The sequence below is a fragment of the Crocuta crocuta genome, unplaced genomic scaffold (genome assembly GCF_008692635.1).
Source record: "Crocuta crocuta isolate KB4526 unplaced genomic scaffold, BGI_CrCroc_1.0 scaffold192, whole genome shotgun sequence".
Classification (NCBI taxonomy): Eukaryota; Metazoa; Chordata; class Mammalia; order Carnivora; family Hyaenidae; genus Crocuta; species Crocuta crocuta.
The window spans coordinates 2,650,644-2,794,822 of NW_027528803.1; the positions used below are offsets into that span (position 1 = coordinate 2,650,644).

Below are 144,179 nucleotides of genomic sequence, written 5' to 3' on the forward strand. Positions count from 1 at the left end.
CAAGAAGCATCAAAGCAGAGAATATGAAATACTAAAGAATGACAGAGATTGATTTTCACAAGAGAAAAATGAATATTTAGAAATTTGATGAAAATACTGCTACATAATTATGTGCAGATTAGGGGAAAATGAGAAGCTGTCAGTATAGTGCATTAAATATAATATGTATAATTAAGTTGAAAGAACTATTTCATTTTTTAATGTTTTTTTACTTTATTTATTTACTTTGAGAAAGAAGGGAAGGGGAGGGAGAGAAACCCAAGCAGGCTCTGTGTGAAGCTTGAACACACAAACCATGAGATCATGTCTTGAGCCAAACTCAGATGATTAACCTACTGAGCCACCCAGGAGCCTCCTTTTTATTTTTTTTATTAAAGAAAAATTTTTTATGTCTTTTATTTTGAGAGACAGAGCTGGTGAGGGGCAGAGAGAGAGGGAGACACAGAATCTGAAACAGGTTCCAGGCTCTGAGCTGTCAACACAGAGACTGATGGTGGGATTGAACCCACGGACTGTGAGATCACTACCTGAGCCAAAGTCGGACACATAACCGACTGAACCACCCAGGCGCCCCAGGGAACCTCCTTTTTAAAAATATTTTTAAGCTTATTTATTTATTTTGAGAGATGGGGGAGGGGAAGAGACAGAGAGAAAGAATGAATTATTTCATAATTACAAAAAATCTTTTTGAAAGAATTGTGACACATAAGCATGTTTTTAAAATTAAATTGTGGCTGAAAGCATTAGGTAGTCAGTATTTGTCTCTGTTCTAAAAATTGAAATGGTCTATATCCATGCTTTTTTCACTTATTTTTATGGAAATTCAAGATATCTATTGAGATTGACAGCCAAGTGGGGCGCCTGGGTGGCTCAATTGGTTGAGTGTCCAACTTCGACTTCGACTCAGGTCATGATCTCGGATTTTGTGGGTTCAAGCCCTGCGTCAGGCTCTGTGCTGACAACTCAGAGCCTGAAGCCTGCTTTGGATTCTGTGTCTCCCTCTCTCTCTGCCCCTCACCCACTCATGCTCTGTCTCTCTCTCTCCTTCAAAGATAATAAATATTAAGAAAAAAAATTTAGATTGACAGCCAAGGAATATTATTAGTTCTTCTATATTATTCTTTTGCATAATATAGTCTGAAAAAACAGGAAACAAATCTTAGAAGTTCTTTTAAGAAGAGTCAGAGGTGTGAAAAGCATTGTTTGTGGTCTAAAATTTTTCTTGCATATTTTCTCTTCTATATACATAACTTTATATATATTTGATTTTTATAGTTCTAAAACAACCATATCACAAAACTACTTTCAACTACAAGAACCTATAGCACATTTAAATTAATTGCTTCATATTTAATTTCTTCAAGATATATTCAATAAATATTTCTCATATACCTACTATGTGGCTGGCAAGTATTCTTTGTTTGGAAGATACAATATTAAATAAGAGACACTAATTCCTACCCTGTGGAGCTTATATTCTAGTGTAGATTAAAGGAGGATACAAACAAAAAGCGAAGTGCGTACTTAATGTTGTCAATGGTGATACTTATGTCCTCATAAGAAGAAATAGAAGTACGAAAGGACTGAGACTTGTGGCAGTAGAGATGGAGTGGTTAGCAATGTCCTCTCTGAAATGGTGATACTTTAGCAGAGACCTGAATAAAAAGTTCAAGTACTGTTGCAAATATCTGAGCATCTGCACTTCAAGAAGGGAGAAGACAAGTTGCAAATCTGAAGGGAAAGATGCTGTGTTTTCTAGAAATAGCTAGACCATGAGAGATGAAGAGAGTGAGCAAAGAGACCGGTGGAAAAGACAGGACACTGGGGCTCCAGCCATACAAGCCTCAGCAGCACATGATGTTATGCTGGTGCTTATTTTCTAGGAAAATGATAAGAGCACTTCGGTTTATATGAAGATTGGCTTTTGAGAGATAAGATTAGAACAAGAAATAGCAGTTGGGAAGCTACTGCCATATTCAAAATGAGAGATGATGATGATGTCTTGAGAGATAGGATGTTTTCAGTTTTCTGTGAAGATCATTAAAATACTCAGAGTCCAGATATTTTTAAACAGAAGAATCAACAGCACTTGTTTGTGGACTGGCTATAGGGTGTGGCAAAGGAGACAGGTAAAGTTGAAATATGGATTTTGACCAGAAAAACTAGCAGAATTGCCATTGACCAAAATGTAAATGATTACAGGGAGAATGTTTGTTGGAGAAAATCAGGATTTTTAAAAGTTGTTCTGTTTTCAGCCATGTTATATTTAAGATGCCTCTTAGGTCATTTATCTAAGTGAGATATGAGTAGGTAACTGGATGTGGGAATGTGGAGCTCACGGTGCAGGCCAGAGCTGGTGCTATAAATCCAAGATTCCCCCCCACCCCATGCATAAGCCATATTTAAAATTATACTCCTTCTTGTGTTTACTATTCTACTTTCTTCCTGCCTTTGCTCGGATACGTCCCCCCGCTCGAGGTCTTCCATGTCAAGTCAATTTTAAGCTGAAAACTTGTATTAGGACTGATTTATTTTTCTTCCTAATATTTGCCACCTTATAATATACTATATAGTTTGCTATTACTACAAGTCTCTCTACCCAATAAGATGTGCACTTCAGAGGACAGGGTGTTTGTTTCTTTTGTTCTTTGATATACCTCCACCATTCAGCACATAACATATAATTGGCACATAACATATACTAAATAAATATTTATTAAACAGAGGAAAAGTCATGAAACAGGATAAGAGTAGTTAGACAGTGCTTGTATGTGCAGAAAACAGTTTTTGGACTAATGTAAAGGAAGGGCAGCAGCATTTAAAGGATCAGGAAGAATTCTAGAAAGCAATCCTTGGGAGTCAAGGAAAATAAGAAGAGAAAGAAACAGAGGAGATGAAGTTCAGGAGGCTAGTTCACAAAAATATTTTACTTTACTTTTTAAAATTATTTTAGAAAAAGAGCAGGCAAGGGAGAGGGGCAGAAGAGAGAGAAAGAATCTTAAGCAGGCTCCACGCTCAGCAGAGAGCCCAACATGAGCCTTAATCCCCAGATCCTGGGTGACCTGTGTGAAATCAAAAGTCAGACACTGAACCGACTGAGCCACCCAGGCGCCTGATGAAAATGTTTTAGAGAGTGAGACTTACTACGTTAGATGCTGCAGACTGTTTGGAACACTGAAGACTAATAATTGAAAATCTGATTTGCAAGAATGGACATCACTCATGATCTTCTTAAGAATAACTGAGTATGAGCAAGTGACATGTTAAAATGAGTACAGAAAGGAATAGAAGGAAACAGAATGGGACAAGGATTTTAGATAAAATGTGTAAGTTTCTATACAAAGAGGAACATGGAAATAAGGGGTATCTAGCTGGAGAAGGTATGGGTAAGGACAAAGTTTTTAGTTTTTTAGATATGAGATATGATGACATGTATATTAAGGTGATATTAATGATACATAAAAAGAATTGAAAATTGATGAAATGGAAAAAAGAGAGGTAATTGTTGGAACAATGTTCTTCACCGGGCAAAAGGGTATGGGAGTGAGTGTACAATTGGAGGTTCTGACCTTGGGTGGGAGAATGTTTAATCCTATAAAAATGGGTATAAAGAAGCAAGAATACATATAAGCACAGAAGCAGGCTTACAGACAGATGTGGAACTTTTCTTACTACTGTTTATATTTTCTTATTGATATGTGCAGAACATTCAGTATTTGAGACAGAACAGACTGGGGTAAAATTTGGAAAAAATAAGGAAAAAAGAAAGACTCAGACTCAGACACGTTCAGCTAAATACAGTTGTGCAGGAGGCAGATAAAGAGTAAAGATTAGCCCCTATCCAAACAAATAAGCAAACAAAGTCTCTTCCTATATGTGGTGAACAGGAGAGAAACAATTTTATAACATATAACAATTCCATGTTAACTTTTATTATTAAGAAATCATTTTTCTATCATTCCACATTTGATACATGTGAGTAGTTTCACATATGTATATATACATATATTCACTTTCTTTTTCATTAGCATTTAACCTTCAAAAGTTTTAATTTTCAATGACTTATTTTGGTTTTAGTGTTTTGTAAGGTTTAATAATAAGACATTAATCAGATTAAATAAACATAACACCAGTTTGGTAGATAAACGTATTCAAGTTTATTTCAAAGTTAAAATAATATTATTATAAACATATATAATTATAATCATATTAAACTGGATTTATCACTCAGGAGTTAAATAATTAGCACTTTAGTATTCAGCAGCTAGTGGATGAACAATGTGATATTTAGAGCTAAATGTTAGGGTGTTTATAAAGCCATCCTGAAAATTTAATAATATTTGCAGACAAAAGAAAGTCTTGAGAAATAAATCTAAAATTAGGAGAAAAATAATGCTTATTTTTATGGCATTTTTTCATAGTTCCTGATATCCAGTATAAGATAGTTGGTGCAAAGTGAAATTTATAGTAATTTTATGGTAATTATTCATTTCTATCATTTATTGTGTGCCTTTCCTGTGTGGACTGCTCTAAAATATAAATGATGTGATACTATAATGGTGAAAGTCACTGCACTGAAGACTAGCCAAGACACAAAACTACCAACATACTTACCAGGAGATTATAAATTGCAAGATGTCACAGATTTTTGGAAAAACTGCAGATTACTACTGTTGTTTATACCTAATCTCATTTGAGGAATACATATTAAATTAAAGGCTTATACCCTAGTATACTTATCTTTCATCTCTTCTGAGTGTTCTGTGTAAGAACCTCATCATTTATAACAAAAGTACTTCTTATTTTTAAATAGTTACAAGCTTAAAAAATAGTAACAATAATAATACAAAGAGTACCCTCAACCCACATTTACCATTTTTGACTTGTATGAATATACTATATGTTCTTAAACTATTTGAGAGTTAGTCTCAGATGTCATCGTCCTTTCCCCCTAAATAACTCAGCATTCATTTCCTACATACACTCTCTTTCAGAACTATGATAAAATTATCCAACTTAGCACATTAAATCTTTATACAATAATGTTACTTAATACATAATTTGTTGTTTCTGTCAATGATCTCAATTCATCCTTTTTAAATGTATAATTGACACAATATCCCCTTAGTTTCAAAGATACATCATAGTGAGTCCATATTTTATACATTATGAAACGATCCCGAAAATAATTCTGCATAACATCTGTCACTATGCAAAGTTATTCCAATATTATTGACTAATTATTATGCTATTATTTATTCATTATATATCCCTGATTTATTTATTTTATAATTGATTTATCCCTGATCCCGCCTCTTTAACTGAGAATTAAATATTAGTTGTTGTTCATTTTTTTAGTCTTTCTTTATTTGGAGGAGTTATTTACTCATTCTTTCACATTGTAAGAATGTGAAGAATTTAGTAAGAAGAATGTGTAAGAAATTGAAGAATTTAGTCCAGATGTCTTGTTTATTTTTATCTGATATTTTCTTATGATTAGAATCAACAGTTGCTTTTGGGAAGAATGCTGAATAGTCAATATTATGCTCTTCTCAGCAAGTCTTATAAGGGGATACAAGATATCAGTTTATCCCACTTTTGTTTATATTAAAAGTATATCACTTATTGTGATGGCTATCAAGTTTCTTTAATGAAACATCACATTTTTCTTCTGTAATTAGTGATTACTTTATGGGGACACATTTTAAAACTATGTGAATATCTTGTTTTATTGTCTATTGAAGAATTTTTCCTGAAAAAAAATTGTGATGGTAGCAAAATGGTATCTTTGTAAATCTGTAATTCTTATTAGTTTGTATTAAACTGCAAAGAACTGCCATTCTTCATGACTTTTGTCATTATATAGATCCCTAGAATAGAAGATACATGAACTATATATTCCTGATAAGTGATTCTTCTCTTTCATCCAGTGTCACTCCATTGTTTCAGTGGAGACAGACATGGCAGCATTTGAGTATGAGTATTTTTGACTGGATATTTCTCCTTTATTGTCATCAAAAAGATTGGCTGGTCCTGCAGCATTCTACCCCAATAATGATATTGACTATACTTACAAACATAAAACTATATTTTATCAGTCTCTTTATACTCTCTCAAGCATATTACATTTCCATTAATTTGTTTATTCATTAAAATATTATTAAATGCCATTACTACACATTATCTAATATGCTGTATTATTTCAAAAATAGATGAACTGAGATAAATCCTGAAACATAAAGAAAATATAATTATTTTATGAAAACTGCATTGCATACCAAATGAGAAGATAGAATAAAATAGCTATTCAACACAGTGCAGTTTAATTTTCTTATATAGCAAACATAATGACTCTTCAGTGGTCTACTTCAGTCCTTAAAAAAATGTGTAACTCTAGGTATCCTTAGGGCCCAAGTAAATCCCAGAATAGCTGTAATGTAAGAATGGCAGAAAAAGTGACTCATTGGGCAAATTTCGAGTAAATAAAAGCCAGAGAAGTATAAGCCTATGGGGTTGTTGAGGGACATTATGTTCGCTATTTCATTAATAGCAAAGAACAGTACTAATTGCTCTGTCATCATATGCATGCACATGCAAAAACACACACATGCACACACACTCACAAAGATGATATTGTGTGTGAAGAATCCCTAAGTTCGAAAGTGTGCCAATGAAAAATATATATGTGTGTACCATTTTTCAGCCACAAGCATTGAAGGTAAAGATAGATAGTAGACCCCTAACTATACACACTTAGCTATGTATCTGTGTGTAGTCAGAAAAAGTGATGCTGGTAAGTGATTAGGAACTTAGACTGGTTAGTGACCACTTTTGACTATCACTTAGTTCAATTTATTTAAACTCTCAGTCTTTTGGTTTCTGCAATTCGGATAAAAACCACTCTTTCCAGTTGTTATGTGGATAAGCATGGAGTACACTGCCTGGACCATAATAAGCCTGGCATGAGTATTGGCTTTTATTCTGTGAATACCATGTACATCAGCATTGATGTAACTTTTTCTAAGTAGATTAAATTATGTAAATCTTGCAGTATAAAATGCACCAAAGTGAAAACAAGATGACATTTCAAATATTGATAGTCAATCACTCTGCTACCAGTTGAAAATGCACTTCAAACATCTCATTTTTAAGTTTTTTCTTACATGCTTTAAAATGATGAGGATAGTTAATACCCTCACTCTGTTGGTACTGCCTCATTCTCATCTCTCGGATGTATTTTAAGTTTTGTGAAGATCTATGAAACTAAAGAAGTGCACTGTCTCAATCTTCCACCTGAGTGAAAAAAGCAGCTGCATATAATAAAAAATAAACAGAGTTATCAATTCTACATTGAACCTTCGATTTTTGTTTGACCATGATTTCCCCACAACTTACCAAAGTAGAGGGGAAAAATTGCATAGGAAGTGTTTGCTTTTGTTTTCCAATATTTTTTTCAGGTTCTTCTTTGAACTTTGAGGAAAAAAGGTCTATGGTCCACACTATTCCTGACAGAAAATCCCTGAAAGAAGGAGAAATACACATGGCTTCAGCTCCCAAAATAAAGGGTAGCCTGTGTCACGACACATCACAGAACAACTGCAATCTTAAGACAAGCTCTGGGGAGAGACAGGCCTGATGATCTGGAAACTCTCCAGGAATGATTCAAAGAACACAAGAGAGGGCATAGCCAACCGCCCCAATAAAAGCACAGCATGCAATGAAGGGAAGTGAAGAAGAGCTGAAGTGAAGATTGAGATTGAATCATTTGTGATGTTTGTATTTGTATTAATGATTCAAAGAAAACATTTTAGTAAATATTCAAATCTAAATTTAAAAAAATAGGGGATGCCTGAGTGGCTCAGTCAGTTGAGTGACCGACTCAATTTCGGCTCAGGTCATGATCTTGTGGTTGTGGGATTGAATCCCACATAGGGCTCTGCACTGAGGGTGGGACCTGCTTGGGATGCCCCCTCCGCCTTTTTCTCTTTCTCCCTCTGCCCCTCCCCCACTCATGTGCACTCTCTGTGTCACTAAAATTTAAAAAACTAAAAAAAATACAATCAAGGTAAACAGAAATTCATGGTTTCTTTGAAACTATGAAATTAAGTAGTGTCACCACCTTTTCACTTTCCTCTTCCATAGATATTTTGAGTTTACAAAAAATTTGAACCTTATACTCAAAGATGAGAATATTTTTGCTCAATTTTCTTTATAAAAGATTAAATCTCAATGCAATGGATATGCCTTTTGAGAGACCACTAATTTCACCATAGCACTTGGTAAAGTAGAGATATTTTCACTCCAATCTGATTAATTAAGAGTAACATCACAGATTTCACAGTACATTTTTACAAGCATTATTCAACTGTCCAGTACATTGTGAGGAAAACACTGTTATGCAGATTCTATTTCTTCTTTTTTGTCATGGCTGATTTTAAACAGGAAACAGTCTTTTAAATATTACTTGGATACAGTGTAGTGTTACTTTCAGGTGTGGAGTTGGGTGATTCACCACTTACATACTGGAAAATCAATTCAGAAACTTGAAACAAAGAAAAATCTGTCAATAAATATTATTTAGAAACCATAGTTATAAGGGTCATTGGAGGTCATGATGAGAATGGACTCATTTCATGAATGTTATCACTACTTTTGACAGAGGTTACCTAGTGTATGCAATATCACACAGCTCACTCAGGCGGTGTTAGAATAAGAATCCCATCTCTTTCTTTAATACCAGGCCTCTTTCCTCTACATTTCACCTACACTGCCGTTTTGAATAGAGTGATTAGGATTTATCTGTAATTTAAACTGATTCACTTACCATTATTATTTACTGATAATTGGTTTAGATCAACTATCCTAATCTGTTGGTCAAAAATGTAAAATGGAAACTTCATCATAATAAGAACACCTACTTTGCTCTTCTCTCCCTTTACTTCTATTACAAGTGAATTATTTCATGTGGCCAAAATAGTTTTTCAGTTACTATGTATGTTTTTTTCATTTATTATGTATTAGTTGAAATGTTAATATCAGTGGTTTTTAGCCACTCAGTAGTTGTAGGACTTTCAGAAACTTCTATAATAGATCAAAATATAAAATATTATTTGGGGAAAGTTCATATCCTCTGGGGAGTCAGAAAATAATTTATTTTTGTATTGCTAAGGTTCTTCCTATCTGCTTTTGGCTTGCTGATTCAGAGCCCATTTCATAGTTCATTAGTATCACTAAAATTGGGAAAATTGGAGAAAAAATAAGACCATATAAACTTCATAGGGGAAAAGGATAATATGCCTGCAGATATTTGCGGGGCTTAATGGAACTAGGTTAGAACAGTGTCTGTCACTGTGAATATTATGAATAAATTTCATTTTCCTTTGAACTACTATTATAACTATCCAGGTTTAGAAATGTAGAGAACAGAAATAATTAATGCTTGACTACGGTGATGGTGTGAAGAAAGGCATAGATTTGATCTGGCATATATCTAATTTTGGAGACCCACACTGAGAAAGTACATTGTAAGTATATATTGAGGGCTCCTGGCTGGCTCAGTCAGTAGAGAATGCAACTCTTGTAATTATATATTGAATACCTTCCATTTTTCAGAAACTTCTCTGCGTACTTTACATGCATTGTCTTATTAGATTTCATAAAAATTCATGAAATTTATAATGTTAGCAAAGTATGAAGATAATGGAAAGCTTGAGAGCCCGTAACTATTTAATTACCAGTAACTTCTTGAACTCAGACTATTCCCACTAAATAATGTCATTTCCTAGACACATGTTGCTTGCTTATATATATGCCCATTAATTAACACAAAAAGTCAACAATATGTCTGGATCAAAGAATAGTGTACCTTGATGTATATTTTGATATTCTGTTCATGCCTTAACTTCTTAAACTCCAATTATTTGTAATTAATATGTAAGATTTTCCCTTGAGCATTGACAAAACATATCCAGGACAAATGGTTTGTCTTTTTCTTTCTATATTTTTCCTTTTCAACCACCTAACCTCAAGTTTAGTGTCTTCCAGGATTTACTCAAGTGATATTTAGCACAGATCAAAAGTATCGTGTTTAACACCAAGTCCTTTCTACTATCAAAGATGTTCTTAAACTCTGGGGACTACTTTATTATGATACCATTCATTAATATCCCAGTTTAGAGGGAGAAATTCATTGATATGATGATTTGTTTATTCAACAAACAATGTTGAGTACTTACTATATGCCAGGGATTGCACTATGCCTTAAAGGTAGAGTGATAGACAAAACCAGATCTGATCTCTGTCTTATGAACCTTAGGTGGGTGATACAATTGTTGGTTAAATATTACAAACATGAATAAGTGATTACAATTTCCATTATTTGACTAGTCTATTGACAATAAATGTTTAGTATACTCTCCAGAGAAAAGACCAAGGATCATTTATCCACTGATGGGCATAATGCCCCTTCTTATTTTGCATTTCTGCTGTTGCTTCAGAGCAAAGGTATATCAGTTCTGCAAATTTCCAATGCTATGATCTTATGAGAAAACCCATTGTTTACATGCAGATATTCAAATCTGATGGACTAAGATTTTAAAAATATATGATGCAATTTGGGGAAAAAATAGAATATCTATTATAAAAACTGAACCAAGGCACGGAAGAGCCCTCACAGTATTGAAGAACAAAGTTGGATGACTGGAACTATCCTACATGAAGACATACTACAAAGCTACAGTAATAAAGACAATGTTATGTTGGCAAAACAGATCAGTGGAACAGAATAAAGATCCCAGAAATAGACCCACACAAACATATAATCAACCAATTATATGCAATTCAATGGAGAAAAAATACTCTATTCAACAAATGCTACTAGCACAACTAGGCACCTACATGCAAAAAGAAAATGAATCTATACAAAGATCTAAGAATTGCCCGTTAACACAAAAAAGATCCCAGACCTAAATGTAAAATGCAAAACCATACAATTTCTTGAAGATAACATAGGAGAAAATCTAAGTTATCTGTAGTTTGGTGATACTTTTTAGACAAAACACCAAAGTATTATCCATGAATGAAAAAAAATGATAAGCCAGGTCTCACTGAAATTAAAAGCTTTTGCTCTGCAAAACATAATATTAAGAGAGTAAGAAGACAAGCCACAAACTGGAAGAAGATATTTGGAAAACACATATCTTAGAAAAGACTTATATCTAAAATATACAAAGAACTCTAAAAACTCAACAGTAAGAAAAAAATTACAAAATGGACAAAAGATCTGAATGGACACCTTGTCATAGGAGATATATAGATGGCAAATATGCATAAGAAAAGATACTCCCAAAAAGTTTCACAACATTTGCAATTAGAAAATTGCATATTAAAACAATGAGATACTAGCTCACCCTACTAGAATGGCCAAAATCAAGAACACTGACAACATCTTTATCAAATTCTGATAAGGAAGTAGAGCATTTATTGCTAGTGGGAATACAAAATGGTACAACCACTTTGGAAGACAGGGTCATATGAAGCTAAAAATAGGCCTATCATTCAATCCAGTAATCATACTCCTAGCTACTCGACACAATAAACTAAAAATTATATTCACACAAAAACTTGAACATGAATGTTTTTAGCAGTAACCAAGACGTCCTTCAATAAATGGATGAATACATAAACTGTGGTATATCCATACACGAAGGTATTATTCTCACACACAGATACGAGAGAGAGAGAAAGAGACAGAGATCAAGCTATGAAAAAATGTGGAAGAAACTTAAAAACCTACAGCTAAATAAAAAAAAAAACACTCTCAAAATACTACATATTATATGGTTTCAACTAATGATATGCTGGAAAAAGTGAAACTTTGAAGATAGCACAGAGATCAGTTGTCGCAAAGGAATTGGGGGCAGGGGAACAGTGGAGGTTGGAGCTCAGGACATTTTCAAGGCAGTGAAGATATTCTGTATGATCCTATCAAGGTGGATAAATTACTTTATACATTTGTCAAAACTCAAAAAACTGTAAAACACAAAGTATGCACTTTAATTAATAAATATCTGTTAATATTGTTTCAGTTGTAACAAAATTCCACACTAATGCAAGATGTTACTAATAGAAAAAAATGTGTTGCAGAAGAGGAAGGGTATATAGGAACTCTGTACATTCAATTATGTATTTTTTTCCTGGAAATTAGAATTGTTCTAAAAATAAGCTTATTAATTGGTTAAAACAATCTAAAGGGGCGCCTGGGTGGCTCAGTCAGTTGAGCATCCAACTTCTGCTCAGGTCATGATCTTACCACTCGTGGATTCCAGTCCCACATCAGCCTCTGTGCTGACAGCTCAGAGTCTTGAGCCTGCTTCGGATTCTATGTCTCCCTCTCTCTCTGCCCCTCCCATGCTCATGATCTGTCTCTCTCTGTCTCTCAATAATATAAGTGAATGTTAAAAAAAATTTTAAATAAATAAATAAAAATAAAATAATCTAAGAAGATTACTTACTACTTCAAGTGGAAAATTAACTAAAAAGTGTAACTTTCTGTCAAAAATAAAGGAAAAATATAGAGGTAAAAAACAATAGTATCTTAACCCTCTCCTTCACACTTTATTATAAATAAATGCAATCAGAATAAAGGTTCCTATTTGATACTGCATCATTTTGTAATCTTTTTTTATCCTATTTTAAATTGAATCTAGATTACGAAGTGATATCCCAGGTCTTGAATTAAACAAATATTAATTAAGGGCGTTATTTCTATTATCATCTACTTAGCAATAATCTTATAAGAACATTTTAGCAAATATAAAATACTTTATTTTTAAAACTACTTCCAGAATACATAATGAAACAATGAAGAGCATAATATCAAGTGAATTTTATTATCTCCCAGAATATTTAATGTGAGTGTTTGGCACAGATGCAAATCTGAAAGTTTCTTATTTTAAATTTCTTTCACTTTCATTTTTCTCTTTATCTATTCCTTATTTTACATGTTGGTATGAGTATGTATTTTATACTTTTCATTTTGGAGTAGTTGTACAAAAACATTGAAAAGGAGGTACAGAGTTTTTTGTGTGTATTTTTTACCCAGCCTCTCTAATTTTAATATCTTAGATAGTCATGGTATATTTATCAAAATTCAGAAATTAGCATTGGCTCAACACTATTAAATAAAGTACAAATGTTATTCTTACTTCACAGCTTTTCCCATTGATTTCTTTTTCTGGTTCAGGAAACATTCAGGACATTATTGTATTTTTGTCATTTTACCATAGCTTGTTTTTTAACCTGTCACAGTCTCTCAACTTTTCCTTATTTTTCAAATTCTTGAGAGTTTTGAAGAGTATTAAGTATTTTATAGAATGCCTCTCAATTTGTGTTTGTTTTGATTTTTCTCATGGTTAGATTGAGGAAGTGTACTTTTGGAAGAGTACCACAGAGGTGAAATGTCTTCACCTCATGATATCACTGGGTACATGATATCAACATGACTTTTCATGGCGATTCAACTTGGCGTCTAGATTAAAATGCTGTCTGCATGCCAGTTTTCTCCTCCATAACGTTTCTATTTCCCCTTCCATCCATTATTTTTAGTAGTGTGTCACTAAGTGAAAGCCACATGCAGCAGGAGACTATCCGTATCTACTATTTGGAATTCTTGGGTAAGGAAAATTCATCCCTTATTATTATTTATTTATTTATTTACTATTTAATCATCTATTCATAACAGTATGGACTCATGGATATTTATACTGCTCTTGGAGTTAATATCTATCATCATCAACATTTATTTTCTTGAATTTTTCCAACTTTGGCAATGGGAGCTCTTTCAATTCAACTCCTGTGTCCTTTAGACTATTATTTTTAGTATATGTGCTGCTGAAGCGAGCACTAGACTATTATTATTTTTTTACATAGAAACTTTACTAGAAAAGGCCTACAGGATATGTGTATGTCATTTTAATATAAGACAGTAGTTTACCTGAGTATGTTATTAGCATCACACCATTCTACTACATCTTTAAGATACATTTACTGATTATTTGTTAAATATATGTTTATTGGGCACCTACTGTGTACCAGACAGTGTTCTAGGCACTGTAGACAGATTAAGGGATGAGATCATAGATATAACAAGGTGCTAATGATGCAGATCCTATAGACCTTTGAGGAGAACTTTGGCTTTTTTTGTTACATAAAATAGAAAGACTTTGGAGAGTGTTGAGCAGATTATTCCAATGTCTGCTTTCACATAGAGCCTGATGACTCTAGCTGCTGTATCAAAATGGTAATGGATCAGCCAGTGTTGACACAGAAAGACTAGTCTGGCCAAGTAACACAGGTAAGATTGATGCTTTGGAGGTCTCTGTGGGATGGCGAGAAGACTGTGTTCTGGATTTCTAATGGATTAGAACTGAGTTGTCCTAGTAAAGGGAGATGTAAAGGCTAATTCTAAGTTTGGAGTCCTGTGCAACTAAGGTGATGAAATTACACAACACGTGTGTATGTGTAATAGACATATATATATATATGTCTTTATGTCTTCTATATCTTGTCTTCTATGTCTTTAAAAGATTACATATTGAGTGTAATGGTTGTCTAGAATATGAAAATGGTAACTGCACAATGTGTAAGTGGATCTCCATTGCATAATGTTTGGTCAAAATTAAAAATCATTATGTTGTTTGATTATAACAGTAAATATTAGCCTCATAGAGATACATAGATTCACTTCTCTATAATTTTAGCTGCTTGACTCTTCATGTCTTCATTGAAAATAACATCTCAGAATGTTTTCCTGTAATATCCTTTGAATCAATGACAATATATTTTGGATACTTTTCAGTTGTTTCTTCACCAGATATACAAGTATCCAAGTGCTTTGAATCTTTTCAACAAACTCCTCTTTCCAGGTTGTTTAACATTTTTCATTGTTCATATTAAGAGTATTTGAATTTGTCATAACTTAGTGCTCTGGTAAATGTGGTGATTAGTACTATTTTTCAATATGAATTCAAAGATTTGCCAATGATATATAATGTTTAGAAATGTTGAAATGAGATTTACTTCTTTTTCCTTAAGTTATAAAATTGTTTTCTACATATTCCAATCTCATGGATGACTTTCCATCTGTCTATTCACTGTACAGAGTGAAGAATTCATCCCTTTGTATCATATATATGTTTATTTGTATATATAATATTTATCCTACATTATATTATACTATATGACATATTTAATATTTATATATTAGATATACTTATTTATATAATTGTATTTATTTATATCCATTTATAAAAAATTTTGTTATGTAATAATGTACTAGGTACTTTTTAATTTATACGATATCCCTATGCTAATTATAAATACAGCTAAATGTGAATGTGTGAATAATAATATATTTGTTTGAAGTGCATGCAGAATTCAGAGGTAATAAAAGCTCTGTCTATTCTTTTCTTGCTTTGGAATTTCAGATACTAGTGGCCATATTAAGAAGCAGAGATAAAAGGAGAAAGTAAGAAATAATTGGAATGCTGGTAAAGTAATCCTCTACAGTGCAGCAATTTACAATAGTGTGTTATATATAGAAATAGATCAGTCATTGTTTTCAAGCCTGCTAAATAAAACTGAACTCTTGGAATGGCATGGCACTTGACCTTTCCTGGTTTCACCCGCAGTATTTAAACTGGTGTGAGGGGAACACGCTCACAAGCGTCTTCTGTTGACATGACAGATTCTCCTGGTCGTTCACACAATGTTCAGAAGGCACAGGTCCCTTGCTTCAGAACGAAAGAGAGGAATATTTTCCCGAGGTGCTACAGGATCCACACTGAAGAATGAGTTGAGAAACTTCCACTGTTTATCGCATTTTGTGCTCTCAGCGGGCCCTCTGAAATCAATTCCAGTTGTTAAACATTCAAAAACTACGCACTTTGAGATTGAAATACTTGATGCTCAAACAAGAAGACAGATATGCATTGTAGATAAGGTATGTTATATTTATTCATTTAAATTTGTCTTGTCTGCACCAAAGTTTATTGAGTACTTGATTAAATGCTGATGAGGTTGTATCAAAACATATTCCTGGCTCTTAATATTAGTTTTATGATGAGTAGGATAGATACTTAATATTTCAGTGGAAGATATTCATAGTTTAAATAGTATCTAATTATTAGGTTCTAGTTTTTCTGTTAAAGCGGACCATTGTGTTTAGGTAAAATTTCCAGTGCTCAGCTTCTCAGCTTACATAACAAAATTTCTCTAAGTTTCTCTCTCCATATACTTCATTACATATTCAAATTATAGAGTTTTATTAGCGTTCACAGAAAAAAGCAAGCAAAAGGCAGTAAACTTACTAAAGATGACATTTAACATATATGATAAAGTCTAGTCATTTAAAAACTATTTAGAATTCATTGTCTTGAAAAATGAACATCTCACTTACTATGAAAAGTTTACTTATATCAAAATTACAGTGTTTAAGTTCCTAAAATAAAGTCCCGCTTAATATGTTAAACACTTTTCTATTTATGTCAAAGGTATTTCACTCAGAAAAGATAAAATACATACTTCCTAGGTTAGAAAATTAATACATAAATATATGTGTACATCATGGATATACATATGTGTACACGTTATGTCAAATATTTTCTGTTTTTCATTGGCTTGAAAAGTCACTAGTAGTTTAACTTATTGAGAAATACTGATATTTTTAAAAATAATATATTTTCATTTATTTTACTATACAGACATGTTAAATAAGCTTTCTGCTATTGTTCTAAAACCAAAATTCAATCTCTGATTTCATTTAACTATACTCTAGATATGTTTCTGGATAAGAGGGAAAGAGACAAAACTGTTTCATATGTACTTTCTCACTTAGTAATTGTAAATCTATGATCAACCTCTTACTTGGGTAACATTAACTTTCACATTCAAATGGAAATAAGAGATAAAAAACTTTACAAGTTCATAAAGTTCATAGTGGAAAGCAAGAGATTCAAAACTATTTGCAATCAATTCCAAATCACATTATTTTTCTATAGTACTACTAGAGTCATATATAAAGGATGAATATGTATTGTAATAATAGAATGTTAATATAAATTTCATGCATGTTGTAATTTACTTCTATTTTAATAGCTTAATAAGGTTTTTGGATTTTTTTATATCATACAAGAATAAGACAAAACAAAACAAAAAATCACCCAGAAGTTACTGATGATTTTATTATCTCAGTCTTGAAAATTTTAAACTCTTAAGAAAAATACAATTAAATTAAAGGAAGCAAGATAATGAATGGATACTGAATTGGTCAAGGACTTCCAAAGATCAAGATTCTAAAATGAGACTGGCTTTTGCATCTTTTCTGACTTGTGTCTAAACCTTGATGCAAAATCCATCCTAGAATAACGAGAAACTGCTAATGGGCTGCTAATTATTTTTCCCATACATTTAAACTTTGATATTGAGATTGTATTTGAAGGTAAGACATGGAGGTTTACATTTTCAGTTATTAATTAAATTGCAAAAATATTAAGCATGCAGAAAGCCAGTATTCTTTACAGGTAAAGATTTGGCTTAGGAATTTTGGTTTAGAGGCAGACAGGCTCTCTTTGCTGTCTTGTTACCACTCCCTTGTGGTATAGTCAATAAACTTCTAGCTCTTTTAAAAAGAAAAGGAATTTTAGTTTAGAAATTTTGCTTACATTTGAATAGTTCTGATAATTGCACTACCAGGAGCAAACCTTTGGGGAAACTCAGTAGGCCACATAGGGGATTATTTTTGAATTCCTCACCAGCCTTTATGGCACAATGAACACCAGATGATGTGGAAGTTGAAGCATCCAAGTCTTTGACTTGTCAGTAGAACTGGATTTTGTTTTGTCTTGTTTTAGTTTTGTACCTTGGTAAATTGTCTAAACAATGCAAGACATTTAAAAGAAAAAAAAATCTGATTAACGTTTTTTTTGCTTCATGATTCCTAAAAGTTCAAATTCGTAAATATGAGAATATTGATTTTGTTTATTGTTCAGGATACTGTTTTTCTGAGACAACGTAACAGCTATATTAGCAGTAAGGTCATGTTAAGTGCCTTTCATTGTACTTGGCTCTACTCAATATGCTAAATAAGTGTTGCTTACAACAGTCCCTATTTTTCAGTAAGGACTGTGTTATAAGAGCAGTAAAAGTCATGGACTTTGGAACTAAGTATATCTGGACCAAAGCCTTAGTACATCAATCATATTTATCCAGGTGCAGAAAACCCTCTGAAATGCTGATCGCTAGGACCCTTATTTAGAAAATAGGTTAATGAAATTTATTTTGTAGCTTAGAATTAAAAGTAAAAATAATATATGTAACATACTTATCATGGTTCCATGAATGCAATAGAGACAAAATACGTATTTTTTTAGTTTTAATAATCATTTGAAGAGATAAATTTAATGTGTATAAATGTGAAAGGAAAAATAAATGATGAACCTTGTGATACCGGCACAGAGTTTAAATGTGACTTCTTGATAATTGACCATTGACATGATTTGTTCTAATGCATAGGTTAGATGTAAATATTCAAATAGTTTGAGTGGAATGTATGTATTTTAGTAACATATGCTGACCTCTAGTAGAAAGTTAATTTTCATCTAGATACTATCATTTAAACTTCAAAATGGACACGGTAGTTCCCATGGACATGTGTACGAAAGATTTTCATGAACAAAAACATTGAAAGAATTCCTGGGATTAAAGAAACTATACTGACTCATGTTTTTTTACTTAATATTACATACACACACATGCACACACACACACAACACACACACACACACTGAAAAAACAAACAAAATCCTCTTGCTTTCACGATCTTCTCTAGCTTATGCTCCACTTCTATGATTACTTTCATCCTATCCAGATTGTCTATCCACATTTCTTTTTTTTTTTCTATCGTAAAACTACTCCATTTAGGCATTTGCCTCCCTAACACTTCGGTTGGATTTTGCCACAGCAAAAACATCTTGCTAAATTCAAATTCAATTCTAATGCTTTATCTTAGTGTATCAGCAACATTTGCCACTGATAGGCATGTCTTCCTCTTTTGCTATGTGAGTTTCAGGATAATAGACATATTTTTCAACTTATTTCATTGCTTCTCCCTTTCCTCTTGCTGCGGCTTCATCATCTGACTTACTAGTGTGGACAGTCACCAACTCAGTCACTAAAACTTCACCCAATATTTACTCATTTACCTTATTGAATCCCATAGCTTTAAATATTATCTGTCTATTGATGACTTATAAATCATATGTAACTACAGCTTTTCCTGTTCTCCTGAACTGTCAATCCATTTATCTACCTATGTATACATCTCTGTATGCACGTCTCTATATATTTACCCATGTATCTACCTACCCATCTATCTGAATGTTTACTAGGCCTCTCAAAGTTAGTATATCTAAAACTGAACACTTGGCCTTACCTCAAAATTTTATCAAAGAGTTTCTGAAGTCAGTAAGTACCAACTACATCCTTCAAATACCTCAAGTCAAACACTTAGAGGCATCATAACTCATATCTTAATCTCATACCCCACATACAATCCATCTTCTCAGTGATACTTTCAAATATATCCAGACTGACAAATTTTCACCACCTCTATTGCTAGGACTCCTAAATCTTTCCTCTGTTTCTGTTCTTAACACTTTCAGTATATTCCTTACATAGTAACCAGAACTAGCCTGTTAAATCAGGTCAGATCATATCATTTGCTTCATAAAACTAGTCAGTGTCTTATTTAGGTCCACTTAATTGTGACTTTTTCTTCAGGGGAGTTTGCTGACTATTTATTTAAAATGGTAAAATCTGCCAATATTCTCAATTACTCTATCCTGTTCTATTTCTTTACTATGAGTTATTATCATTTAATATACTGTTTATTTTCCCTTTTTTTCCCATTGTGTTTATTATTTGGCCTACCCTGTTATTCCAGCTTCGCAATATCAGGAATCTGTTTTTTTTTCATTCTTGTATCTCCAACATTTAGAACACAGAAAAGTGTTTAGCCAATATGTATTGAATAAACAATACCTGTTCAAAAGTTTTGTGGGTTTGACAATGCACACATGTTTAGCAGTGATTGTTTTGGGGTGAAGGAGTAGGATATTTGAAACTACTTTTTACTATTCTCTAAATCAAATTATCATTAAAATAAATATAAGTATATTCACAGAAAAAGACATTTGATTAAACCATTTCACTAAATGCCTAAATTCTTCCTGGTTTTCTCCCAAAAAGATGTATTGAATTTAACTTTGTATTAGTGTATAATTTATTGACCATCATATTCTGATTATTAAAAACTATTTAAAGGGCAGACAATGCAGATGGGGATATTTATTTAACTAACTTATTTATATCCCATATATAAGTAAAATAATATGACTAATCTATGATGATAAAATGGAGAGCTGATAGCTGATTTAACATGTAAATATCATGCTTGTTTTAATTGGAACATAAAAATATATGAAAAATAATTTTTAAAACTTTAGCAATGAGTTATTTTCAGTTTCTCACTATCCTTGTCTCACTTCTATTTTGTAAAATGTCAAAAGCTTATCTAGTGATATATTGATGATTCAAGAGCACAGCAAGAACTTGAAAAGCTAGGATTGATAAATGTTTCCAATATCATTCCATTCTTTTCTCTTTAATCTTTTCTCCAAGGAACTTGACCTCAAGAGCCCTCTTTCTCCTATTATTTTATTTGCTTTATGTCAAAACTCTCAAAAGCATTTTAAAGACTACTTATAGGAGTGCACTTGTTGTGATGAGCACTGGGTGATGTATGGAATTGTTGAACCACTATCTTGTGTACCTGAAACTAATGAAACATTGTATGTTAAAAAAAAGACTACTTATAAATAAAATAAAGCACTCAGTAATTCTCCAATCCTTCTAATGGTAAAAATATCAGTTTTCACCAGAAAGTAGTAGAGAGAATTATAGGGTAGTTAGACTGAATAAAAATTTCGCCTTTAATACCCTAGTTAGAAATGTTAAAACTGGGTAGGGCAGTTAGACTGAATAAAAATTTCACCTTTAATACCTTAGTTAGAAAACTCCTAATTTTGAATATTGTCACTTTTAATACTTTGCCATGGATGGCATGCAACTTAGCAAATATATGTCTCAATTTGTTCATTTGAAAAACGAGAGTGGCATCTGTCTTAAAACATTCTCAAGGCAGTTTTCAGAATTTCGTGTGTGTAGAAAGGGCAAGATTTTCTTTTCTTCCATTCCTCTCCTTCTTCCTCTTCCTTCTCTTCTTTCTTCATCCTCTTTCTGCCTCTATCTTTCACCTCTTCCTCCAGCCTTCTCCCTTTTCTTTTTCTTTTTTTTTTTTTAATGTTTTATTTATTTCTAGGAGAGAGAGAGACAGCATGAGCAGGGGAGGGTCAGAGAGAGAGGGAGTCACAGACTGAAACAGGCTCCAGGCTCTGAGCTGGCAGTCAGCACAGAGCCCAACGCGGGGCTCGAACCCACGAACCGCGAGATCATGACCTAAGCGAAAGTCGGACACTTAACCGACTAAGCCACCCAGGCGCCCCCTCCTTCTCCCTTTTCTTTACGTCCACCTCAGTCCCCTTCCTCCTAGTTCTTCTTGTGACCATGTTATAATTGAGAGGATATGAGCTTTGAATTCACATAGAATTTCAATATGAATCTGATTGTTTTCATTTTGTTCCTGGACATAATCCAATATCTCTGCCCCTTATAAAGGATTTAGGTATTATTATCTATCCATTTATAAAGTAAGAACGGTGGTACAGAGAGTTGAAATGAAGAATTATTGTGTTAAAACTGACCTTTGAACTGGCCAATATGTGTCTGGGCTTTGCTCTTAACTGCCATATGCTACCACCTGACACATACTAATGACTTTCACTAGCCCAAATTCTCATGTTCTGTTTCACTTCATGATGGGACAGGACACCTGATTTCCCATACAGACAATATGTTTTAAGACAGAAGTGGTAATTTCTTTTCTTTTTTCATTTATGGATTCTCTCTCTTTCTGCCTCTCTCCTTTCTCTCTCTCCCTTTCTTTTCTCTTTCTCTTATGGTCATCTGTTATGTTAGAGGTGCTATTTTTGAAGGATGTCTACTTCCCCTACCATTTGATACAAAAGAAAGTTCCAAAGTATCCTTTCAACTTTTTATATGCAGACATAAAATAACATTCATTAACATTCAAACAGAAATTAAAAATATCTTTGAAGTCTCTATACTAATAAATTAAACAACAAATACATACAAAGTGTTTATGTCATTAAAATTAAGAAATTAAAGGGACGCCTGGGTGGCTCAGTTGGTTGAGCATCCGACTTCGGCTCAGGTCATGATTTCATGTTTCGTGAGTTTGGCCTGCGTCGGGCTCTGCGCTGACAGCTCAGAGCCTGGAGCCTGCTTCAGATTCTGTATCTCCCTCTCTCTCTGACCCTTCCCTGCTCACGTTGTCTCTCTCTCTGTCTCAGAAATAAATTTATAAAAACATTTAAAAATTAAGAAATTAAAATGGATGATTCCTCCCCCAAGAGATAATGCAGTCATTTTCTGTGAGTCCTCAAAAGCCTCGGTGACTACTCCTCTTTTTGGATATACTTGGGAATCCCAAAATACAGCATGCAAGATCCATTTCAAAAGAATCAGTGTATTTGATCTTAATATAGTTTAAATCATCTTCCCTGACTTAGATTTCTCTCATAAAAAGTAGTCCTACCATATTTTACAAATGCATAATGTCATGAGAAGAAATGTAGTGTAGTGGTTTATGCTCAGAAATCAGATATACCTGTGTCTGTAGTTGAGCTTTGCAAATTATTAAGATTTTATCATTTTAGCATGTTACTTAACTACTCTGACCCTTGATTTTCCATGTAGGGTAAATATCAAATCAAAATACAGTAAATATGTATCTTCCTGGAGTATCTAGGACTTTTATATTTGTGTAAATGTGCAAAATATACCACCATGTACCACAAGATTGGTTTTCTGTAAATGAAATCTGTATTTTAGAAAATGGAAATATATGTAATGTTATTATTCCATTGACATGGGAAAATAATTGAATTAATACTTGTTATAGTGACTGTAACAATTGAGTCATTATATAGTAACAAATATAAACTATTATGTGTGCTCCTTTAAATTGTGTCTACATTTTTCCATTTTCCAAATATATCACCATGTAAGAAAACCGTTTTTGTTTATGGACAAGCTATAAAGAAGATGTCATTTTATCTCTTCTAATATATGAGATGCAATGGCACTCTTTTTAGAAGGTCAACATAGATAAGTAAGTTTTAGAGATGTTTCTTGAAAGAAAAGAATTGAAATTTACCAGATTCAGCATTTCTCCCACTTTATGTTTTGCCATCTTGTAGTGTAACTATTTATAAATTATTAACTCAATATATCTGTTAAGATATTTGTCCAGTGTTCTAATACATGTTTGAGATAATGCATTAACTCAAACAGATGCAATTCCTATTGTTACACTGTCCAAGTAATTTTAAGTGCTAAGATATCTACACAGTGAGAAGGGGAAAATAGTAGTTTGGGATAGTAAGCAAAGGTAGGTAATCTGTGAAATAGGAGAATCTTCTTAGAGAAATGATGTAATGTGTGCTCTGGAGAGTGGATAAGATGGAAGAGAAATAGGAGGATATGACAGATACAGAAAGTAGAAAGAACAGGACTTGTGTGGTTGTGAAGAATGAGGACAGAGGATGGAAGTACGATGTTAAATTGCTGTTTAAACACCTGGGATCCTAAGAATGGTGTAATTTATTGAGTCTTGTATGTGTTTTTATTTGTTTGCTTGTTTGATTTTCCTTCTTTTTCAAGTTTTTATTTAAATTCTAGTCAGTTAATATACAGTCTGATATTAGTTTCAAGTTTAGCATTGTTTGTTTTCTTATTATTGGTGCAGGAAAGTAGAGAGGCAGGACACAAGTACTCAGTTTTGTTCATTTTAAGTTAGAGATCTCCGTGAAATATCCAAGAAGAAATAACTAGTAAGCTTTTGGGTGTGAATGTAGAACTCAGGAGAGTGGTCATGATTCAAAATGTTGACCTGGTAATTAGAAACCTGTAAGTGATCTTTGCAGCCATTACAGTATAGAACAAAATTTCAAAACAACAATAAAATGAATAAAGGAAGGAACCATCTATAGAGACCTGAGGAATTCAAATATGTAAAGATGTTAAATAAAGGGAAATTTGAAAAGGAATATAAGAGAAGTTTCCAAAAGGACAGGAGAAAGGTAACCCTTTCATCATAGAAGCCCAGGAAAGAAGTATTTGAGTGAGAAGGGAAAGATTAATCTTTGTGATTAAAAAACACAAAGAAATACTACAAGTATTCCTTGTATTAAGTCATATAGTGTTCATTGTTTAATTAGATCACTTTAGGTACAGTGATTTGGGGGATAATCCAGTCTAGAATGGGGATGACAGTCAATGGATAACAAGAAATTGGAGTTTCCTAGAAGAGCTTTCTTTGATAGGCAGCAAAAGTCTTGGAAAACTTAAGTGTTTCAAACTCTTCATTCTTCAACTTTATATTAACTCCTAGGTAGTCCGATTCACATACTTTGGGTTATTGTTTACCCCTTCTTTATTACTTCATTTCCAGCAATCTATACTACTCACCAATCCCAAAATAATATTCTAATTTCCATTCTATGAGTTTGGGTAAGATCTGATTCCTCTGCCTGGAGTGTTCTGTTACAGTCTTCTGTCTAATTCACAACCATTCCTCATGATCAAACGGAAATGATAACTTCTTTGTGTGCCACTTATGATCTATAAGCCGATGTGTTATTTGTCCCAGAAACAGTTGATTGAAATTTCCACTATATAAGTTATATAGTCTAGTCATTGTAAATGAGCATTGTAAGGGAGCTTAACAACTTTAAAGAGTAATTTTGTGTTTTCTCAATCAAATAATGTTTACATGAAAATTGTAATTAATTCACCAGTATTTCATTTTTTAGCAATTTATTTTCATTGTATTTTATCATAGAATTTTTTAAGAAGTGTTGTTGTATCCTACATAGTTTGGAAGCATTGATCTAGAGACCATGGGAATGACCTAAATGCTATTATACAATAAATATGCCTTGGATGCAAAATTAGTACATGTCATATCGAGGTTCCTCTTGGATCTCATCCTAAGAACTGTAGGTTCCTGACAGGCAAAGTAAAATAATAATGCTTAAACATTTGCATTGTAAATATAGAACAAAAATTACAGCTGAAATGACATGTTTTTAGATCAATGAAAGTGAATAAACATGTTGTCCTTGGAAATATAAAGATAAGATGAAAAAAAAAGTTAACTATTAGGGAAGAAAATTATGAGAGGAGTATAATGTTATTAAAAGAAATCCCATTTTCTATTAAGTCAAGGCTGAATTAAGAAAGTTAAATTTAGAAACACATGTTTAAAATAGTACCTAAGATTTAGATACCAGTCTATGGAAAGAATCTAATGACAATTGACCTTTGAACAATTTGTGGGTAAAAGTCACTGACCCCCATGCTTTTGAACATCCATGTTTAACTTTTAGCTTCCCCAAAACTTAAGTACTAATAGCCTACTGTTGACTGGAAGCATTAGTGATAACATAGTCTGTTAACACATATTTTGTATATTATATATATTATAAACAGTATTTGCACAATGATGTAAGCTAGATAAAATAAAATATTATTAATAAAATCACAAGGAAAGAAAATATATTTACAGCACTATACTGTAAAAAATCTGTGAATAATTAGACCCACACAGTTCAAACCCATGTTATTCAAAGGTTAAATGTATACTCAAGAGAGACATGTTATTCAAATCAGACAAATAGTTACTTTATGAGTAGCTACCATACTTTAGATTACTTGGGGTTGGAAATTAAACATATTTCCATATCCTGATATACATGAGTCAAACTGGAAAGATGGATTATGCATTTGAAACAAATTATAACATGGTCAATAGCATATGGGAGTTTAACACAAATTATACTAAGGTGGCTAGGGAAAGGATACTTTTTCATCTGATAGAGGCTTAAGCATGAGGATGAGAAATAAAGCTAAGGTGACTGGAAGGAGTCACCCAAAAGGATTTGTATGTATATATAAATATATATATATCATGATTAATATATAATATTAATATATTAATATATATTACAATTAATTAGCATGAGTGGGCTAGAAAGAACATCCCAGGAAGAATTAATATATTAAAAGTATCCCAATCTCAGATTTCAAGATATACTACAAAGCTGTTGTAGTCAAAACAGTAAGGTAATGGCACAAAAATAAACACAGATCAATGGAGCTGAACAGAGATCCCAGAAATAAGCCGATGACTAAATGATCAATTAGTCAAGGACAAAGGAAGCAAGAATGTACAATGATGAAAAGATAGTCTTTTCAATAAACGTTTTGGAAAAACTGAACAGTTACATGCAGATTAATGAAATTGGACCATGTTTTCACACAGACACAAAAACAAACTCAAAATGGATTGAAGACCTAAACGTAAAATCTGAAAGCACAAAACTCTTAGAAGAAAACATGGGCAGTAAACTCCTGGACATTGACCTTACCACATTTTGGTTCTGTCTTCCCAGGCAAGGGAAGCAATTAGGACTGTACCAAACAAAAAAGCTTTTGCACTGTGGAGGAAACCATCAACAAAACAAAAAGACAACTTACTGAATGGAAGAAAATACATACAAATGAGATATCAAAGAAAGGGTTAATATTCAAATACATAAAGAACTCCTACAACTCAATAACATAAAGCAAATAATCCGATTAAAAACGGTCAGAAGACCTAAATAGGCATTTTTCCAAAGAAGCCATACTGATAGCCAACAAACACATGAATATATGTTCAACATCAGCAATCATCAGAGAAATGAAAATCAAAATCACAGTAAGATATCACCTCAAACCAGTCAGAATGACTAGTATCAATAGGACAAGAAATAACAAATGTTGATGAGATATGGAAAAAAGGAAACCCTCATGCATTAATTGTGGGAATTTAAACTGGTGCACCCACTGTAGAAAATAGAAATACCATATGATCCAATAATTCTGCTATGGGGTATTTACCCAGAAGAAAACAGAAACACTGTTTTAAAAAAATGCTCTCCTATGTTTATTGCAGCATTATTTACAATAGCCAAGATCAGGAAGTGTCCATGAATAGATGAATGGATAAAGAAGATGTCGTACACACACACACACACACACACAGACACACAGACACACACTGAAATAGTACTCAGCCATGAAAAAGAATGAAATCTTAGCATATGCTGCAACATGAAGCTAGAGACTATTATGCTGAGTGAAATAAGTGAGATGAAGACAAATACCATGTGACTTCAGTTATAAGAGGAGCCTAAAAACAAAACAAACAGAAACAAACTCATAAATTCATAGAACAAATGTAGTTGACAGAAGGGAGGGGGATGGGCAAAACAGATGAAGCGGTTAAGATGTACAGACGTCTACTTATAAAATAAATAAGTCATAGGGATGAAAAGCACAGCATAAGGAATATAGCTAATAATATTCTAATAACAATATTATTGTATGGTGACAACTAGTATCTATGCTTACTGTAGTAAGCATTTCATAATATATATAAAGTGTCCAAATATTATGCTGTACACCAGAAACTTCAATTTATATATACATTACTAAACAATAGTGTGAATGGTATACATAGAGCATCCAAGGAAGAAGAATTAGCATATCAAAGGCGAAGAAGCAGAAAATAACAAGCCTTTTGGCCTACTGTAATTAAGTCCATGATGTGTTGTTACAGAATGGAGCAAATTGAGACTAGATGGTGTGGTTGGGACTGATGGTAGAGTCCTAAATGACTTCCTAGCATCTGGACTTTTTATTTTCATTCAAATCAAGGGGTAATATTTGCCTTTCAGCAAATTAAATATGGTAACAATGCGGAAGATAGAATGGACAGTAGAGAGCCTGAAGACAGTAAAACTGAGAAGCAAATCTCTTTTTAAGTTTATTTAGAGAGAGAGCAGGTATGCAGGAGAGAGCAGGGAATAGTCAGAGAGAGAGGGAGAAAGAAAATCCCAAGCAGGTCTCGTGCTGTCAGCACAGAACCTAACATGTGCACTGGATCCCAGGAGCCATGAGATCATGACCTGAGCCGAAACCAGGAGTTGATCACTTAACCGACTGAGCCACCCAGGCGCCCCAAGAAAATCTTTTGGGAACCTATTCAGGACTGCCACATTTAGGTGACAATGTAGTATCAAGGGCTTTGCTTAGGTTTTGAAGGTACTCATCCACCTCTCACACTTAACCAGCTTGTGACATATGGCAATGTCCTTTTTTTCTTTCCTCTTAAATTATATTGAGATGAGTTATCTCACTGGAGTCACCTGAACAAATACCATCATCTAGTAGGGATTTGTGTAAGGAAATGCTTATGGCCTTGAATAAAGCAGAACATTGCTAACAAACTGAAATCCACAAATGTAATAATAATATAAAAATTGGGGGGCACTAGGGTGGATCAGTAGGTTAAGTGTCCGACTCTTGGTTTTGTCTTAGCTCATGATCTCATACTTCATGATTTCATGCCCCAAATGGGACTTCAAACTAACAGCACAGACCTGCTTGGGATTCTCTCTCTCTCTCTCTCTGCCTTTCCTCTGCTTGCTCCCTGACTCTCTCTCAAAATAAATAAATAAACTTGAAAAATTTTTAAAATAATAATATAAAATTGTTCACATCTTTTTACTATATTAAAAAACTATAAAGGAAGGTTTAACAAAATTTTCACACTGTAATAAAAGCATTGAAGTTATTTGTTTTTGTATGTGTATATAACTCATATTTGGAGAGTATATAAAATAATTCAAATAAAATATAAATCATTGGACACACTTGAAACTTTAATAAATATATATACATATATTTCTAATTTAAATTTTACTGGACAACACCTTTTATGTAACAAATCAGAATAACTATGCAGTAAATAATCAAATGTGGTTATAGTCCATGTAGTTTAGACAAATGTACGCATCTGATACAATAAAATTGAATGTGATATTATAGATAAATGGAAAATGATATTCCATAACTATTTTATTTCACTATTTTATTTCAGTTAAGCTTAGTTTAACAGAGATTTTGCTGTTTGAACTTGTAATGAATCAAAGCAATGTTCTGAATATAAACCTGCTATGAATTTGTCATATTAACCCATGTTAAGTGGAGCACAGGGTGCCAGATGATCAGCCAAGGTTCAACAACAGACCACAAGAGATATGAAAACAGAGCATTTTGTTACCCACAGGTTCTGGAGGAGGAATCCAGCAGGCTTCAAGGAGCCACATGGGAAGGTGAAGGAAGACAGGGTGCAGACAGAGAGAGACAGGACCTAAGGCACATGCCTTTATATGACCTGTGAGTGGAGTGCAAGGGGGTTCCTGGACTAAGGCCAAATTAGTCAATTCAAACCAAAAGAGGGGGGTTTTTGTAAGCCCCAAGGAAGTCTTATCCGATAGGCACATAAAGAGAAGTTATTGGGAAACAAGGGACAGTGTTGTTCCCAAGGGCTGCTGTGAAAGTCCTATCAGAGTGTATGTTTACCTCTGACTGAGGGCTGCTATCCTGGGCATGTCCTTGTCTAAGAGGCTAGTGTCAGGTTAAGGTCACTGCAGGCAGCTTGGTCAAAGAAAACAGATGCCAAAGCAGCAATAGCATGGGGTAGCTTGGCTAAACTCTTGCCAAAACCTACAGGTGAGCATAATATATTAGTTCTCACAAAGTTCATGATGAAGGAATTCTTAGTTCTTTCATGATCTAACAGTTCAAACAGCAACAACAAATATATATATATATAAAGGTTATGCTTACATAATGTTTCTGGGAAATAGCTTTGGTATTTGGTGTGGTTTTCTTTGATTCTTTTTTTAAAGACATTATATTTTAGGCATGTACCTTGTCCAGATTAACATTTTACTGGTACTTCTGGGTGGCCTGATAAAGAGCTATTAAAATCATTACTTACCTTGTTGCTGTGATCTTATTGTTACTTGAATGTAATGTATTTTATTTCTCCTTTTATAGTACTTAGTGCTCAGAATTATCTAGCAACAACCCTCTTTCTTGTATTATTACTCATAACATTAATATTTAAGAAATGAGCAGTAATTTAAGGCAACATTAGGAAATAAACATTCCACTTTTTGTTTTGTTTTTTAGTCATCTAAAGGCTTCAGGGAAAGAAGTCTGAAGGTGCAGTGTCACAGATAGTGAAAACTAATATTGATATCATATAAAGCCTTTTAATATCTTCACAACACATATTTTTGCTTCTTAACAACATAGAATATAGCTTTGATGAAATTTATGTATTTGCTAGAATCAGACTAAGGACAGAATATAAGTTCCATGCAGTCTCAAATTATAAAAAGTGTGTAATCTTAGATTTCTCTATGCTTACATTACATCTTACCTGCTGCTGTGAAAACTATGCTGTTTGCATGACTACATGATCAAAGGTTTGGAGAAAAAACCATTGTTTGAAGGTAATATTACTATTAAATTTTGTTCAATGGATGATCAAGTTCCTATAAGAATATCTTGCAAGGGTATAATCCTAGAATTTCACCTGCTTTTCTCTTCCCTCCATCCTTCTTTCTTTCCCTCTTCCCTGTTTTTGTTTTTTTTATATATGTTGAAGAATATCAATCTTCCACTGTCATAAACCTTAGGAACAGCAGCATGAAAACCAAATCAAACCAAACAAAATACGTTCCTTCCTCTTCAGATGTTCGCTGTAATTTGATGGATAATCACATGTAAATAGTCCAAAACAAGATAATATAACACAGGTCAAAATAGAGGAATGAACAAGGTGCTGACTGAGTCCAAAGAGATGTTCTTTTTTTACTGCAGAAATTGAAAGCGGCTTTAGAAACCTCCTCCAGTTATAAGCAGTCCTGGCACACTGACGGATCATCCCGAGGATATCTCTAACAGTAAAGGGCAGTCTCCTAAAGTGGAAATTATCTCCTCTAAATGCCTTATATCCGCAGCTTTTCAGGCTTTAACAGAAGGAATACGGCTATAGAGACACCTCTGGAGAATTTAAGAAGGAAGGCAAAGATGAATTCTCTACTCACTTAAGAGTTTCAAATGTGCAAACTTTTTGGGCTTTGTAACATTAGTATGTTAGATTTTATTACTGGATTTTCAAACTGACAGTCATCAAATAATTTCCAATCCCTAGTGATCTACTGGGATTCAACTAAGTAACCTGAGCCCACCAGTCACCATATAAAGCCTATGAATGTCACACTCATTTATTTTCCTATGAGAAGTTAGTTCCCTTTTAGAAAGATTTATTGTAAACTGTCTACTACATCTACATATAGAATATTTTATTTGAGAATTGATCTTACTTTTAAGTCAAGAATGCTGTTCCTCTGTCTTCGTATAAACTTATCTTTTTAGCATCATTCTGTGCAAGGTAAATTAATTATCACCTGTCTTTATTGCGGTTTAAATTTTCTTATTACACATTTTCACTGCCTCCAAAATAGACATTTAATATTACTTCATGTTTGGGTGGTTCTGACTTTGCAATTATTGGTTATTTGATTTCTAAAAATAAAAATATAATGTAATTAGTAATTTCTTTTAGGGAAACATATAATGAATTATTGGCTATGCAACTGAGTTTGTCAATACTGGTCCATGTGCCTTTGAATAATATTTTTATTATCTGTTTCTCATTAGCTTTATTTAATAAAGTCCATTTATAACCTTAATTAAAAACTTTAACATAGAATCCTGAGACATTCAGAAGAATGCTACTTCTTTGATACAGATAGGAAAATTTCAAAAAGCTTTCACTGTAAATTCCTGAGAAACCACTTTTGCCTTAAGATCTATTTTATGCAGAATTATTTTAACTAGACATTGTAAGAAGAACATAAACAGTAAGAACAGCCGCAAACCTTGAGCTCTTGATTACTGAAATAAAATCTGCTACATTTCAAAATGGGAAGAACAAATCAAGTGCTCCTTTTTTTACAACTATAAAAAATAGATCCATAAATGTACTTATTTGTTTTTACTTTCAATCAGCATTTCTGGCATTACATAGGCATACTGTCTTCATAGGCCTTTGTTGGTAGTAGAATTCCTATAACTTAACAGCCCACGTATGTCATAATTTAAGTATGTAAGTACAATTTCGGTAAAATGCCTAATTTTCAATCTAGTTCTTTTTGGGTCTGTACTGTGCTATAACAGACAGAAATCTGGACTAACAGCTTAGCTTTGCTTCTGCACACAATGACACAATATCCCTTCTGCCAGATTATATCTCTCCTAATTACCCACATCATCCACCATCGCATCCATCCTCAGAGGAACGACCAGCACGTGGAGAACTATCATACATAATGCATGGGTGACGGAAAGTGCTATTTTTTTTCAGACGGGTCCCTTCTGTTGCCTCATGGTTATTCATTTGGGAGGCTGAAGACACCAACACTTAGCAAGTGATTGCAAGATGATCAAAATGTCTCTATCAGTAGAGAATTCATGTGTGGAGCTAATTCTTTAATGAGCTGACAGAGGAAGTTTCACCTTGCACAGTTTATCAATTTGCTTCATTTCTCTAGAATTTCTCCCTATTTGTACTACATTCAAGCAATCAGTAAATCATTTTATTCTATACAAAATAGATTTCCCCTCTGAACTTTACTGTCCTACTTCAAATCATCGTCACTTCTAACATGCAGACTGATCTACATGGGTCTTCACGAAACTCCCACAATATATGTAGCAAAACAGCAAATATACTATATTTTGTACCACCTATAGTTATAGTCTGTACATGTTCCACAGTATCATTTAATTTTTTAAAATTATCATTTTAATTGTCACCTAAAGTCTGTCCAATGTACAGACGCCGGATCGATTCTTTTAAGAGTTATATCATGTCACTCCTCTGATGAAAACCCTCCAACAGCTACATATATCACTCAGAAGAAAATCCAAGCTACTCTTCCATGTTTGTAAAGGCTATTCATTATCTCCCCACTGTCATCTCTCTCCAGTCACCATGCTATCCCTAACTCACTCTGCTCTAAACACATTGGCTTACTTGCTGTTTCTCAAGTACTCTTGATGTAGTGATCCCTCAAGAGTGTGTGTCCCTGATGTTACCTCTGTCTGAAAGAATCTTTTTCAAGCTGTCTGCATAGTTTGCTTTGTAGCTTAGGTCTTTGCTCATATCTTTACCTCCCTATCAGAATTATGTTTCTTCTTTCCATCATTCTGAACTTTTACCTCCTTTATATTTTTTTCTTAGAACTTACTCCCCTCAATGCATTATATTACATATGCATTTATTGTCTGCATTTATTGTATACATTTCTTATATGCATTTATTTATTGTCTGTCTCATTTCTTGAATATTAGTTACAATTAAATATTAATTCAGTGTGTGCCTTTGTGCCATGGTATTTTAGAAAGTATATTGAGGTATATGACTGCTTATATTTAACCCAGTTTTGCTTCTTATTGGCTATGACAAGACACAGATCTCTTCTTTATTATTTTTTTTTAATGTTTACTTATTTTTGAGAGAGAGAGAGAGACAACAGAAGTAGGGGAGGGGCAGCAAGAGATGAAGACACAGAATCTGAAGCAGGCTCTGAGCTGTCAGCACAGAGCCCAATATGGGGCTTGAACTCATGAGCCGTGAGATCATGGCCTAAGTTAAAGTAAAACACTTTACTAACTGAGCCTCCCAGGCACCCCTAGAACACAGATCTCTTAACATTTGAGTGCATCAGTTTCCTCTCTGTCAACTAGGGATAACAGTACCTAACTCTGGGTTGTTAGGAGCTTAAATGAGCAACTGTTTAGAAAAGTACCTCGTATATATAAGACACTATGTAAGTGCTAGCTATTATTTTAAAACAGAACTAGAGAGAGAAGGAGAGGTAGTTTTTACCCTCTGGGAAAGACAGAAAAGTTACTCATGCATAGTCGGTGTTCAATTTATAGTTTTGAATGAAACAACAAACTCCACACATATTTACCATATCGTATTTGTTGTTAGCTTGGATCCTTTCTTTATTGTGCTTTGTATTTTACATTAATAAAATACAAATGTGATTTGCATTTGTATAATCGATAATGATTGACTTTTATATAATTAACAGTAATAAATATCTAAGATATAATGCTTGGAATAAATATGAACTGCAATACCTGACAGTGAAGACTTTCTCAAGTTTTTTATTTACCCATATTAGTAAATTTATCAGTTGTATAACTTTAGGAAGACATTCATATTTATTTTTATGAAAGTCTGTGTTGGGGCACATGGGTGGTTTAGCAGTTTGACTATCCAACTCTTTACTTCAGCTCAGGTCATGATCTCACTGTTCTTGGAATGGAGCCCCAATGGGATCTGCACTAAGAGTGCACAGCGGGCCTGCTTTAGATTCTCTCCCCCTCTTCCTCCCTCTCTCTCTTTCTCTCTGTCTCTCCCTCTGTCCCTGGCCACATGCACTTGTAAAAACTCGCTCTCTAAAAAATAAAAATTCTCAGTGTCATTTACTTCATAAGGTTGTTTATGATGATCCAGTGCCTACCTGTATAGGCCTGAAAGTAGAGCCTTTAGTGCAAATACTCACTACCTTCTCCTCCAGCCCCTACCTTCACCTTTTTTACCCCCCTCCACTAGGTGGTGTACCATGGTGAAGAATAAAGTTTGAACCAGGCTATTTGCATTCAAAGTCCATTCTTGTAACTTGTTAGCTGTGTCACTCAGATAAATTACTTAACCACTCTGAATCACAATTTTCTTATGTGCAAAATGAAAATAATAGTATTATATCTTCAGCCAGAAGGATGGTGTTTGAATTAAATTATTTAATAAAGGTAAAGGTCTTGGAATTGTGTTGGACTCTTATTGAGCATTTGTTGATGTTACTTATGACTGCTAGCATTATTCTTAATGGTTTTCAATGCTGTTTCTCCATTGCATATTAATTGAAAACAAAAATGAGATGAAGGGTTTAATTACAATATAGCACTAGCTAGCAAACACACTTCAGTGATGAAAAATGGTAATTTATATCAAACTAATAGATGATAGAATAACAAGTGGTATATATTGAAATTGAAATGACCTAAATTCTAGGTTTCAATAACATTCAGTTGCTTTGAGGTCCATAGCAGCTGTATTACGACACTTTATGTCCAGAAGAGAAGTAGTAGAACTACTGGCCATATTATACTTTTTAATCCCAATTTTTCTGGTGGATTTAATGATAACATTTTGTGTACACTTAAAATTGTCTTCACTGGGATTGTAAATGATATGGTTGCCTTTTCTACACTTAACCCTTAGGGAGGTGTGCTCTAAAAGCCTATATCCTATACAAGTTCTTTTGAAAGAAACTGATGAGTTATTTTTTTTAAAAAATACTAGCTAGCTGTACAATAATGGGGAGAAGGATGCTATTAGAACGTCTGCCTTGGAAATAAACAATGTTCTATACGACATTGGCTTCTTCAGTGTAGATCCCAGAGTGAGGAAAATGCACAGTAGATCTATCAGCTGGTCATAGTTGCTACTACTTTATACCATGAGGAACAGAGGCTAAGCTGCTTGCCATATTCAGTCGAAAAGAAATAGATAGATACGTGAGGACATGGTGTATTTTGTAAGGGACAGAGGGCCAAATATTTGATGACCAGAAAGGTAAATTCTGGTAATCGTTAGTGTTGTTTAACAAGAATTGTGCTCATTCTCACACAAGAAATAGGTAAAATTAAATTTACCTACTTCTTTGAAGTAACTTATTTTGTGCTGTGAAATGAAGGTGAAAAGGCATGCATTTATTTCCTGAGGGAAGCTTTCAGAACATAATCTAATTTCATCATTTTATTTTTTGGTAACTTCTGCCTTCGAAATAAGCAATGTTCCATATGATGTCGGTTTTATCAATGTGGATCCCAGAGTGAGGCAAATGCATAGTGGATCCATCAGCTGGTCTATGATGTACATGTAGTGTGTGTGAAAAACAAGCATGTGTTGTTCTAAACCACTTTTTGTGGTGCAACCTATTTTGAAAAGTGCATTCAATAAAACTTGAATTAATATGAGTAAATCTTTTTAAAAAGATAATTTAAATAATAAAAATCATTTCTTGATTTTGTCAGTTCTTTATTAAAGCTCCTTTTATCATTAGAAAAACTTACAATAAAGACAAGGGGAGAGAACAGTTTTCTATGTCATTGTCATTTTTTTCTGCTTCCATTTAAAACTGTAAGGCGGGACTATATAAAACTTAAAAAAAATCTGCACCACAAGGGAAATCATCAAAATGAAAAGGCAATGTATGTAATGGAAGAAAATATTTGCAAACCACACATCCAATTAAGGATGTTTATTTACAAAATATACAAGTAAATCATACCATTCAAAGCAAAAGATCAAATAACCCAAAGTAAAAATGGGCAAAGGAGCTAAAAACAGGTATTTTTTCCAAAGAAAACATACACACTGTCAACAGACACATGAAAAGATGCCCATCATCACTAATTATCAGGCAAATCTAAATTAAAACCACAATTAGACATCACCTCGCAACTGTTACAATGGATGTCTTCAAAAACACAAAAAACAATGAGTGTTGGCCAGGATGTGGAGTAAAGGGAAGCCTGTACACTGTTGGTGGGAATGTAAATCAGTATAGCCCTCATGGAAGACAATATGGAGGCTCCTCAAGAAATTATAATGGGAACTATCATATGATCCACTCATCCAATTTTGGGGTATATATTTTAAAAAACCCAGCACACTCATTATCTCAAAGAGATAACCTGCACTCCTATATTTATTGCAACATTATTCACAACAGCCAAGTTTGAAAATAACCTAAGTGTTTATCAACAGTTGAATGAAAAAAGATAGTGTGATATATATCAAATATTCCATTATATCATATATATGGATATATATATGATATATATGATATATATGATGGTGGATGATATGGGTAATTAGGACCTGGGGGGTAAGGGAAATGAGGAGAGATTGGTAAAAGGGTACAAAATTTCAGTTATGAGATGAATAAAGTCAGAGAATCTATTATATAACCTGAGGACTATAGCTGATGACTCTGTATCATGTAATTGAAATTTGCTAAAAGAGTAGAACTTAAATGTCCTCAGTAAAGACAAAAAAAAGTGAGCTGATACATGTGTTAATGAACTCAATGGGGTAAATTCTTTAACAATATACAAGTATATCAAATCATTATTTGGTACATTTTAAGTATCTTACTATTTAATCTGTCAATTATACCTCAATCAAGCCGAAACATTTTAAATTAAAATTTTGTATTTTACTTATAATCTGAAGATTACTAATTAGTAAAATATTTGTTTACCCTAAAAACTCCCTGTCCACTCTGAGTAAAATATATGCAATCTATGAAAGTACCTATTCCATTTACTAATGTAAAAACCTTCTGACAGAAATGCTTAAAGGCATATTTTTCACTTTCCTGAATTAACCAATCTAAAAAATGATTCTCTAGACTAGTATTCTTTCTTGTGTCTCAAAAACCAGGAATGGAAAGCTCATGTCATTTAGCAATCCTGCACTGGATATCGTGTGTGTGTGTGTGTGTATGTGTGTGTGTATTTTCATGTGGTGGTATCTATTCATTTCGAGTCAATTTATCCTTTATTCTATTTTTCTGTGTCTTTACCATTGGACACATTTCTTTTCTAAACAAAGTTACTGACAATTTTTGGTTTGCACATTGCAATTACAGTCAAATGAATTTCAAAGGGGTTGTTATGTTTCCTTTCCCTTAATTTTCATTTCTTTAAGCAGGAAAGACAGTATTCTGAAGACATCTGTTCTTTTCAAGGAGTTCCTGAGAAAGTAACTAAAATATAGTTCTAAAAAGTAGCAATAGTAGAAAAAGAGGTTTTTTGTGTGTGTGAAATAATGCAGTACCTTTGTAGGGGGCAAATTCAAAAAAAATCCTAGATTTCACTTGAATATGAAAAGCTTTTTCTAACTAAGTCCATCAATTTAAAATTCTTGGATAAAGGAATAAGGACCCCAAACTCAATCACGATCACTTGAAATTCAAAAGTAAATTTTTCATTCAACTAACAAATACCATTTACCTTGTCTACTTAATATTTTAAGATTAATTTCCTCTAATGAGAAAGAAACATTAATGAAGGGAATTTCAGGATTTCAGATGTCAGAATACTTATGTGTCCCATCTGCACAATTAATTGTGATTTATAAAACTGAATAAATTATCGTGATGATAGTTTGTCCTTTTTAAGAGGTATTAAAACTGGCTAAAAAGTAGACATTATTATGAATAAACTTCCTGATGAAGCTACAGAGACATGGGTTTTAGTAATCAGAAAGTCTTATGTGCTCTGTTAATTATCATCTTTTCCTCTCTTCGTGCTCTGAGAGCAACTGAAGGACTGGAGGAGTTGATCAAGCACAGTCTTGTGGCTAATTGAGCATTGCTGTCTGAATGATTTAATAGTTAATTATTTTTTTCCTTCTGTATTTGACTAAAATTGCTCCAGACAGGGCAGTTCTCAAGGATTTATTCAAAATCAGCATTTTTCTAACATGTGAAAGTCAAATGCAATTTTTAAAATTGAAAAGTAAATTACAAACTTGGTTAAAAGCTTGCAAAAAAAAATCCATTTCCATAGGTAGGTTTCCTTCAGGAGAATATAATCTTAGTCTCAAAAATTTGCAAATTCAGAGAAAAAATGCACATGTTGAATTAGAAGATGTTTATTTAAATTATTCTACTTGAAGTAAAGCATATAGGTTTCCATAGAAATCTACTTGGGATAGATTTCATACCAAATTAAAAACTTTCTATTTGGGGGACACCTGGGTAGCTCAGCCAGTTGAGCCTCTGACTCTTGGTTTCAGCTCAGGTCATGATCTCACCGTTTGTTTCCTGGGTTTGAGCCCAACGTCAGGCTCTGGGCTGGTAGAACCTGCTTGGGATTCTTATCTCCATGTCTCTCTCTGTCCCTCCCTCGGTTACCCTGTCTCTGTCTCTCTCAAAATAAATAAATAAACTTAAAAAAAACCCTTCTGTTTTTATATTACTTTATACTCACAGCTTTATTTTTTATTTCAAAAAAGTGAGTTAAACTTTATTATATGCTATATGGTGCACTAAATGTTGAAACACAGACTAAAATAACATCAGGTCATTCTCCTCAAAGACTTGGTGGGTTGTTGGAACAATCAGCACATAAACACAGGATCATACTTCATAAAGTGATAGCAGAGCAACAGCAAACTTTAATTGTGGAGTTATTGACCATGAAAGTTATTTGCTTTTCCATATTAAATGGCCCTTGTGGTGGACAAGTATTTGTGACTCTAGAAAATAGTATGTGGATTTTAGGCATCCTTACCAGAGGAACCCAGGAAACTGTGAGATAAAACAATCAAAGCTCCATGTTTTATAAAAGGTAATTCAAATATAAAAGTTAAATTTTCAAAATTAAAATGAAATATAATATATTCACTTATATAAGTATATGTTTCCCTCTCTAAAAACTGATTTACAAATATTTTCTACGATCTTCCAAGCAAGAGTAATGCTATAAACTATTAGAAATTTTCATACTCACAGCTTCTGTAAGAGCTTTTGCTATATATAGCATATCCAAAATGGGAATTAATATCATCATTCAGTGATTAAATCTTGCTTTTTAATTTAGTAGATCATATATGTAGAAGAAATCAGAAAAAAGTCCTATGAATAGTATAGTAAACCCTTGATTATAGGTATATTAATCAGAGTAGAATATGGTAAAATAAATTCATTCATTGTTATACTTTCAATATTTAGTTAAATATTAAATATGATATAATGTTAATAAGAACTGCCTGGGGTATTATTATGTGCCACTCTTAATACACTTTTATTTTTCACTTCACCTCCCAAAACAATTAAAGACTTTAATGCAGAAATAAATCATGAATACAATATTCCAAATGTGTTTAGAGAAAGGAAATATACTGTCTTGTATGATCATGAATATGTCCTTGTCCTTTGCTGTAGACTTTGAACTATTTTGGGTTTTTTCATAAGGGACCAGACGCAGAGGGGAATTTCAGTTTGCATGTTTGATCTGAACTAAGTCAGACAGTCAAAAAAATGTTGTGATGGCTTGAGGTGTTTAAATAGAACTCTCATACTCATGAATTGTGCATTTCTGATGAATCCAAATAATATATCTAACATGAATTTAGATGGACCTAGAGCAATTTTGGAAGGAGGTTTTAATAACATAACTAATGAGGGGGCTTGGATAGGATATTTTTTCCTGATGACATGCTGAAGTAACATTTCCTTCTTTGTCCACATACATCACTTTTATATGCTGAAGTCTTCCACTATATACCTTTTTACCTTCTCTCTATCTTGTTTATTTACTCATATTTTAATTGAGATTCTCATCAGTTTGGGAGCCAGATTTTGAATATCATGGGCGGAGAAGATTAAAATATATATTTTAGAGATAAACACTTAGATAAACTCATATAATAACATGATTATTGCTATGTGCAAAAATAAAATTTTAGGAAAAAGCATACTGATCCAAGATCTCAAAGCTGTCAAAAGAAGTAGTGACTAAAAAGCCAAACAAAACAAACTAGTTATTTTATAATAATTTTATACTTTACTAAAGTCTGCTTTCTTCTCAAATATATGTCAAAGAAATAGATACTTTTTTCCTATAATTCTATATATTTTCTTTTCCTTTTTAGGTGACTCAAACATCTACTATTCATGATGTTAAACAAAAATTCCACAAAGCATGTAAGTTTTATATATAATTTAGAATTTATGCTACATTTTTCTCAATTTGGTTCAAATGTATCTGTAAAAATAAATTCAATGTTATGATGGAAATAGTTATGGAAACCATGATTTTACATGAAATTTAGAAGTAAAATGGTAAATATCTCTTGACTCTGAGCATTTTCATATCTAACTCTCTTATACACAATATTTTAGCTTTTCACAAAATTATTTTCTCTTTTATATTTGAACATTTTTAGTATAACAAGAAACACTCTATATATAAGAAGTATTAATTGATATGAAGTTTTTTATTTATCTGTAAACAAAATACTAAGCACAACTTTTACTGAGTGTTTTTATTTTTTTAAAATGTTTTATTTATTTCTAGGAGAGAGAGAGAGAGACAGCGTGAGCAGGGGAGGGTCAGAGAGAGAGGGAGTCACAGACTGAAACAGGCTCCAGGCTCTGAGCTGGCAGTCAGCACAGAGCCTGACGCGGGGCTCGAACCCACGATCCGCGAGATCATGACCTAAGCGAAAGTCAGACGCTTAACCGACTAAGCCACCCAGGAGCGCCTACTGAGTGTTTTTATATTGGTCAAATCTATTTTACAAAAGAATTCTTTATACAATAAATTAAAATTATACTATGTAATTTTATTAATAGCTAAATTTATCCCATTAAGAGGTTTCATTATTACTGGAAATATTTATATGAGGTTTGTTTAAATTCAATTTTTTAAACCTTTCCCATAAAGTTTACTCACTCATAAAATAAACATAGTGAATGTGTCTATATTTACTAGAAGGCACTTTTTATATACTTTAATTTCAATGAAGTTTTAGATTCATAGCAAAAGTAAGCAGAAAATACACAGAGTTCTTATATACCCCCTGCTGTCACATACAGTTTCCCCTATCAACTTTCATATCAGAGCAGGACAATGGTTACAATCGTTGAGCTTACGCTGACACATTATGTCCAGAGTCGAGGGCTTATATTAAAGTTTACCCTTGGTTTTGTACATTGTATAGTTTTTGCTAGTGATCATTTTCGATTTCTTATATTTAGTGGAACACTAGTTCTTTGCTGAAAATATTCTTAAAGCTTAGTATTTAATGCTTTAAACTATTTAAATATATCTTAGAGTAAAATAGGTAGAATTTTTATGTTTTTATTTAAAAAATGTTTAATATTTATTTATTATTGAGAGAGAGACACACACACAGAGTGCGAGTAGGAGAGGGTCATAGAGAGAGGGAGACACAGAATCTGAAGCAGGCTTCAGGGTCTGTGTTGTCAGCACAGAGCCCAACGCGGGGCCAAACTCACAAACTGTGAGACTATGACCTAAGCCCAAGTCGGCCACTTTAACCAACTGAGCCACCCAGGCGTCCCCCAAAATAGGTAGAATTTTAGAAAAAGCATATACACTCTGGAACAGAATTATTTGAAATATGTTTAACCTGTTAAAAATTCTTCAAGAACGTAAGTTTTAATATTCACCACAAAGACATGTAAGATTTGAATATGCAGAAATAAAGCCAGAAAAGCATTATGGTAAAGAAAAGGGAACAAGAGAAGTGCCAAGATTTGTCATGGAATTAATTTTCTAACTTTTAGCATGATAAAATTCCCTGTATATTTATGCTACTACTTCTAAATTATTGAAAATTTTTTCAAACTCCAAATTTGTGCTTTATCACATACATATGTTAGCCATGCTATCCTATTATTTACACAAGTATTTCTTTATATATTAATGAACTTGTTTTGAGTTATCCCTATCTTCACATAAAATATGGACCTCAAACTACTAATTGAATTGTCACCGTTGGAAAGACTTAGACTAAACTTATCTAATAAGATGGTTTCAGAAAGTTTAGATTGTTAACAGTGAGTGAGAAAACATTTGAAAATGATGTTACTATAGTGTAGAAAGTTGAAAGAAAAATGATTGTATTTAAGTTAATAGTAACAACATAATAAATATATGGTTTCTATTAGTGTATGGAAATGAAGAAATGAACCAAAGGCTATTGCATGTGTGGAAGGAATATGCACTTACCTTGATTACTATCCTCTGATTACTTTTATGAGTCTGTAATATATAGACATATTTAACAAGAAATTCATTTTACAAGAAATGTTAAAATTTTTGAACCAGAAGTTCTGTATTTATGTGGTCCAGAGCCTGTTTCTAGTAATAAGTGAAGTTAAGTAGTTTATGAAAAATCTTAGAAATGTCCAGCATCAGAACTGGATAATTAAAAATATGACAATAATGTGATTAGTTTTAATAGCTATATCAAGACTTGAGGATTTCTTGATGAGTAATATTTTACTCATTTTCCTAAGCATAGTTCTAATCTTTAATAACTTTATGTAAACTGTGACCTTTTCACTTTTTAAAAATTCCTGTTAATATGAAAAGTATACCCATCACTTAAAAATTAATATTCAGTAATCTGCACTTATTATACTATATTTTATGTAGCCAACATGAAAAAATGCTCAACCTCACTAATTATGAAGACAATGTAAATTAAAACTACAATGTCAGCACCTCTTATCTCCCAGAATGGCTATTATCAAAAAGACAAGAAATAAAGTGTTGGTGAGGATTTAGAGAAAAGGGAACCCTCATGCACTGTTGGTGGGAATGAAAATTGGTGCAGCAACTGTGGAAAATAGTATGGAGGTTCTGTGAAAAATTAAAAATAGAAATACCATGTGATCCAACAATTCTCCTGGTGGGTATTAATCTAAATATAACAAAAGTGCTAATTCAAAAAGATAAATGCACGCCTATGTTTACACGGCTTTATTTATAATAGCCAAGATATGAGAGCCTAAGTGTCCACCTAAGTATCTATCAGTAGATGATGGATAGAAAAGCTATGCCACACACACACACACACACAAACACACACACACACACACACACACACACACTGGAATTTTCATCAGCCATTAAAAAAGAATATCTGTTTGTAGCAGTGGTCTATTTATCTCTGGGTAGACCTAGGGAGTATTACGCTAAGTGAAATAAGTAAGACAAAGACAAATACCATATGATTTCAGCATATGATTCACTTTAAAATCTAAAAACCAAAACAAATTAATAGACAAACCAAAACAGGAGACTCATAAATATAGAAAACAAACTGACCATTCTTACAAGGAAGGGGTTAGAGGCATAGAATACATAAGTGAAAGAGATTAAGAGGTGCAATCTTATGAAATAAATAAGACATGGGGATGTGGTGTACAAGACAGGGACTAGTCAATAATATTGTAAAAACATTGTATGGTGACAGACAGTAACTTTATATATTGTGGTCATTATTTCATAATATATATAGGTTTTGAGTCACTATGTTGTACATCTGAAACTTATATAATATTATGTGTCAATCATACTGCAATAAAAAAGAAATATAATATTCAGGCAATTTGGATTCATTATACTCTATTTCAAAAAGGTATTGGTCTTCAAGTTTTACAAAGCACAAAAACACAATTTTTTGCTGTATTACATTATAGAGAATTATGTTAGTCAATTAAATTGGACGTTGTGTTTAATATATTTACCAAATATTAAAGGGCAAGCAAAATGTGTTGCTAACACTAACAATTTTACAATGCTAAAAGTGAAACAAAGAAAGTTATATGTTGATTGCCTTAATATTTTACGTTTAGCATATTAAAATTTTTTTAATGTTTATTTATTTTGAGAGACAGAGCTTGAGTCAGGAGAGGAAGAGACAGAATGAGACACAGAATCTGAAGCAGGCTCCAGGCTCTGAGTGGTCCTCAGGGAGCATGATGAGGGGCTTGCCATACTGTGAGATCATGACCTGAGCCAAAGTCGGACACTTACCAGCTGAGCCACCCAGGCGCCCTTATTTAGCATATTTAAAACCCAATAACATTGAATGCCTTATTTTCATAAATATATTCAAATGATAATAATCTTATATATGTGACTACAATTGTTAGATTTTTTCAAACTCACTTCTTTACTTCCTGACACGGAATAAATTTTTTATTATGACACTTCTGATGCTGTTTATTTTCAGGACCTGCAGTTATAACAGGAATTGCTAATCGTGTAAGAAAAAACACAACTTATCAGAGGACTGGGTTTCCTGAGGGGAGAGTTCTCCTTATATGTTTTTTATCTCTATTCTCTTTTCTCTTCAGTGTTTTGACTGATCTTGATTTCTAGTCTCCCTATTATTTTTCTTTGTGTCAGCTTTACCTTTTTCTTAGTTCTACTTTAAAATTTTATTTACTGTGATTTTTCCCCTGTATATGACTATTTTTTCCTCTCCCAGGGTTTCTAATTTCTTAGTTTTGCTTTATTATAAGAATTATCTTTTAGATTACCTTGGAGACTTCATGGCCCTCAGACTGGTGAAAGAAATAGAATAGGGAGAAAACTTTAATGAAAATATTAGCAGCAAGGTAAGAGGAAAAGAGGAATGGCTTCATGAAAAAGTGATTCTGATAAAGCTTTTAATGATATATATCCACACACACAGATATCTATTTCTTAATGCATGAAAATTCATGAAATGCCTCAGCTGCAATACTCCACTAGTCTTTCTTTACCTCCACACATTTCTTTATTCACATTTGTTACTATTGTTCTTGCTTGTATCTTGAAGCATCTCCTATAGAGTCTCAAAGATCATCGTGCTCAGTCCCTATATGTCATGCTCTACTTTCATATTCTCACGAAGGTTGTGCAGAAGAATTAAACCTTGTGGTTAAACCCAAATTGAAAACTTAAGAATCATTCAAGGTCCAGGTGCCACTCTGACTAAAACTATGTGAATATTTTCTAAGATTTCAAAGGATTAAAAACAACTCTCCATGTTAAAACAAAACAAAACAAAACAAAATAAAACTCTTCCATACTCTATCTGAGTAGCATTACCTTACTTCATATTACTCAATTCAACTCAATTCCATGATTTCTTTGTTTTAAATTAAATTTAATTCTCTCTTGGGGTATAATATGACTTTATTAGAATAACTGTTAATATTTTGGAATATAATAGAACTACAAAAAGCCACAGCCAACTGTGTGTATACTAATTTAAATCTGTAATGATGTATTCCATATTGTAGATCTAATCAATTGACAATGAAAATGTTTGCCAGAATAACAATTAAATCCAGTGGAAAAATTCTACCTGAATGTTACAAATTATTTTGTTATGTTTTAATATACTCAAAATTATTTAAGTTCTTATAGTCTAGACCTCCATAGAAGAAGGATGGATGCAATAGTTAGTGTGGATAAAATAGAAGATATATTAAAAATAATTTAAAGATTTTTCAAAGCAAACGTATTTTGGAACTGTATCATTACCTGTCTTAGGAAAGAAGCCAAGGAATCTAAACAGAAATTGGAAAATGTCATTGCCATACAAAGTTGTATAAAGGTAGGATTTCATCTAAATAGATTAAAAAAATTTTTTTTTCAAAATTTAAAAAGCTATTACTGGTTTGTAGTTAAAGGTGACTTGTGACCCCAATAAGATAAGGTACTCTGAAAGCTATTACAACATTATGCATAATCTCTAAAAAGAAACTGCCCATCAACAACTTACTTCCAGTGATGACTTCTATGATTATTTGGTGGAGGTAAATACCATAATTACAATTAAGAGGGATGAGACAAAAACTCTCTAAAAATCTAATATACAAGGGAAGCCATTTTAGATTTCTTTCAAAGTCAATATGACTGTATATAAACTTTGTTTAAAAAAGCCTGATTTATGGCCCACCAAGCATACATTGTCCACTTGTTTTGTAAATGAGTAGCCTAAAGGAAACCCATCTTGTCCTTAAGATATCAATTAATCCTCCTACTCTCTGCATTCCTTGATGTTAACACTTGTGATTCCTCCGTACATGTTAATTTATAATCTTCGGAGCTTTTACAATTGTAAAGACTATGTAACTGTGAAAAATACTTCAAAACTTTCTTCCCTATGAAAAGCCCGTTTCCCAGGCCTCTATTCTAACTTAGGGCAAATAAAGCTCTCTTATACTTAGAGACTATTAAACAATCGTTCATTTTGGTTGACAAAACCAGTTTTAAAGTTGGATGAGATATAAAATTCAATGAATATTGGAAGAATAAGGAATGAGATCCAATCTTTTTCTTTAAAGTTCATTGTCAAGTTGGTTTCCATATAGCACCCAGCGCTCATCCCCACAATTGCCCTCCTCCGTGTCCATCATCCCCCTCCCCCCCCATCAGCCCTCAGTTTGTTCTCAGCATTCAAGAGTCTCTCATGGTTTGCCTCTCTCCCTCTCACCCACTTATTTCCCGTTCTCCCCCAGGTCCTCTGCTAAGTTCCTCCTAATCCTCCTAGACGTGCAAACATATGGTATCTGTCCTNCATAGTTTTCATCGTACAGATCTCTTATATCTTTGGTTAGTTTTATTCCTAAGTATTGCATAGTTTTTGTGCAATTGTGAATGGGATCAGTTTCTTGATTTCTCTNATCATGACCTAAGCGAAAGTCGGACACTTAACCGACTAAGCCACCCAGGCGCCCCTTGAAGGTCTTTATTAAGAAGGGATGTTGTCTGTATTTTGTCAAATGCTTTTTTTGTATTTATCGACAGGATCATATGGTTTTTAATTTTTTCTTTTGTTGATGTGATGAATCATATTGGTTGATTTGTGAATACTGAACAAGCCCTGTAACCCAGGAATGAATCCCACTTGATCTTGGTGGATCTTGGATTCTTTTTATGTGTTGTTGGATTCAATTTGCAAGTATCTTCTTGAGGATTTTTGCATCTGTATTCATCAAAGATATTGGCCTGTAGTTCTCTTTTTTTGCTAGGTCTCTTTTCCTTCGATTTCCATTTTTTGGAATAGCTTGAAAAAAATGGCTATTAATTCTGTTTTAAATGTCTGGTAGAATTCCCCAGGGAAGCTATCTGGCTCAGAGCTCTTATTTGTTGGGAGGTTTTTGATAACGGATTTGATTTCCACACTAGTTATGGGTCTGTTCAGATTTTCTATCACTTCCCATGTGAATTTTGGTAGTGAGTGTGTGATTAGGAATTTGTCCATTTCTTCTAAGTTGTCCGATTTGGGCATATAATTTTTCATTGTATTCCCTGATAATTGCTTCTGGGGTTCCTTGTAATAAGTCCATTTTCAATCATGATTTTGTCTATTTGAGTGCTCTCTTCTTTTTGAGAAGCCTGGCTAGAGGTTTGTCAATTTTGTTTATTTTTTAAAAAAATGAACTCTTGGTTTCATTGATCTGCTCAACTATTTCTTTTGGTTTCTATATTGTTATTTCTGCCCTGATTTTTATTATTTCTCTTCTCCTACTGGGTTTGGGGTGCTTTTATTGCTCTCCCTCTAGTTCCTTTAGGTGCACTGTTAGATTTTGTACTTGTCCTTTCTCTAATTTCTTGAAATAGGCCTGGTGTGCAATGTACTTTCCTCTTAGGACTGCCTTTACTGCATCCTTTGGATTGTTGTGTTTTCATTTTCACTTGTTTCCATATACTTTTAAATTTCTTCTCTAATTGCCTGATTATCCCATTCATTCTTTAGTAGGGTGTTTAACCTCCATGTATTTGGAGGTTTTCCAGACTTCTTCCTGTGATTGATTTCAAGTTTCATAGCATTGTGATCTGAGAGTGTGCATGGTATGATCTCAATTCTTTTATACTTATTGAGGGCTGCTTTATGTCCCAGTATGTGATCTACCTTGAGAATGCCATGAGCACTTGAGAAGAAAGTGAATTCCATGGCCTCAGGATGTGGAGTTCTAAATATATCTGTCAAATTCATCTGGTCCAATATGTCATACAAGTCCATTGTGTCTTTAGTGATTTTCTGTCTAGTTTTTCTATCCATTGCTGTAAGTGGAGTATTAAATCCCCCTGCTATTAGCACATTCTTATCGATAAGAGTGTTTCTGTTTGTGATTAATTGTTTTATATATTTAGGTGCTTTCATATGNTTTTAATTGGAGCATTTAGTCCATTTACATTCAGTTTTATTATTGAAAAATATGGGTTTAGAGTCATCATGTCTTTTATGGGATTCATGCTTGTGGTGGTCTCTCTGATATCTTGCGTTCCGTGCAAGATTTCCCTCGGAGAGTTTCCTTCAGGATTTCTTGTGGGCTGGTTTAGTGGTGACGAATTCTTTCAACTTTTGGTTATTTGGAAAGACTTTTATCTCTCATTCTATTCTGAATGACAGGCTTGCTGGATAAAGGATTCTTGGCTGCATATTTTTTCTGTTCATCACATTGAAGAATTCCTGTCATTCCTTTCTGACCTACCAAGTTTCAGTAGATAGGTCTGTCACCACTCTGATAAGTTTCCCTTTGTATGTTTGGGCCCTTTTATCCCTGGCTGCTTTCATAATTCTCTCTTTGTCCGTATATGTTGCCAGTTTCACTATGATAGTGAAGATCGATTCAAGTTACATCTGAGGGGACTTCTCTGTGTCTCTAGGATTTCAACGTCTGTTTCCTTCCCCAGATTGGGGAAGTTCTCTGCTATAATTTGTTCAAGGACTCCTTTAGCGCCTTTCCCTCTCTCTTCCTCTTCTGGAATTCCTATGATATGGATATTATTCCGATTGTATTGCTGAGCTCTCAAACTCCCCTTTTGTGTTCCTGTATCAGTTTATCTCTCTTTTTCTCATCTTCCTCTTTTTCTATTATTGTGTCTTTTAAATCACTTATTCTCCTTTCTGCTTCTTCAATCCGTGCATTGGACGCCTCCATTTTATTTTGCATCTCACTTATAGCATTTTTTAATTCATCACGACTATTTTTAAGCTCTATAGTCTTTGTAGCAATAGTTTCTCTGATGTCTTCCATGCCTTTTTCAAGCCCAGCGATTAATTTTATGACTATTTTTCTAAATTCTTGTTCAGTTATGTTGCTTATATCTGTTTTGAGCAGTTCTTTAGCTGTGTATTCTTCCTTGAGTTTCTTTGGAGGAGAGTTCTTCCATTTCATCATTTTAGTTAGCTTTCTATCTCTTGTTAATTTTAAAAGCTTGTTATGCACTCTGCACCTGTGAGTGTTGTTGTACCCAAGAAGGCTCTTTGACTGTCCAGGGCCTGTCCATTTAGAAAGTGTTCTTTGAATGGTGTCTCTTGGTCTCTCTTGTCGAGACCTTGGTTATTTTATTTTCCTCCTCGTAGTGGTATTTTGTACTCTCCACTATGTGTACATTGTGTACATTGGCTTGTTTCTTGAGGTAGCCCTGGAAAAGAAAACAGACAAACACACAGGGAACAGAGGCACACAAACGCACAGACAAATCCAGCAAACATGCAAACCGAAAGGGAAAAAGAAAAAGGAAAAAGGAAGGGACAAATACAAAGAAAAAAAGAAAAACAAGACAAAAGAGGAAGGAGGGAAGACGAATATTAAAAATAAATATACATAAAGAGAATAAAAGATGAAAAAAGGAAAAAGAAAAAACCTGATAGACAAAGGACAGTCTAAAAGATAGAATCATAATTCCCAGCTACACAGAAAGAGGCGGGTATATGCCGTGTTGATGGAAGAACATACACAAAGAGAGCAATGACTGGGCATGAGGAAGCGACATTGGAAATGAAATGAGCAGGCAGATAGACTAAGAGGCTTATTTCAAAGAGAGAGAGAGGTGAATATGGTTGGATAGGAGGCGAAAGAAATGATGATAATGCTACTCAGAGAAACTGTATAGTCTGATTGCTCCAGAGAGAAAGAGACAAAAAGGTAGTGGTGGAGGTGTAGAATTTACATCTAGAGAATGAATTAAATGTGAATGTTTAAGCAAGCCAGTGACCAGAATTAATCAGGGCATTGCATCCATGTTGGTCTTGCCCTGGCTCTGGTTAAAAAAAAAAAAAAAAAAAGAAGAAGAAGAAGTAGAAGAGGGCAGCTCTCTAGCAGGGATAGGCATGGTTTGGTCCAATGTGTCCTGTGGGGGTCTTGCCTTGATGGTTGTGGGGAGAAAAGTGACGGCGCCCCAGTCCCTTCTCGAACCAAGCATTGCAACTCACTCTTTTGGGTGTGATCTCCCTGTGTGGGGGACATAGCCAAGGTGGTCCGTGCTCTATATCCCAAGCCAGGCCTCGTTTGTAGATCTCTGTCCACGTGCCCCGTTGATATTGCCCGGAATATAAACTCGCAGGCGAGTCCTCAGAGCAATTTTAAGCCTCTTGCCTTCCCCCTGGGTATCGAGCAGGAAGCTGCTGCTCGCGTCCCCTCCAGGTAGGGCAGGCAAGTGAGGAGCAGTTTCAGCTGGGGTCGCCTGGGACCAGTGTGTCTCGCCTAGGGTCAGCTGGACAACAGGCAACCGTGTCCTTCTGTGTCCCATCACCTGAAATATAAACTTGCAGACAAGTCCCTCAGAGCAGTTTCAAGCCTCTCGCTTCCCCCCTGGGGGTCCAGCCGAGCCAGAAGCACAACAGCCTGGCTTCAGGTGTAGCTCGCATCCCCTCCAGGTAGAGCTGGCGAGAGAGGAGCAGTTTCATCCAGGGTTGCCTGGGACGCGTGCGTCCCGCCTAGGGTCAGCTGGATAGCAGGAAACTGGATCCCTCTGTGTCCTGAGCGGAGGTTTTTCTCTTCTCCAGCGACAGGGACAGTGTCTTGAGCAGTTTCGGCCACTCTTTTTTCCCCTAGACTCACCGCGGCTCCCTGCAAAGGGGGATTCCCCCCTCCTTTTGTGTCTCCAGTCCTAGCCCAATTTTATCTTCCCCAGTTCGCACTCACGCTATAAAGTTTTCTCAGCAGACTCTGTCTCCTTTTCCTCCCAAACTCTTGGATTCTGTAAGGGCTCCTATGGCTTAGGCCTTCGTTTGAGAGATGGGGGCGAGTGAAATGTACGGGGCTTCCTACTTTCCCACCATCTTGCCTCCTCCCCTAAATGAGATCCAATCTTTATGTAGTAACAAATCACATAACCTTCCCTAAATGCTTTTAAAGTTACATTCAAAATTATATTTTCAAAGCTTATATCAAAGTTTGTACACAACTGACAAGAATAACCATGTAAAATTTTGATTCACGTGAGTACATGTACAAATTCTTGATGAATAGTTTCTTTCTAGATAATTCATCATAAATATTTTAAATCTTTGAGACTAAAGTTTTAATATTTTTCTTTTTTTTAAGAAAATTTCAAGTAGTAAATGCTTTTTAGTGTTTCTAGATCATGTTTCTTTTGAAATTACCAAAATAATTTAGGATGAGTGATATTTTGTTTCATAATAAGAAATATGTATTTCGTTTTCCTCCCAGTTTTTGGCACAGAGCTCCTAAAACTCTTGGAATATCCCAAGGAATTAAAGCAATAAAAGTGTCTTTTGTAATGTTAATAAGTTAACCTTTGGACCACACCTAAGGATGGTGGCTTATTGCCAGGAATTTTCAGTTTTACCCCCAGGCCTCTGGGGAGGGGATTGGGTCTAGAGTGTGAATCTTTTGTCAACAGCCAACAGACTGGGTTCAAGGAGCTTCTGGGTTGTTGGACATCTGGAGATTCAGGGACCGTAGTGCTCTCAGAGAAAGCACGGAAACTCAGAGACATTTCCCCATCCTTGCTTTATGTGTCTCTGTCCTCTGGCTGTTCCTGAATTATATTCTTCCATAATAAACTGGTGATCTAGTAAGTAAAACGTTGGTCTGAGTTGTGTTAGCAGCTCTAACAAATTAATTAAACCTGAGGAGGAGGGCCTGGGAACTTTTGTTTTATAGGCAGTTGGTCAGAAGCATGGGTAACAGCATGAATTTGCAACCCGTGTCTGAAACGATGGAAGGGCAGTCTTGTAGGACTGAGTCCTTAACCTGAGGCATCTGTTGATATCTCCAGGTAGGTAGCGTCAGAATTTAGTAAAATTGTAAGACATCATGGTGGTTTAGCTTGTTGGTTTTGAGGAACACCCTCCATAACCCAGACACATGTTGAATTGGGTGCAAACCTCAAAATAGATGCTTAAAGACTAAATAAAGGAAACCATCAGAAATAATACTGCCAGTAAATTAGTATGGTATTCTATGGAATTTTTCTACTCATTTATTTTGTGTGGACTAGTAACATATTCGTCAAAACTGATACATAATTATGCTTAAGAAAATTGGAGGAAGCCATGAAAGGCAATGGAAATTAAAAGAAAACCTTTTTATTTGTGACATTTGTCTTGTTATTTTTCTCTCTTCTTTCCTCAAATCTAGGTGTCTCTAATTATTAGTAACCTGTTGTCTTCAAACATTACTCCTCAAAAACATAATTCTCTTAGCTTTCGTTAACATCCCTTGGGTGCTAAAATCTATTTTTATTGGAAAATCTATTTCCAAAACCTATAAGATTTTTTCTCCACATAACTATCCCTTGATACTTAAAACCTCTACTTCTTCTTTAAATGAATGTCTCTTTGTTAAATTTCATGCTTTCTGTCAATGATTATAACATTATTTATCTTTGTTTCTTGGACATTGGAATCCCTTAAAAAAATTGTTCAGTAAGTTTAAATTGTATGTTAGGCAGAAAATCCCTATTCCTTCCCTCATGTTTGCTCATCTCTCTCTATATTACTTTGAATAATCATTTTATGTTTAAAAATTTCTAAATTATCAAAACATAAACTACTTTTTGTTCTTTATGAGAATGCTTTATTTTTTTATTCTCTCTCTTTTTTTTAAGTTGAAATCATTATAGCCGATGTCACTGTTGAGCTGTTGCTATTAAATATTGTGGTTTATAATATCTTTGGATGTCCTACTTTAGTCACCTTACATTAACATTCATATTAAGAAAAATAAATATAGTTAAGTTTTATGAAATAATCACTCTTTGTTATTAATATTCTAAGATATTTCTGAGCAGCAAATATTTAAAAATACAGCAATTTATGATCATCTTATAGTATTCTGATTCTCATTTTACAAATAAAAGTCTTTTTAAGAGATTAGATAGCTTGCCTGTGGTCACATAGTTAATAAGTGACAGAGATGGAATTCAAACTCAGAAAATATGACTCTGTAACCTATATTTAAATCACTAACCCCATTACTTCTATTTTACTGAGTCACGTTTTAAATTATTTTTAGGCAAAAATTCAAATAATACGTGTTTATTTTTACTTCAGAAATGCTATCATTAGTCCTCCTTTGCAAATAGGGAACTAATTCAAGAGTTTGTTTTAGAAATTATGTAATGAGTAATATTTCTATAAGTCTAAGTATAGTTCACAATTGGTTATAAAACTGAAATCACCTTGTAATGTTACGTGACAGTGTAAGATCAACTATGAAATTAAAAACAACCATTAATATGAGTAAGAGGAATGAATGCAAATATGGTTTATAATTGTTAATGGAATTTTCTCCTGTGAGATTGATCTAAGAATTAGTAGTATATGAATTGAAGTAAAAAATGAATGACAACCAATTGAAGTATAATTTGTTCACTCACTCTGTGTCATAAAAGAAGTTTCTGAAAACAAAACAAAACAAAACAAAACAAAAAACCCAATCTGTCACCTCCATGACCTGTGTGTTATCTATTCGTTGGTAATACCCCAAGTTTCAAAGATGTTTATAATCTACAGCTCCTAGACAGGGCCTGGGGAGGGAGAGGCAGGGGGAGAAGCAAGAGAAAGAACAATGGAAGTAGCAGACCAATTGTAGTTTCAGCCACATGAAGGAATATATAATTTATTGTGACAGTTGAAATGCATATAATTCTTTGCCAAAAGGCTGGGGGGATATAAACAATGGTAAACTTTGAAAGGTTCAAGGAGAATAACTGAAAACAAAGATAACACAGTAGAAGGATTTATGACGTATAGTACAGAATAATGAGAATTCTCTAGGCAATCTGAAGGAGCCTCTAGACAAGGCTGTAGAATTCCCTGATCTCTCAATGAAAGAAGCTAGAAAAATGATAAATGTAACCAAGGGAAGAAGTGGCAGAATGTTTTTCTTAAAATAGCTCTCCACTACTAACTCTAGAAGTAGCTAACATTCTTTCTCTAATAGTTTCTTCAGCAACAGAAATTATGAGCCTTATCAATCTTTTAAATAAAGAAATGGAGTGATTTGGCAGATTATTCAGTCTTGGTTAACAGTTAAAGTTGCATTTTGGGGAAGCTATGGGAATTTAGTGGCTATTTCCCTTCTAGAAATCTAATCACCAAAGTCCATTAAGACCTTTTGCCAGAGGGGGAGAAATATCACCATTGTTTTCATAATACATGTAGATTTCAAGATTGATATAAGTTAATAAATGCTGTTCATATTGATGTTCTGTCACTGAAGAACTTCTAAAAAATTTGCCAGTTGTACACAAAAAATAGATTATATGGGTCCACCTAGCTAGAAACCAAAAAAAAAAAAAATCTGTCAGCTAACTGCATCCTTGATGAGCCTCATACAGAATATTTCAGGAAAGAGGTAAATAATTATGACTCATATTTAACCCATTAAATATTTAGCAAGATTTTCAAAATACCTCTTTATTTACCATGCTGTATACATCATTTAACAATGTTATCCCACATAATGTTAATTTTCCTTCAGTGAAGAGTTAATTGTTATAATTTGAAGACAAATATTTGGTAATTAAAAATTTTGTTGCCCAGAAAATGTTTTATGAGTTTCCACATGATTACCTCACAAAATAAGTTTAAATTTTTTGTATTTTCACTTTTATCTTTAACAAAAATTTTTTTTTGCCACTTGAGTAGCAAAAATTATTTAATTCAACATTAATCAAGTTAAATGATCAGGTACTATGCTATACTACTAAAGATAATATTCATAGCTGGCCCTCATGGTTTTTGGGCATACCAAAACACTAAGTGTACATACACAAACATATACACAACCATATGCACAAATTGAATGACTTTCCAGAATTGTTTTATGTTGAATTCATTAGTTAAAAATAGTTAAAATTTTATTTTACATAATGTTACTAAATGTTACTTTGTGTGACCATAGATGCTCTCTTGATTCTTAAAAGTAGTTGACAGGATATATCTAACTTTCTCTTTTTAAAATATATTTCAAAATAGTTAAACAACTTACATATTGTTAATGGGGAGAAGTATCAAATCTTTAAAAAAAAGTAAGGCTGAAAGAAGATTGCTTTCCTAATCTTGAAATTTTAGAGAAATTGATGATTCATATGCTCTTAAAGTGGCAAGTTGAGATAAAAAAAGAAATAAACTTAAGAAATGTATCATCTACCAATATATTAAGAGCTGAAAACATTTTGAGATGGAAACATTTTGAAATGAAACACCTCACATCTATTCTATTATAGTACATATAGGTACTCTGAATCAGAAAGTGTGGTAATATATTGTTCAAAACATGATTTCTTATGATACTTCATTAATGTTTTATCTTATGAAATTCAGCTAATAGTATNTTTTACTTAAGCTCTATTTTCTTTGTGATTTCAATTCAAATCACGGTATAAACCACTGGCACATATTATTATCCCAGGTATTGAAAATAGAGCTCTTCTTACTGTGACTACTTTAAAATGCTAGTCAAATTATCATTGCTGTATACCTAATATCATGAGAAAGTCACATAAATGTTGAAGATTCAATTTACCTATGTGATGCATTACTGTTGCAGAATCTTGATCTAAGTGTGAGGAAGGGATGGCCAGGTTCACGTAATACAACTGTCATGACTAATACAATTCCTAAAATGCATGAGGTATAATCCTGTCTGTAAATTGTTTTGCTTCTCATTATGGCACAACATTTAAACCTGTGTATTGCTATGCAATGTCAGGACTATTTTGATTCATCTTTCATTACATGCTGATATTCCCAAGGCCTGATATTATGAAATGGTTTTGTTTTATAATATGCAAACATTAAAATAGTTGAGTTAGCAATATTGGAACTTGAGCAAATGCCTATATTATAGATTCACCAAATATCAGAATAGGTAGCCAATCTATAGGAAATGATTGATTTCCAATTTATATTTGAATATGTGAGTATGTGTGAGGAAATTTAAACTCAAAAGGAGATAGATATTGGGTCATTGAAATATCTAGACTGGTTAACATACTGTATAAGGGAATGTTCTCCATAATACAAAACAAGAAAGCACACACAGCACGAAAGCCACTGGTACAAAGTCAAAGATCATCTCACAAACTTTAATGCACAAGCAATATTCTTTTTCTTTTTTTTTCTTTTCCTTTCTTTCTCTAAAAATTAAAAAAAAATTTTATAGTTTATTTATTTTTGAGACAGAGAGAGACAGAGCATAAGTGGGGGAGGAGCAGAGAAAGAAGGAGACAGAACCTGAAACAGGCTCCAGGCTGTGAGCTGTCAGCACAGAGCCTGATGCAGGGCTGGAACCCATGAACAGTGAGATCTGACCTGAGTCGAAGTCGGACGCTTAACCAACTGAGCCACCCAGGCGTCCCTAAAAATTTTTTGCTACTGTTTTGGTTAAATTGCAATCATTAGCAGGATTACAGAAGAGTAATATAAAAAAAAAAAAATCAAGGGAATAGGGGCACCTACGTGGCTCAGCGGATTAAGAGTCCAACTTCGGCTCAGGTCATGATCTCACAGTTCATGAATTTGAGCCCCGCATCAGGCTCTGTGTTGACAACTTGGAGCCAGGAGCCTGCTTTGGATTCTGTCTCTCTCTCTCTTTGCTCCTCCACTGCTCACACTCTGTCTCTTTCAAAAATAAATAAACACTAAAATTTTTTTTTTTAAAAAGCAAGGGAATCTATTAAGACATAGTTTACTCTTGCAGGATTAGTCTTCTCATTTCTGAGATTTTGTTCCTTAAGGAAATTTTCAGAGACATGGAATGCATCACAGTTCATTGCATAGAATTTTATGTAAATGATCTGAAAATAGCACATGAGCTTTTAAAATGCTTTATTAATGACACTTCATCATTATAAGGACATGGCTAAAATTGGTTATTTGTTCTTAGATATATTGGCACCTGTCTAGTTGGTTTAAAAATATCTTTCATTTTTCAACTTTCATAAAATAGATCATATTCAAAGATCATAGGATCCTATTACAAATCTCTTGAAAATATAATCTCCATGTTAAATTCAGATGTGCTAAAATATACCACAACGTTTTTATAATCCCAAAGATATTAATGTGCCTATGTCTCATTTTCATGTATGACTTTTTGTTTGATTTGTATGTATTTTGTTGGCAAAGCATCAGATTCAATAAATGAGATTATTTTAGCATGATTACAATAGCTTCACTTTTAGGTATAATAAAATAATAAACATACAAGATAAATTTCCAAAAATGGAAAAACTCACAGAGAATAAAGCATTAGCTTCCTAATATAAACATTTTTATTAAAGGCTAGAGATGTTTTTCTATGCCTGTATACACAATGTCACATATTTTTTTAAGCTTATTTATTTATTTTAAGAGAGAGAGAGAGCTTGAGACAGTGAGTGGAGGGAAGAGAGGGAGAGAGAATCTCAAGCAGGCTGTGTGCTATCAGTACATAGCTCGACTCAGGGCTTGATCTCATGAACCATGAGATCATGACCTGAGCTAAAATCAAGAGGTCACACACATAATTGACTGGGCCACCCAGGTGCCCCAACAATTTCACATATCTTATAAACTGTTCTCTAATAACTTCTTCTATCAACATTTTTTCTAAAAATACTTTAGTGTAAATATATATTGACCTACATGATAAATATTACTGGAGATATATTTTTTTGTGTGGATGTGTAACACACATTTTCTGGATACACATTCTAACTGAAAGATAAAGAAAGATTAAGCTTATTTATTCAACACTATTTATTGAATGTTGCAAAATATTTGGTGAACATTTAATAGGTACAATGCAGCAAGTTACTTATTGACCAGAGTAATTCATATTTTTAAACTCCTTTAGGTGTATTTGTAAGAATATTAGCAAGGAAAATAATGCTGTTATAGATAATACGTTTCTTTGAAATCTTAACATGTACATATTACAAATTTTCTCTCCTAATTTATATATTTAAAAGAATACTTCAGAGTCTTTCTTCCCTTTCCTAAATAATACTGGATATTAATAAGTTAATAAGTTTTGATAATTGATGTGAGGAAAAGATCATTTAGCATTAGATTTCATTTGTTGACTCACTAGTAAATTAATTTTTTCATACTCTCATTTGAGATTTTTATGTATTTTTTTCTGGAAATTGACTGTTCATAGTGTTCACCCATATCTTTGTCTACTGGGAATTTTTTGCTATCTCAATAATCTAGAAGATCTTTATGAATTAGTATATAGGTAACAGACACTTTTCCCCATTTTTGGTAGAATAAAGTCAATTTTATAGATCCAAATTAATCAATTATTCATTTTATGTTTTATAGCCTATTTATAACTATCATTTCATCCTCTAATCTTTGGAAATATTGATTTATGCTTTGTTCAAATACTTGTAAGTTATAGTTCTATTTTTCACATAATTTTTTTAATATCTGTATTTTATCCTGGCAGAGGGGAAGGACTGCAGAATTCTCACCATTTTAATTATATTTTATATTTATGATTTTAAATTCTGATCTTATTTTATCATTAGTGAAACTATATAGCTATTTTCTCTCTGATTTATTTTTATTATTTTCTTCAGTGTTTTACAAAATGATACCTGAATATTAGGAATTATTTCTACATTAAAACTGTGTTTTTGGTAACTTATTTTGTATCATGAAATCTCCATTCTTTCATCGATAATTTTGGTTAGTTAACTTCTTGATACCTCTTTTATGTATTATTTAGGATCCATAAATTTGAATTCAAAGACATGGTGTTTTGTATATATTATAATCCAAACATTTCTAAAATATCTTTATATTTCATTTTTCAGTAATTACTTTTTAAAGGCAACATTTATTTATTTGCAGACCATTACAGTTTATTATATCAATTGCCAAAAGCATGCAACATTTAGTTTTCCTTTAAAAAAAAGAAAATAAATCAATAAAAAGTTACCAGAACATAGTAAATCCAAACGTAGACAGGTTAAAGTAGCATTTTCTAGGAATGCATGGAGATTTTAGTCTTTTTCACAAATTGGTTGCTTTCTTTTAGGCCAATTCTCTAGCATCTCATGCTACTTTAGGATTACTTATGGATGCCTCCTAAAATCAATTTTTTCAGTGCTAAGTATTATACCTACAACATTCTAGCAGCTCGATTCTTCCCCATGGTCTGATGTTTAATGTTTTTAGCCAAAAATATTAAATACCTTTTGGTAAAACTAAAGCCTGGATACGTGCACGTTTTTGCCTCAGCAAAGGGTTAAATAATAAGTAAGAATACTACATCTTGGAATTAAATGCAATGCCTGTTTAGAAAGAAAAAAAACAAGAAAATAAATTAAGACATTCTGATGATATGACAATATTGACCCTGCATGGCAGTCTCCACTTTCTACCAGTTACTTTACTGAATACTAGTTCTTTCTTTAAACAGGTTAGAATAAAATACTCCCAGATAAATCTATTTATTAAAGCTTTCAGTCATAGTGTCATCTAAGTGATAATAGGGTGGTAGCATGTAGTACAAATGTACTTCGTGCATTTTAATATTTATATATATGTATGTATATATCTCACATGTGTGTGATTATGTGATACGACATATAAAATATATATATAGTTAAAATATTTACTTTTTCTGGTATAGAACTGAGAAAGTATAGAGATGATCTGATAATTTTCTGAATATTATTCAATGCATCCATACGAAAAAAAAGCAATCTTTATGGCTAATATTACTTAGTGTAGAAAAATAATTTTCAGAAACTCCAAACAACATCTATAGTACAAATATTTTTGGATTAACATGTCAAAACTCATTATAGATTTATGTTCTTAACTATTAAATATACTAATTCCCTCATCTTTGAGTCTAAAAGCTTAATGTTTATAGTTTCCAAAATGTACCTAAATAATCTAAAAAGTCCAAAGTAAAAGATTTAATATACAAAGAATATTTTAGATAGACATTCTAAGTATCATTTTGAGGTTAACCAAATGTTAATCAGGTAAAATCCATATACTTTGTCACAATCCACAGTACATCATTTATCTAGTCTACTTTTAAAATTTAAGTCATAAAGTATTCTCTCACATGAAATCTCTACCTATTTTAAAATTCATGTCATTCTAATATATTATCTTTATTCTTCTTTGTTTTTTACTTACCTACCCTTTCTCTATTTTCTTTGAGAGATCTAATAAATTCTGGCTATTAGATTTCCCCTTCATTTTAAGCCCCAGCATTATATTGAAAGTTACATATAAAATGATAATAATCCAATGTGATAATTTCTTTTTAAAAAGATTTTTTTGGGTTTTATTTAATTTTGAGACAGAGAGAGACAGAGCACAAGTGGGGGAGGGGCAGAGAGAGAGGGTGACACAGAATCTGAAACAGGCTCCAGGCTCTGAGCTGTCAGGACAGAACCCAATGTGGGGCTCAAACCCACGAACTGTGAGATCATGACCTGAACCAAAGTTGGACGCTTAACTGAATGAGCCACCCAAGTGCCCCTCAATATGATAATTTCAAAGCTACTTGCTTTTCCTGGAATTTTCACTTCCACTCTGTTTTAGCTACTTATGGCTTATCCACACCATGAGATTTGACATTAGTTATCACTGAATTTTAATATTTGAAACTAAACAAATCACTTGGCCATGTACCATTTTAAATATCTCAGTCTTTTATTCTAGGACTCCCAGTTTCTGGAGCTCAGAGAGATATAGTCTCTAGAACACTATCTTTCTTGTGATTTATCATCTAGCTTAAAGTTTATTTTATATATTATTTAAACTACTCTTTTATTATTTGATCCATATCACTCTCTAGCTTAAAACTATTCCATACTTTATCTAAACTGCTCTCTTATAAGTTAATCCAGAGTAGACTTTTAGGTCTTCTAGGCAATTCTCTCTCCAAATCCTTAGATATACTCTTTAAAAAATCTTAAAAGTGTTTATTTTTGAGAGAGGGAGATATAGCATGAGGGGCAGAGAAGGGGCAGAGAGAGTGGGAGACACAGAATCTGAAGGAGGTTCCAGGCTCTGAGCTGTCAGCACAGAGCCAGATATGGGGCTTGAACTCAGGAGATCAAGAGATCATGAGATCATGACCTGAGCTGAAGTCGGATGCTTGACTGAGCCACCCAGACGCCCCTAGATTTACTCTAAGTCTTTACTTTTTTCTGTATCTTCAAATGCTGCCTAAGAATTATTTTGTCAATAATTTGCTAACTTACAAACCACTTATAGCAATTCCATCACTCTTCCTTTTTCCACCACTCAGCACTCACTTCAAACCACGGTCTCCTTTGTCAATATGCCAAAGACCTTCCTAAGGTCACTGGCAGTTTCCCTTTTGCTAGGGCAGTGGATCATTTTCGGTCATGTGTAACCTGTACTCTCATTTGACTTGACTTGGTACACCGTTCTGTTTGACTCCTTTGGTTTGATTCTAATTCCGTCCACTTGATTCCAAGATATTTTTTTTTGCCTTCTTTGTGACCCCTCATTCTCAGACTTTTTTGAAAACTTCTCATCATTGTTTGGTTTCTTAAAAGCTGGCATTGCTTAGATTCCGTCTTCAGCATTCTTGCCTTTTAATTCTACATTTTTTCCTCTTCTGTTTGTGGTCTCAACAACTCCCATGGTTTAGAAATTAACACTAATAAATGAATGAAATGAAAACTCTCTTTCTCAGAACTTCGACTCTGTAATAAACAGCCAGTGTAGCATCTCAGTATCTTATATTTTTTGTAGAGACTTCATGATATTCATTAGAATTTTGACATATAAAGCTGAGGGAATTGATTCAATCTGGAAATATTCTAGTTTTTTATCCAAGAATTCATGAAGACTGAAATGAAGTAACTCTTGGAACAATGTATAATCAATGTAGTTCATACTGAATTATTTTGCAATGTAAAAATGCTATTAAAATGCCCAGAGTTTATTATTATAAAAGTTTTTAAACTTCTGAACTGTTTATCTGACTCTGCTGAAAAGTGTTTTTTGGACTTCTCAGTATTTGCCACAATTTGATAATGAGAAACCGTATTCGTCCCACGCATTCATCCTGTTTATATTTGAAGCTACTGAGTTTGGGAAATGGCAAATTAATGTAAACTTGCCTAACCCTAAAAAAATGGTATATTTCAATAATATGAACAATTATTTGTGTATGTATACAAGTATGTGCGACTGTGTAGGTATGTGTACATACAGCCATATTATATGTATTAAAATCCTTGGATTGGGTGTTAAAATGTAGTTTTCTGAAAGGGGTCTCTGATACTAAATAGTTGACTGCTACTAAAGACAAATACCAATTCTGTACCATTAGTATATCTGAAATTTTCACATTACCTTCTCATAGCCACAGTACAAGTCTTTGTAAATTTTATTTTAGATATCAATTATGGTTTTAGATACATCTTCTCACACACTGATCTGCTCTAGTATCTTATCCCTACTACCCTAGTGCCTTCAGCATCAACTTCAAGCTTCTCATGGCACATAAGGCTCTCTAATTTTCTCATACTCTATATGTATATGTGTGGGTATGTTTCTTGGTGGCAGCAAAGAAAAATGTTATTTAATAGTTAATTTGAAGGGTGGGTGGAGAATGTTTTCTGGGGATTGTTCCTATTAAATAACAACGATGTTTTGACCATAAGATTATTTCTACTTGATTGTTTACTTTTTATATTTATTTCTGTGACACTAATCAGTTTAGGACAATATTAGCCTAATGTGCAATTTATAATTGTTCATACTCATTTTTTTCTGAACATAGTATCATTTCAAACCAACAAGCAATGGCAGTTAAATGCGGAGTATGTAACATGAACACATTGCATTGTAGACAAATAGATACAATATCACAATATCTATTTCTTACCTGATTCAATTTGCCCATAAGCTCTGCCTTAAAAGCAAGTATTGTCTATTTCCTCCTTATCATTATTCTTCAGCTCTTGCAAATATTTCTTATATACAATTCCATCAACTTTTATTTTACTTTATTAAAATAAATAAAGTCTCATATTTCCATTATTTATTTATTTAAAACACCATTTCACATGTACTGATATTTTTATTATGATCATTACTGATTTTTCCTAGTAATCACAATACAGAGTTGTACAGATTTTAATACTCTGGTCCTAAGTACTTTTCATACTTGTTATTTCAGGGTATGATTTTGCAGAAAAGGTGTTCCAAGAATGCAAGTATCATTTGTTAGCAGAAATTCTTGTATCTGTGCAAATGACTACAAGGTTTATGTTGTTTTCTTTCCAAATTAAAGTTAACATGGAGCACCATGGGTTCTGCAGTCGGTTGAGGGTCCAACTTTGGCTCAGGTCACGATCTCGTGGTTTATGGGTTTGAGCTCTGTATGGGGCTCTGTGCTGACAGCTCAGCCTGGACCCTGCTTTGGATTCTGTGTCTCTCTCTCTCTCTACCCCTTCCCCAGTCTCTCTCTCTGTCTCTCTCTGTCTCAAAAATAAATAAACATTTAAAATTTTAAAATTAAAGTTAACACATTTTGGGGGTGCTTGGGTGGCTCAGTTAAGTGTCTGACTCTTGATTTTGGCTCAGTTCATGATCTCAAGGTGGTGAGTTCGAGACCCACATCTGACTCTGTGCTAGACATGGAGGCTGCTTAACATTTTTTCTCTCTCTTTCTTTCTTTCTCTCTCTGTCTCTCTCTCTCCCTCAAAAAAAAAGAAAGTAACATATTTTAAGTTAGTTTTTAATAGTTTGTGGTACTTTGCAAACATTATCTCATTTAACACTCACAACATCCCTATTAGATATTTTTATTATATTTCTATTTCTTTAAATCATTTTGTTTAACAGATAAAAACAATAAAATTCATTTAGTTAACTTGCCTAGGATAAATAAGACAGCTAGTAGGTCATAGTATCAGGAGGTAATTCCAGACAGTGACTGTTCACTCTACAGTTAACTAACAAAAGAATACTGATTTTTTTATGTAGGAAAAAATATTTATTATATAATAACTAATTTCACATTTGATTGAATATGCATACATAACTTCTACCAATTTCGATGAGGCCATATATTTATTCAAATCCTATAAAATCACACATTCCTCTGTGCCTGGCAATCTTCTAATCAATGACTATACAGTGGTAATAAAAATGATCACGTCTGTCTGTTCTCATGGAGGTAGTATACCAACAAAGAAAAATGTATACTAAGCATCTTTAAGAGTGCATAAAATAATTTTAGATAGGAAGACGAAAACAGGGTAATGAACAACATTAACTGGGAAATAATACTGGGATCTGCTCCATTGGATAGTGTAGGGAGATTCTCTCTGTACAGGAATCATCCAGAAACTGAGATTTAGACACAGAGAATTAAATAATTCAGGGTTTAGTGTTTGCCAGGTAGTGAGAGAGAGGGAAAGTAGTGCCAAAGTAATAGATCATTGATTAGGGTATGATTATAGCTATGGACCCTCGGATTGAGCCTAGAACGGAATGAATATGTGGGAGAAATAATAATAGTATGATAATTGTTGAAAAATACTTGAAGAATCAAAGAATACTTGAGTTTAAAGTTATAATCACCAACAATGATAACTAAATAGTGGTGGAGAGTTTGTTCTCCATGAATGTTTTAAGTGGAAAGACCAGTCCATCATAGATGGCAGCAAGAAGAAATAAAATTAGATAGTTAAGTCTGAACATATGAAACCCACAAAGAGAATGGAGAAAACTTTTTGAAAACAACATTTAAAGCACGGAAGATTCCGAGTGCATGGTCATGCCCACAATTGGAGGAGTTTAATGTAAAGAATAAATACTAGTTAAAATATAGGCAGATAAGTTTTCTATTAAAGTAAGAAGATGGAGAGACTTTTTTGAGCAAAAGTTGATCATTTAGAAGGCTTTGCCGTTTACAGACTAGGACTGCCCTAAAGTACTTTGGGGAAGTATTTAGAAGGCATGGAGAAGTGGACAATCAGGTTTAATTAGTGGTTTTACAAAGCAAAATTGGGAGAAGTGTCACTGTGTTGGTAGATATTCTGAAAAGACTTGACAGTTGATGGTGTCTAATGTAAGCGGGAATATAAGCATGATGATCAATGCTGGTAGTTTCTTAGAAGTAAAGTGGGTAATTTGCTGAACAAACTGGTTATAAATTTAAGCCACTGAGGATACAGAATCAGTCTAGTTATACTCTGTGTGTTCTCCATACCTCATGTTATTCTTCCTTTATGTCTTGCATTTACTGTGAAAGTGGCTTGTTACTTTATTTCTCTTGCTTTCAGGCTCTCTTTTATTTTATAATCCTGAATATTTTTTATGCAGCTTTTAAATTTTTCATTTTTAGAACTATGTCTGTTTTCCTGAAGGAGTCTTGCTTTGTGATTGCTGATTATACAGTGTGATAGCACTCTGTCTTCCTTATTTGAGCACTCTGTAATAGCAAATTCTTTAGCAGATGCATTTTCTTTTCAAGGTCAGCAAAATTATATGCATTGATTGGTGCTGGTTTTCGTGTTAAAACTTTTTGTTGTGTTGGTGAGATAGGAAATGGTTCTATTATTTTTCAGATATATAAACACTATCGGACATTTCATATCTTACTGGCTTCCTTGATTCTGTTTTAACTTGCTCACTTTATTATGTGGGTGGCATTTCAAAGACTACAAAGAAATGGTTTACAAGGAAGAGAATGGCCCATTTAGTTTCAGTGAAGTACTGTACTGAATGGATCATTTCTAACAAATACAACTGAACAGTAGTAAATCAACAGCCAGTATTTTGGTACATAAGAGATTTGTACAATATACTTGATGCTTATTTCTTATTAAAAAGAAAGGGAAGCAGACTTCATGTGTCTGCCTTGTTCAGGCTTGCTTATAGGATTGTTATGTTTGGAAAGACTATGGTAGTACTAAATAATAAAACATTAGAAACAAAGTGACAATGCAGTGTTCAGGGCATTCTGTCATGACATCATGTTTCCTATTTAGCATTCCATTCCTTGGTTGACACGTTCTGTACTTTAATTTTACAGGTATCATATTTTATACATATTAAAATTTTATAATTAAAATTGTACATATGAGAACTTTGCAATCAGAGCACATCTTTTGCCTGATAGGAAAAGAAAAAAGTTGTATACTTTGGGCACCAGATAAAGTAATATATGTGGAAGTTATTAAGAAAAACTTTGGCTTAATAGAAATATGGAATTTTACTAATAAACTATTCAGAATTTTAAAAATCCTTTTATCAAAATCTGAGATTGATCAGTATTCCTATATTCTTCTTAAATAATCCAAGGTATTTAGAATGGTTTAAGCCCAAAGAGTGTTTTCATTTTGTAATTATTGTTGGACAGTATTTTTTCTGCATATGCATATACACTATTATGACTGTTATCCTTGCTTTTTATGTAAATGAGTTATATAGATATTTTTGCTATTTTGTATAGAATTATTCATGTTTATGCCAGTTCCTGTACTGAATATTATTTAGTTTATCTCATCTCTTAGTCTTGGAACTTATTTATTTTTTTGAAAGTTGATCCTTTAGATGTTTAACTACTAACAGACAGAAAGGGTCTATAGAGTGTATGATTTCTTACTGTAAGACTCCTTATTTTATGTTTACTTCACTAGATACTCCATTCAAAAGTTTTGTCCAATACCTTTTATTGTTGCTATTTGGAAGTCTGCTATCATTCTAATTGCCATATTAAATATGGAAAAATATGAAAATAAGTAAAGATAATAAAAGACTCTGGATGAAATTATCTGCCTCCAGAGATGATTTATTGTTTACTTTCTTGGGTAGGAGAGCTGGACCTTGGAGAGTACAGATCACTTGAATCCAAACAGGAATTGAGATGATTCAAAATTTAACTTCCTTTCCTATAGGAACTGGTTTATTTCTGATTTGCCCTTATCTTACAATACCAATTGAAATATTGAGCTTTCACCAGGGTTTCTACTTTTCAGTTGTGCATAAAGTCTGCTTTTCTGTCACCTTACATTTGTAAGTCTGTGGAAAGTCCTGCTCACCTCTCTCTTCCAGTACAAGCAGATATCCTTTGGGGAATGCTTCTCCAGTTGCTGGACTCAGCTTTCTGGGCTTCCCTTTATGCCAGAGCTTGGCTTCATAGTTCTTCATTATCTTAATTACTCTGTGGATATTTTGATAAAATATTTTTTCATAATTTTCTAGTTGTCCTCAATAAGATGTATAGGAAAGAATATATAGTTTACCACTGTAATTTACAAAGTGTTTTGCTTATGCTTGCACATGCCTAATATATTGTTCAGTTTTATCCCCTATTCTTTCTTTTTATTTTTTTAAATGTTTATTTATTTTGAGGGAGAGAGGGACAGAGTTTGAGAGGGGAAGAGTCAGAGAGAGAGGGAGATACAGAATCCAAAGAAGGTTCTAGGCTCCGAGCTGTTAGCACAAAGCCCGATGTAGGACTCAAACTTACAAACCCTGAGATCATGACCTGAACCAAAGTAGGACACTGAACTGACTGAACCACCCAGGTGTTCCATAGCCCCTAGTCTTTTAATCTGCTTTTCATATTTACTTAATCCTTTCATGTTTTTACTTTGTGAGTAATTTCCTCTTGTCCATATTCCAAATGACTAATTCTCTCTTCTCCCTGTTCTAATTGGCTTAGACCATAATTTTTTATTACCAAGAATGAGTTGGTGATACATTTGATTTCTCTCTTTTTAAAGTTTATTTATTTATTTTTAGAAAAAGAGACAGAGATAGATAGAGAGAGAGCATTAACAAGTGGGGGAGGAGCAGAAAGAGAGGCAGAAAGAGGCTCCATTCTGTCAGTGGGCTATCTCAGACTCTTCCCCTCTCACACTTTTTACTTTTTGAAGAAGTAAAGTAATCAAATGCTTTGAATCCGTTTAATCTTATGGGATTTAATTGAATAACTAGTTTTTATTTTTATGTGAAAGCTCTATACAAATAGAAATTAATTTAGGAAATTAAATCTTTTAGATTCATGGGTTCAAAACTTTTTGACTATGATTCAGAATGTGAAATGTTTATTTGTCTTATAACATATAATGTATTTACATACTTTAAAATATTGAACAAAAGTTCAAGAAATAATACTTAACCTATTTAGAATTTATTCCAAATATATTGCACCCAATGTCATGATGAACCATCTCTACTTTTTCTATTATTCTATTCTATTCTATTCTATTCTATTCTATTCTATTCTATTCTATTCTATTCTATTCTATTCTATCCTATCCTATCCTATTTCTTTATGTAATGCTAAGAATAATACTAATTCTATTTTTCAATTTTCTAATGGGTCACAACCAGTAGTTTTGAAGATACTACCTTATTAAAATAAGTATATTTGAATTACACATTGAACTACAGATATATTGAATTATATATATTACTCATATAGAATATTATTCCTTAGTGATATAAACACTTTCAATTATCAATAAAGAACTGTGAGTCATGGTTGAAATATGAAAAAAATTTACACAAATGAAGTTCATTACCTTGATAATTTTAGACATGCAGATGCATTAGATCTCTTATGTTGTTGTAATTCATCTGTAAGCAGTTGTCTATCCTTAAAGTACTAATACATCATAAATAAGGTTTTACACTATCCATCCATGCTAAAAATCCTTATGTAACATATGTTCCTTATAATTTACATTTATAAACTGTCTTTTTCTGACATTCTTTGAATCTGTTCCACCTCACCCCAATAAGCACAGAACATTTCAACAAATGTATGCTTTGCTCTTTGCAAAGATGGCTGAAACTAACATAAAGACTTATATAGACAGTTAAAATAACTTTTTCAGTAGGGTGCAATGTTCAAAGCTCATACCCTGTAAATGCCAAGTTTATTTCATAATTAGTTTTATAGTTTATGAATGCTGAAAGAGTTGAGAGGACATGGATTTCCCTTAAAATGTTTATAGCTTCTAACTTCTCTGATGTATCTTTGTGCATCCAGCCAGTATTCTCTCATGTAGATCATAGACAGATCTATGCGCTTCGAATGATATTTTGCATTTCCACGTTAGGAGGCATTATGAAGTGCTATTGAAAGCAATGTTTCATGTAAATATTATTAAAATGGACAGAAATTGACAGTTTATGTTCACGCAATATAAGTCCATAATGACTGATGTTCAATATAAATGGATTCCCATTAGGTTTCTATTTTCTCCAATACCTATATTGGAAACTCAATTAAAATTATAGAAGCCTCTGCTGTATACATTTGCATCATATCTTCTTTGACAGCAGATTTTCACTATGAGTAATACAAGTAAATATTTTAAAAATATTTTTCAACAATGTTAACATACATTCCAGAACAACAAATGCTATATAAATAATATATTAATAGATACAAAAACAGAAAAAGAAAGTGTCTTTATCTGCATATTTTCTAATTAAAAATCAAATGTCAAAGTTAAATTTTTTGCCTGCTTATTTGTCATGCTATAACTAAATTTTGGTTTAAATATAATTCTAAGTAATTTTAAATGTGAGATAATTTTTGACACATGAATTATTTGTCCATGATAATGTATATGTGTGAGTTGGCTTTTGCAGTAAACTTAGAGAGAATTTATTGGAATAGTCTAGTTATGTCATATTATCATCACTCTTACTGTCACCCTAAAGAATAATGTTTTGAAAACAAAAGAGCAATGTGGAATGTTCCTTTGGCAGTACTCTTCTATTATTTATTATAAATCATGTTAATTTGCTTAACATTGGATACTGAAGTTAAGAATTAAATTTTCAATATAAACTTTGAAATGATAACAGAGAATTCATTTTAAGAGAAAATAATTATATTATAGTAATTATGGACCAATTTTTCCATTGTGGCTGTGTATAGTAAGTATGCTTTGATTTCCTTATCCAGGTAGAATTCTTTAATAAACTACGTATTTATTCCTAACAGTAGTAGTAGAAGATACTAAATTAAAATCATGTACTGTTATGATAAATATGCCCATTATTATTATTAAAAGGTAAAAATACATATTATTCCATATGAGTAAAAAATACATATTTTACTCTTGATAAAGAAAATAACCCAATTTCAGGTGTCAATATTTAAGAAAAAAACATTGAATGAGATCACAGCTCTTCAATGTCAAATGAAGTGTCAAATGAAAATGCTGAAGCATTTTGTTGAAGAATAACTTACTTAAAGTGCACAAATTCTATGTCATATATCTTGGTACATGTCCACAAATTGAACACATCTATGTAGCCAGTTCTTTAAACTGAAACACAGAAATTTACCACCCATAAAGCTCATATCATGCTTTCTTCCAGAACTATCCACTACTGCTCATCAGCACACTGCAAGATTAACTACTATCTCCATTTATGATGCTGGATAACTTCTTCATGCACTCCCTAAGATCGAATCTGTCTTCCAATAGAAACTATTAGCTTTCTTGGAGGAGAGGGTGATGTCCATTCATATCTTCTGCCCATTTTTAATTGCATTATTCGTTTTTAAAAATTTCATTTAAATCCCATTTAGCTAGCATACAGTGTAATATTAGACTGATGTGTACAATTTAGTGAGTCGACACTTCCGTACAACACCTGGTACTCATCACTATGAGTACATTCCTTAATCCTCATTGCCTATTTAACTCATCCCTCCTCCCACCTCCTCTCTGGTAACCATCAGTTTGTTATTTATAGTTAAAAGTCTGTTTTGTGGTTTGCCTCCCTTTATTTTCCCTTATGATTATTTGTTTTGTTTGTTAAATTCTACATAGGAGTGAAGTTATATGGTATTTGTTTTTCTCTGACTGACTTACTTTGCTTAATATGATACTGTCTAGCTCCTTCCACATCATCACAAATGGAAAATTTTAATTCTTTTTATGGTTGAGTAATATTCCATTGCGCACACACACGCGCGCACATACACACACACACATATGCACATAGACACACACACATAGACACACACCCATACTACTTCTTTATCTATTCATCAGTTGATGGACTGATGAAACTTGGGCTGTTTCCATAATCTGATTTTTGTAGACAATGCTCTTATATGTATCAGGGTGCATGTATCCCTTTGAATTAGTACTTTTGTATACTTTGGGTAAATACCTAGTGGTACAATTGCTGCATTATAGAGTGAGAGACGTAAATGTGATACCTGAAACCATGAAAATCTGAGGAGGATACAGGCACTAACCTCTTTGACATTAGCTGTAGCAAGTTCTTTCTAGGAATGTCTTCTGAGGCAAAAGAAACAAACGCAATAATAAACTATTGGGACTTCCTCAAAATAAAAAGCTCCACAGGGAAGAAAACAATCAACAAAACTGAAAGGAAACCAATAGAATGGGAGAAGATATTTGCAAGTGACATATCTGATAGAGGGTTAGTATTCAAAACATATAAAGAAATTATCAAAGTCAAAACCCAAAAAATGGATAATCCAATTGAAAAATGGTCAGAAGACATGAATAGACATTTTTCCAGAAGACATTTAGATGGTTAACAGACACATGAAAATATGTTCAACATCACTCATCATGAGGGAAATGCAAATCAAACCACAATGAGATACCACCTCACACCACTCAGAATGGCTAAATTAACAACACAAGAAACAACAGGTGTTGCTGAGGATGTGGAGAAATGGGAACCCTCTTGCACTGCTGGTGGGAATGCAAACTGATACAGCTACCCTGAAGAAGAGTATGAAGGTTCCTCAAAAACTTAAAAATAGAACTACCCTAAGACCCAGAGATTGCACTCTAAGTATTTATCCAAAGAAGCCATTAGATGTTAAAATGTGTTGACATTTGTGCTGATAACTTTTCATTGAATGCTATTACTTTTCATTGAATAGGTCCAAAGTGGTACCCTTCTCGAATTGGCCTGCAACTAGAACGAGGTAAGAATCAAGTTTTATTGATCTATTTTTTAAATTTGGAATCCCATTTCTGTCATCAATAGCTAATATTTATTTATCACTTATTAAATGGCAGTCATATTTCCTGCCAGAATATATGTGTCAGAATACTTGTACTGTTAGCAATGACATCATGCAAATTTAGTCTTTTATGGTTTCCTTGCACAAATGACACCACTAAAACTAAAGAAAATAGTAAACATTGCTTTTTATTGGCAAAAGAGCAAACATTTATTTAAGCTTAGTGGTTGTGCTGGGCTGAGCTAGACTTGACCTTACATGGGTAGGTTCACTCAAGAAGCTGCCATCAGCTGGTAGGTTCTTGGTGACTGGCTGGTCTAGGATGGTCTTTACATCAGCCAATCAAATCCTCTCTGGTGTATGTAGTTTCTCATGCTTCAACGGAATATCTTGGGCTTGTCCTCATGGTGGAATCAGGGCAGACAAATGAATACAAGAACTCAAGGGTTGTTTAGGCCCAGGTTTGGAAGTGTCATATGATCCTTGCCCTACATTCTGTTAGTTAAATTGAGTGACTAGGCTAACGCATATTCAAGGGAGTGGAGAAATAGACACCAAGAGTTAATAGAAGGTACCTAAACTCATATTGCAAATGGTGTGGATATGGGAATAGTAAAGAACTGTGGTTTCTATAATAAATCTGTCATACAAACTGGTAATTAAAATGTGTTCTCTCTTCCTACCTTGATTAATATACTTAATAATGTTCTGGAATCACAGAATTAAATTTCTAATTATTAAAATCATTGGATTTCTACAGAAAGGTGAAGAGTTGGCCCTTTCCTTCCCATTGCTGGCTCCAACCATCCACACCCTTTATAGAACAGCTTTGATGCCCGTCTAGGTACATACCCTAGAGTCTGGTCCATTTTGGAGAAGAAATGCCCAAGAAAGATTATTTTTTTAAATTAATTTGGACAGGAAATTCAGGGGCCTGAAGCATAGCATGATATATGCTGAAGCATGATACAGATGGCATCAGCTTCTGTTTTAGGCATATTTTCTTGACCCTACATATTCCTCTCCCTTTGGAAAACATAGAGGGGTGCCTTGGTGGCTCAGTCGATGAAACATCTGACTTTGGCTTGATCTCATGGTTAGAGGGTTCGAGCCCTATGTAGGGCTCTGTGCTGACAGCCAGCTCAGAGTCTGGAGCCTGTTTCAGATTCTGTGTCTCCCTCTCTGTCTGACCCTCCCCTGCTCACGCTCTCTCTTTCTCTGTCTCTCTTTCTCTCTCTCTTTCAGAAACAAATAAAAAACGTTAAAACAGTTTTTAAATAAAAACAAGGAAAACATACATATACATAGAAGGCCAGGGGCAAAGTTCCTGGATTACTGAGTCTGAATGGTATTATTAATGCTATTCCTGGATTTTCTCTAGTCCTTTTATTCAAATATCACATTGATGGGACATTTTAAAAATATGACAATAAAAATTAAAAATAATAAAAAGATGCCAATGCTCAGTTCCTTGAAGTCATCAAGTGATACAGGAGTAGAAATGAATCTCCTCGTCAAAGGTGTCAATACATAGGTGTACGTTGGAAAGATGTTTTCATCATTTTTTTGGTGTTACAAAGATATCATATTTTTTTGTCCTTACTACCATTTCTTGTTCTCATACATGATTGTCAAGATGTTATTAACCATTTTATATCAGTCTTTACCTAGATCTATGTTGCATTAACTTCCTACTGCTGTGTAACAAATTACAACAAACTCAGCTTAAAATAACACTCATTTGTTAGTTTGAAGATACAGTATGGCTGGCTTTTCTGCTCAGAATATCACAAAGCTGAAATCAATGGGTTGGTCGAGCTGAATTCTCATCTCAAGACATCTAGAAAATTCTATTTTCATCTTCATTCTTGTTGTTTGAAGAATTCATGTTGTTTTGTGGTTGTATGACAGAAGTTCCTATTTCCTTGCTAGTTGTCACATCCTATAGGCCATTTCAATTCCTAGTGACTACTTGCATTCCTTGCCATGGGCCTTCTCCATCTTCCTCACAGAAATCCTTCTAGTACTTTATTCCTCATATGCTAGTACTTTGAAGCTGAATTCCTCCCCCTTATCTACTCATGCAGATTTAAATAATACACGATTAACAGACTCACTTAAATAATTTCTCTTATGAAGCCACATAGCATAACCTAATCAAGGGAATGATAGCCTGTCATATTCATATTGGATTTATCAAATACAATCTTCAAAATAAATATATAACAATGTATATCTTATCTTACTTTAATATACCTGTAATTATAAATTAATGTATTGGATTCTGAAAATCATCTAAAATAGTCATAAGTTAACATTCAGTATGTCTTGAAAAAATAGAGAATGGAATAACACTTTTTCATAATTGAGGATAATATAAATCACAAATTAGCATAAAGAATAATATAAACAAAACAACAACAATGGCATTAATAATAGCATTATACTTGTGAGATTCATCAGCTTCAGTCCACTTTTTTTTCTGTATGGTATATCTTTGAATAAAATATATTATATTTACCATTATCTCATTTATGAACATTTAAGTCTTTACAATTGTTTTGCAATTATAAATAATGCTAAAAAGAGTATCTTTGTGACATATCTTTCAGTACACACATGCCAGATTTATCTACTGTTTATTAACAAGGGCATATTTCCTTTACATGTCTTATAAGACACCAGTTATGTTTATTTTCTTATTTCATGAGAAACTCCTCAGCAATCTTTGCTGTATGTTTCTTTTATTACTTTGAAAGCCTGGAGTGCTAGAAACCTGTCTCTGTTTCCATTCTTTTTTCAAACTGAATACATAAATAATCTCATCAAGCAGCATGGCTTTAAATGTTAATGACTTTCAAATATCTACAGAAATACTTACCCAACCGCCTATTTGACAGCTCCTACTTGAATGTCTAATAAATATCACACAGTTAACATGCCTTAACTTAAATCTTAATTCCCCCACCCTCCAATCCTGCTCCTTCCCCAGTTGTCTTCCTACCAGTTAATGAAATTATAATGCACCTAAGTACTCAAGCCAAAAATCTAATAGCTGTCTTTATTTCACTGATATATTCTCCTCTCAAGTTGAACCCTTCTGTATGTTCAAAACATATCTGAAATTGATGCATTTTCAACATTTCTATCAGTGCCATCTTAATCCAAAAACTCCCCAGCTTAATGAGTGTGAGTTCCTCCCAAGTAATCTTGCTTCCCTTCCTCCCAGTTTCCACACAGCATCCATAGAGATCTTCTAAAATATACATCATGTCACTCCATTTGTGCTTTGCAATGACCACTAAAATTTATTCACTTTAATTTATCATATAAAAAAACATTTGGAGAACAGGTGACATCTATGTCCACTGATACCCTAAATTATACTGTAAGAATGCCTTGTATTATATTTGATTATGATATTATCTAATATTACATTTTCTCACAACACACCAGGATAGTAGCTTGTGGTGGTCTGAACTTTGTTTGGGTAGAGGATAGGAAACCACCATACATGTGAAAAATGGTGATATTATTGATAGGTTTGTTTACATTTTACTTTAAGTCCTCATATTGAAATTTCTATGTATAATTTATCCTTAGCTTTTACTGGTTTCACATTAAAAATTGCTTTTTAAAAAATCACTATGCCTTGAAATTGTAGTAAATTAATATTTCCTTATTATTTAAGGTGGACCCTTTTTGAAGGACTACATAACCATTCAAAGCATTGCAGCTTCTTCCATTGTCACTCTCTATTTTACAGACCTAGGTCAACAGGTCAGTTGGATTACAGTAAGTATCAGTTTAAAATGCAATATACATGTCCCACATTTTGATGAGAATAATTTGTCAGAAGGACAGTTGTTATCAAATAAATTCATAATGAAATGAAATACTATGTGAATGGCATTTTAAGTTTTCCATGCTTACTAGGATTAGTGACCAAAATTTTACACAAGAATTAGAGCAATGGAAATGCTCAATTGGTAGAAGAAGGATAAATTCTTCTTTTAAATGTCTATCTATCCTATGACTGATGGCCCTATTTCTGCTTCCTCTATGCTGTGTTATTTAAATGGTGTTTCTTTAGCTCTTCCCTCTAGGAACTTGGGGATATGAGGACTTTTGACATTGGAAAGAGAGGAGATAGAATATTCAATAACAAAATGTTCTAAGGCAAGGGGAAGAGATTTTGGAAAATCAGAATGAACTAATGAGGCATCTTTGAGTTAGGAGATTGTGGCATACTTTTGGTTCTCCTTGAAGGAGCAGCTTTCCAAGTGGTGGCAGCTGAATCCAGTGGCATTATAAGAATGAAGAATACATTAAAAGACAAGTAGGACTGGGGCACCTGGGTGACTCAATGGGTTGAGTGTCCGACTTCAGCTCAGATCATGATCTTGCATTTGTCAGTCTAATCCCCACAGCAGGCTCTATGCTGACAGCTCAGAGCCTGGATCCTGCTTCAGATTCTGTGTATCCCTCTTTCTCTGCCCCTCCTCTGCTCGCACTTTGTCTCTCAAAAAATAAAATAAAGTGTTAAAAAAATTTTAAAGACATGTAGGGCTAAGAAACAGAGAAAATACTTTAGCACTAGTTCACAAGCATTGAACTATTCTTGAGTAGTGGAATAGACCGATAGAATAGCTTCAGTAGCAATTTCCACTTAGGAAATACTAAGTGATATTTAGTAACAGAGGCAGTAAAGAGTTAATTTGATAAATAATTCTGATACTCATATACAAATAATAGTACAACCATTCTATTTTTCAATTCAATTATTTTATTCAATTATTGTTTAGAATTTTAAAATTTTTCTGATTAAATTTTATTCCATATTTGTGATGTGATTGCATTTTTAATATTTTCTGTATTGATAGCGTTCCTTTTTGCCATCATTAACAATCAGCATTATCATAGGCAGTGCTTTAAGCCTTCCCTTTAGACTTAAACATTCAATTTTTAAAATTATTCCAAATACAGGACAATTAATTCATTATTATTTAATTCTCAAATAGAGAAATTCAAGTTTGCATTTATTACAATGCAAATTAATTAAAATATTGTCACATCTTTGACTTTTCTAACAATCTCTCCTTTAATATGCATTATCGCGTTATCTCCCTATATTTAGATTCTTATTTATATTTTAATGTTACTAGTTAAATAGTGGCTTTAGTTTTCAAAGTTTGTTGGTTCAGCTTTTGAGTACTAATTTGTTGTACAAAAACACTGAGTTTAGAGAATTCTGAATCCTTGTGAAGTGTAATGTTTATAAAAGAACCTATTAATGCATGCATTATGTAAGCAAAGAGTTGAATACTCAAATGTGTTATCAACAGACCTTTACTAAAGTAGATTTTAGACAAGCAGATTCTGATTTTCAAAGGTTAAAATATTCATAGTTTTTGTCCATGTTTATGATGAAAAGGAAATTTTGTCTACAGAAGTTGTGTCAGGACGAGTGGCATTAATGGTGAGTTCATTAAAAATTCCAGCTGCATCATTTGGATAAGCACTGAGCAGAGAAAGTGCTAAGGTGGAACTCTAGGACAATTGTACTAGAAAATTATAGCTTATTTGAGAGGAAAGTCATTTAGGTGACAAAGAGAACTCTGGAAATAGGATGAATATTTTTAAATCAAACCTATGGTTCACATAATCTTTTGCTCCAAATGAGTCAGTCCTATTAAATGCTAAAAATATACACATTCATTGCAATCACACCCACTTTATATCAACTAAATTATACAATCAAAGCTATATTTTACTGCAGCTAACATTCTAATACATTTATAAAACATTAAAATGTGCCTCTATAATAAAGGCATTATCACAGGGTTGGGTTTTTTTGTTTTTGTTTTTTGTTTTTGTTTTTTTAGAAACAATCTCTTTATCAAGGTCAAAATTAAGATTTTAACAATATTTTTAATCAAGTAAGAGTGTGCTGTCACAGATTATTAAGAAAACACTTGCCTCATTGAACTTAATGAAAGACTTAGGATAAAGGGTTAATATAATAATCCTCATTATATAGAAGCTATTAACTAAATATCCAATTCACTTTTCACCATTTTTATGTTCATTCGTGTGTATGCCTATAGTTTTGTGCAATTTATCTCTTGCAAAGATTCTAGTATCTAAAACCACAATCAGATACAGAATCATTCCATTGTCACAAAGAAACTCTCTCATATCATTCCTCTATATTTACACACTCTTTTCTCTACCCTGAGGTAACCACCGACCTGTTTTTTATTTATATATTTTTGTCATGTGGCAAATGCTATAAAAGAATTAAACAGTTCTTTTGTTAGACTGATGTTTAATTTTCTTTAAGTATATTGCCTTTGGGATCCACCCTATCTGTTGTATCTATCGATACTCAGTTCTTTATATTGGGAGTAGTATGTGGTTGTATGAATGTAGCAGTTTGTTTATCCATTCACCCAGTGATAGGCATTTGGGTGCTTTCAATATTTTGCCATTACAAATAAAGCTATTATCTATTTTTGTGTAGGTATGTGTATAAACATATGTTTTTATTTATCTAGCACATACAAAAATATCTTTTATATTCTAGATAAAGTCCTTTGTCTGATAAGTGTTTTGCAAATATTTTGTACAGTTTTTAGTTTGTCTTTTCGTTCCTTTAATGAGATGTGTGTTTTTCTTTTCTTTGCAAAAAGTTTTCAATTTTAATGCAGTTTAAGTTGTCAATGATTTAAAGATCGGGTCTTTGCTGTCATATGTAAGAACTCTTTGTCTTACCCTAGGTCTAGGAGCTTTCTTCTATGTTTTATTTTAATGGTTTAATAGTTTCATGTTTTACATTTTAATCATAGTCTATTTTCATTGTAAAGGATATTTAATTTTATCACCAAACTTAATATTTTCTTTCAATTTGCCTCATGTGTTCTATAATCTTTATTTTCCTTTCTCATTTGGAATTGTCATACTTTATTGTCTATTAGAATTTCTATTATTTTAGTTATATCTTCTTTTTTACTAACTCTACTGGTTACCCAAAGGATTATAAGTACATCTTTAAAATATTGAACACTAATATAAATTGTTGATTTTGGGTTTACTGGTGTGAAGATTCTTCATAGATTATTGAATGACTTTATGATATTTGACCTCTTTATGACTCATCTTCTATTGTTGTGGTATATTTTAATTTTCTAGGTAAATTTTAAGAAAATCCACTATTATATATTTTTTAAAATTTTTAATGTTTATTTATTTTTGAGAGAGAGAGAGACAGAGTGCAAACAGGGGAGGGGCAGAGAGAGAGGGAGATACAGAATCTGAAGTAAGCTCCAGGCTCTGAGCTGTCAGCACAGAGCCCTACGTGGGGCTTGAACTCACAAACCGTGAGATCATGACTTTAGCCAAAGTCAGACACTTAACAGACTGAGCCACCCAGGCACCCCAACTGCTATAATTTTATATGGCCAATATTTATTTAGATTTATCATTTTCACTGTAATTTACTTAGCCCTTCTAATGCTGTTCTTGTATCTGTGATCATTATCATTCTTACCGAAGAATATTTTCACTGCTTTATTCTAGTTCTGTCATATTCATTTAAAATATATTCATTTAACTTTTCTTTTTGGAAAATATTTTTATGGGAAAAATAATTCCATATTGACAGTTATATTTGTCTTCACTTCACAAAATTTCATTATTTTGACATTTGAGTCCCATGTTTTTAAAAGTTCACTGCACTCTTTTAAGTTAATGTGTCTTTTCTCTGGCTCATATAAATTTGTCTTCTGTTTGATTATCGCTGTTGGACAATGATGCACACGGTTATGATTCTGGTTCTATTTATCCTGCTTTGGGTTTAGAGTGTTATCTGAGTCTTCTGTTTTCTATAAATATTTAATTTGAAAATTATCATAATCCCATTAACAGTTGTTTTTCCATTATTCTCTTTATATTCTCTTGGGATACATTTCCATTTCCATTTTTTTTTCAGACATTTCAACTATCTGCTGAAATTCTTAAACTTGGTTTTTATTTCTTTGAACATATAAAAGATCATTTTTTATTTATTTTTATTTTTAAATATAATTTATTGTCAAATTGGTTTCTATACAACACCCAGGGCTTATCACAGCAAGTGCCCTCCTCAATGCCCATCACCCACTTTCTCTTCTTCCCCGCCCCCTATAAACCCTCAGTTTGTCCTCAGTATTTAAGAGTCTCTTATGGTTTGCTGTCCTCCCTGTCTGTAACCTTTATCCCCTTTCCTTCTCCCATGCTTTTCTGTTAAGTTTTTCTTTTTTTTTTTTTAATTTTTAATGTTTCATTTATTTCAGAGAGAGAGAGAGAAGAGAGAGAGAGAAAGTGTGAGCAGGGGAGGGTCAGAGAGAGAGGGGGGTACAGAATCTGAAACAGGCTCCAGGCTCTGAGCTAGCTGTCAGCACACAGCCCGATGTCGGGCTCAAACCCACGAACTGTGAGATCATGACTGAGCCGAAGCCAGATGCTTAACCTGCTGAGCCACCCAGGTGCCCTAAGTTTTTCATGATTCACATATGAGTGAAAACATATGAGATCTGTCTTTCTCTGACTGACTTATTTCACTTAGCATAACACCCTCCAGTTCCATCCATGTTGCTTCAAATGGCCAGATTTCATTCTTACTCATTGCCAAGTAGTATTCCATTGTATATACAAACCACATCTTCTGTATCCATATGTCAGTTGATGGACATGTAGGCTCTTTACATAATTTGGCTATTGAAGATCATTTTTAAAAAAAATTTTATTTATTTCTAGGAGAGAGAGAGAGAGAGACAGTGTGAACAGGGGAGGGGNATGAGTGAAAACATATGAGATCTGTCTTTCTCTGACTGACTTATTTCACTTAGCATAACACCCTCCAGTTCCATCCATGTTGCTTCAAATGGCCAGATTTCATTCTTACTCATTGCCAAGTAGTATTCCATTGTATATACAAACCACATCTTCTGTATCCATATGTCAGTTGATGGACATGTAGGCTCTTTACATAATTTGGCTATTGAAGATCATTTTTAAAAAAAATTTTATTTATTTCTAGGAGAGAGAGAGAGAGAGACAGTGTGAACAGGGGAGGGTCAGAGAGAGAGGGAGACACAGACTCTGAAACAGGCTCCAGGCTCTGAGCTGGCAGTCAGCACAGAGCCCAACGCGGGGCTCAAACCCACGAACCACGAGATCATGACCTAAGCGAAAGTCGGACGCTTAACCGACTAAGCCACCCAGACGCCCCCTGAAGATCATTTTTAAAATGTATGTGTCTGATAAATCTATTATGTGGATCTTCAGTTTATATGTTTCAAATATCTGCTGTTTCCTTGGATTTGATTACAGTATCTTTACTCCTGTCACACCCTTACATTTCTGACCTAGTACAGAAAAATGTGTATGGAAATCTTGTAAAGATAACTTGAGGCCTAGAGTGATGTTATCCTCTTTTTAAACTGATTTATCATGCTGCAGAAATATTAATGACATTATTTGGTCCAAGTCATCTTAGTCCAATTGATGATTGAAATGATCTCAGGTTGAGCTCTAGTACCTGTAAAGACAGATCTACTTCCGCTTCATCATTGCTCCAAGGGTGTAACTCTTCTAGGTCTCAACCTTGAGTTTTATAAGGCTCTCTCTCTGTCTTTGAAAGATGCCAACCAACAATTTTGCATTTCCATTCTCAGGCACCCTCAAAAGATTTAGTCTTCTCCTCGAGGTGCTATTAGACTTCATATCTTAGAGGTGCCTGAATGGTTCAGTCAGTTAAATGGCTGACTTCAGCTCAGGTCATGATCTCACAGTTCATGAGTTCAAGCCCCACATGGGGGGGGGTGACAGTTCAGAGCCTGGAGCCTGCTTCAGATTCTGTGTCCCCCTCTCTCTGCCCCTCCACCACTTACACTGTCTCTCTCTCTGTCTCTCAAAAAAATAAACATTAAAAAAAAGAAAAGACTTCATATCCTAGATTCAATCACAATTCTAGAGTCCTGTTTAAAATATCTTGACCTTCTAATTCTTCGATGACTCAGGAGCTCTTTGAATCCTGAAAAACATTTTTTTTCTTGTTGATTTCATTACAATGGTTTATTTGAATAACCTAGAATAAAATTCTCTATTATGTATTATTCATATAATAGTTAAATTAAGAGAAAAACTTCTTTATTATATTAGCTTCAATATTTCTCATTCAGTAAAAAGTGATATTGCTATTGGGAAATGCTCTCATAATTTCAATAACTCTCTCGTCATTAGAAGATTAAGGTTAGCATTACTTTATTTTGTCAGTAATTTTCAACAGCTATGAAATGTGCAATTTATTTTGTTTTCAACTGTCAATTGCAATTTTAAAAAAGAAATGAAGCTAATAATAATAGGACTAAAAAGTTTTTTTTAGAAATGAAATGCATTAAATATAGTCTAAGCACAAAGATTCTAATCAATCTGCAACAATTGCAGCTGTGTGTTTCAATTTATATTTATAAAACAGCTTATTGTCTTCTTCCTTTTTCAATTCAGACATATCCCAAGTTGAATATTCCATGGAAGTTCCCCCCCCAAAACTCAATTACCTAGCTTGCCTAGTATCACTGAATTTTACATTTTGAGCCATACATTAGTTCAATACAGTGAACATTCTATAAAGCAAAAGCATGAAAAAGATATTGGAAATAAGTTAGAATTTAAAAGTAGTGTGTGTGTGTGTGTGTGTCTTCAAAGTAAAAAGAAAGTATATCTGCTTATTTTGGATACATAATTTCCACTGAATTTTGGTTTATAATGGACTTCCTAGTCTGTAAATTCATCTGATTTGCTAAGGCTTGTAAGTGGTGTGTTTGTTTGTTTGGCTTTGGTTTTGAACTTGTTCTTGTTTAGTAGGAGAAGAAAAATTTCTTTTTCGGAAGTGTGTCTTATTAATATTTCTCTATCTGGCTCTTGTTTTTATTTATTCTAAAACTATTTTTGATTACTGTCTAGGTTTAATAAAACATCTCTCTTCCTTTTTTTATTACTTTCATCCAAATAGATTTTCTTTGAAAATGCTTTGTCCAAAAGTTATTCTTATCATTCTCTAGTGCTTTCAGGTCAGGGTACAGCCTTCATACTTTGGTACTCTTTTAACCCCCATGTTTCAGATGAACAATATTTGTGATAAAATATTGGGCCTCCTAGAACATATTACTGTAAGCTAGCAGATTCTCCTGAGTTATATTTAGGGTATGATGGAGATAAAGCCGTAGTTTAATTTCCTGATTCGAAGAAACTTCATATTTGTGATAGTATTTTTATTAACTTAATAAAGAGTGACATATGATCAAGTTTAACTATTGTTCATAACATTTTTCATTACTGACGTATTACTAGAGGACTTGCCCAAAATTGACCTGACTAGATCAGATGGCATTGAAATAAATATTTTAAGCTTTTTATTGTAATAAAACAATTACTCTAATTATTCTGGAGTATTAAACAGACTCTTTTATCAGACATTCAAAAGTGGTAAACATTTTTTTCTTTACATCTAAATAATCAAGCATGTTGTATGTCATAAATTAATATAGTCTATCAGTAAAAAGTGTGTTCGACACTGAATATGTCAGATGTTGCATGTTTACCTTCATATAAAAGTTTTTCTTGACTAATGAGATGATAAATACCATTAAGTGAAAAAAATATACCTAAACATAACTACATATATTAATATTCACTTGATAAACATTTGGTCAGCTTCAAAATGATACTATAGAAATGTCTATCTAAAATATTCTTTGTAGATTAAATCTTTTACTTTGGACTTTTTAGATTATTTAGGTACATTTTGGAAACTATAAACATTAAGCTTTTAGACTCAAAGATGCCATAAGAGGGAATTAGTATATTTAATAGTTAAGAACATAAGTCTATAATGAGTTTTGACATGTTAATCCAAAAATATTTGTAATATAGATGTTGTTTGGAGTTTCTGAAAATTATTTTTCTACACTAAGTAATATTAGCCATAAAGATTGCTTTTTTTTTCTTATGGATGCATTGGATAATTTTCAGAAAATTATCAGATCATCTCTATACTTTTTCAGTTCTATACCAGAAAAAGTAAATATTTTAACTATGTATATATTTTACATGTCATACCACATAATCACACACATGTGATATATATATGTATATATTAAAATGCACAAAATACATTTGTATTACATGCTACCACCCTATTGTCAGTTAGATGACACTATGACTGAAAGCTTTAATAAGAAGATTTATCTGGGAATATTTTATTTTAACCTGTTTAAAGAAAGAACTAGTATTCATTAAAGTAACTGCTAGAAAGAGGAGACTGCCATGCAGGGTCAATATTGTCATATCATCAGAATGTCTTAATTTATTTTCTTGTTTTTTTTTTATTTTATAATATTTATACACATACATATATACATATATAATTCTATATATAATATATGAATATATCATATATTCTAAAGATGAAGTTATATAAAATTCTTACACAAGAACATAATTTCTAATCAATGTGCACACCTGATATTTGAGTAAAATGTGAAGCTTTAAGCTTTCTTTCTTAGAAAACAATGAAAATTGGCAAAGACAAAGCAAAGCAGAATGGTAGTTGAGTTTATCATTGTCATGTTTGTATCTTTTCTCTTTGAACACTCAGAGGTAAAATATTTTCCTTTTTCTGTCTGAAATTCCAGAGCGACTTTAACNAAAACAACAAATAATGGACAGTTATAAGATTTAGAAAACATTCAGAAAACCAGTCAGCCAGTGAACCTTTATGCAATCAAACAGACTTGTTTCCAATTATCTTTCCAAGTCTTATGATTATTTCTCTATAGGTCAGGTATCTCTCTCCACGTATATGGTTGACTTTCAGCTTCAGAATTCAGAAGGCAATCCTTTTAACTACCTACTAAGACTCATTAGAATTAAGGCCTAAAATTTCCAAAAGAGATAACTAAATTATTTCTATTTAAATCATTGTCAAATCAGTTGAATTTGAGATGACACAGCCATATAAAGATTAAAAAAAAAAAAAGACTTACTGTAGCCAATTCCATTCAGTGACAGGACATTTCACATAGAAGATGGAATGTGTATGGGGTTGAGGAAACACAAAGAAATAGGTTTATAATAGTTTGGTTAATTAAATAAAAAATCATTTGTGAAGAAATCATTACATTAAATTGAATGTTTTTATTTTAAACATTTTATTTTTTATGTTTATTTATTTTATTTATTTCTGAGCGAGAGACAGCGTGAGCAGAGGAGGGTCAGAGAGAGAGGGAGACACAGAATCTCAAACAGTCTCCGGGCTGGCTGATAGCACAGACCCCGACACGGGGCTCAAACCCACGAACCATGAGATCATGACCTGAGCCAAAGTCAGACGCTTAACCTACTGAGCCACCCAGGCACCCGAATGTTTTTATTTTAAATTCGCCATTTATAATTGTTCTTTCCATAAGTCTTGACTTGTTAATTTTGTTAGCACACAGTCTAATTCATTTTAAATAATAGATAATGCTACCTGTCCAATTTACCAGTTCATTCAGTAGGCTGCCTGTGGACATGTTTATTATGTTTACATGTACATCTTAATAACATTATATAATTTTTTTTTATACCACCTTCTTACTTTCAGATATTTTTGGCTGAATACACAGGACCCTTGCTGATATATCTCCTCTTTTATTTGAGGATCCCATACATATATGACATGAAAGAGAGCGCTAGAAGATTGCGCCACCCAGTGGTACAGTAAGTAATACATATTGTATCTATAGGTTAAGGAGGAGATAAACTATTACACAGATATTATTGTTAAAGTTGTTTATAAACTCAAAGTGGATTACAGTTAAAGAAATATATTTTAAGTAACTTTAAATAATGTATATATACCATCTTGCAAATTTATATACAAGGAACTATTAAGTATATCTTAAAATTGAGGTAATATGAGTTCATAATGATCACAGTAAAAGAAATCTGGAAATTTAGAATTATCACAAAAAGTTTAAAATTATAAAGCTGAGAGGTCATATATAGGGCTCAAGATATAATACTAAATAAAATAAAATAATAAAATAAAATATATACTTCTCTAAAAATATGGGCAACATTTATAAGAAACAATGACATATAAACAGGAAAAAAGGTTTTGATTTTTTTCTGTTTGTTTATTATTTTGAGAGAGAGACAGAGTGGGGGAGAGGCAGAGAAAGAGGGAGACACAGAATCCAAAACAGGCTCCAGGCTCTGAGGTGTCAGCACAGAGCCTGGCATAGGGCTCAAACTCATGGACCATGAGATCATGACCCGAGCCAAAGTCGGACACTTAATTGACTGAGCCAGACACTTAACTGACAGGCTCCCAATAAAAGTTTTATAAGTTACCTTTAGTTGGTCAAAATCCAAAATTAAATTCTACTTTAAACTAAAAAAGAAAAATAAAATACAAAAAAAACATGAGGGCAGTTAGCAAAGCAGAATACATAGCATACTGTGAAAATAATTTTTCTCTCTCTGTCTTTTCTCTGTCACTCTCTCTGTTTTCTCTATTCTTAAAGAAAAAGAATAATTATTTAAGATGCTACACTGAGATGTAGTGTTAGCAATTTGTTAAGAAAATAAAAAAGAGCTTGATTTAATCACTAAACTCTAAGTGAATTAAGAAACAAAATTTAAGGAAAGCCTAAATTCAGGGGAGCCTGGGTGGCTCGGTCATTTGCGCATCTGACTCTTGATTTCAGCTGAGGTCATGATTTCACAGTTTGTTAAGATCAAGCTCCATCCACCTGGGATTTTGACTGTGTGGAGCCTGCTTGAGATTCTCTCTCTCTTCCTCTCTCTCTGCTCCTCCCCAACTCTCATGTGCTCTCTCTCCCTCTCAAAATAAATAAATAAACTTTTTTAAAAAAGAAGCAAAATTTGTGTCATAGGAATACTAAAAGATAGAGAATGACTTGACTCCTGACTTTCTCATCTCAAACCAAGCTTTCTGTTACCCTTAATTTCTGTGCCACAACCACACTGATCTTTCCTGTTCTGATACTTACCATGTTCCCTTTCACACAAAGGCATTTACACTTTCTGTCCCTCTTCCTTCATCGCGATTACATCTTTCTTCTTTCTCATTTAAACTTCAAATAGAGGCTCAGTATTTCTTACTCAGGGTAGCCATTCCCATTCTTTGCATGACAAACATGCTATTGACATGTTCTTCCTTTATGCAATTTATTACTTTAAGATTATATGTTCACATAATCATGTTTGTATCTTTCCCTCTATAAAGTTCTATGATGGGTCTCCTTTGATGTCCAGTTTATACTGCTTAACATTACCTGGTTTACAGGAAATACTCAGTAAAAGTGTTTTGAATGATTAGATGGGTGAACCAATTACAAACATATTTATTTTACATTGAGGACCTTTAGATTATAAAAGAGAAGAACCTGACTTGGATAGGAGTTCTGAGATGGCTCTTCTAAGAAAGTGGCATCTGAACTATTTTCTTTGTTTTCTGGAGGGATGAGTCAGATTTTAACTAGCAAATCTGAAGAATCTTTGTGTAGCAATTATTCATGGTACAAAGAAATTTGGTCTTTGTAGGAGAAAACAAAAACAAAAACAAAAACAAAAAAACCCAACTGTGGCAGAAACACAAAGAGGCAAAGGGAAATTGGCTCTCAGGGATGATAGGCAAGTTTAGGGCCTATTAATTAGACATTACCCTTTTTCTTTCTCTTTAGTGAAGGAAATAAAGGACTGACTGATTTGTTTAGAAAGTCTGGAGTGGAGAGTTCATAAAGACAATGTAATTGTATTCATTTTTTTAGATCAACATATAACATGTACTAGATATAGCAGAGTGTGAGAAAAAGAGCAATTTTTATCCTAGTGTCATTCTAAGGGAATTGACTGACAGTTGGCTACCGTCTTAAACATACACACAGCATGTTTTATTACATCCTGGTGATAAAGGTTTGTATCACATTGTTCCATAATAGCAAATAATTTAAATTGGTATGAAATCATTACAGGGCAGGTACACAAAAACACACAAACTACTTTTGAAATTTAAGGATCTAGCAGAGATCTATACAATAAAATATATAAATAATCACAAGGCTCTTAAGGCAACTCAATCTTAGGATAGGAGATTACCATTTCTCAAGGGTAAGAAAATCAAATTTCAAATGGCATACCTAGTTGCCATATACTCTAATGTGAATTCTCCAAAATTGCTTTGAGTCATATCACTGAGTCAAAAGTACTTTTCTGCTTGGCTCAGATCTGTAAGTGACTCAACTACCACAAAATTCTTTGCACCTCTTAGACACTTCTGCACACCAGACAAAGTATCTCCATCACCATCAGGAAGTGTAAAAGTGGTCCACAGCTTGGTGTAACCAGATGTTCTTTATTCAATCAGAGGATACGTCTTCATAAGTGTCAAGGTCTCTCCCACCATAAGGATCAAGTGAACTGCTTGCACTGAGTCTGAGACCACACCTCCCTGAGTGCTTCTAATGGCATCATCAGAGTTGGAAAAGCAGTCCTAGGAACCTTTCCTACACACAGCATACACAGCTTGACTATCAGCCTTTGATGTAAGAAGATATATCTACTTGGACACTTATATCCCTCTTGAGGCTCCCCACATCATTAGCCCCATACTTTTGTGCCATCCCTGTTCTCTCATATTCCATCTCAATAAACTCCACAGTATTCCGGGTTGCTCTGAGTTCTGTCTGATTACATGAATCCTTCCATGTGCCTTCTGCAATTCAAAATCCATTATTAGCAAAATTGCCTTCATCTTCTTCCACAACAGAAACCTAGCATAGCTCTGTAAAAATTGAGACTGTGTTTTCTTTCAAGTCCCTGTATTTTGGAACTTATGTGATAAAGGATAAGATAATTTTGAATGTTATAACAGGAAAAAAAGAATTGGACCCAAACCTATTTATGGATGTACAATGAATTTAGCACTACTCAGAGAAAGAGTTGATGTTTGAAGGGGATTCACCCATAATTAAATAGAAAGAATATTTTGGGGAAAAAAATCAAGCATAGTAAGTGGGTTACCAATAATGTGCAAAGTGACATATATCCAAATAGTAAGATACAGCTGTATGTGCTATGCTGGTATAACATCAGAAAAATAAGTGAACTAATTTGACCGTAGCTTGAACTAAAATTTCTTATTTAGTGATCTACTACATAGCCGAGCATAATCTCACTTTATGCTTTCTTACAAAATGGAAAATTATATCACTCAAGTATTTATATAAATACCCATAAAGAACCAACAAGGTAGGAGAGATGCTGATTCCCTCATCAGTCCTTTAAACTTGCAAGGCATCTTCCTAAATCAAATGCCTAAATCAGAACCTTTGCTTTTGTTTCTCTCATTGTCTAGAAAGCTCTGCCCCAGATATCCACATTTCGTTCTCTCATTTCTCACAGAGTTTGTCTATTTTCATAGATATACACACATAGAACATGACTCTTTCCTGATGGGTGCACACTTACACTTTTTTATGAATTAATGAATAATAACAATTCCCTGAGGATTTAGCCAGTTTGATTTGTGTTTGTTTGTCTTCCCTAAAGCCACTGTGACTATTAACCAGAAATCATTAATTCATTTTGTTTAAATAAACAAAAGTCTCCTCCCAGTGCAGATTCAATGTTCGATTTTACATAGAGTAAATGACATGTTGATTTTGATGTTCACATTTTATTGGCTTAATTATGCAATTATTGATCCATATTGATTATCTCAAAGAGAAGCCACAGTTTTTGAAATTTATAATTTTAACCAACGCAGTACAGATTTTAAAGGAAATATACTTTAAGCACAAGCAAGAATATATATTTCTGTAAATCACATCTGACATTTACCTTTAAAGTAATAGTTTTATAAATGGTGAGAGAGCCATATAGAACTCTTATTCTATAAATAGAACAGCAGCAACAAAACAAATGCGCAAAGAGATAAGCAAGATATTACAATTTGTTAGGTAGATAAAAACCAAACATAAAACCAACTAAACAAAACCAAAAAGCTGCCCTGACTCCATAAAAAAAGAAGCTCAGACTTTTTCAATATGGTTCTTGCTAAAGGGCAGCCAAACAATGAAAAAGTTATTCTGAATATTATAAGAAATCAAATGAATTCTAAGTAGGTTTTGGATATTTTTAAAACTTGTAAAATTTCCCCTCTGATACCCATTCGTTTGGTCTGTGTATTTATAGCTCCCATTCTGTTTTCTGTGTTTATTTACTTGTTTGTTTTGTTTTAGTTTTGTTTTAGTTTTTTTAAGATTCCACGTGAGTGAAATCATGTGGTAGTTTTTTTTTTTTCTCATGACTTATTTCACTTAGCATAATAACCTCTAGTTCTATCCAGGTTGTAGCAAGTGGCAGAGGGGAGGGGAGAAAAGGGAGGGACAAAATGGGTTAAGTGGAGAGGGAGACATAAGCTTCCAGTTATGGAATAGACATGTCACAAGAGTAAAAGGCCCAGCATAAAGAATATAGTCAATGATAGTGTAATAGCATTGTATGATGATAGATGACAGCTATACTTGTGGTGAGCATAGCTTAATGTATAAATTTGTTAAATCACCATATTGTACACCTGAAATTAATGTAACATTGTATGTCAACTACATTAAACCAAAACAAAAGTGTACATTTTCTGCTTCATTCTTGAGGCATTTTGATGAGTACATCTATAATTTTGTGTATTCCTGGGGTGGGTGTGAGCATATAGCTTATGACCGGTATTATAAAATACTTTGAGTGTCATCAGAAGTCAACTTACAGAGAGTGTTGTAACAGAACTTTTATTGTGGAATAAATTTAGAAAATTTGTAGCATAAAAATATTGAAATAAACATTAGTGTTTGATTATTAGGAATGTTTCCTAATAAGTATTGCTGCAAAGTAAATAAAAATAAATAATAAAATGTCTTATACATAAGGCAAGCCAGACCTTTCGAAGGGAATTTAATGTTCATCTTTTATCTTCTTTCTAGTGTGGCTTGCTTCTGTCATTGTATACACTATATCCGATATCTTTTGGAAACCTTATTTGTCCATAAAGTTTCTGCAGGACATACACCTTTGAGAAATTTGATAAAGGTGGGGATTGGTATGTTTTGTCATTTTAATTACTATTGAGAAATTTTATGTATTGGGTCATCCATCAAAGAATACAATCATGTTTATTTATCTAATGCTAAGATTTTTCCGTTCAACTGTATCAGCACATCTTAAACAGCTGTTCCTGAGATGTCACTTCCTCCGTGACCTATTTTACTGGAGCTGCCCTCAACCAATAACCCTACAGAGAAGATTTGCCACGTCATTTCATTACAGGCCACATATGCTCAGTCACATTCAATTTTGGAAATATGTAGCATTTCAGACTCTTTAAGTGGCACTTGAAGAGGAGGGATGTCATATACAAATCCTCCTTCAAATACATGTGTGTGTGATTAAAATGATGAAACTACATTCTGTATTGATGACAGTTGTCAGTTAGATGGCAGTGTCTTTGCTCTTCCAAAAATGGTGAATGCAAGAGTTAATAACCTTCCCATCAAAGACTTGTCAAGAAAGTGGGAAGTTTTATGAAATATTAAAGTGGAAATGTACATGATATAACACACTGCAATTCAATTTTCCAACTCTATTTCCAATTGACTAATTTAAAATTGACTTTCAGTAAGAAATATTTCCTTATTTAAAATGTCCTGGTTTTTTTTTTTTTTTTTTTTTTTTTTTTNAACAAGCCATTTTATTGTTGTCATTGTATTAAACCAATTAATTCTAAAACTCTCAGAAACCTCAAAAATCATTTAGACTAGCTTCTATTCTGGTAAAAGACATTAAGATTTATCATATCAGTACAGGATCAGTATTGTAGCCTAGGACTTTTAAAACTAGGGCATTTCCCTTTATATTCTATCAAGACCTGTTTTACTAATGATTAAATAACTCATTCTTTTATTCATTTACTGATGGAAAATGAATATTAATGTATTTTATTTAATACATTCTTATTTTATGCTTTCATTCATATTTATTACTTGATAGACAAAAACCACTCTTGAAAGATATTCCTAAAATATATTGTTACATTTGCCTTATATCCTAAATACCCATTTATAATAATAAGGGCTGAGCAAAGTAATGCATTTCCTTAGTGATATCAAATAGGCACATGTAAAATACTATTTTATTGTGTGAGGAAGCATTTCATTTATCTAGCTTAGAACATTTATACCATTTTTCATATTAAAAAAGCTGCTGTGTTGCATATAAGTATATGGGATAATTTCAAATGGTATGATAGATTTTATATATATTCCCTAACTTTTATTATGTTTTATTTATAGGGCTGTGCCTTTTATTGGGGATTTACTTCTTGGATTGCCTACTATATTAATCATCCACAGTATACACCACCATGTATGTATGACTTCTTTCTAATTAAATCCATACTAAGTTGCCAACATTAAGACTCTCTTCTTAACTGCACAGAAATTATGAAACATGGTACACTTAAAACATAAGCAAATAATGAAAACCTGTCAACTTAAGTTACTTCTATATAATACTCCATTAAATTTTTATGTATACTTAAAAGACCAAGTTGACTGACATTGATTCATTTTCTTTCCATAGGGATGCTAGCAAAAATATGAGTTGGTTATAGATCTCCAGAGACAGATAATAAAAATGAAAGGGTGAAGATTAAAAAGAAAAATTCCGTATCATCACACAATCACATGAAATCAACTGTCTGGATTTTAAAAATAAATAATAAATATGTAATTAAAATACTAAATATAATTCAGTAAGAAAAATATAAACAATTTGTTTCTTACTATTTTCTATTTATAACTTTATTAAATATCCTGGCTATTGACTCAGATGAAGCAATTTGTTGGAAAGCACAATGGACCAACCCTAAATTCTTAGCTCCTAAACTTGGAGGAAACTAGCTGTACCAAACAAAGAATCCCATTTCTTTTTTTTGCTGTGGACTTTTCTCTCCTCAGCTTTTACTGCAGCCCACAAAGCACACAGAGGGCTCTAGTGCGAAAGGGTTGAGGCTTCAAATTTAATTGATAATTATTTTTTGTGCTTTATTTCTGGTGTTTTCAAAGTTTGAAATAAATAGAAATGAATAGAGTATTCAAGCTTTATTTTAGATTTTACAAAATCAGTAAAACTGCCTTAATATACACTTGAAGGACCAACACAGAATCTTTGTTAAGATCAAGACATCTAGCTGAGCTTGCTGAGTCAATCATTGCAATGTTCAAAACTTTAATTCTTCTAAAAACTAACGACTATGAATATTGAAGGGAGAAATTTCCTAACCTCATATAACTCTGATACTTAAAAATGTTTTATCAGAATATGTACCTACTAACTTTAGAGCATTAACAGATAGATATTTTTGCTCCATAATATGTTAGAAGAGAAGCCTCTGAGAAATACTACATTCACATATCTTATACAAAATAGAGGTTGATTGTTGTTAACATATTTGAAGTATTTATTGAAAACCAAATGTTTGTCAAGAATTGTAAAATTGCTATTAAGAAACATTATGATGTAAGTGTTAATACTCCCTATTACAGATTAGGAAAATGAGATCTTGAAAGTCTGATTTTGCTGGCTCAAGACTCTCAAATGCATTAAGGTATAAATAGGAATCAAATTCCGTGAACATATATACAGCAATATAATACTGATTCCAACTGGAAAGTGAATATCATATAAAGTCCTATTCTCAACAGATTTGACTGCATAAAATTAATGGTATCTGTGCACTTACACACATTAATTTAAATAAAAACCAACATATTATTATATATTTCCAACACATATACCATTAAGGAGGTCATATTTCTTACTTCTTAAAAATATTTAAAGGTAAATAGGAACAAAATTATCATAACTGAAAACTGCCCAATGACAGGAATATTCCATTAACTGCAAACTAGAATGCATATGTTCAGAAAACTCAATACATATGTTTAGTATCAGCAGCAATCAAGGAAAATGGCCTTTTTAAAAATTCTAAATATAAAACATTATAACAATTATAAAAATGTTACAGAAAGCTTGCATGATGGCTAAATTATTTTCTGGAAGGTTTGTTTCAAATTATACTATCTGTACCTTTGCTTTTTGGAAATAATCATTAAAAATATTTAAAAATTATACTCTTTGTCCCAGTACTTGTTTTAATCATATCATTATTTATTCTCATTAAAAAATGGAAACAAGGTATAGCTTCACTGTCCTGTTACATGAAATGTTCCAAAATCCTCTCTTGTCTATGCTAATATCTATGTATCTTCTAAATCGAGTACAATAGTGTAGTCAGAGTCCTTCCTCATGTCCTTCATTAAAGTAAATCCTTCATTTTAGCTTTTACATTAAATACTATACAGGTCTTTCTTAGTAATACTTATCAGGGTTACAAACTTCCATTTGTTATATTGCGATCATTGTTTCCTTGTCAAACAGTAATTTTTATCAAGATAAGAGTTGCTTTTGGCTTAATTTTAATTGATTTATCACAAGTACATACTATAGTACCTGTCACATAAATTCTTAATACCTATTGTTGAATGAATGAAGTTTTGTCTACAAATAAAAAAATATTTGATTCAGCTATAGAAGACTGTTTAATTATATGGCAAATGTGCTTAGTTATATGTCAAATGTAACATTAAGGAATAAGTGATTATAAAAGTGTTTTATCATATACTGTAAAAATATATAGAAAATATGTATAACTTCAAGGAAAAATCTGAATTTTAATTGTTCTACCATGGTTAATGGGATTTTTATGCATTATATTTCTCTTTACTCTTTTATCTCCCAAATTTTCTCCATTTGTTTTTTTATTTCATAATTAGATATATGAACTTTATAAAAACAAAATCTCCAACATTTCTACATGTTTTGTGTATACATGCATAGATACTGATGTAACTTTTTTTACTAATATAACTATATTATACTTTTAAATTTCTAGCCCAAGGAAATAGAACTTCCATAAAAGTCTTATAAAGAAAGGTGTTTGAAGTTGTATTACCTATCATACATAAAATTAAAATAACACTAATTATGCAGCAATTAGGTAATATCTAATGTTTAGAGCTAACCACATTACACATTATGATGCAGATGGTGTCATAGCTTTTGCAATGAATGCTTAATAACATTGGAAAAGCCTTTAAATGTATTCTTATAAAATATGCCGGATTTAAAATAAGACACTATATTTTTATTTGTAAATGTGTTTGCATAAATACAATTTACAAGTATAAACACTCACATAAAACTAGAAAAAATGCAACTGTTAATACAGGTGCTGAGCTTATAAGAAAATTTTATTTTTAATACTTTTGTATATTACAACTTTTCTACCATGAGAAAAGTGACTTTAAGACACTATCTTAAATTCTACTTTATTAATTATTCATATATGATTTGGGAATTGATATAACTCATATTTTTCTTTACTTTAAGATGAGAACATTAAATCTACCTCATATATTTGTTTCTAGATGAAAAATATAAAACACTTAAAATAATCCCTGTTAGAAAACATCAATGAGAAAAATTAAAATTATTATTATTAGAATTTTTCTTTTAGTTGTTAAACATTAAAAAACATGACATATCATCGGATGCAATATTAGGCCATATGATACGTATGTATGTATTTATTTATAAAGGAAATATTTTCCTTTTTTAATTTAAATTTTAGTTAGTTAATATACAGTGCAATATTGGTTTCAGAAGTAAAATTTAGTGATTCATCACTTACATACAATATCCAGTGCTCATCACAGTGCACTCCTGAATACCCTTTACCCATCTAGCCCCTCTCCTACCCACCTCCCTCTGTCAACCCTGTTTGTTCTCTATCATTAAGAGTCACTTGTAGTTTGTTTCCCTTTCTTCTCTCCCTTCCCTTATTATTTGTTGATATGTTTTGTTTCTTAAATTCCAAATATGAGTGAAATCATATATTTGTCTTTCTCTGATTGATTTATTTCACTTGGCATAATACCTTCTAACTAAAGAGGTAAAAGATCTATACTTTGAAAACCATAGAATATTTATGAAAGATACTGAAGAACACACAAAGAATTGGAAAAACATTCCATGCTCATGGATTGGAAGAACAAATATTTTTAAAATGCCTATACTACCCAAAGCAATCTGCACATTTAATACAATCCCTATCAAGATATTGCCAGTATTTTTCACAGAGCTAGAACAATTCTAAAATTTGTATGGAACCACAAAGGTCCTGAATAGCCAAAGCAATTGCGAAGCAGACAAACAAAACTGGAGGCATCATGATTCCAGATTTCAAGCTAGATTACAAAGAGGTAGTCATCAAGACAGTATGGTACTGGCACAGAAACACACATACATCAATGATGTACTTTTAAAGTGACAAATGAGAAGTCAAATCTGCCTTCAAAGAGTTTAATAATACGAGTTAAAGGTAGATTCCATTTGTATTCTAAATATCATTAGGTAACTAGAAAAAAAGTACATGTGGAAAGCAAAAATATTTCATCCTTTTAAACTGCAAATGCATTACTCCCAAAGGTCAATTATATGCAGCATAATACTTTGGATGAGAGGATAGTAATATCCAATAAATACTGCTTCAGTTATGTCTATAATGTGACAATTCATAATGTGAATGTTTTCATTACATCCTCTTTTCCTACTTTCTAGCATTTGGAAACCGTCAAGTCACAATATCTGCTATCAATTTTTTGGTATGTATTATTTATTTATTTATTTATTTGCTATTCATGCTTAACTGAAGTGTTATTAAGAATGCAAAACAAATATTTGATGATTTACCATGTACAAAATATGATCTTTTTATATTATATACTTAATGCTATTAAGTGAAATAGGTCAAACAACTTCCACAAATCAAGCCATAGCTCTCCAAATCTTTTTTTTTTTTAGGGCTCTAAATCTTTTTAAGTTTATTCATTTACTTTTATGAGAGAGATTGTCTGCACACTTATAAACCTCTAACAGCAAAAAGTTTTAAAATTATAAAAGATTAACACCTAAAAAAACACTTTGGTGGGGCATCTGGGTGGCTCAGTCCATTAAGCATTGAACTTCAGCTCAGGTCATGATTTGTCAGTTCAAGCCCCATTTCAGGCTCTGTGCTACAGCTCAGAGCCTGGATACTGATTTGGATTCTGTGTGTTTCTCTCTGCTCTTGCCCCCACTCACTCTTGGTCTGTCTCTCTCTTAAAAATAAATAAGCATTAAAATTTCAAAATAATAACAATAATAAAATTTTAAAAATAAAAAACACTTTGGCATAAGTGTTAATTAATTCTGAATGAAAACAAAATCTATCCAGTTATTTAAATTATTCTATTTAACTTTACATATGCATTGTTTGAATTGGGTACACATCCATCTGAGTGCAAAAGATCATTTAGTATTCCTGAAGTGCATTATTTTATTAGGCACATATAATACACCATAGATTTCTATCATATAACTCATGCTTTTATTGTTTGTTCATGTTCTTCCTCATTCCTGTCCTTGATAGATTAACTCCTGTGATTCATGCTCCTGATGTATTGATGAATTACTTTGATTCATGTATAAGTCTATATCCTTTGTGAGGTTTGTATTAGACAACTTATACTTTCACATTTCATCTAAGGCACAAATCACATACCACATTTTGTTCAATGGTCTCATGTAAACCTGTGTGTGTGTGTGTGCATTTTAATTAATAGTTTAGATAATAAGGCCCTCTACTTGTTGGCTGTGGCAGGTGCAGGTCACGCTTTAATATTTTTAACACCTGGTCTTGTGCATAGTAGAAATACTACTTTCTTGAATGAATAACAAGAACCATTTATTTATCATTTCTTTTTAAATGTTTGTTTATTTTGGAAAAGAGGAGGTAAGAGGAGGGAGAGAGGGGGACAGATGATCTGAAGCAGGCTCTGTGCTTACATCAAAGAACCCAACACAGGGCTTGACCTCACAAACTCCGAGATCATGACCTGAGCCAAAGTTGGACGCCTAAAGGACTGAGCCACTCAGGCGCACCATGTTTATTCATAATTTCTTAAATGTATATTTAGTGCATATTTAAGTATATATTTAATTTTCCACATGTGTATATTATTCATAGTAAGGCTTCAGTTTGTTTTGATGTCTTTATTGCTAATCAACATTGTACCAAGTCTAATGATCTCTGTATATTAACTACTCAGTAAATTTGAGCAAATGGAAGAATTAGTGGATAAAGAAAACAATAACCACATATTTGGCTTTTATTTTGATATATTTTTAGTTTCATACCTGATTATTTTTCTCATGTTTATTCTCCTTATAATGTTAACCACTATACAAGAGTTTTGTAACTTGCTTTCAATTATTTCTGTGTAAATATTTACACATATCCCATTTATATAATATTATTGATTCTTTCCTTTTTTCAAATGTGGTATAGCCACAAATCTATGGCTCTAGTATAAAACAATTTTTTTTAAGTTATAGCTGTTTAAAAATGTCATAGCAATTATAATAATTTAAGTGTAAAAAAAGAATAATTGGAAACAAGCAAAATTCAAATAGCTTGCTCTATACATTTTTTCCCAGGACTTTTAAAGATGTTGCCTCCTGGGGCGCCTGGGTGGCTTAGTCGGTTAAGCGTCCGACTTTCGCTTAGGTCATGATCTCGCGGTTCGTGGGTTCGAGCCCCGCATCGGGCTCTGTGCTGACTGCCAGCTCAGAGCCTGGAGCCTGTTTCAGTCTGTGACTCCCTCTCTCTCTGACCCTCCCCTGCTCACGCTGTCTCTCTCTCTCTCTCTCTCCTAGAAATAAAAAAAAAAAAAAAAAAAGATGTTGCCTCCTAATTAAGCTACTAGTGATCATTCTTCACACATTCTTTTATTAATCAATGTTTCTTTATACATTTCACTTGGGGGGTAATAAGGAGGAGGAGAATGAGGCAAGTCAAAAAATTTCATCATAATTGCTCTTACACGGGCCAATGTCTCAAAATAAACAAATAATGATACATAGTAGCTTTGACTAGGTCCAATATAGACAGTAGGTAAACACAATGACTTTAATTCCATATTTCTAAGCACATAACAAACATTGACTGTCTTGATCCTAGAGTTAAATTAAGATAAAAAGAACCATCTGTGTTTTCAATTATAGACAGTATTGAGTATATGAGAAAAAACTTGTTTAAAAGTCAAAATTTTGAATTTTGTCTATTCTGTTGTAAATATGCATTTAGAAATAAAGTAGAAGGGCCACTGCGACTCTCTTAACATTATACATCGTGATGGCAAATTAAAAAGGTCTGCTAGCCCTGGAATTTCTTAATAATGTTGGATGCGGGCAAAACATTTAATTTTCACGAATAAAATATATTAAGATGTAAGTTTTAGGAAACTGATTCTAACACAGAATGTAGTAACAAATGGGTTGAGTTTGCACATTTATCACCTAAATTGAAGATACCTACCATAATACTATGAGCATAACATTCTGTATTTCAAGGTTAATTTTCTTCATTCATAATAAATAAATGCCTAATTGTGTGCCTTTCACATTTATCAAAAACATGCATATGCAAATAGTTTGGAAAGAAAAGCATCTTTTTTTTTCTAAGAGTTTCTTTTTATGTAATCTCTGAACTCAGCATGAGCCTCCAATCTGCAACCCTGAGATCAAGAGTTGAGTACTCTATTGACTGAGCCAGTCAGGTGCCCCACAAAGCACAGGTTTTGTTTGTTTGTTTTTTTTTTTTAATGTTTTATTTATTTCTAGGAGAGAGAGAGACAGCATGAGCAGGGGAGGGTCAGAGAGAGAGGGAGTCACAGACTGAAACAGGCTCCAGGCCCTGAGCTGGCAGTCAGCACAGAGCCCAATGCTGGGCTCAAACCCACGAACCGCGAGATCATGACCTAAGCGAAAGTCAGACGCTTAACCGACTAAGCCACCCAGGCGCCCCACAAAGCACATGTTTTTAAGTCAAGTGCATTTAAAATATTTTATATTAAGATTATCAGCATATATTATAATCAACTATTATTATGTAAAGAAACAGAGGGGAAATTCATAGGTCAATCTTGTGTAGTATAAAGTTTGACAAGAAAATGCCTATCTTGCAAGTGCTAATTTTTCTACAAATGTTTGCAAAACTTCCTATTTTTCATTTATTGATATATATGCCCTCTTAATCTAAGAAAAAAATGCTTTATTCATTTAAAATTGGTTTTTCTTCTGTTGTGTTGAGCAAGATTACCACCTGGGTAGAAGACAATGTATGAGAACTATGTTTAATATGGTCATAGTTCTTTTTTTTAATTTTTTTAAAAGTCTTTATTTCATGTTGAGAGACAGAGACAGAGAGCAAGAAGGGGAGTGACAGAGAGAGGGGTAGATACAGAATCTGAAGCAGGCTCCTGGCTCTGAGCTGTCAGCACAGAGCCCAGCACGGGGCTCGAACCCATGGAGCGTGAGATCATGACCTGAGCCGAAGTCGGATGCTCAACCGACTGTGCCACCCAGGTGCCCCTGGTCATAGTTAGTTCTTAATGACTTCTGGTTGAATCAGGCATTTAGTGGACTATTAACAAATAATTTTCTTTTATTTATTATTTTTATGAAATTTATTTTGAGACAGAGACAGAGCATGAGTTGGGGAGGGGCAGAGAGAGAGGGAGACACAGAATCTGAAACAGGCTCTAGGCTCTTAGCTGCCAGCACAGAGCCCGTCGCGGGGCTCGAACCCACAGACTGTGAGATCATGACCTGAGCCGAAGTAGGACGCTTAACCCAGAAGCCCCAACAATTATAATTTTCTCTTTTGCTTCTGCCTTCTGTTTTTTTTTTTCTAATGCCATTTTGAGCAAAATATACTGTAAACAAAACAACACACTTAAAACATTCCAAAGTGGAGTATAATTCCTTTTGGAAACTTTTTGATTTTTGTCAGTTTTGCCATGTTTATATTATATTCTAAGAAGTAGTTTATCACCTCCCTCTCTGTGTAAGTTCTTTCTGACTCTCGACATGACACTGTTCTCTCAAATATGTTCTGAAATCACAAAATCTATAAGTGAAAAAAACCAAATAACTAGAATCAAATATAGGCAAATTTTTGAAGACATCAGAATATCTTTCCCCACAACTTTCAGATCTAACTTTGTTTTTCTGCTAGAAATGATATGGACAAACACTATACTGCAGTGTCTTTATATTTCTATGACCTCTCTTCATTCTCTGAACTCAAGTCCACCCGCAAGGAAACAAAATCACTATTTCAAAACAAAATATATTCTATCATTTTTAATATTTTGCTATTTTATATATAATATTCTTGTTTTCTTTATCCTCTCTTCCGCTCAGTTTAGTTTTACTCTCCAACAGCAGTTGTGGTTTATCAATTCTTTGTACAGTGAGCACTTCACCAGAAGAGGATTTTTTTTTCTCCTGAATTTCTTACTTTCTTCAACAATGTAGGAAATGAGAGAATAGATAACATGATTTGCAAAATACTGAAAATCACTCTTCTCCCTGGTTTTGCCTGTGTGTCTTCAGTTTCACCAATAGTTATCCACTCATTTAGGTTAAATTTTATTATTAAAATGCAAATATTCTTGGAGAAGTAATAAATTATGCTCTTATCAAGCAGTCACACCATCTCTCCTAACACAAAACCAAGAAGGACCTTGGGCATAGAAGAGTAATCTTTGATTAGGGGAGAGGATGCTGGGAACACTATATCATAGCATTTAACAAGGCTGGAGGAGAGTGAGGCTGTTCTATGGAAACTGCAGTAAGACCAGGAAACTGCTTGAATGTTTTGTATTTGTGGAAGACATAAATAAGGGATGAAAAGTGTGCCAAAGGTAATGCTGTCATTCTCAGCATTGTGCTCAGGTTTGTTTGTGACAACTTTTTCTATCTTTTGCTTACTGTAGATAGACAGTTATAGACACCAATAAAAAAGATTTACTTTTTTTATTGAAGACTTAAAATTGAGGACTCTACCTTTTCTCATCATTTGCCAATATGATATCCTCTCTAACACCCTTAAGTTTCTAAGATATCTAATAACATAAAAAGAAATAAACTTTTACACCTATGTTGAGTTGGAGTTACTACTGCTTCTTAAATGATTCGTTTAGAAAACTGGTTTTAAAAATAATAATGTAAAAATAATGGAAATTGATTTTATTATAATTTGTTATAGTTACCATTTAGTTTTAGCTAAAACTGATTACTCCTAAAAACAGTAATAATTTAAATTAAAATCAGCAGCTACTATAATGATAAAACATATTATTGCTAAAATATATAGCATCAAAGCTAATATGGAAATTATTTCTGAAAAAATAATCATCATAAATGTGTTTTTAATAATAATTTACCACAGAGTCAATATTTATGAAGTATCTTTTTTTAATTTTACTCTATGGTGCTATTTTTATACCATAATCTTATACCATCTGTGCACATTCTTGTCTTATACAATATTTCATGAAAGCTCTATGGATTAAAAAATAATTCAGGAACCCCCAGAAATGTGATAATGAGATGGACCACAGAAACAAAATAAAATATTTTTAAGCATTAAATCATTTTCAAGATCAAATATTTTGAGTTATAATCTTGAGTGAAAATATCATCTCCTATAGCAAGTTTTGTACAATAAAATATTAGTTTCATGCAGCAAATGAATTCATAAAATAACTATTAAATATTACTTTTCATATCCTGCAATAATATAAATACAATATCTAAACTTTTGTTAAGAACTCTAGTTATTGATTTTCAAAAGTGAAATATATTGGTGAGAGCAAAGACAATACAATAGAGCAAAATAGTCATATTAAATGATGCCAGGACAACTGGATATCCACATAAAAAAAATAAATTTAGACACTGACCTATACGCTTCACAAAAGTTAATTCAAAATGGATTACAGACCTAAGTGCAAAATGCAAAACCATAAAACTCTTAGGAGATAACATAAGAGAAAATCTAAATGACTTTAGGAACACAATGACTTTTTAGATAAAACACTAAAGAATAATCCAAGAAGAATATAACTGATAAGCTAGACTTCATTAATATTAAAAACTTCCAATCTCCAAAATACAATATGAAGAGAATGGGAAGAAAAGTACAGTCTAAGAAAAAAATATTTGCAAAAGACACATCTGGTAAAAGGTCATTATCTGGAATGTATAGTGGATTCATAAAATGCAAGAATAAGAAAATAAACAGCTGAATTAAAAAATGGGTAAAAGACCTTAAGTGACAACTTACCAATGAAGATATATAGCATAGTGTATAGCATATGAAAAGGTGCTCCAAATCATATGCTATCAGGGAAATGCAAATTGAAATGAGACAGCACTACAAACCTATTAGGATGGCCAAGAATCTAGAGCACTGACAGCACCAAGTGATCATAAGGATGTGGGCCAGACACCTGGGACTGTCATTCATTGCTATGGGAATGTAAAATGATCCAGCCCCTTTGGGAAGCAGTTTGGCAGTTTCTTAAATACACTTTTACTGTATTATCCAGCAATTGTGTTGTTTGATATTTACCCAAAGGAATTAGAAACTTATGACTACACAAAACCCTACAAATGGATGTTTATAGCAGTTTCATTCATAACTGCCAAAACTTGGAGTCAACTAAGATATCCCAAAGTGGGTGAATGGATAAACTATGACACATCCAGACAATGGAATATTTTTCAGTGCTAATGGGCTATGAAGCCATAGAAGACATGGGGAATGATTAAAGGAATATTAATCATTAAAAGCAGTCATTCTGAAAAGGCTAACAACTGTATGATTCCAAACAGATAACATTCTGGAACAGGCAAAATCATGGAAACATAGTAAGATCAGTGAAGAGAGAGGAATGAAGAGGAAGAGTGCAGAGAAATTTTAGGACAGTAAAATACTCTGCATGATACCATAATGAGGAATGTATGTCATTATACATTTGTCCAAACTTAGAATGTACAAACATCAAGAGTGAACCATAATGTAAACTATGACCTTTGGGTGATTATAATGTGTCACTGTAAGTGACAAATGTATCATTCTGGTGGACACTGATAATGGGAGAGGTTATACATGTGCTGGAGGGAGCAGGGGTTACATGAAAAATCTCTGTACCTTCCCTTTGATTTTCCTATAAACTTTAAACTGTTTTTTAAAAAAGTCTTAATGAAAAAAAGTATCATTTAGGATGTATATTTTCTAATAAATCCATAATTAACCTATTGGATATATTTACTCTGGAACACAATGCATGTTATCCTTTTGTATAGACTCCTATACAAATGATTTTCATAATAAAAATAAAGATTAGAAATTGAAATAAATTATTAGAATCTTATGATCATAGTGATAAATTATTATGTTATAAAACTTAGGTTAAAACAGTATAATATTGTCTTATATTATCAAATAACACATCTATGTGAATATCTTTAATCCCTTAGAGTAGAAACTAACTTCTTAAGCTTATAATGCTTGATATGTACCACAGATGAAGCTTTCCATAATTATATAGTGATCCAATTTCCCTTGAAATAATAAGATAAAGTAAATAAGGCACAACTTATAATAATAACACTTATTATTATTAGAAATAGAAAACTTAAAAGAGCTGAAATGCAAAACACACCTGATTATCAGTTTTAGAGACATTTTAGCAGATTCTATTTTTTAATTATATTAATATAATGATAAACTTACATCTGCCAATAACTAATAATAATGACAACATATATAAAACTTTGGGAAAAACAGATGTTTAGGATGTTTAGATTTTGTTCCCTAGGTGCATCATTTTCACTTAGATAAGTAGAGAATGCTTCATTTGATGAAGCTTGCAAGAAAGAACATGACAGAAATTACAACACAAGAAATAACAGATGTTGAGGATGTGGAGAAAGGGGAACCTCATGCACTGCTGTTGGGAATGCAAAGTGGGGCAGCTACGGTTCTCCAGAGAGAACCGTATGGAGGTTCCTCAAAAAGATAAAAATAGAACTACCTTATGATCCAGCAATTGCACTGCTAGGTATTTACCCAAAGGATACAAAAATACTGATTTGAAGGGCTGATGCTTATAACAGCATTATCAACTATAGCCAGATTATGGAAAGAGCCCAAACATTCAACTGATGAATCAATAAAGAAGATTTGTATATATATGTACACACACACACACACACACACACATACACACAAATGGAATATTACTCAGCAATCAAAAAGAATGAATCCATTTGCAACAATGTGAATTCAGCTAGAGTATATTATACTGAGGGAAATAATCAGTTAGAGAAAGACAAGTACTATGTGATTAAATTTATATGTGGAATTTAAAAAATAAAATAGATGAACATAGGGGTGAGACTTTTAACTACAGAGACAGTAAACTGAAGGTTCCTGGCAGGGATGTGGGTGGGGGATGGGTTAAATAAGTGATGGATATTAAGAAGGGCACTTGTGATGAGCGTTGGGTATTATATGTAAGTGATGAATCACTAAAATTCTATTCCTGAAACTAATATTACATTATATGCAAACTAACTAGAATTTAAATAAAAACTTAAAAATAAAGTGGATCTCTGCAAGTTAGCCTTCTTGGCATTGGTCATAGGCATGCTATGGACTGAGCATACCTATGTAGTACCTAGTAGTAAACAAGAAGCATCTTTACTACTGAAATTCCAAATATTGTGATACAATCATGTTTTTTAATATGGAAACAGTGTGATTTAATGGCGAATATTTTGATAAAAATTTGTACAACACTTCTAATATATTCACTAAAAAGTCCTTTAAGAGCTATTAATTTGACACTTCCCAGCCCCACATGCACATTGTTAAATATGTTTTTAAGATCTACATATTTATTTTTAAGTTTTTATTTAAATTCCAGTTAGGTAACATACAGTGTAATATTAGTTTACGGAGTACAACATAGTGATTGAACACTTACATACATTACCTGTGCACACCTTAATTCCCATCACCTATTTTACCCATCCTGCATTGTTAAATATTTAGTAATATTAATTAAAAATAAAATTGAAATGTCAGAGAACTGAGAGTACTGAGGATGCTGAAAGAATAAAAGTATTTCCATTTACTTTCTAAATCAAAACATCTAAGGAAAGATTCTGTTCTCACGTGGACACTGTGATACTTTCGGTTAGCTGACAAAGTTATATTTCATATTTATCAATATAATGTTAATGCTAAAGAGAATAGATTATTGAATTATTAACACCCTATTTTTCATATAGTATGATGCATCAGACAGTTAAGCTACCCAATAAAAATTATATGAAACAAGCACAAATAATTTTTGTTTAGATTTATTTTAAGCCAGACATATACTTCCAAATGAAAGTACATCTGAAATCATAGTATTTACCCTTCTAAACTTCTTTTGCAATTAAAACACTATCTAGGAAATTTTAAAAAATGTTTAACTATGGTAAAAACGCAAATAGCATAAAATGTACCATCTTACCCATTTTTAGTGCACAGCTCATCAGTGTTAAGTGTATCCACATTGCTGTGCATGGACTCCTAATGACTTTTAAAACCTAAGTCATCTTTTTCTTCATAAGTAAGGTGATTCTGGCAATGCCTCTGAGTTGCCGATCTCTCTGTGAATGTGTTTAGAAAATATAAACTTATCTGTCTAATTAAACTTTTTGAAAAAAGGCAACATTGTTCCAAATTGTCAATTTGTATATGAGCAAGTCAAATGAAATATTTTCATACTTATTTGTTTTACTGTTGTAATGCAGGAAAACCGTGCTTCTTCTTGCATATCATATTTAAATATAATTTTTTCTTAAAATATCTGGACAATGTTTCCATAGTATTTTTTTCTTATGTTTCTGTGTTCTTATTATCTACAATGTCTTTACCATTGGTGTTACATAGGAATCATACATAGTTCATAGTAGATTGCATCTGTATGTTTTGCTACGTAAGACAATTTAAATTTTAAGTAAGTAAAAATCAAACCTAATGATAGCAACTTCCTGAAACTTTATTTACGAAATTATTGTGTTAACATATAATGTGCGAAATGAATATATCTAGTTTAGAAAAGAATCAATCCAGGAGAAATGTGTAAATCAGGCTGAAAAATGTTCCAGTGTTTCACACTTAATGTGCTTCTGAAATTTTATTCAGTGATAGAACCATATATTGAGTTTTATAGCACTGACTGAATTTGCTAATATTACTCAGCTTGGACCCAAGAGGAAATTATATCAACCACTTCTATCTAGGTCAATTAGCCTAGAGTGGACTCAATCATTCTCCAGAATTTTAAAGCCAGTGCTTAAGGTGAAAACTGAAAATAGTCACATTGCTCTTTAAAATCCATTATGGAGTTGCTAAGCTGATGATAAACTAAGTATTTCCTACCATATGGATATAGCCAATGTGTTTTTTTTTTTTTCTCTCCACCCCTGGAATGTATATAGATATGCATTTCATTAGTAGAGAGCAAGATGGAATGGTTTCCTTATTTACCACTTTCTTATCCCCTTCTTTTATTTTTCTTATTTTTCTTACATGTTTTATTTTGGGGCTGGAGTGAAGGGGTAGTTAATCTTAAATTATGGCATTAGTATACAGCTACTCTAGTGGTCTGACTGAAGCCTAAAAGTTCTTTTTTTAACGGCCTCACCTTGGATAGAAGATTGTTCCATATTACTGTGTTGTAAAAACGTAAGAAGGTGAAAGTATTTTGATGGTTCAATAAGTATAAAATATTGATAATCAAAAGGTGAATATGTTTCACCAGAATAAAATCCATATTTCTAAAGGATAATTTGTTTATAAAGATTTGGTAAGATAATTTGCTTATTAATTACTAAGTATTTTTATCATATATTCCATTGTGTGTTTGGCACTGTGAGTGATGAAAAATGAGTATGACATGCTATTTGACTGAAAGATGAGCAAAGGTATTAAGATCAAACAAATATAACAAGTTATTAATTTGGTAATTATATGTTTTGTAGTGCAGCCAATACGTGACATAGAAATTTAGAGAAGTGAGATCAATCAATGTAGGATAATTTTCTGGAGAAGTTTTGAACTGATGATATTGGTAACTAAAATTATCATAATTTTTTTGGACAATTCATATGTCAGACACTGGATTTCTTTTAATCATCCTAAAATAATCATGATGAGATGGGAAGCAATATTTGCATTTGGGTGAAATGAAATTTCAAATGTCTTAATCATGTATTCTCTAATAAGTAATTTAAAAGATGTGATATTTGAACACAAGTTCATCTAACGAGAGCCCACACTCTTACCAACATTTACCTACAAATAATTTCAACTATAAAATTATTATTTGAAAATGCAAAATTCAACTTTGATTCCTAATGATAACTTGAGAAACTGGGAGCTTCTTCTACAATTACAAAATGATTACATGTGAATAAATCCATACAGAAATTGTTGAAAAGAATAAAATCAGGTATATTTTAAGAGATTAGTACCATTATAGACACTGAGTTAAAAACATGCTCAATTATGGGATATATTATAGCGAAGCTGTGTATGACTCTAAACAATAAAGGTTTTGAATAACAACTTGTTATTTATAACATAGTATTTAAATGTTGAATACATACTGGGAATATTATTAGGCTTCCCCATGCTCTGTCCAAAGATATCAGTAAGACAAGCTTCCCAGACGGTCATAGTGGCCTATTTACAGGGACAGCTAGTGGAGTGAACATGATCAAGAGGCCAGATGACAGACAAGTAGCAAGTGTCTTTGTGAGACAGTACATCTTACAATAAGTTTTCTAAACTGAGCTGTATCCAACTGGTAGTCACACTACCTGCCTTGCAGTACAGGTTCAGTAAGTACAGTAAGTACCACCCATGCAAACTTACCTACTGAAATAAATACAAAGCATATAATCAGCACAAACAAGGAAATTTGAACCTAGATGTCAAAAGGTATCAATAATATCTTCAAAGTTTCTACCTCTGTGTGACTCATTATGTTAATGCAATATATATATTCAACAGCTTTTTTTGTTATAATTCAAAATATCCTTTCCTTGCAATTAGAGTATAATGTCTCTTGGATCTTTGGAATTAATATATTACATGGACATTAGTATATATAGAGAGAATACAATTTTTAAAGAGGAACAGGCATGTCACGCTGAAAAGTTTTAAATGTTTTACAGATCTGTGAAGCTGGAAATCATTTCATCAATGTAGTATTATCTCATCCCAATCACACAGGTTAGTCTTTTTTTATATTTTCTAGTGTGAGTTGTGTTAATTACTATTATTCAAAGCCTTAAGTGAACAATTTTTTAAAGGAATAGTTGGAAACATTAAAGACAGTGTCCCCCAATTCTAGCCCCTTTAGTCTTAAGTTTTTCAAATATTTGAGTTAAATCATATTTTCTAATAATGGTTTCTCTAAAATGAAGTGTGGATGCCCTTCTCACATCAAATGACAATCTCTATATGAAAAAAATAAACAGATGCTAAGAATTAAAGCAGTATTAAATAACTATAATATGATTTGAAAATATCTGTACTTTCTCTGACTGAAAAATGGTAACTGATTAATGCCAATGCTATGGTGGTTTACTGTCTGTTTTTGCATAACAGCAGAACCCGCATTTAATGAAATGGTTGGATGCCTTTTTTATCTTATCCAAATTCATAGATTTACTGAGTTCTCTTTGGATGTATTTGAAGCCTAAAAGTTTTGATAGTCTGATTTGTTTTTAGTATAGAAACACAATACAATTCTATAAAAATACTAATATTGACAAAATTAAGAATATCACTAATTTTAGTATTGATTATGAGCCTTTAAGAATATCACCTTGCTCAAATTTCTTCATTTTCTCTGGATTACAGTATCATTATATGAAAATGAAAATTTATGGGTTCCCTGGGTGGCTCAGTTGGCTGGATGTCACATTCCTGATGTTGGTTAAAGTCATGATCTCATGGTTTGTGGGACTGAGCACCTCATAGGGCTCTGTGCTGACTCCATGGAGCCTGCCTGGGATTCTCTCGGCCCCTCCTGTGCACTCTCTCTCTCTCTCTCAAAATAAATGAATAGATATTTAAAAAATAAAGAAAAAGAAAACAATTAAATCATAATGTTTCTAAAGTCAAATGTGACTCTGGACTTGTTGAAATGAAAAAACTTTTTTTTTCTTCAGTGTTTACTCCACCTTTCATCTTCCTTATATGTTGCTCTTGAGAAATCAGAAATCTAATGTTCCCTTCTTTGTTTATTGATTTGGTCTTTTTGCCTTCAGACTCAAAAGACTTTATCACCACGTCTATTAATTTTGTAGGTTGTGTCGTAGAGTTGATCACTTCAGGTCAATTTTCCCAGACACATGATAATTTTCCAGGACATTGATTCATGTCCTTTTTTTTGTTATAGAAAATTTTGTAATTTAAAATTTGTTTTGTTGCTTTGTGGACTGGGTGATGGGGTAAATTATATATGTATTATATGTTTATATCTTATATATCACTTTCTATTTTTACCTTCTTATTTCTTTATTTTGGCTGTTTTTGTTCATCTACTTAATAGTCCTTATTCTATTGAACATCCTACTTTAGGCAAATTGAAATGTCTATATTACTGAGATGATTTTCTTTTCCTTTTTCTACAATTTCTTTCTTGAGTATAACCAACTCTCATCTTTTTTTTTTCTTTGTGTTTTGGCCATATCTATTTTGAGTTTTGGAATTCTTTTTTTTTTTTTAAGTGTATTTATTTATTGTGAGAGAGAGAAAGAGAGAGCACTCACACATGTGCATGACCAGGGTAGGGGCAGAAAGCAAGTGAGAAAAAGAATCCCAAGCAGACTCTGTGCTGTCAGTGCCTAGCTGATACTGGGCTCCATGATCTGGGCTTATGAGATCATGACATGAGCCTCAAGCAAGAGTCAAATGTTTAGTGGACTGAGCATCCCAGCACCCCGTCAATCATTTTTCTTTTGATGAATATATGGGCATTACACCAAGACATTTACATGTATGTTGTCAAGATAATCTATAATATTAAATGGTGTATATATTTATCTTTATCTTGAAATGAGCAGTACATGAAACCTGTATAGATCTAATACATTTTTTATGCTGATATTTTAACAATAGATACAACTCTGAACACAACATGCTGGCATTTCATTCTGGCTTTAGAATTATAACTAAATAAGATTAGTTGATATGTTATCCAATTAAACTTGCTATGGAGAACAAACAGTAATTTTATAATTCATATTTACTTTTTTATAAATGTCACAGCTCAAAGTTCAACTTGCAATCATTTTAATACGTTATCTAAAATATTTCTTGAAATAAATTAAAAGTCAAAGAATCACAAAAATCAAATGACAGTATGCGAAGTATAATGAAAACTGTAAATAACAATCCTGATTGCTGAGCAGAAATAATTTATGTGGTATTTCTGAATTTTAACTATGCTGATATTCACTGTAATCCTCTTATGAGAGATTTTCACACTTTTCTGATATAAACGACATCCTTATGAAATTCCCTTTGGATTTTCACTAATTAAATAGAAAAGGAGGTTTGAAGTATTTAACAATCTCAACCAAAAACATCTTCTTTGACACTAAAAAAGAAGAGACATGCGATTGTTAAAGTACATTTACTAATTTTAGTGTGCAATTCAGCTGCAACTGTTATGATATGCAAAATACATTCTGTATTAAAGTTTAAATAACTGATTATCATGGTATATTGTATAATTTTACGGCAACATAGCTCTAGACATAGAAAATTACAGGTATATTGTTCTGAGTCAAAAGGTCATAGCATTTGAAACTGGGACTCTTCTGAATAAATTGGAAAATTGGTTCTATAAATACACGATGACATTTTATGTGGTGTAAGTTGTTTTAGGGATTTTAGAATTATATAGAACATATATGATTAAATTTGCAATATGTACTATCATTGATATTTTATTCTTTTTAAAAGGAATTAATGCCTGTTTTCCAAGTCCAAATTATAACCCTTTCACATGGATGTTTTTCCTGGTTTCATGTCCTAACTACACCTATGAGGTATGCTATTTATGCATGTAAATAATTAAACTTTATTCTATGATAAACTAAATGCATATGTTTCTGTATTTACAGGTATTATAGTTTAATATATGTGATTATACACAGGTTTTTGCTATAGATATAGGAATAGACAGAGATACAAATTATGAAATAGATTTCAGTTTGAGTTATAGGCATAAGAAATCAGAACATTTAACATTTAACATATTTTATGAATATGATGCTGTTTATGAAATTTTATATGACTATTATAATTAATGATAAAATCATTATTTGGGGAAAATTTATTTCTACTTATAGTTTTTCTATCTTTCTATCGTGTTTTAAGCTTTCACATTACCTATTTAATATCATAAATCAAAAACTTCCTAGATTAATTATGGTATTTATTAATTTAATCTAACAGATTGGATCATGGATTAGTTTTACAGTCATGACACAAACACTGCCAGGTAAGACCTCGGTAATTTGACATTTAAGTAAATGATCCTTTAGGATAAGTGGTTTCTGAGAACAAGTTTCTATAGTGCAAAAGTCTGGCATCTTTGCAAAAGGATTTTTTGCTTTCATTTCTATCTTTATTTTGGATATTTCTAGCAGTATTAAAATATATTGGAAAAAAATCACTAGGTACTTTTGGCTTAATGTAGGCCCAAATACATTTAGTAAGCAACAAGGATTTATTAACAAGAAGTTGTGTTAATAATGCACTTCACTTGAAAATCTCTTTTATGATGAATACAGACGTGTGTATATGTTATGTCCTTCAAGTGTTCATGATATCTCTGAATGGAAGGCAGGAAGCATGAGTGTGTCATCTCAAATGCTGGGCATTTTAACATACATAAGAGTTAAATTATAATGAACTTCACTTACTGGAAAGTAAATGGATTACATACATTACAGTGTTCCACTGTACAAAAATTTTAAATCATAGTTAATGTAGTTTGCCATGTGGATGTGTGTTTAGAGGTATATTATCTGCATATAGAAAACTACTATTGAAAATTAAAACAGTTAATTCCTTATTTGGAAATACTTTGTGGCAGTGAGATATAGAAAATGTGGATTATTTTTATCTCTGCTATATTCTTTCTATGTTACTTCAACTATGCAATAAATATGGATGAACATATATTATGTGAAGCAATTACTATGAGTAAAGAAAATTGATACAGAAGTATGCAACATTTGAGAAATATTTTAAGAGCTACATATGATAGTTGAATTTTCTTAGGATAACTTGCTATATCGATCATAGAAATAAGAAAGGATAATTATTTCTTTTTTTCTTCTAGTTGGGATTTTTACACTTCTGATGAGTATCCAGATGTCTCTGTGGGCACAAAAGAAGCATAAGATTTATTTGAAGAAATTCAGTTCTTATATGCATAGAAAATCAGCCATGATTCCATTCATACTGTAGGAAAAAAATAGGTATCTCATGGATAGAAAAATAGTATATAAATTTACTAAATCAGACTTGGTCAATAGTTGACTATTATGTAACAGGAATTCAAAACAACAATACTTTTATTGGTTAAAAATATTAAATGGTAAATTCTAGCTAACTTTAGAGTAATAAACTTGAGGCAAATAAAAAGTAGAAACTGTAGATATGACTAATAATATATCCAAATATTTTCAAAATGTTGGTCTTTGAACAAGGTTTCTTACTTCATTAAATGTTTCATAATACTATTTGCTTAAGACAGTTAAACTATCTGAATCATAAACTAAAAATTTATGATTTTAAACCACTTGAATTTTATACATTTTGATGGTAATTTATTATTTTCTTTATTGTTTAACATGTTATTGAGAAGTATAATATGTCATAGTAGTATTTCAATTTCTTGTGAAAAATCTATTACTATTAAAAGTAAAACATAATTTCTCAGGAATCATATTTATTTATTCATACAAACATTGTATGTTGTCATTCTGAAACTATAACAATTAAAATATTTTCTAGACACTATATACTAAATCATTTGAATACTTTATATTGAAATATATATTTATGTTTACATATGTATCACTTTATGTATATATAAATATTGAAATATGTATACTTCCAGTGGATTATATGTGATGACAATACATATAATACATACATTGGAGATTTTTTGACATTAAAAGTGGAAATATCCTTTGCTTTATTTTCACATATTTAAATTCCTATGTTCTCTGAAGCTTTGTTTGCATATATGTAAGTAAGTGAATATGCATATATATTTTGACAAGGAGAGGACTATATAAAAATCAAGTACACATTAAGGTTTTTTAAGAAATTCTGATTCTCCTTATTTTTTTATTTTATTTTATTTATTTATTTTTAGAATCTATTTTTAAGTTGAGATATTTTTAAAAATATTTTATTTATTTCTAGGAGAGAGAGAGAGAGACAGCGTGAGCAAGGGAGAGTCAGAGAGAGAGGGAGACACAGACTCTGAAATAGCCTCCAGGCTCCGAGCTGGCAGTCAGCGAAGAGCCCGACGCAGGGCTCGAATCCACGAACCGCGAGATCATGACCTAAGCGAAAGTGGGACGCTTAACCGACTAAGCCACCCAGGCACCCCTAAGTTGAGATTTTTTAGATTGGTTAATTTCTGGAGCCTTTCCAATTTTTACATATATATCAAAATATTCTAATTAAAGTTCTTAGATTATATACATATTTGTAAAATGTTCTTGATAAATGTAGGTATATATACATTCTGTGGGTTTTTATTATTAATATATATGGCAAATTATTCAAGAAATAACAAGAGCACCCACTTAAGAGTTTTGGTATCTGCCCCAAATATATAGCATTAAAATATCTCAGAGGAAGACAACAAACTTTAATTCTCTAATACCTATTCAGCAAAATATCATGGAATCATTCAAAAGTATTAAAAGGAGTACTTTGAATTAAACCACATATACCTAATGCATCTGTTATCAACCACCCGTGATAATCATCCCTTTGTTGAAGGACGAAGAATAGTTTATGTTTTCTTAAGTGGATCTAGACTGATGCCAACCCAGGAAGTTTGCAGATTCTTACACGCTTAGAAGATCTTTGATGCGTCAAGGAATGATAGGATACATTTAGGATAGACATTTCTCTTCCCAGGGTGCTACATTCCCTTATACCTGTTTCATATAATCATTTCCTTACAGGTGGGAAACACACCTTGGTTAATAGATTATGAAGAGCGTTTTGTAAATTATTTCTTTTTCATTTTATATTTTGGAGGAATCATTGCCTATGGTATCAAAAGATATGACCTGATAAACTGACACCATTTTGTTATCAACATTAAACATGAAAGTATGACTAATACTAGCACTACTAGGTATTTACCCTAAGAATATAAGAACACTAATTCAAAGGGATACATATACTCCTGTGTTTCTGCAGCATTATTTACAATAACCGAGATATGGAAGCAACCCAAGTGTCCACTGATTGATAAATTGATAAAGAAGATGTGGTATATACACACAATGGAAGACTCTTCAGCCATACAAAAGCATGAAATCATCCCAATTGCAATGACATGGATGGAGCTAAAGAGTATTATGCTAAGTGAAATAAGTCAGTCAGAGAAAGACAAATACTATAGGATTTCAATCCAATTTGGACTTAGAAAGAGAGAGAGGAAGAGAGAGAGGGAGAGAGGGGAGGGAAACAGACTCTTAATTATAGAGAACAATCTGATGGTTATGGGAGGGCAGTGGGCTAAATAGGTGATTAGAACTAAGGAATGCACTTGTCATGATGAGCACAGGGTGATATATGGAACTGTTGAATTATTATAATGCATACCTGAAGCGAATATAACACTGTATGTTAACCACCTGGAAATAAAATTTTAAAAAAACTTAATCAAAACAAAACAAAATACTTCCCTTTTCATTACTCTAAGATTTAAAAGGAGGCCATAGGATTTGTCCTTAATGGACAAGAATAATAATTATTCTAAGTGAATCAATAGCTCAGCAGTCACATTGCTGCTCCTAAAGTCTTCTCAAAAGTGAGTGGATATGCTGCTTCAGCAAATAGGATACTGAACAAATTAGATGTTCAAGCAGCTAAGTTTAGTTGGAGAAAACTAAAAAGAAAAAATGTTCTGTAGGGACAATATGTCTCTGGCTTTTATTTCTATATTTGGCAAATGGAGGCATGTAAAATCATGTAAAAACTTGTAAAATTTCATCTCCAATAACTGACATAGCGATACAGAATTGCCTACCAACCCTTCATGATTAATAAGAACAACATAAAAATAGCATGCTAAGTTATATTTTTGTGACTATTCCAAAGTAATGTATACATTACTCCAAATGTCTTCTACTTTTTTATTTAAAAATCTAAAAAATAGTTATAGACAGTAAACAAAATCACAATTATTTGTTGATAAAATATGCTGTCCCAAATATGCTTCTTTACACTATAGTCTTCCTACTAAGTGTCAACATTCTTACTTTATAAATAAGATATACTTACATCTTCACATTATAAATTCTTGTGTATTTTCAGCAATTATGATTGTTATGTTAAGGTGAAGATTCTAAGCATATAAAAACCTTATAAACTCCCTGCTTTCATCAAGAATGAGGTATGTATATCCATGATATCTTCATATAAGTGATGTGGGATTGGTCAAGAAGAAGTTTTGTAGTTTGGGAAACGAACAAGTTTAATGCTATAAGTAACTATGTCAAACTGGGAAATAGTTCTAAGATGCTGCAACTTCACAACCAACTTTTCATACTCCAGTTATGGATGGATTTGTTAAAAAAATTAAATGTCAGCTGGGAGTGATCATAGGTAAGAGAAAAAAGGAGAATATGTAGTCTACTTTTTATATAGTTTACATATTTAGTAGATAACAATTCATTAAAATTTTCAGTAGAATTAATTGAGATTAATTAAAATAAACATATTAAAATATTACTATCATTATGTTTTGTTCTTTTATTCACTGGGCTCTTTGGATATAAAGGAATGGACATTCCCTCATGTTGTAAATCCCTGTTTAAGTTTTGGAACTGGGAACCTGATTCACATGATTATCTTCTCTCAAGCTACTTCTCTATTATAATATTCTATTTCTATCACTTTTGCAGAACATACCATTTATAAGACCAAGGCGAAAACTTCTAAAGTCTAAAAGCTAAAAATAAATCATGAATGGTTATAAATCTATTTTTTCTGAGAAATACATAGATCTATATATTTGTGTCCAATAATACCTTTATAGATTGCATTATGCATTGGTTTATTTGGTGTTTTATAACTTCTTCTACACATCTAGAGATCAATCAGTTTAAGAGGCTTCAGGAGAATGAATCTATCCAAAGTAGCCTAGACCAGATCGGAAAATGAGTCTCACATAAAGTGTCCCTCCATCAAAAACAGAACTTACTATATCTTCACTAATAAAGACCCCATTGGAAACAAAGGCTGGAAATAATCTGAAGCAGGAGTGCAAAAATATAATCACAGATTTCAGCTTCTATCATCCAAATCATTTAATGAAACAATTATTACAATCCCTACCAAACTATAGCTTTGCACTTTCCATTTGGAGTGTTTAAAATGGTGGCCAATAACAGATTTAAATTTTATGAATGCAATTAATCTTATGAAAGTAAATAAATTAACATCAGAGTTTTCAGACTGATAATGCATTTGTGATTATATTATTATATTTAAAAAATTAAAGTTCACTTAATCTAGTAATTCCTCTAATAGTTGCACTTCTTTAAAAAAAATTTTAACAGTTATTGATCTTTGAGAGAGAGAGAGAGACAGAGACAGAGAGTACAAGCAAGGGAGGGACAGAGAGAGACGGAGACACAGAATCCAAAGCAGGCTCCAGGCTCTGAACTGTCAGCACAGAGCACAATATGGGGCTCGAACTCATGAACTGTGCTATCAACCAACTGAGCCATCCAGGTGCCCCTAATAGCTACTTTTTAAAACTAATTCTGGAATAATATTTTCTCTGATCCCAAATAAAAATTTGCAAATAGTGTTTTTAAATACCACATCTTGGGGGGCCTGGGTGGCTTAGTTGGTTAAGCGTCCGACTTTCACTTAGGTCATGATCTCGCGGTTCGTGNTAAAATACCACATCTTTATGTCTCACACATTTCTTATAAAAAGGAGCTAGAGAAAGAGAATAATCAGGAAAAACAACCAAATTTAAATCAGCTACTATGCCACCCCATATTATCACAGCATGCCTCTGTTCTCTACCCCTCATCATGTCTGCTTCAAGCTGCTGTTTTAAAGGTGTTTTTGGTTTGTTTGCATGTGTTTTTAAAAAATGTTTTGGATAATTTTGATAAAAATAGACCTGTAGTGCATTTTGTGTTTTAGTAATTTTCATGTAAACAAGTTATTCTCTTACACACACACACACACACACACACACACACAGCAATTTTAAACAATATTTCTTAAGAGAAAAACTGTTGTGTCAAATAATTTTTAACTCAGTGAAGCATACACTTATTTTTTAAATATGCATGTTTTATCTTTTCTATAGAAATGTTAAGTCTAATGTCTAAGAATAATCAAATATTAAAATTCAATGTTGTAGTTGAATATCTTGTATACTGAGCTATAATCTTCATTAATTAAATGTATTTTGAAGATATTTTAAGTTCAATTTTAAGTAACTGGCATTTAGTACATGTTAAGTTTTAGCAGTTGATATATTTCAGTTAAAACATTTGTTCTCATAAAATGAAATAAAATGACCTGTGAATCAATAATAAGGGTTCTTTATATTTTTATTTTAATAAAAAAGAAAACCTTTATATTGCTTCTGAATATTAGAGGTGATTACAGCAAGTGTTACTTTATAAGCACAATTAAAAGCATTTATGCAGCTTTTGCATAATGATAATAATTAAAAACCGTTTATTTTAAAGGCTGCCTAAAAGTTAATTTTCACCCAGGTGCATATTGAAGCCTATAATTAGCCTTCCTTCAGAGGAGGTTTGGTTGAAGAAATATATAAAAGTATTTCCAGAGGCAGAAGTTCACTGCTAAAATGGGATTTTGGTTTTTAACTTTAGTTTGATAATGGTGCTTAAAATATGTGAGAACAAATGCTCAGAAATATTTTAAAAAATGAATCTATAATCATACCAGATTGATTTTATTGAGAAGACATATAGAAGACATATTTTCATGCAATTTGTTTGGAAAATGAAGTCCTATAAGACTGCTACCTGGAAAATTTTAGTATTTACAACAAATATAAGAAATGTTCAAAACAATTACAAGGCATAATTTCCTGTGTATCTCGTCATTCTTGCCTAGAAATCAATCTTATTTCAATGATAAATTCTCACAACACATTCTTCCTCTACTAGTGATGTCCTACTTAACTATCCTTTCACCAGATGGTGTATTTTCCAAAAACTCTGTTGTACTTCCAGGCAAGTAGAGGTAATCATTACACTTGGCCTAGTTGCTAATTTCCAACACAGAATACAATACTACATATAATCCCAATAAGGACTTTTTTTAAATCCAAGTACTGCTACTTTAAGAAGTTTATAGAAATAAAAAATAAGTCTTTTAGAAATTATTATTGTGAAATAACTGACACTAGCTGAAGTTTGTTTACCTGTTTATTTTATTTTTTTCAATGAGTCTTTTGCTGTATGAACTTTTTTTAACGTTTATGTATATTGAGGGAGAAAGAAAGAATGAGCAGAGGAGGGGAAGAAACAGAGGGAGAGAAAGAATCCTAATCAGGCTCCGTGCTCAGCACAGAGCTAGGCATGGGTTTGATCTCACAATTGCGAGATAATGATTTTAGTCAAAATCAGGAGTCAGATGTTTAAGTGACTGACCTACCCAGGTGCCCCTGTTTATCTGTTTAAATATGAGTTTTCCTATGTATAAAATGAGACATTTGAGGTAAATAACCTATAATATCCTTTCCTAATACTCTTATAGAAAATTGTTGATTCAAATAATTGCCAATTCTTATTATTTTCAAACACTATACATCATAAAATCCATTTTAAATTATATGACGAATGTTTACTTTTTATATAGCATTATTTCTACGGATTTGTCAAATATATTTATTAGTATGACGTATCTAAAAAACAGGTCTGAGGTTTCCTAAATGAATTAAACAAGATTTCTTCTTTCTTGGAGCTTTCTATTTGAGGTATAAAATTAGAATATAACAAATAAATGAGTGACAAACTAATTTTAGACTATGATCAATGAGGTAAGGAAATGAATTATGTGCTATGGGAAAGTTAAATAACAATATGAGGGGTAAAAGTAAGCAGATGGTGTGATCAAGAATTTACTCTGTAAGGGGATGACCTTTTAGCAGACACTCAGAGTATTTAGACATGTGAAGGACTGATGAAAGAATATTTTAGACAAATGGAATTGACATGTATAAGGCACGGGTACAGGAAAAACTTGGTATGCTTGAAGATCAGTAAGCCATCCAGTATAGATGGAATGTACTTGGAGAAGGAGTCATGCACACTGAGTTTGGACAAATATTGAGGACACCTGTATGGCCACAGGCCAGTCTACTTGGTATATTACTTGGTATATTATGGTAGACAATTCAATTCTGCTATAGAATATAAGAATGTATGTATTAAAGTAGACACATGAAATTCCATCAAAGTAATTTCTAAGAAGCTAATGAGATTTTATTCCAACTGAAAAAAAGTATGCGAGGCAATAAATAACACAATGTGATTGATATACTTTCTTAAAATTTTAATTAATATTTATTTACTCATTTATTTATTTTGAGAGAGAGAGAGAGAGAGAGAACGAGTCGGGGAGTCACAGAGGGAGAGGGAGAGAGAGAATGCTGAGCAGGCTCCCCGCTATCAATGCAGAGCCCAAGTGAGGCTCTATCCCACAAACTGTGAGATCATGACCTGAGTTGGTCGCCCCAGGCACCCCAATGATCTTTTATACTTTTCAAAATACCTCATTCTTTTTCTTACGTGAAAAAAATTGTGTGGGTAAAGAGATGACACAGGAGAACATATAGAAGAATTCAGTAATATTCAAAGAGAGAAATGTTTAGCTGCTATGGAATGCTCTGTGTTTTGCTTTTGTTTTATACAGAAGAATGTCTATGGGACATTCTTGATTTCTAGGAAGAGTTGGGGTAAATGCATGGTGGATCTAGATTTTGAATCTTAAAGTCCTTTTATTAGCCTGAATAAACAAACCCAAACCACTGCAGTGTCCAAAAGTCTAATCTCCTTGTGTGTGTGTATATATAATATATAACTTATCACATATTGAACTTTTCACATGATTTTATAAGACTAAGTTTCTGCATATATTCTTTATTTTACAATATGAACTATTCTAAATATTTTTACTTTATATTGAAATTATCTTTATATATACACATATATATGTATGTACAAAATGATACATTAATCTAAGTATAATGAATTTTTCAAACTAAGTACACTTAGATTATCAGAAACAAAACATTAACAGCAGCTTTGAAGTCCCCAACCAACACCCACCTCATGTAACTTTGTTGTCACTAACCTTTCTAAAAGTAAACCTAGTGTAACTTATAATAGCAAAATTAATTTTGTAAGTTTTGTGATTCACTCTCCTGTCTGGTTTCCTTTACTCAAATCACACAAGTTTAATAAATATTGTTATATGTAGTTTCATATAGTTGTCTTCCATTTAATGTGTGTGATACCTTCATCTCTTTTGATATTTTTTATCAGTTTTAATTTTCATGGGCATTTGGGTAAATTCTGGCTTTAGACGATCACAAATGTGTAGCTATGAACATATTAGGACTTTTCTGGGTAAACATATCTAGACAGGCCTATTAAGTATGTACCTAAAAGCTGACTTGCTGTGTCATGGGTATATTTATTTTTCATTTTTAATAAATACTGTCACACAATCAGTTCCTCCAACATGTACTGTTTTCCATTTTTCATTTGGTCGGGTATGTATTGATATATCACTGCACATTTAATCTGCCTTTTTCTCATGCCTAATGAAGTTAAGCTCTTTTCATATGCTTAATAGTCAAATGGGTATCCTCTTTTGTGAACTGTTATTTGTCTTTTACCCAAAAAGGTATTGAATTTTCTTCCTTACTGATATATAGAAAATCTTCAGTAGTTAAGTTGTGAGTTTCTTGTTTTATATCCATCTACCTATTCTCCATTGTCTCCTTCACTTATTTCACTTCGGATCTATGAACCTAACAAACATGTTCTCTTGTTCTGTGAGTTGCTTTTTTAGTCCCTCGATGCATATTTTAATAGTAATGTTAACATTAATATAGTCTAATCAGTTTTCTTGTACAGTTAATGTTTTTTGTGTCTTTTTCAAATGCTCTTTCCCTCATCCAAGGTCGCCTATGCTCACTATGTTCACCTATGTTATTTTTGCTAAAAAGCTTAATATTTTATCTCACACAGTTGATCTCCAATTTATCTGGAACTGATGTTTTTGTGTTCAGAGTAAGATAGAGGTCAAAATACATTTTGATTGTATAGATAGCCAAGGTCCTAAACCTATTTATAAAGACAAAATTTGTCCATTGCCTTATACCTTTATAAATGGAGTGGCTGTCTATGATAGGGGTCCACAAATTTCTCCCATTAGTCAGGCTTAGGCTGTTTTCCTTTGGATTTGAGTTTAACCTTGCATGATCTTGCCTTGGCATTATTTAATTACGTTTCCTGGTGGCATTTGTCCTATTTCTTCATATTTCTTCGTCTTCTTAAACACGATTTTGGTTGTATTTGGGTCATTACATTTTATTTGAATTTTAGAACCACTTTGTAAATTAAAAATTCTCTTATGATTTAAATCAGATTTATATTGAATCTATAGATTAATTCAAGGAAAATTGATCTTTACAATATTGGTTTTATAATTCATAATCTCTCAGTTTATTTAGGATTTACTTTTAATCAATAAAATAATTTCCATGTAGAGATATTTCCATATTTCATTAGATTTTTCTCAACAGATATTATTATTACCATTTTAAATTATAACTTTTTGCTTCCACTTGTTAGGTTTTAAAAAAATCACCTTTAAAAATTTTGCCGTATAATAACTAATAGTTTTCTGAAAATAATTTGGCTTTTTTAGCCATATAACTGTATAATGTGCAAATATTTGTGATTTTTCTCTAATAATTATATACATATGTGTGTATATATGTTCTTGGTACAGTATTGTATGAAATAATGAGAGATAATTTGCATTTTTACATCAGAGAAACATTAGTGTTTTATCACTAATTATAAGGTTTCCTTTAGGTTTTTGTAGGTATTCCTTATCAGATTATGGAATATTCCTTCTATATCTAATTTGTTAAATGTTTATAAATGTCGAGGAAGAAGAATTTCCTCTACAGTTCAATGTCCTTGTAGTTGGGCTAAGAATCAAATTGATATGAAACAGATTAACAGGAAAAAGTCAAATTTAATAGCAAACATATGGGGAATCCACACAGGCCTAGAAATTCCAAAGACAGGCAACAAGATACTTACTTATATGAACTCTAGAAAGGGGTAGGGGAGCTGAGGATACAAAAGGAAGAAAGATCAACAACAGAAGGTGAAAGGAGATGTTTGGAAAACAAAATTTGCCCTATTTTGTAGATAAGTTTCTTAGTAAAAAGCAATTTTTGTTAATAGCTCTCTTCCTGGTAACAAGCAGGTAATTGAGGGGGAGGTATAGCACTTTTCCTGAAACTGCTGGGTTTCTATTGCTTCTAACTCAGACTAGTTTTCATGCCAAAGTGGCCCATCTTGGGGCTGCCTGCCCTTGGCACCTATGTGATGGAGTATTGAGTATTTTCAAATGTTTTTTTCATCTATTGTAATGATCATGTTGTTTTTTTTTGTTTTCTTTAGTTTTTTTCCCCTCTTCTTTTTTCTAGCTTCCTCAGAATGGAGTTCAAATAATTTTTAACATTTTAAATTTTATAACAAATGTTCCACTAATCACAGCTTTTGATGTATCTCTGAAGTTTTCGTATATCATGCATTTGTTATTTTGCATTTTAGTAAAATACAGTCTAATTTATGTTTTTCTTACTTGACCATGGATTATTTAAGAGTAAACTGTTAGTCTCTCAGAATTTGAGACTTCTTTTTTTTATTTTTGAAATTTGATAAGACTTTGTTACACAGCATATGGTCGAAGTTGGTAAATTCTTATATACTCAAAAATATTAATGTTGTAATATGTGTACATTTTATATAAGCTTACTAGGCCTACATGTATTTTAGTTCTATACGTATTCAAAAATGCACAATACATTATTGATATATATCACAAGCTATTAACATTGGGTTATTTACATATGTAAAAATTTATATGTATTACTGAAATAAAATTCAAATTTTAGTAGGATATGCTATTACTCTTATGATGAACCCAAACATCTGCAAAACCATCTTCCAAAATTCCACATTTAAGCATTTTAAAACATGGGTCTATTTTGTTAATATCTATGAGGCTCACTTTCAATATCACAGTAATTTATGTTTTATACAATGACGGGGATAAAATAGGGTAACATTTTAATTTTTTGGTGTATAGCTAAAATTATAATGCCAATCTCTGTTAATTTTCCAAATAGAAATGAAAGGGAACAAAAATGTCATTTGAAATGAACCATTTGGGCTCCTGGGTGGCTCAGTCAGTCAAGTGTATGACACAGTTGTGAGTTCGAGCCTCATATCCGCTGTGTGCTGAATGCAGGACTAGAGTCTGCTTTGGATTCTGTGTCCCCCACACACTCTCCCCCTCTCCTGCTAGTGCTCTATCTCTCTCTGTCTCTTAAAAACAAATAAACATTGAAATGAAACCCTTGTTTAGGGTTATGAAGAAAAGTATACAGTGTAATGGCACAATTCGGTTATCACAAAATAACTGCTGAGATGGAGTAATTTTTGCAGTATACATAGAATAAAAAAGTGGGCTTTAGAAAGGAAAATTTACTAAGGACTTGCATTGACTCTTCCAAGTGATATAATAGAACAAAAAACCTTTTCCTACACAGAAACATAAACTTCAAAGTACAGAACAAAATCAAACGTAAAAAGATGATACTTAACCAAATAAAATTGGTAAGACTGTTTTTCTTTTCATTGACAACACAGCAGGTTTACTTTTGAAGCTTGTCATTTATATATGTGAAGTGCTCAATATTGAGTTTAGTTTTTTGACTTTTAGTGAAGGAATTGATACATTTTAATTCTTACAGGAAAGAGGATTAAAAATCCCAATCCATCCCTAAGGTCTCAGAAAGACTTGACGGCACAAAACTACGAAGGAGTATACACGCAACTGAATATCAAGTTAAATGTAAGAACTGGATTACCAAAATTTAGAGAAATATATTCACATAATTTTAGTATGTTGTTAATTTATTGCAGTGAATCTAGGACATAAGTCGCAAACCATGCTAAATTGCACAACATAGCTTGCAACTGAAAATTAAATATTAGCTTTTGATACTATTTTAGAGCTCTGTTGGCAATTCAGGCATTCAATGATCTCCAGGCCACACAGTCCATATGCAGTTGCTGTTAATTATAGCAACATTCTCTCTGCCAATCTAGGAACTTTCTAAAACATTCTCCATATGCTACAAACAATTTGTCTCTTATGTGGACTCATTAATTAAAAATTTAAAAGTACCTAAAATTTCAGTATATAAAGTTAAGTTTGTGTGTATGTACTTGTGAGTATAATAAGTGTATGTCTTATTCATGTTTATAACTGATTTAGAGTTCCAAACTATGTATCTTGAAGCTTATTTCTTAAAAGTTTGTCATAAATTACTCTTTTCTCTACATTTTTGGTTCTAATGTTCATATTCTGTGAAAATTTGAAAACTACTCTTAGTCAATATAGATATTTTCAACAAAATGGATAGAGTGACACATATCGTGAGTTTACAGGAATGTCTCTCTCCCCTATTTAAATCTATTAAGTGGATCTCTCTTAATATTAGAATTAAGACTAAGCTGGTAAGTTTCATTTTGTTTTGGGCAGGTTTTGAATATTTGCTTGGGTTTTTTTCAACTTTATTGAGATATAATGGAAATATAACATTGTGTAGGTTTAAGTATAATCTGCTTGTTTTTTTTTCAACTTTATTGAGATATAATGGAAATATAACATTGTGTAGGTTTAAGTATACAGCATGGTGATTTGGTACACTTATATGTTTTAAAGTGATTGTCAGAATAAAGTTAATACATTCATCACCTCACATAATAACTTTCATGTGTGTATGGTGAAAACATTTAAGATCTAATCTTAGCAACTTTCAAAAACAAGCTGGTTACTTTTGTGTGCAGCATTCTCTGTAATCAGGCCATAAGTATTTCAATTTCCCCCTTAGCCAAGACAATCACTTATATTTCTTTGATCATAATATAATATTTCTAATATGTCTGCTTTCCTTCATGCATTGTACCCACTTGTAATAAATGTGATTTCACCCCAATTCTTTATGATACCCAAGACCTAACTCAAAGTTTATCATTTCCAGAAATTCTTTTCCAAAACTTTTTTCCTCTAATAAGTTTTATATATTCCTTCTCTCTTCTCCTAATGTCATGTGCATAGCTCTTTATTTACTTTGGTGGTCAAAATCATGGAAGTAGAGTTAGGCAGACAAGGCTTCAAACTGCGTTCTCATAATTTATTAAATATGTGATATTTGATAAGACTAAGATATTTAAGTCTCAGTAAAATGAGGACAATAATGTTTAAATCACAGCAAAGTAATTAGTTTAGGTCAATTTCTAGTCGATGGTAAATAAATGATGGCTTTACCAGTTTTATTATTTTGATTGCAGGTATATTGTTAATTTCATCAAAGTACTTCTCTCAGGTACTAGAGAATATCTTTCAGAACAAGGACTGTGTGATTTTCATCTATCTATCTCTAAACTCTAACACAATATATGAAATGGCTACTCAAGGAGTGTTCAACAAATAGGGTTTGCTCTCTATGTTCTCAGATGTGAATTTTACCCTTCTGTTTCCTTGTTTGCCTATATCAGAGGCAAATAACTTCTAAAATTAATTACCGTACAGTCTGGCTGTAGTTATTTACAAATACTGATTCTCTAATTCTGTAAGAAGAGATAAGAGTACACAGACTTAAAAAGGAAGTAATATAAGGACTAAACATTTAAAGATAAAATTAATTAGCTAAGGGAGAGGTAAATTTCTCACACGTAACAAAAAAATGTAAAAAAAATCTATTCAACTGGATTAATGTGACATAAAAGAAGGTAGTTTTAGTTACTTTTCCAATATAATTGCTTCATGTGACTTTCTGGTATATTTCAAGTCACTTCTTAAAGGGTGTTATCAACAACTTAATTTTAACTCGGGATGACTTTTCACACCCCACTGGTATTTTCATGATGCAGCATTATGTATCTAGTACCATCTTTTAATTATTATCTTGTTCTAAGTATTATTTGGAATTAGGTTGATTCAAAATAATTAAATACATAAGTAAATACACAAATAAATAAATGTAAATATACAATTTTCATGTTATTTTCTTACTGCTAAAAGACTAAAATCATAGAACTAATTAAAAAACATAAGTCTGATATAAACCCTTTTCTGGAATCAAGGTAAGCTTACTTGTTCTTATTCAATATCTGTCAAAATTAGGTTGATCTGCCTGTGTATAACTTAGTTTCTTCTCCTATAAGACACAGCCATGTTAATTTATTCCAATAAATTTATTTTACTGCTATCTTGTAGGCCTCATAAAGGTGTGACCTGGATATAAAGCTACTGTAAAATATAACATTCCATAAGGATTACTATTTAGAAATTCATATATAAATCTAACACATACAAAATTCATGTTTAAATTAGTTTTAAATACTAAATTAACTTTTAAAACTATTCTTAACATTTACTAAATTTAGTCTTTAAATTTGATAATGATAATAATTTGGAAATTATAAACCAGTAAACTGGTTCCAATGGACCAGAAATTAATTACAGGATATAAATAAAGAATGCATACAATCAATACCGATTTTAAGATAATTTTTCTATTAATATTTTAGTGTCATGCAAAACCACTTCAAAAATTGGGTCTAAAATTTCAAGGGGGTGAGGAAACTCAGTAACCATGAATTTTTCATTTGCAAAAACTCCCCAAACTACATAATTCATAGCTACCATCAACAGACATATGATAAGTATTCAGTGAAAATTACATTCTGTGTTGACGCCACTGCGCAATTTCACTTTGGCTTTTCATCCATGAATGAAAAGTTCTTTTACATACCTCTAACCTTTGCCAGTCTCAGGCCACTTTCCAAATTTTTACAGACTATCCTACTAAACCAATTTTTATTTCTGTGCTGGATATTGAGAATCCAGTGTCCAAAGTTATCCCATGACAACAGATCTTGATTAGACTCTAAGTTCTCATTTCTGCCCTCTCTAGGCTCCTTCATTTACTGGATCATTTGCATATTTCGCATCAGTGTATCCTCTGTGGGTTCAGAGAATCGTCTGTTTATTGATTTGTTACTGCAATTTTAGCATTTGAATATATATAATTTCTTAATAAAGCAACCTCATTACTATCCAACAAAGTCTCACTAAGAAAAAAGAATAAAGGCACATTATTCTTTTAGCAACTTTTCCTATTTTGTTTTAAATAGTTGTTTCTTACTGCAGCAGATTTTCCACATCTGTGATTAAGTAGAGGTAAATATGTATATGTATATATATATATTAAATGTTAAGACTCTGATTACAATTACTTATCATTCTTTATTAAGCATTTATAACTCAATTAACATGTGGATTTAAGATTAGCTTAAATGTAAGTGAAAATAATGATCTGTCTTCTAGTAGTGCCAGCTTTCAAGTCAACTGAACAGAACAATATGGATTCAAATTAAATATTCAAAATGTCTCTTGAAGGTGTTTGTCTAGGCCTACTTTCACCAGCCTTCTTCATCACTACAGTTAAATGTGTTTATATGCGTACACACATGCACATGTGTTTATCTCCCAAATGAACAAAATTATAAAGCTATGAAATCATCTTCAAAGATAAATTGAACTGATAACTTCTCTATGAAACTTTCCATAACCTGACCCTCTCCTTTACTCTTCTCTTCTGACAAGTTTGTAGTTGTTGTTTCTTATATACTTATTCTCCATTATACTCAAACACAATCTATTATATCAGTTGATATACCATATATCATATTATAAGTACTTACCTTCCTGACTTAATAGATAGTATAAACTATACATTTCTTGAAGGCAAGCATTAAAACCTATTCATCCTTAAATGTGTAGTGATGAGAAAAGATTGGAGAACACTACAGAGGTTCAATCAACACCCATAAGAGTTCATTTTCTTTATCTCTTTTTTTTTCAATTAGGAAAAATGAGTCTACTGTTCTACAATAGTATAATTCAGATGAATTATTTTTTTAGCAATTGCTGCATAGGAAAAAGTTCCGTTTTAAAAGACGGACAATCGGACTGCCATTCAGTGATTATTTAGACAAACTGGTCATTTCCATCTACTTGAACTTGATTCATGCAAGAACATTAAATTTGGTCATGTACAACAGGCTACTGAGAAATGCTGAGCAAAGCAAGCAGTTTTATGTTCTGAGGACTATAAAAACATGTATTATGTGGGAAAAAATCTTAAAATTTTCATATTTCTAGAGTATAGTGATCACATTGCTTCTACACTGTTATTTGTGAATAATACATTATAAAACATTATACTTCTTTGTCATCTTCTTGAATGATAACAAGAAGTTTGTTCCTGAGAAGCATAGAGAACATAATTTTTCATATATTTCAAAAAATGGAAATAAAATTTTATTTCCCAGAGTACGCAAATATCTTATTGACATATACAATCTGCAGGCAATTTATAACACAGGAAACAAATTACAGCAGTAAAAAATAGACAAAAGAGAATAGTACTTATGGGGTTCTTCAATGTATTAAACACACTAATCGGCACAGGATATACTAGGCAGGTTCCTAAAATATGTTGAAATACTAGTAAATATTTGTGATATTGAATGAAAAAGCAAGGCAGCATTAAATAAAAGTTGAACCTCAATATAATTGCTAATTCAACAATTAGCTTCAGAAATTAGTGATACGTAATTTTAAGGTTAAATGAAATTAGATGAATACATAGGTATTTCTATTTATATCAGTGATTAACATAACATATTCCAATTTTGGAGCTTTTGTTCACTGTGTTTTTTCTTTGATTTTTTTTTTTGTTATTTGTTTGTTTCTGAGTCTTTGACTCTTTCATTGCATGGAAATGTTGGTTGTTTTATCAAGAATGATGGCGAAAATGTCAAGATAGAATTGAAACTGCTTTTTGGCAAAATGAGTGTGTGTTAGAACTAATCAGTTCTCCCTTTAGTCCACAGAAGGACAGGAAGACTTAAAAATCAGGAAAATACTTTTAAGAAATAACTGAAAAAAGTGATCCGTGGGTGGCTCATTTAGGCATCCAAGTCTTGATTTCAGCTCAGTTTGTGAAACCGAGCCCCTCATGAGGCTCTATCCTGAGAGGATGGATCCTGCTTGGTATTCTCTATTTCTCTGCCCTTCCTGAGTAGTGCACTTGCTCTCTCTCACTCTCTCATTCTCAAAATAAACAGATAAAATTAAAGAAAAGAAATAAATGAAAATGTATTTATTTTTATGTCTTAACAAAGAAATGCACTAAAAAAGCAGTACCATTTAATATAACTTTAACTTAAAAATGTGATCAAAGACCTGAATATGAAAATCCAAGAAGCTCAATGAATTCCATGTAGGATTACTTCAAAGAGATTCATACCCAGACACATTATAATCAAGTAGTGGAAAGACAGAGAGAGAATCTTTTAAACAGTAAGAGAGAAGTGATTCATCATATACAAAAGACGATCCTCAATAATATTATCAGTAGACTTCTCATCAGCAACTTTACTTTACTTTTGTTTTTAATTTTTTTAACTTTTATTCATTTTTGAGACACAGAGTGTGAGCAGGAGAGGGTCAGAGAGAGAGCAAGGCACTGAATCTGAAGCTGTCTTCAGGCTCTGAACTGTCAGCACAGAGCCCAACACCGGGCTCATAATCACAAATGGTGAGATCAGACCTGAGCCAAAGTCAGACGCTTAATCGACTGAGCCACCAGGGGTTCCTCTCATTAGTAACTTTAGAAGCCAGAAGTCAGTGGGCTGATATATTCAAAGTGGGGGGGGGGGGCCAAAAAAAAAAAAATAACAACAACCTGTCAAGCATTGTATATCTAGCAAAGGAGCCCTTCAAAAATGATGAGGAGATGAAGATATCCCTAGGTAAGGAAAAAGTGAAAGAGTTTGATATCACTAGGCTGATCCTGAAAGAAATTATAAAGATATTTTTTGCAGGTTGTAATGAAAGGACATTGAACAGTAACTAAAAGTGATACAAAGAAATTAAAATCTCGGTAAAGGTAAATACATGGGCAATTATAAAAGCCAGTATTGGGGCGGCTGGGTGGCTTAGTTGGTTAAGCGTCTGACTTTCGCTTAGGTCATGATCTCGCGGTTCTTAGGTTCGAGCCCCGCGTCGGGCTCTGTGCTGACTGCCAGCTCAGAGCTTGGAGCCTGTTTCAGAGTCTGTATCTCTCTCTCTCTCTCTGACCCTCCCCTGCTCACGCTGTCTTTTTCTGTCTCTCCTAGAAATAAATAAAACATTAATAAAAATTTTTTTAAAAAGCCAGTATTATTGAAACAATAGCTTATAACTTAGTTTTTTAATGCATCATCTAATGCATTTCAAAAATATTAGTCTAGAAGTTAATATTATTGTAATTTAGGGTTGTGACTACTTATTTTCTGTCATAAATAATGTAAGAGACTAATGCATTAAAAACATAACCTTATGAAAAAAATAGCTTTATGATTTCAGACACACAATGTGCAAAGATGTAATTTTGTGACATCAATAACTGAAAAAAAGTAGAAAGAGCTTTAAATGAGAAGGTTTTATGTTATTGAAATTAAGCTTGTATAAATTTAAATCAATGTTATAATGTTAGGATGTTAAATATAATCCCCATGGTAACCAAAATAGAAATAGTTATAGAGTATATACAAAAGTAAATGAGAAGTTTAAACTCTTTCACTATGAAATATCAGCTTAACATAAAACAGAGAGTAATGCAGGAAATGAAGGACAATATAAGCTATAAGGCATCTAGAAAATAAATAGAAAAATGACAAAAGTAAGCTTCTTATCAGTAATTAGTTTTAATGTAATTGGTTAAACGTTCTAGCCAAAAGGCAGAATAGATATAAAATCTGATCCAGTTATATGTTATCTATGAGAGAATCACTTTAGTTCTTAGAATGCAAATAAGTTGAAAGTACAGGTTGGAAAAGATATTCAATGCAAATAGTAAACAAAAGAGAGCAGGTATGACTATACTATTATAATAGAAGTGTACTTTAAATTTAAACAATGTTTGTAAGAGGGAAAAAAAAGATATGCATTACTAAAACGTCCCACATGTCAAGAAGATATAACAATGATAAACATTTATATCTCAAGTAACAATCAAATTAGAAGCAAAAATTCACAGAATTAATGAAAAAAATTGATATTTCCACAATAGTCACAGTCTTCAATATCCTATTTTTAATAATGAACAACCAGATAAAAGATAAGTAAGGAAATGAAGAATCTGAATAATGCAATAAATCAACTAGAACTAGCACATATACAGGACACTGTATCTCTTCAGGAGGAAAGTTCATCTACCAAGCTCAAGATAGTATACCCATTGAATGGAGAATGCAAAAATCCTAACGATGTCAACCATCAGAAGCAGGAGTTCACAGATGTTGATCCACTGCATATCTACAGCTTTAGAGTGCCAAAGAGGACTCATCACGTAGGTCACTCTTTGGAACAGCACTTTACTTACAGAAGGGAAGAGAAATACAAGATCAGTGTCTGTAGGATCCGCAGGTCTCTCATGGCCACCAGGCCTGACTGTTAACCCACTCAGAGTGATGGACTGCATGCACCACTCTTCTAAAAGAGGTGAAGATCTTGTTTTCCTCCAGCATAAGGGCAGATATACTGGTGGGACTGGCTGAATGCCAAATAATGCACACTGTTAAGCAACAAAAATAAGTGTACTGTATCCTGTGATCAGGGCAAAATTCTTCTACTAAGGAAGAAGAATCTATGGCCTAGCAGCTGATGGCCACTCTGCTTTCATTTGGGGGAATGTCCCAGATTCCAGGCACTAATTCCTCCAGTCTATCCAGCAAAAAAATATGTTCTTCTCAAGTGCACATGGGACATTCACATTCACCAGAATATGTCATACATTAAGTCACAAATTATGTCTCTAAATATTTTAAGAGAGAAAATCTTTCGACCTTTTCTGATCACTTAGACTGAAGTTAGAAATCAATAGCAAAAGGAAAATTGGAAAGTTTAAAAGTTTGTGGAAACTAAACAATGCACTCCTAAATAATCAGTGGGTCAAGCAAATCACAAAATAAATTAGAAAATGCTAGATAAACAATAACAAAAACACAATATACCAAACTTAGGAGTTGCAGCAAAAGTGCTACTAAGGGGGGAATTTAAAGCAATAAACACAGATCTAAAAGACAAGAAAAATCTCATATCAGTGACCTAACTTTACAGTGTAAGGAACAAGAGAAACTCAAACTCAAAGGAAATATTAAAGATGAGAAATAAGTGAAATAGAGGACAGAAAAATACAAAATTCAATGAAACCAAAAGTTGGTTCTTCAAAAGATCAACAAAATTAAAATTTTCTCTAGATTGACTACAAAATAAGAGATTTAACTTGTTAAAAGCAGAAATATAAGTGGAGACTTACTATCAATTCTATAGAAATAATAGATTTATGAGAGTACTATGAACAATAGTATGTCAATAAATTGAATAATCTGGATGAAGTGGACACATTTCTAAAAACAATTTTTTTCAAGACTAAATCATGAGGAAATAAAAAATTTAAATAGACATGTAACTATTAATGAGATTGAATTAGTAATTAGAAATCTCCTAACAAAAGTCCAGGACATGACTGCTTCATTGAAGAATTCTACCAAGCTTTTAAAGAACCAATAATTCTCCTCAAAATTTCCAATAATAAAAAAGAGTAGAGAATGCTTCCTAACTCATTTTATGAAACCAAAAATTACCCTGATACCAAAGACAGACAAAGACACTATAAGAAAACTACAGACCAATATCCTTTGTGGATATTGATTTAAAAAGTCCTCATTAAAAGAATGAGTGCAAGAAAGGAAAAAAAGAAGATAGAAAGAAAGAAAAAAAGAAAGAAAGAAAGAAAGACAGGAGGAAAGAAAGAAAACAAATTCATCATTATATTAAAAAGACTATATAATATAATTAGATTTATTTCTGGAAAGGTTTAATGAACAAAAATTAGCCAATGTAATATACCACATTAACAGAGGAAAAATAAAAACATAATCATTTCAATTGATGCAGAAAAAAACATTTGACAAAATCCAACACATTTTATGATAAAACACTCAACAAATTTTATATTACAAGGAAACTACCTCAACATAATAAAATCCATAGAGAATATTATATTCAGTGTTGAAAAAGTGAAAGAAAGCTTTCCTGTAAGATCAGGAACAAGGCAAGTTTACCAACTTTGCCACTTCTATTAAACATAGCACTGGAAGATATTGGCAGAACAATTAGGCTAGTAAAGGAAGTAATAGGCATCCAAATTGGAAAGAAAAAGTCAAACAATTTCTATTTACATATAATATGATTTTATATGTAGAAATCCCGAAAGATTCCACAAAATAGCGTTAGAATTAATAAATGCATACAGCAAATTAGCAGAATACAATGTCAATGCTAAAAAATCAGTTGCATTTTCATATACAAACAATGACCAATCTGAAAATGATAGTGAGAAAACAACTCAAGCGGCGCCTAGGTGCCGCAGTCAGTTGAGCATGTGACTATTTCAACTCAGATCATGAACCCAGGGTTGGGGGATCAAGCCCTGTTTCAGGCTCCATGCTGAGTGTGGAGTCTGAGATTCATTCTTTCTCTTCTTCTGACCCTTTCACTCACTCATTCTCTCTTTCCTTCTCTCTCTTTCTCTAAAATAAAAAAGAGGGGAAAAAAACTGCATTTACCAAAGCACTGAAAGATAAAACTAGCTTAACCAAACAGGTAAAAGACACGTATGATGAAAACTACAAAACATTGCTGAAATAAATTAAAGAAGACAAAAATAAATGGAAAGACATCTCATATTTATGGATTAGAAAACTTAATATTTTGAAGATGTTATTACTCCAAAGAGATCTACAGATTCAATGCAATCTCTATCAAAATCCCAATGGATTTGTAGAAACAGAAAAAGCCATTCTAAGATCCATATAAAATCTCCAGATACCCCAAATAGCCATAACAATATTGAAAAAGAAGAACAAAGTTAGAAGAATCATAATTTCTGATTTTAAAATTTACCACACTACAGAGATATAAGCAGTGCACTACCGGAATAATAATAGACATATAGACAAATGGAGCAGGATAAAGAACCCATAAATAACTCTCATATATGGTCACTTCAATTTTGATGGTGTCTCAGGATCATTCACTGGGGAACAAATGGCACTAGAAAAATTGGACATTCCAATTTTAGGATTTTTAATTCCTAAAAACATAAAGTTGTACTATTATCTATCACTATCTGCAAAAATTAACTTATAATAAATCAAAGACCTAAATATAAGACCTAAAACCATGAAACTCTTAAAGAACACTTAGGATAAAAAATTCACAACATTGAATTTGGCAGTGGTTACTCGGATAAGACAATAAAGCACAGTCAACAAAAGAAAAAATAGACAAATTATACTTTTGAAGCTTAAGAAGTTTTCTGCATCAAAGGACACTATCAACAGAGTAAAAAAGGTAACCTATGAAATGGGACAACATATTTGAAAAATCATAGATCTAATAAGGCATTAATTTCCAGACTATATAAACTCCTAAAATTCAATATCCAAAAATAAACAGCTTGATTCAAAAATGAGCACAGGACTTGAATAGACTTTTCTTCAAAAAGATGTGCATGTAGCAGATAAGTCCAGGAAAAGGCGCTCGACATCAATAATCATTAGGGAAACACAGATCGAACCTATAATAGTCACGATCTCACACCTATTAGGATAACTACCATCCAAACAAATTAAAACAGAAAATAAATGCTGGCAAGAAGGTGAAGAGACTGAAACTCTTGTGAACTATTGTAGAGATGTAAAATGGTATAGCTGCTATGTGAAAAAAAAATGATGGTTCCTCAAAAACTTAAGAGTAGGGTTACCATATGAGTCAACAGTCACACTTCTGGGTATACCCATAAGCATTGAAAGCAAGATCCCAAAGAGATATTTGTATACGCATGTTTCTAATAGCATTATTCACTAAATAAAATGTGGAAACAACCCAAAGGTCTATGGGCAGGTGACTGAATAAGCAAAATATCATTTATATACATAAAATAAATTATTCAGCACTGAAAAGTAAGGAAATTGTCACGTTATAATATGTATTAACCTTAAAGACACTATACTAAGTAAAATAAGCCAGTCTCAAAAAGACAAATACTATATAATTCTACTTACATAAAGTGCTTAGAGTAGTTTAAATCACAGAAAGTAGAATGGTGGTTTCCAGGGACTAGCTGAAGAAGAGAATAAGGAGTTATTGTTTAGTGGGTATAGAGTTTTAGATTTGCAATATGAAATGAGTTCTGTTAATTTCTGTTGGTGATAGTTACATAATAGTACGAATGTACTAACATTGCAGCTGTACACTTTAAATAGTTAAAATGGCAAATTTTATATTATGTGTATTTTATCTTAATTAAAATGGGAAAAATGAATGAAAATGCCAAATTTGGATAAGGATAATGGAAAAATAATATATTATTAGTGATGTGACATTCAATTTAGTCCCTTCCGAAGGTAAATAGACATTATGTTTTAAAAAAGCGCTGAGGGGTGCCTGGGTGGCTCAGTCGGTTAAGCATCTGACTTTGGCTCAGGTCATGATCTCACGGTTCGTGGGTTTGAGTCCCGAGTCGGGCTATGTGTTGACAGCTGGCTCCGAGCCTGGAGCCTGTTTCAGATTCTGTGTCTCCCTCTCTCTCTGACCCTCCCCTGCTCATGCTGTCTCTGTCTCTCTCTCAAAAATAAATAAAACATTTAAAAAATTATTTAAATAAATAAATATTTATTTTTATTATTCTTTTTTAAGAAGCGCTGAGCATTAAAGAACATATTGAAGGAAAATTTCCAAAATATGGAGAATGGGGATTGACATGCATGGCTATGGTAATTGCAGAGCTACAACACTGAACTATCAGAAATTAGCTAAGAATTAATCATTAAAGTGAAAGTCCAATAAATTACAGTGTACTCACTAAATTTATCATAAAAACTACATAGATTATGAAAAATAGTTTACAAGTGAAACTTAATTTATTGCTTTAAATTTCCATTAAAAGTTTATTCTCTTCTGTGGACAGTTCTATGACTTTTGACAAATACATAACGTCGTGTAATATATGCCATCACAATCAGATACAGAATAGTTCCATCACACAGAAAAATTCTGTTATCCTTTTCCTAGATTCAACCACTCCACTATCCTCAAACCATGGAAAGAAGGCATGTTCTCAGTCACTATAATTTTACATTTTACAGAATGTCAGATGAATGGAATCATAATAGGCATGCTTTCAAGTCTGACTTCTTTCACCTGTAATGCATTTGAAATTCATCTATGTTATTTTGTGTATCAATAGTTCATTCCTCTTTATTGCTGACTAGTCTTCCATATACTACTTCATGTACCATAGTAGGTAATCATTCAACAGTTGAAGATATTTCAGCTTTCAGTTTTGATGTTATGATTTTCTTACATGAAAAGAATCAAGGTAAATTAGTCAGGATTTGAAGGGTGTCATACTTGAGATTATAACACTTTCTACTTCCTATATTATCATCAGATTCTCAGACATAGGTAACTCTGAAATTAGAGAAAAGCACTGAAATGGAAAGCAAAATTTTCAATTTAATGTTACACTTCAATAACATTAAGATTTGCATTTAAATTTTCATAAATAAACTGAGACCTTTGAACTGAATCAGTTTTTAAAGATTGAGGTTCCTCCTCCCCAAAATTCTTATGTTAATCTTAATAAGTTGAAAAACAACTATGTAATCATAGGGATGATTTTTCTTAGTTTTCTATTAAAAATTAAAACATATCTAAAAGGTGTTATAACATTTAAAACATTCTTCAATTCCTCTGAAAAGGCTCAAAATTGTGGAACTGCATTTCACAATGGAAAAGCACCCAAATATCCACTTTATGCATTTTTTTCAATGTTTATTTATTTTGAGAGAGAGAGAGAGAGAGAGATCGAGAGAGAACACACACACATGAGTGGGGAAGGGACAGAGAAAGAAAGGGAATCCCAAGCAGGCTTTGCCCTGTAGGTACAGAGCCCAACACAGGGCTCTATCTCATGTGGTATCATGACCTAAGACAAAATCAACGCTTAACCAACTGAGTCACACGGGTACCCCTGCATTTATTTTTTCAAAGGCTTATTTATAATGGCAGTTCCTCTCACACAAAATCACTTTCATCTTCTCTTTCTCCCAAATTTTCGATCTGCTTTTTCTATTCAATAGTAGATATATTTTAAATGTAAATCAGTTTAAATGTTCAATTTTTGTATTCATTAATATAATCAATGCCCATAGCTTCTACCTTGTTATAGTAAACCATGATTCTCAAAAGTCTTAAATGAAAGTTTAAAAAATCTTAGATAGCTATTCTAGTAAAGGTGATCTAAAAAGCACATCCTAACTAACCATAATGGATGACAAAGAGAAGAGATGTAATAACGATTTCTACTTCTTACATTTGTAATTCTTATCTCTGGGTGTTTTGTATTATATTTGTATTTATTAACTTTAATCACTCATGGTTACTTTTGAATATATTTTGATGACAGAATCTTCCATATCAGCATCTTTGATATTACTTTAAACTTGTTGGCAATTGTAGCTGAATATATTTCTAAATATAAGCATTTAGTTGTGCTATTTCACTGAAAAAAAGTATGGATTCTTCTGGTATGAAATATATAAATGAAAGGAAAATGAACTTCCATACTTAAATTTCTACACATTCAATAGGGAATATATAGCCAAATGTTTCAATATAGTTAAAAACCAGTAGAAGTTATGTTATTTTTCAGCAGACCATCTCAGTTTGAAAGCACTTACATATTCGTTTCACTTCAGAAGATTGTTACCTCTGATATATCTCTACTGGAGTCTTTATTTTCTCTCTTGTTTTGTAATTCTGAAGACTGGATCATCCACCAATTATAAAATTTAGCAAGTACTGTTCTTAGATCAATCCAATAAGCCTGAAGAAAAAGATGGATTGTCTGCTTCATTAGCATAAGATATCATACCTCTGTGTTCATTGTGTATTATTGATTCAAGTACATAGGCCCAGATTCTGCTCAAATAAATTTACCTGGTAGCTGAAGTGAAAATATCTGATGGTTAAAATTAACCTTAGATGTTTAATAGCTGGATTCCTCTGAGGGGGTCACCAATACTCATTACTTCCTATTCAAACCATTATCCTGATCAATGCAGTATTGTTCTTATGATTCATTTGCTAGACTTTTCTTGAAACTGAAGTCATAGCATTTTCAAGCTAGAAGAGATTTTACAAATGATAAAACTAAAGGTACATGAAGGTTAACCGTCTTTTCTTCTATTCACTCTTTTGAAACTGGATCCTATTTTATTTTTAATTTGAATGTGATATAAGGATAATTAGAAATACGTCCTATTAACTCTCTTCTAGCCTAGCCCAGACCTATTTGCAAGATGAGCAGGCTCCAAAGGCTTGATTTCATGGTTTAAAAATACTTTGAGGGAGAAACCCGCCTAAACAACAAAATCAATCAAGCAGCCAACTTAAACTTGTTGGGGCTTTTACAAATGGCATAGTGTAAAAAAAAAAAGTTGGTGCTCTGGCACAGATGTTTGAAAAGCTTGATTACATCACAACACTGACAAGAAGTTTTTGTAGCTGTCCTATTTCACAGGGTCACATGTCATTATTAGAAACATAACAAAAAATTCTGTCTTACAATATGTACATCATCACATAATGTTATTGATTGATTTTAGCAAATGATATAGGACTACTGTCATTTCTTTTAAATATTATTCAATATCTTTCGGCATGTGGTATGAAAATTGTCAGTCTTTAAATGTTAATTTAAAGGATTTAAATACAGAAACAGAATAATTTTTAGAGTTTCAGTTACCAAAATCAAGTTAAAACATAGAGAAAAATTAGAAGTTATATTTTCAGTTATAAAGCCATAGCAATAATTTTGGTATTACTGATCATTTTGGCTCATGGTTCCATTTTTTAATCTACTGATATCAATCTGCAGACTTTTTTTTCCCACCAGAAAAAAAATGGCCTGAGGAATTATGCATATGATTTCAGAAGAATTAAGGACACCAGAATACATCTGTGTATCTCAGTGAACTTCAGATTAAAAATATCTGCATGAATTATATTCAAAGATGAAAGTATCATTATTTGCTTGGGAGAAAGGATGACATTCACTTTAATGCCTAAAATTTACACTCAGTGTAATTGAACAATCAACAGCTGTAGTTGACTGATAGTGCTTCAAAATTTTTAATAATGTCATGTCACATGGAGGGAAAAAAACAAATCCTCTTAACCAGTCACCATTCAAAGTCAAAACATAGGAGTATAAATATGCAATAGTATTTCAACTCTCACATATATTAAGAATGCATTTTGTAACTTGAAATGTAATTCTCTCAGGGAATTAAGTCATATTACTCAAGATTCACATTAGAAATATTTGCCGATTAATATTTTTATTGTTTGAGTGGCAAAAATAATGCATGTGGATTTAAGCCAAATGATGATCTACTTTAAGCAGTTTGGTTATGGTATAAGAAAGGAACAGCTAGTTGTCAGCAGTGTTTACTGTGACTTTAACAGACCACAGCAGCTACAGAATGCAGTCTTAATGAAGAGGAAGCTCTAAAGCTGCCTGTGGAAAGAATTACAAATGTTTCAGGAATGCCACAGTAATTTGTTTTCTTCTAAGAGTAACCAAATAAATCTGAGATTTCATTGCCTAAAAGAGGTGAAGTCCGCAAGACGTGAATGTTAACAAATTCTTCAGGCTCTTTGAACACTAGTTTCATTTATTCTTTCTATTTTTCACTGTGTAAGTGCTATATTATTAGCATGGAGCAAAGGGAATAAATCCTCATGATTGTTTGACAAGCTAAAGTTCAGTACTGTGGGGCCACGTCAATTTGAATTTCATGTACCACTATTTCCCTTGACATTTTACCATAGGGGGATCCCACATGTTTACCAGGCTTCCATAATAAGTACAGGAGGATATTTGGAGCATATAATGAGTGGATACACATGAGATTGTGAAAATTTAAGTCAAAGTAATTTGTCGATTGATTTGTGGAATTAGACTTTAATTGGAAATGAGTTGAGTATTTCAAAAGCAGAAGTGTAGTATCTAAGTTATTTAGTGTCAGAAGGAAGACACATGTATGTCAGAAAGTAGGAAGTAATGAATGATTAAGGCAGGAAAGTGTAATAAAATCTGCTTTAGCACATAGCAGTTTTGTGAGTTTTGAAATAGAGTAGAATCCAAAGTAGAAGAGATTCTCAGATTCTTCTCTTTAGTTGTTTCAACATGATTCTGTAAACCACAGCTGAGCAAGCTGTGATCCATCGAGCAATTCTTTCCTATTAGCAGTTGTTTGTTGTTGTTGTTGAAGTTTTATTAGATCACAGTGACAATCGTTTATTCATGTACTGTCTATGGCTGATTTGTATTGTACCTGTAGGGTTGAGTTTTTGTAACAGAGATTATAAAGACCTACAAACTCTAAAAGGTTCATTACCTGACCCTTTACAAAAAAAAAAAAAAAAAAGTTTACCAGCCCACTGCATGCAAATCATGAAAGATTTAATTCATGTTGTTTAATTTGTAGATTTCTTCAAGATCTCTTATTCAACCATATCACCACTAATATAAGCCAGAGAGGTACAAACAAGTTTATATTTGTCATAGATATCTTAATACAGTAAGTTATAAATTCATAGTTGGATTAGAGTTTAATCAGGACAGCAGAACTACCAAAAATGTTGTCAGATTAAAGAGAGTATTATAGAAATTAGAATATACAAAGGCAGATGGGTGACTCAGTCAGCTAAGCATCTGACTTCAGCTCAGGTCATGATCTCATGGTCCGTGAGTACAAGCCCCACATCAGGCTCTGTATTGACAGCTCAGAGCCAGGAGCCTGCTTCAGATTCTGTCTCCCTCTCTCTGCCCCTCCTCCATTCACACTCTGTCTCTCTTTCTCAAACCTAAACAAACATTTAAAATTTTTTTAAAGTTAGGATTTACATGAACTTGAAAGGAATTGGGTAAGTGAAAGTCAGAAAGGTGAGACTTGAAA

The 144,179-nt window shown here is 32.5% G+C and overlaps 1 protein-coding gene across 1 annotated transcript; it reads left to right on the forward strand.

Annotated features, from left to right (window-relative positions):
• The first annotated feature begins 15,766 nt into the window (after positions 1–15,766).
• Positions 15,767–114,855, forward strand: TECRL (trans-2,3-enoyl-CoA reductase like). The gene is made up of 12 exons (XM_077755694.1): positions 15,767–16,000; positions 40,973–41,024; positions 73,035–73,079; positions 76,810–76,913; positions 86,806–86,921; positions 92,210–92,315; positions 93,575–93,647; positions 97,965–98,008; positions 110,538–110,595; positions 113,341–113,426; positions 113,836–113,881; positions 114,728–114,855. The coding sequence occupies exons 1-12, from the start codon at positions 15,767–15,769 to the stop codon at positions 114,853–114,855; spliced, it is 1,092 nt and encodes a 363-aa protein (XP_077611820.1).
• Positions 114,856–144,179: the final 29,324 nt, after the last annotated feature.

Excerpts from the sequence above, each read along its gene's own strand:
- TECRL (XM_077755694.1), top strand. The coding sequence starts at position 15,767 with ATGTTCAGAAGGCACAGGTCCCTTGCTTCAGAACGAAAGAGAGGAATA. Across the intron at positions 41,025-73,034 it reads ACAAAAATTCCACAAAGCAT|GTCCAAAGTGGTACCCTTCT; the intron begins GTAAGTTTTATA and ends TTCATTGAATAG. Across the intron at positions 73,080-76,809 it reads TGGCCTGCAACTAGAACGAG|GTGGACCCTTTTTGAAGGAC; the intron begins GTAAGAATCAAG and ends TTATTATTTAAG.